The following is a 144,179-nucleotide window of genomic DNA, read 5'->3' as shown; positions in this document are numbered from 1 at the left end:
GAGTCCTAGGAAAGTGTTTAATTAACTTACTAACTCACTGCCTCTAGGGATTTTTGACAAGCATTTAATCACTTCCCTGTTAACAACAGAAGTATTAAGAAAATTCTGTAAACGTAGGCAAATCTCTGAACCATTATAAAGTTTATTGCTTCCAAGTCAAAAGTGTGTTTGTGTCTGTTGGAAGCGATGGTTAGAGCATTAATAATTATGGAAGCACTTGGAGCTGGTGAGGCCAACGTTTGACAGCAGCAATTGATTTGAGCTTTTATGCGAGCATGTATGTGCGGGACTGGCTATGGTGTTGTCTGGACCCAGTGAAAATTGAAATTACAGGGCTTGACTGAGGACCTGGAAGTCCGCTGCCTGAGGTCACAGTAACCTAATACATGAAGAAGGCCCCACTCCCACCCCTACCTCCAGTGGATTGCAACCTTCATGCGGGGGGGGGGTCGGGGTCGGGGCGCACTCAGTGTCTGGAGGGTTCCCTGATGATCTGCCCACTGGATGAACTCTCCTGTGGCTAGAACAGGGGTGAGCACCTATCCTGACCCTCCCCAAACCTGAACCAAGGCACCGTTGGGGGGCAAGGTGGAATGCTATGCTGTGGAAAGGAGCTGCTCTGGTCACAGCTCAGGAAACTGGCTGTGTGTGTGTGTCTGTGTGTGCGTGTGTACACGTGTGTGGTGGGGGGGGCAAAGAGAGAGAGAGGGAGATGGTATGATAACACTTCTAGAGAATGTTAAGAATATTTTTATATGTACATAAAATAAACATTGCAGAATTGTCTCAAGTAAATACTACCCTGAAAATTAGCCACCTTTTTGAACTATGAACTATTTCCAACAATACTCACAATAGTTCAAGGCTGCCTCTTATCAGCTTTAGGAAGCCAGTTTACAGTCTCATTACTGAAAGTCATTGCTTTCTTTTACATACAATAATAGTATTATGTGTAGTATATTATATGTATATAGTATACATTTGTCATATTATGCATAGTGTATATTATATTTATAAATGTGTATATGTATGTATTTATTTTGTTCAAGAAAATAAAGTAGATTATATCAGTTCTGGCTTCTAATTCCCCCAAAACTGCCTTTCTAGGAAGTGGCATCTCCATTGGTCTCTGTACTAATATACAAACCCACTACACAGCCATTATTAGGGAGAATGTATCTTATTAAGATTATATTTTTCAGAAACTGGTAAATAAGTTTGAAACTATCATAAGGTGATAATATAATGGAGTAAAATAGACTCCAACACCTCTTTACTCCCATTTGCTTTTGCATTTATTCATGGATAATTGCTGACGTAACTCATTGTTTATAAGGTTTTAAAAATATTTTAGGAAGCATTTTGGTTTTGAGAATTCCTTTTGGAGATCTAGAATTCCATCACAAATTTAGTGAAGACACCATTGGCAAATATGTTTATCTTAATGCTGTTTACAACCAAATAGGATAATCTCAGTTCTGCAAATGGTCAATGGAAGTAGATTGAGAAGATTTTTTCCATCTTGCTAAACTTCCTCCTCTCTCAAAGTGTAGGTATGATCGGGGTGGGGATGGCATTACTCTGCCATGTAATTTGCATAGGGCCCCAATCCAAGTAAAAACAGGGTGTTTGCTATGTAAACTTAGCTTCAAAACAAGACTCCTTCTAATGATTTCTACTCTAATTCCCTCCCATATAGACATTTGGAGTTGTCACAGTTTGGCAACCCTATCAACAACTTCTAATGTTAAGAGAATCACCTGTACTAATACAGAATGAAAAGGACACCAGACCATTTACTAGGCTTTCTAAGTAACACCCTTCCCCCCACATATCAAAAGAACCCACTTGGGACGATCCCTTCTCTAAATGCCCCTTTACCCTCAAACTCAGTCTAACACACCAGCCACTTAATATCAGCCTATCCTTCCCCACCCAACCACAGATTAACCCAGTCTGAGTCCTTCCTTTGGATTAAGGAGCTATCTTCAAAAAGTACTTGCTGACTGTCAACATCATTAAGGAGACAGTATATTTTAGTGGAAATGAAACAGGGAGGAAGGGGATAGGGGACAACCTTTAAAAGAATGACATAGCCATTGAAGATATGACATAACTGGTTAAAACTGATTAGGCCCAAGATAGTGCAAGGTTTGACTTCCAGTAGACATTGAGCCTCATTATACGCTCATTGTAATGTATTAGCTAAATGACACACCCACAGATGCCATGACAGTTCTGAAACTGACCATAAAATTGGGTGGTGGCCCAATTCTTGGAAATCCTCACCTCTTCTCTAAAATAGTTGAAATAATCTTCCCACTCATTAGCCTATGAAATTACCCAGCCCATAAAAACTAACCATCCAGTATTTTGGGGCCTCTTGCCTTCTGAGATGGCCCACACTCTGTCTGTAGAGAGTGCTTCTTCCATAGCCACTTTCACTTTCCGAGATGACCCCATGCCCTGGGGCCGCTCTCACCTTTTGAGTTGGACTACATTCTGTCTATGGAATGTGTATCTCTAAATAAATTCACTTCTTATCTATCACTTTGCACCTCACTGAATTATTTCTGCAACGTGACATAAACAGCCTGAGCTTCATTAAGTCTTGAGACCAGGTGTGTGATTTCATTTAAAAGACAGTGGATTCAAGTCCCAGTCTGAGTTGTGTGGTTTCAGCAAGAGGGTGAACATTGAAATGATTCAGATGCTGATTCTAATCCTATTAGCTGAGTGACTTTAGAGAACTAGATTGATTTTCCCAAAGTTCAGATTCATTAACCAAATATAGAAGTGATAGCAGTAAATGAGATAACCTTGTAAATTACAGAGTGACATATACATTTTGGTTACTATGTATTAATATGTATGTAACTTCAAATGAAATAGTGTTATGTTTTTTGTGTGATCAAAAACCTAAGGAAGGGCTTCCTTGATGGTGCAGTGGTTGGGAGTCCGCCTGCCGATGCAGGGGACACGGGTTCGCGCCCCGGTCCAGGAGGATCCCGCGTGCCGCGGAGCGGCTGGGCCTGTGAGCCATGGCCGCTGGGCCTGCGCTTCCGGAGCCTGTGCTCTGCAATGGGCGGGCGAGGTCACAGCAGTGAGAGGCCCATATACCGCAAAAAAAATAAACCTAAGGAAATGGAGAAGGTCAGTGTATATATATTTTAATTTAAGATGTGATTCAGAGAAAGAGGAAGTCAAAACCAAGTGGAGCATTCCAGGTTAAGTTGTGGACAACTAAGGTATAATCCAAGGACACCTTAAACCCAGAGAAGAGAGAAAGTAAATAGAAATGGAAATGGAAAAGAAAGATTGGCTACTTCCCAATTGGTCTAAGACCAACTTAATCCATGCTTCTAAATTATCCCACTCCACAGATTGTCGTATAGGGGCTCATTGTTCCTTGATGGGCAAAGTCAGTGTTGTTTAAACCCAAGATGAATCAGCTCCATTAGAGAAAAGTGATCAGAAATAATTTTATTTCCTATACCTGTATCTCTGTTTATAAGAAGATGTAATTCCTAGGAGAAAGCATTGGTGAACAAGAATTCTTCTAGTGTGGTTGTGGCCTTTAATCAGAATAGCAGTTTGAAACTGAAGCAGATAGTTTCAGAGTGAAATGCAAATCAAATACATGAATATACCCACATACATTCACACACTGTTTTCATCATTGATTAACCAGCCACGTGACCTTTTCAGTAAGAGAAATAATTGGCAGTTTTAGCAAACAAAAAATTGATCCCATTACTCAGGATAGAATTTTCTACCTTTTTCAAAAGAGGTGCTTGTTAAAGAGGTCAGTTCCTTTTTTTTTCTTTCAGGGTCATGCATATGTAAGTAAGCACAGCTATTATGTGTCATCTATGAGAATGGACGGGTGAGCCATAAACACAAACATTCAGATGCAGCCAGGTCTCCAGCATTCCTGTTCACCAATTACAGTAATGCTGATGACATATCTAGTTTAATGCACATGGCATTAAAGTAGTCCCCCTTTTCTAGGAAAATCTAATTACACCAAACCCAAGCACTCAATCAAACCTGTTATTCTGTGGCTAAACAGCTTGGCATTAATGCAATTTGAGGAGATCCAGGCCGTGACTGGAAACGTCATGTATTAACAATATCTAATGGGGGCTCCCGTAGGTAAATGAATATGCTAACAAGCAAGATCACTGCTAAATCTAATATCTTTAAGCTGTTTAATTCCAAACAGTCCCTTAATAAATCAATTGACCGGGAGAGCTGATGCCCCTATCAATTATTCAAGAAAGCAAATAAATATTTTAGATGATTTGATAGGAAGGCTAGTCCTGTTCTTATAGAAAGCTTTGCATTTCATTAGCCTCTTGCTAAAAGTTTTATAATGAGCAGAACACAGGTGGCATCCCACTGAAGAAATGGGAATGGTAGAAGTAAGAGATTGGAGATCAAGACTTCCTTCATCTTTTCATTATCCCATTATCCAGACTTCTCTTTTGTAATGTGAAAATTGGAGTCAAGTCCCCCAAAGAATTATCATTCTCTGCAATCACAAAGGAAATTAAAATGATCAAAAGTATGTCATATTGCAAGGGTCTTAATTGTAATTCCTATTGGAAATGCAATTATCAGATACCAATATCACAGATATAATTTATGCAATTTCACATCCAAATAGCCCTTCACCAAATATTTAATATTATCAATTCCATTTTCCAGAAGAAGAAACTGAGCTCCCCTAATCATTTATAAAGTGCTGATTAGGTCACCTGTGTTTGAAAGTAGACACTTTTTTTTTCAGCTTTAGAGACCATTATTCATATTGAAAGCATACATTCCTATTTAACATGATAACTGTCTCATGAATAATCTTTATTCTGGCTTCTGATCTTTTTTTACCAGAAAAAAAAAAAGAAAGAAAAGAAAATGGCATTAAGTGATTGACATCATTTTCCTCATTGTGCATGTGAATGTAAATGTGCTTCAAATGAACTTATTAGAGAAAGATTAGAGGAAAAAAAAATGAATGAAACCAAGTTACCGACCCCTGGGATAGTGGACAGGAAGAGGGTCACCCTATAGCCTCTTGTTTTATATTGTGGGTGTGGTGACCCAGATGTTACTGGAAATATTTGAAAACTGCTTATGTCTTAAATAAGTATTTCCATATTATCTGTGAAAAGAAAGAATTTGCCTATTTTTTCTTAAGCATTGGAATTGATCAAACAACTATTTGATCAAATTTTGTGTGTGGGCCATAAAACTAAAATGGCGTGTCATTTCTTAACAGCATTTTACAGTTTACAAATGTAAAATCCTGGTTAAATTACTGTAAGCCTTATTATTATGAGAAGTACTGTAAAAGAGAAAAAGAATTCAGATTATCTGAAAAATAAAACTTAATTGTCAGGTTTGAATATAAAAAGAGTTGATGACTATTTTTCTAAATGGAAAGATCCATATAAAAATCACTGAATGAGGATTTTCTGTGCAGGCAGTTATACTCTACAAAATACTCAATGAGCTATAAAAGAGACATCTCAGCTACGGAAAATCATAATTTAAATGTTAGGTTTGTTCATTTTCAGCTTTGTGGATCAATAGAGTAAATCCTTTATATTATTCTGTAAGTAAAAGCTGGTCATGTTTAAAATCAGATTTCGGTATCTCCATTTATAAGGAATATCTTCTCAGGGAGCTATTTAATTAAGTGTTTATTTGTTTAGTATTCTAAACCCCACCAGAATCATGAGGGATTTGAATAAGATGGCAGACTGAGCACACGAGGAAATATTCCCATCCTGTTCTGTCCCGAATAACTATTAACCACACAAAATAAATATTAAAAAAATTAACTCCACCTTAAAAAAGGGAAACATATTACATCAGAAATTAAAAAGAAATCTCAAAGATGAAAGGCATGTGAAATTGGAATTAGGAAGATGAGAACCAGAAATCTATCAGGAAACCACTATAGAAGGTGGCATATCTCCTGGGTTACTCCAAAAAGAGATGGCAGAAGGGACATCCCATGGAGTAACGCTTTGGTTACCACATCAGGAGGATTCAGGGAACCAAGCCCACTCCAATCTTTCTGAAGCCATCGAGAAACAGAGTATGAGGACACCCAGACTGAAAGAAGACCCATACTCAGAACACGAAGCATTCAATACTAGTGTTTTCTCCTCATCAGGCAACTCATGCTATGTGTGTCTACACCATTACTGGAGGAAAGCCTCTGTAATTAGATACATAAGTGTGTGCACATATCCAAGAAACACACACAGCTGAGCAAAGACAAGGATACCTACCACCACAAAGTATACTTTGGGAAACGGAGAGTTAATAGAGCAACTAGATCAACGTATTAAAATAAGCACAATTAAAATCCTAAAAGATACGTAAGAAGCTATGTAATCCACTAAAAAAAAATTAAAGATTTTGGAAATGAAAATTCAAATCATAAAATTATTATTATTATCAATAATACTAATAATTATAGTAATACAATTTTGATTCAATGAGCAAATAGCAGAATAAGCACAAATGAAGATCACATTTAGTGACCTGGAAGGTTGTCTAATATTTACATAGGCCCCCATAAGAATATTCAACTAGGAATTGATCTTACACTAACTATTGTTAAAGACTAGCTTGAGACATGTGGTGCTTCAGAGTAGCTGTTGAAGACACAAATAAATCATCCCTCCCCTCCTCTAGAATCCACAAATTTTATTCTCAGATTAAAGTAAACCATCAGATCACAAGAACAAAACCATCTTAATTTTCCAGAGCAATGCCTTCTCTGAGTTGAGATTTAACATTATGCTCTCAGCTTTCACTGAAGGATATTATAGGAAACGCCATTTTAAAGAATTTTCCATGCTTTTGGAAGTTCAAAGTTGAAGATATTACCCACTATACTACTTCATGTCCTTTAGATGAAGATTTATATGATACTTTTTGTGCTAGACATTTAGCACCAAAAAAATAAATGTTTTCTCAGGTGATTTCCTTTATAATGGTAATAAGAAATCTGTATGTCAACATGCATCCCTTTTACTTTGTGTGCAGGAAATCCCTAGCTAAATTTATTATTAACTAAATGATTCCAGATATATGAACATATATTTTTTATGTTCTTAATAATGTTTAAATCTGTTTTGTTATCTTTGGACTTTTAGAGAAATAGGATAATTAATTTTTTTTAAATGCTTGATATTTTAAGGTACCTAAAATTTTGTCAAAGCTTATGATAGTATAAAATAAGTTGGATAGAGTTCCATAATTCATCTAGCAGAATCTCCTCTAAGTGATTTATTAGGGGCCTACAGGACATTAGATTGCATTCTGGTTTATCAGAATCAAGGCAACCCATCCTAACTTCCAGTTACTCTCAACACTGGTCAAATCTTACTCTCACACTCCACAGCTCTTGCAGACTTTTTCATCTCTCCTCTAGCATCTGTACCACCCCACCTTCTTTCTCATTTACAGAAGATATCTCCACATCTTCTTCAGAAAAATGAGCTTTACAAAGAAATGTCTTCTTTTCCTCATTACCAATTACTAAGTAAGCTCACTTATATTTTGTATTCCTATCTTTTCATGGATTGGGTTTAAAGGGAAGGAAATCTGGAGGAGGATGTGAAATTTGATTGGATTTTTACTTTATTATATTTTTCCAGCAGAAATCTGTAAGGAAATACAGGCCTTGAACAATGTTATAAACCAATTAGACTTAACAGACATATATAGACATATACAGACATATACACTTGATCCAAAGAGAGCAAAATACATCATTTTCTCAAGTGCACATGGAACATTCTACACTATAGACCATAGTTTAGGCCACAAAACAAATCTTAATAAATTTAAAGAGATTGCTATCATACAGTGTATCTTTTTTAATCACAATGGAATGAAACTAGAAAGCAATAGAAAAGGAAAACTGGACAATTCACAAATATGTGATAAGAGAAGGAAATATTTCTCAATGATAACAAAAGGAAAGTGGGAAGGATACGGATGGAAAATGTAGGTGAGTTTACATAATCAGCAATTGGGAAAAGAGGACACCTGTTGAACATAGAGTGTAGAATCCTCAAACTATTATTGTAGAATTGTCTGTTTCTCCCTTCAATTCTGCCAATGTTTGCTTCATATCTTTTGGGGCTCTGTGCATATATGCTTGTACTTGATATATCTTCATAATGACTTGACCCTTTTATCATTATGTAATTTTCCTCTTTGTCTCTTAGAATAGTTTTTTGCTTAGAGTCTATTTTGTCTGATATTAGTATAGCCACCACAGCTCTCTTTTTGTTACTATTTGCTTGGAAAAGTCTTTTCCACCCTTTCACTTTTATCCCTTTTGTGTCTTTAGATCTAAAATGAGTCACTTTTAAACCACGTGTCATTGGATCTTGTTTTGTTTTTTAATCCGTTCTACCAATTTCTGCCTTTTGAGTGGAGAGTTTAATCCATTTACATTTAAATTATATAAGAGAGGACTTACTTCTGCCTCTTTATTTGTTTTCTGTATGTTTTATAGCTTTTTTTTTTTGTCCCTTTTACTCCATTACTGCTTTCTTTTGTGTTTAGTTGTTTTTTTGTAATGGCTTGTGTAGATTCCCTTCCCATTGTTTTCTTGTGTGTATATATTCTATAGATATTTTCTTTGTGGTTTTGTCTTTTATTTTCTATATTAAATAAAAAGAGGAGTTACAAACCAGAGTTATAATAATACTTGTTTTTATATTGACCCATATAACTATTTTATCAGAGATTTTTATATCTTCATAAAGCTTTGAGTTACTGTTTGGACTCATTTCATTTTGACCTGAAGAACTCCCTTTAGAATTTTTTTTTTTTTTGGCTCTAATGAAACAGTTTTTAATATCAAAATCTAGTGACAGAATATTTTTCACCCATCCTGCTATGTACTTGAAGCAGCACACAAGTGTAATTTTACTGGTCTGTTCCATTTCTTTTTATTTTATTAATTAATTTGTATTGGAGTATAATTGATTTACAATATTATGTTAGCTTCTACTGCACAGCAAAAGGAATCATCCATACCTATACGTATATCCCCTCCCTTTTGGATTCCCCTCCCATTTAGGACACCATAGTGCATTAAGTAGAGTTCCCTGTGCTATACAGTATGTTCCCATCATTTGTCTATTTTATACATAGTATTGATAGTGTATATGTGTCAATCCCAATCTCCCAATTCCTCCTACCCGACCCCTTTCCCTCTTGGTATCCACACATTTGTTCTCTATGTCTGTGTTTCTATTTTTTTTGCAAATAAGGTCATCTATATCTTTTTTCTAGATTCCACATATATGCATTAATATACAATATTTGTTTTTCTCTTTCTGACTTACTTCATTCTGTAGGGCAGATTTAAGTGGTAGTAAATTCCCTGTGATTTTTGTTTATCACAAAATATCTTAGGTTTCCTCTCATTTTTGCAAGCCTGTTTTGTTGGATATAGTATGTGATGAGTCACTCTTTTCTTGTTGCTTTATATATATATATATATATATATATATATATATATATATATAATCTTTGTCTTTTGACAGTTTGACTATAATGTTTCTCTGTGTCTAGTAAGTTGATCCTACTTGTAGTTCATTGAGCTTCTTAGATTTGTAGATTCATGCATTTCATCAGGTTTGGTAAGCTTTCAGACATTATTTTTTCAAATAATATTTCTGTCATTTCCTCTTCTATTCCTGGGACTTCCATAGTGCCTATGTTGGCCTACTTGATGATGCCTCAAAATCATGTTGATGATGATTCTTTTACTTTCCAATCCTCAGACTTGATAATTTCAGTTCTATCTTCAAGTTCACTGATTCTCTCTTCTGATTTGCTCAAATCTGCTGTTGAAACTCTAGTAAATTTTTCATTTTAGTTATTGTCTTCTTCAGCTCCAGAATTTTTACTTGACTATTTTTTAATAATTTCTAACTCTTTATTGGTATTCTCATTTCATTTGTATATTGTTTTTTCTCATTTCCTTTAGTTCCTTGACTATATTTTTCATTAACTATTTGAACATATTTTAACAGTTATTTTAAAATCTTTGTCTAGTGATTCTAACATCTGAAATTCTTTGGAGACAGGCTCTGTCAATTAATTTTGTTCCTTTGAATGGGCCATGTTTTCCTGTTTCTTTGTATACCTGTGACTTTTTGTTGAAAATTGAGCATTTGACAAGTATAATGTGGCAACTCTGGAAATCAGATCTCTGCCTTCCTCAGAAATTGCTGTTTTTGTTTTGTGTGTGCATGTGTGTGTGTGTATGTGTGTTTGTTTGATTGTTGAAGGCTGTAGTAGTCTATTTGTTTGACACTTTTCCAAATTATTTTTTCAAAGACCATTTCATGTCCTATATGATCACTAAAGTCTCTGTTTTATTGTCTTATGTTCAGCTAATGGTTTGATAGAAATTTCCTTGAATGCCAGGATCTCTTCCAGTCTTTGCAGATTGACTGTTCTGGGGCACTCCATCAATGCTTTTTTAGGCCTGCTCTAAATCTAGGGTTCAGCCCAAGGTGAAAGCTTAGGTCTTCACAGGACTTTTTTGAGTAAGCATCTTGCCTGGATATGTGCTCAGCCTTCTAAATTCCTTTTTTAAACATGGTTGCTTTTGAATGTTTTAATTTTCCTAATTTCACTCCAGCTTCTCCTTCCAGCTTTAGATAGATGGTTATTGTATAGTCCATTCATAATCCCTTGCTCCAGGGGTCTGTAAGTCTGTTGTCACTTTGTAGTTTTTACAAATAATGCCTGCTGTTTTCCTGCCTGAATTCTGAATTAGGCAAATTAGAGATGAGCACCTCATGTTAGTCTTTTAGCTATCCCCCAAACAGATTAGAACAGATGTCCACAATTACTTGCTGATAAGATCTATGTTGCTCCCTCTTGTTCAAGGGAGGGAACTGGGAACCAGTTTGCTACCACCTCAAAACCAGGACTACTACTGTGCCAGGGAGAGAGTAGGGGCAAGGATGAATTAGAATGCCACAAAGTTTTCCTACAATTTAAAGATGACTTTTTCTTGATTGGCTGTTAACTTGGTTGCTCTAAGCCTGTGATTATTTTATAGAGTTTTGACAACGTTGGTGCAGAATTTTTTTTTTTTAATGTTTCTTTTGGGGGAACAAAAGCTTGGAGATTCCTAGTGTACCATTTTGTTTCCTATATGCATTTTTAAGCTGGCACATTGCTGAAAGCCTTAGACGTGTGGGTGAATAAAGCAGAATACTAAATTAAATGAAATAAAAAACAAGTTATAATAGCTTAAAAATGTTATCAGATTTAAAAACAAAACCACTAAACTAAAGGATTTTTCTCATGCTAAAACTAAACAACGTAGAGACTGACAGTCTTTCTCACTGACATGGCCTGCATGTTTTTATACAAGGAAATTTTTCCATTTCTGTAATAAAAAATATTAGGAATAGAAAGAAACATGGACAACTAAGAGTATATGAAGTTTGTTGAAAAGTAAAGGTTTACTCAGTCATAATTTTTTTTCAGATATTTCTAAGACTCTAATCAGCAACTTATGCTTAGGTACTATTTTCAGTAGATGCTCCAAGCAGATTATATTAAAGTTAAGTGAAAATGGTCCATTTCAAGAAATTAGGTTTATCTTCAGAAAAGACAAGGAGGATTTAATACCAGTTCATTCCTCAGCAGAATTTAGAGGTAATATCCATAACTGAAAACTGTGCTGGTCATGAACATGTTATGCCATGAAACTGCAGATGGATTTCTGTTAAATATAAAGTGACCAGTCACAGGAGAGACAGAGTGAGAGACAGAGAGAGGGAGGGAGAGAGGGAAAGGTTCCATGGGGAAGATACAGCATCAGGTCTACAGTATAACTTAAAGACTGGGCTTTCTCAACAAATGACTCACAATAACTACAGTATTATAATTTACTAACCTTGTGATCTTGGTTAAGAGATTTTAAGTCTTTAAGCCCATTTTTTTCTTTTTTAAAATTAAGTTAAATACTATATGTCTGAGATAATGCACACATAAAAATTCCCCCCAAATTATGAAATGTTCAATAAGTGTTAATCCAACAATAGCATTTGGATTCAAGAGTCCATAACAAGTGCAATATTTTATTGTACCTCATAAGCAATGGCAGAGTGTCTCCTTTCATTAAAATGAATTCATCTAAACTTGATGAATGTAAAAGTTTGATTCTCCTCAGCTGCAAAGAGAAGGTTGCAGTGTTGTCCTGGTGTGGCTGATGAACTGAAGAGAATGGATGCCTTGGTGCTTCTGAATGAGTCATTTGTTTATTGTCATGTGTTTAGATGCACTAGGAAGCTTCTCTACAAGCCCTACATGTTTGTAAGTTTCATCTTCTTAATTTAAGTTCATTTTAGGTATCAATACAGCTATCTAATTTCTGATACCCTTATGTTTATGACACCAGCAGATTATATTAATGTGTCCTTTACCTTCTTACAAGTTATCAATGAAAACATGACAAAATAGCTATGTATAGAGAGTCCTATGTCATGCCACAAGTACACCCCTCCCCAATGAATATGTCATTTCACGTATATTTACAATGACATCGTGGCATATTAATAAAAGTTACATTGATTAAAGTTTATGTAATTTGGTTTATAACATTTAACCCTTTTAAGCGTTACAAAGCACTTGAAAATTAAGTATCTGTCCCCATTTTGCTAATAAGGAAACTGTGTCATAGAGAGGTTCACAAATTTTCCTAAGATCACTCAGAGATCTCCCTCTTCAATAACCCAACAGGATGTGCTGTCAGCAGCAGATTATTACTAACCATCATGAAGGTTGAATCAGATGATAACTTACAGAACAAATGAAGCTTCATGCCCTTTAGAGAATTACTTTCCTTTTCTTACACTCTACACTTTTGACTGATCATTGTATTTTGGAAATTATTAAAGAATCCAAAGCAGTTTGATATAATAGTCAAAAATCAAAGTATGGAGAATATCCTTATCTATTGACATGAGTTCAGTTTTCCACCATTTACCATTTAAGATGACTTTCTGACATTGAGAGATTTGTGCAGTGGATTCTGGAAACACTGTACAAAACCATTAAGTATTCCTTTCATATTTCATTGTAGATACACAGAGGCTCACTAAGCCCCATTGAATTTAAAACCTGATGATAATTTTTTCATAAGTGTTGTAGATGCCATACAGATATTATTTTTATTAATAGTATTTTAGAAATAATTTCCAAGTGAAATCTGAAGAAGCATGGGAAAGAGATGTGCAAAAGTGAATATGTTTTAACTGGTGCCTCATTTCAGACATCGATTGGGCCTCAGAGGGGATGAGTTAGTTAGTTGTTTATCTACACATGCTTTTCTTCCCTTTTCATTAATTTAATTTAATTTCATTTATATGTAACATGAGAGTAGCATTCCCCTGCAGTATGCCCACTCCATTTGTAAACTGAATTGAAGTCATCATCCCTTCTTTAATGGCTGTGAAAGACTGAGAAATTAATAGCTCTCTCGCGAATTAGTAAATTATATTTTTCCAAAGGAGAAAAGTACCTCATAAAAATAAGTGACTAGAGTCACTTTTATTTTTATAACAAGTCTTTTTATGCTATAGTTTTAAGCACCCTTTTACAATAACATCTTACATTTATATAGTGCTTTAAAATTTTCAAGGCACTAGCATGCACATTATCCTATTTTATCTTCACAACAACATTCAGACTTAAGTAGGGAAGAGCTAAGAGGAGACCTGTGTTGCAGACTCAAGTGGGCTGATGGGCCAGGCCTAGATCTCCCGGCTGCTGGTCTGGAATGTTCTGTGTTGTTCCCATTTGTGAGGAAAAGGCAGATAGAAGAAGCACTAATGGAAAATGAGTTTATTACTAGAATGTGTATTCAATAATGAAATATATATATAATATTTTTACTTTATTATATATATTATTTTATTATGCTTATTTATATTTTATCATATATATTTGTATTATATATGTTATAATATATTTATAATAATACAATTATAAATATAACTATAAATATATATAAAATTATCAAATATACTGTGTTCACTATAATAAAATATGTAAAAGTAAGTCCTTAAGAATATTTTTGCTTGAATATTTTGCTTGAGGAAAATAATGTATACTTTATATTTTAAAACCTTAGTACACACACACACACACACACACACACACACACAAATATGCACATTTCTTAATAGTAAGAAGAATGAATCCATCTTCTGATTTGAATTAGTTCAAAATTCTAGTTCAAAATGTTAAACTTTTATGCTGTTTATTTTAAAATAATATTTTACTTTTATAATGAAAAAGGAAAGAAAACACTAGTCTGCCTTTAGTTTTTCTTCTTATTTATTTAAAAACAATTTGTTAACATCTTTATTGGAGTATAATTGCTTTACAATGTGTTAGTTTCTGCTTTATAACAAAGTGAATCAGCTATACATAAACATATATCCCCATATCTCTTCCCTCTGTGTCTCCCTCCCACACTCCCAATCACACGCCTCTAGGTGGACATAAAGCACAGGGCTGAACTCCCTGTGTTATGTGGCTGCTTCCCACTAGCTATCTATTTACATTTGGTAATGTATATATGTCCATGCCACTCTCTCACTTCATCCCAGCTTATACTTCCCCCTCCCCCGTCCACAAGTCTATTCTCTACGTCTGCGTCTTTATTCCTGTCCGGCCCCTAGGTTCTTCAGAACCATTTTTCTTTTTTTTTTAGATTCCATGTATATGTGTTAGCGTACGGTATTTGTTTTTCTCTTTCTGACTTACTTCACTTTGTGTGACAGTCTATAGGTCCATCCACCTCAAGACAAGTAACTCAATATGGTTTCTTTTTATGGTTGAGTAATATTCCATTGTATATATGTGCCACATCTTATTTATCCATTCATCTGTCAATGGACACTTAGGTTGCTTCCATGTCCTGGCTATTGTAAATAGAGCTGTAATGAACATTGTGGTACATGACTCTTTTTTTTTTTTTTTTTTTTTTTTTTGGCGGTATGTGGGCCTCTCACTGTTGTGGCCTCTCCCGTTGTGGAGCACAGGCTCTGGATGCGCAGGCTTAGTGGCCATGGCTCATGGGCCTAGCCACTCCACGGCATGTGAGATCTTCTCAGACCGGGGCACGAACCCATGTCCCCTGCATCGGCAGGTGGACTCTCAACCACTGTGCCACCAGGGAAGCCCCATGACTCTTTTTGAATTACGGTTTCCTCAGGGTATATGCCCAGTAGTGGGATTGCTGGGTTGTATGATAGTTCTATTTTTATTTTTTTAAGGAACCTCCATACTGTTCTCCATAGTATCAATTTACATTCCCACCAACAGTGCAAGAGAGTTCCCTTTTCTCCACACCTTCTCCAGCATTTATTGTTTGTAGATTTTTTGATGATGGACATTCTGATCAGTGTGAGGTGATACCTCATTGTACATTTGATTTGCATTTCTCTAATGATTAGAGATGTTGATCATCCTTTCATGTGTTTGTTGGCAATCTATATATCTTCTTTGAAGAAATGTCTATTTAGATCTTCTGCCCATTTTTGGATTACGTTGTTTCATTTTTGATATTGAGCTGCATTAGCTGCCTGTACATTTTGGAGATTAATCCTTTGCCAGTTGCTTCGTTTGCAAATATTTTCTCCCATTCTGAGGGTTGTCTTTTTGCCTTGTTTATGGTTTCCTTTGTTGTGCAAAACTTTTAAGTTTCATTAGGTCCCATTTGTATATTTTTGTTTCTATTTCCATTTTTCTAGGAGGTGGGTCAAAAAGGATCTTGCTGTGATGTATGTCACAGAGTGTTCTATGTTTTCCTCTAAGAGTTTTATAGTGTATTGCCTTACATTAAGGTCTCTAATCCATTTTGAGTTTATTTTTCTGTATGGTGTTAGGAAGTGTTCTAATTTCATTCTTTTACATGTAGCTGTCCAGTTTTCTCAGCACCACTTATAGAAGAGGCTGTCTTTTCTCTATTCTATATTCTTGTCTCCTTTATTTAAGATAAGGTGACCATATGTTCATGGGTTTATCTCTGGGTTTTCTATCCTGTTCCATTGATCTATATTTCTGGTTTTGTGCCAGTACCATACTGTTTGATTACTGTAGATTTGTAGTATAGTCTGAAGTCAGGGAGGCTGATTCCTCCAGCTCCATTTTTGTTTCTCAAGATTGCTTTGGCTATTTGGAGCCTTTTGTGTTTCCATCCAAATTGTGAATTTTTTTGTTCTAGTTCTGTGAACAATGCCATTGGTAGTTTGATAGGTATTGCATTCAATCTGTAGATTGCTTTGGGTAGAACAGTCATTTGCACAATGTTGATTATTCCAATCCAAGAACATGGTATATCTCTCCATCTGTTTGTACCATCTTTAATTTCTTTCATCAGTATCTTACAGTTTTCTGCATACAGGTCTTTTGTCTCCTTAGGTAGTTTTATTCCTAGGTATTTTATTTTTTTGTTGTTGCAGTGGTAAGTGGGAGTGTTCCCTTAATTTCTCTTTCAGATTTTTCATCAGTAGTGTATAGGAACACAAGGATTTCAGTGCATTAATTTTGTATCCTGCTACTTTACCAAATCCATTGATTAGCTCTAGTAGTTTTCTGGTGGCATCCTTAGGATTTTCTATGTAGAGTATCATATTATCTATAAACAGTGACAGTTTTAATACTTCTTCTCCAATTTATATTCCTTTTATTTCTTTTTCTTCTCTGATTGCTGTGGCTAAAACTTCCAAAGCTATGTTGAATAATACTGGTGAGAGTGGGCAGCCTTGTCTTGTACCTGATCTTAGTGGAAATGGTTTCAGTTTTTCACCATTGAGAGTGATGTTGGCTGTGGTTTTGTCATGTATGGCCTTTATTATGTTGAGGTAAGTTCCCTCTATGCCTACTTTCTGGAGGGTTTTTGCCATAAATGTATGTTGAATTTTGTCAAAAACTTTTCCTACATCTATTGAGATCATATGTTTTTTCTACTTCAATTTGTTAATATGGTTTATCACATTGATTGATTTGCATATATTGAAGAATCCTTGCATTCCTGGAATAAACCCCACTTAATCATGGTGCATGATCCTTTTAATGTCCTGTTGGATTCTGTTTGCTAGTATTTTGTTGAGGATGTTTACATCTATATTCATCAGTGATACGGGTCTATAGTTTTCTTTTTTGTGACATCTTTGCCTGGTTTTGGTATCAGGGTGATGGTGGCCTCATAGAATGAGTTTGGGAGTGTTCCTCCCTCTGCTATATTTGGGAAGAGTTTGAGAAAGCTAGGTGTTAGTGCTTCTGTAAATGTTTGTGAGAATTCATCTGTGAAGGCATCTGGTCCTGGGCTTTTGTTTGTTGGAAGATTTTTAATAAGATTTTCAATTTCACTGCTTGTGATTGGTCTGTTTATATTTTCTATTTCTTCCTGGTTCAGTCTTGGAAGGTTGTGCTTTTCTAAGAATTTGTCCATTTCTTCCTGGTTGTCCATTTTATTGGCATATAGCTGCTCGTAGTAATCTTTCATGATCCTTTGTATTTCTGCAGTGTCACTTGTTACTTCTCCTTTTTCATTTATAATTCTATTGATTTGAGTCTTGTCCCTGTTTTTATTGATGAGTCTGGCTAATGGTTTATCAATTTTGTTTATCTTCTCAAATAACCATCTTTGAGTTTTATTGATCTTTATTATTGTTTCCTTCATTTTTGTTCATTTATTTCTTATCTGATATTTATGATTTCTTTCCTTCTGCTAATTTTGGGGATTTTTTGTTCTTCTTTCTCTAATTGCTTTCTGTGTAAGGTTAGGTTGTTTATTTGAGATGGTTCTTGTTTCTTGAGGTAGGATGGTATTGCTATGAACTTCCCTCTTAACAACTGCTTTTGCTGCATCTCATAGGTTTTGGGTGGTCGTGTTTTGTCATTTGTTTCTAGGTATTTTTTGATTTCCTCTTTGATTTCTTCAGTGTTCTCTTGGTTATTTAGTAGTGTATTATTACCCTCCATGTGTTTGTATTCTTTACAGATTTTTTTTCCTGTAATTGTTATCTAGTCTCATAGCATTGTGGTCAGAAAAGATACTTGATATGATTTCAATTTTCTTAAATTTGCCAAGGCTTGATTTGTGACCCAATGTATGATCTATTTTGGAGAATGTTTCATGAGTACTTGAGAAGAAAGTGTATTCTGTTGTTTTTAGATGGAATGTCCTATAAACATAAATTAAGTCCATCTTGTTTAATGTATTATTTAAAGCTTGTGTTTCCTTAGTTATTGTGATTTTGGATGATTTGTCCATTGGTGCAAGTGGGGTTTTAAATTCCCCTACTTTGATTGTCTTACTGTTGATTTCCCCTTTTATGGCTGCTAGCATTTGCCTTAAGTTTTGAGGTGCTCCTATGTTGGATGCATAAATATTTACAATTGTTATATCTTCTTCTTGGATTGACCCCTTGATCATTATGTAGTGTCCTTCTTTGTCTCTTGTAATAATCCTTATTTTAAAGTCTGTTTTGTCTAATATGAGAATTGCTACTCCAGCTTTCTTTTGATTTCCATTTGAATGGAATATCTTTTTCCATTCCCTCATTTTTAGTCTGTATGTGCCCCTAGGTCTGAAGTGGGTCTTTTGTAGACACCATATATATGGGTCCTGTTTTTGTAACTGTTCAGCCAGTCTATGTCTTCTGGTTGGCGCAGTTAATCCATTTACCTTTAACGTAGTTATCAATATGTATGTTCCTATTACCATTTTCTTAGTTGTTTTGGGTTTGTTATTGTAGGTCTTTTCCTTCTCTTGTGTTTCTTGCCTAGAGAAGGTCCTTTAGCATTTGTTGTAAAGCTGGTTTGGTGGTGCTGAATTCTCTTAGCTTTTGCTTGTCTGTAAAGGTTTTAATTTCTCCATTGAATCTGAATGAGATCCTCACTGGGTAGAGTAACCTTGGTTGTAGGTTTTTCCCTTTCATCACTTTAAATATGTCCAGCCACTCCCTTCTGGCTTACAGAGTTTCTGCTGAAAGATCAGCTGTTAACCTTATGGGGATTCCCTTCTATGTTATTTGTTGTTTTTCCCTTGTTGCTTTTAATATTTTTTCTTTGTATTTAATTTTTGATAGTTTGATTAACATGTGTCTGAGCATGTTTCTCCTTGGATTTATCCTGTATGTGACTCTCTGTGCTCCTTCACTTGATTGACTATTTCCTTTCCCATATTATGGAAGTTTTCAACTATAATCTCTTTAAATATTTTCTCAGTCCCCTTCTTTTCCTCTTCTTCTTTTGGGACCCCTATAATTCGAATGTTGGTGTGTTTAACATTGTCCCAGAGGTCTCTGAGACTGTCCTCAATTCTTTTCATTCTTATTTCTTTATTCTTCTCTGCAGTAGTTATTTCCACTATTTTATCTTCCAGGTCACTTATCCATTCTTCTGCCTCAGTTATTCTGCTATTGATTAAGTTCCTTGTAATTTCTCCATTCTATTTCCAAGATTATAGATCATCTTTACTATCATTACTCTGAATTCTTTTTCAGGTAGGCTGCCTATTTCCTCTTCATTTGTTTGGTCTGGTGGGTTTTTACCTTGCTCCTTCATCTGCTGTGTGATTCTCTGTCTTCTCATTTTGCTTAAATTACTGTGTTTTGGGTCTCCTTTTTGTGGGTTGCAGGTTCATAGTTCCTATTGTTTTTGGTGTCTGCCCCCATTGGCTAAGGTTGGTTCTGTGGGTTGTGTAGGCTTCCTGGTGAAGGGGACTGTTGCCTGTGTTCTGGTGGATGAGGCTAGATCTTTTCTTTCTGGTGGTCAGGACAACATCTGGTCATGTGTTTTGGGGTGTCTGTGAACTTATTATGATTGAAGAAGCCTCTCTGCTAATGGGTGGGGCTGTGTTCCTGTCTTGCTAGTTGTTTGGCATAAGGTGTCCAGCACTCTAGCTTTCTGGTCTTAACATTGAGCTGGAGATCTCTGAGAGACCTTTCTGTGTTTGATATTACATGGGGCCTGGTGATCAATGTCTTGAACTCGGCTCTCCCACCTCAGAGGTTCAGTGTAGACACCCGGCCAGAGCACCAAGACCCTGTCAGCCACACAGCTCAGAAGAAAACGGAGAAAAAAAAGGAAAGAAAGAAATAAAAACTAACTAAATAAAATAAAGTTAATAAAATAGAAAAAATATATATTAAAAATAAAAATTTATTAAAAAAAAAAGAAAGAGAGAAAGAAAGAAGAGAGCAACCGAACCAAAATACAAATCCACCAATGATAACAAGTGTTAAAAACTATACAAAACAAAACAAAACAAAAAAATATAAAACAGAGTCAGAACCCTTGGACAAATGACAAAAGCTATACAGAGAAAGTCACACAAAGAAGCATACACATATACACTCACAAAAAGAGAAAAAGGAAAAAAATATATATATAAAAAAAAGGAAGAGAGCAACCAAATCAATAAACAAATCTACCAATGATAATTAGCTCTAAATACTAAACTACGATAAACATAAAACCAGAAAGAAATTAGATGTAGAAAGCAAACCCCAAGTCTATAGTTGATCCCAAAGTCCACCACCTCAATTTTGGGATGATTTGTTGTCTATTCAGGTATTCTACAGTTGCAGGGTACATCAGTTTGATTGTGGAGATTTAATCCACTGCTTCTGAGGCTGCATGGAGAGATTTCCCTTTCTCCTGTTTGTTCACACAGCTCCTGGGGTTCAGCTTTGGTTTTGGCCCCACTTCTGCTTGCAGGTCACCTGAGGGTGTCTGTTCCCCACCCAGACAGGATGGAGTTAAAGTAGCAGCTGATTAGGGGGCTCTGAGTCACTCAGGCCGGGGGGAGGGAGGGGTATGGTATGTGGGACGAGCCTGCGGCGGCAGAAGCCAGCATGATGTTTCAACACCCTGAGGTGCGCCGTGTGTTCCCCCTGGGAAAGTTGTCCCTGGATCATGGGACCCTGGCAGTGGCGGGCTGCACAGGTTACCTGGAGGGGAGGTTTAGACAGTTACCTGTGCGTGCACACAGGTTTCTTGGTGGCTGCAGCAGCAGCCCATGTGTCTCATGCCCGTCTCTGGTGTCTGCGCTGAGAGTCACAGCTCATGCCCATCTCTGAAGCTCGTTTAGATGGTGCTCTGAATGCCCTCTCCTTGTGCACCTTGAAACAATTGTCTCTTGCCTCTTAGGCAGTTCTAGACATTTTCCTGGTCTCCCTCCCGGCTAGCTGTGGTGCACTAGCCCCCTTCAGACTGTGTTCCTGTAGCCAACCCCAGTCCTCTCCCTGGGATCTGACCTCCGAAGCCGGAGCCTCAGCTCCCAGCTCCCACCCACCCCAGCAGGTGAGCAGACAAGCCTCTCAGGCTGGTGGGTGCTGCTCAGCACTGATCCTCTCTTCAGGAATCTCTCTGCTTTGCCCTCTGCATCCCTGTTGCTATGCTCTCCTCCGTGGCTCCAAGGCTCACCCCCGCCACCCCCGTCTCTGCCAGTGAAGGGGCTTCCTAGTATGTGGAAGCTTTTCCTCCTTCACAGCTCCCTCCCAGAAGTGCGGGTCCCATCCCTATTTCTCTGTTTTTTCTTTTGCTCTGCCCAGGTATGTGGGGAGTTTCTTGCCTTTTGGGAAGTCTGAGGTCTTCTGCCAGCATTCAGTAGGTGTTCTGTAGGAGCTGTTCCACATGCAGGTGTATTTTTGATGTATTTGTGGGGAGGAAGGTGATCTCCATGTCTTACTCCTCCACCATCTTGAAGGTATACCCCTGCCTTTTGGTTTTTAAAAAACTTCATTTTAATATATTTCTCCATTTTCATTAACCTCTATATTTGCTGATTATTGTAAGTACCATATGCTATATAGATTTCATATAATATATGTATTTGTACTACTTCTGGATGAAGTACTTTGTAGAATTCACAAAATTTCATATATACATAAATAAGTTTCCTATGATGTTTGCCAAGTTCAGTTGCACTAAAACAGATTTTGTTTCTTTTGAGCACCTATTTTGCCGCAGGCACCATCCTAAGTGATAGAGTTAAAAAGATAAGTCTCTGCCCTTGGAAGGGAAACATTTTAACCTCTAATGATAACATCATATATTATATTAAAAGACAAATAAAATATTGTGAGAATAAGAACAAGAAATGATTCATCCTTCCCAAATTGTTCAGAAAGACATTGCAGAGGAGGGGATATTTTGTTGAATTTTGAGTTGAGTAGGAGACCGCCTAGAAAATCTAGGAGCAGGGAATGAAGGTAGAAGAAACAGCTGAGCAGGGGCAAAGGTGCTGCAGCCCCAAAAGGAGGAAGAGGGGCAGGAAGTGGGGCCATGGATTGTTTTGGAGCCAGGTAATAATGAACCTGAAAGAAGAGGCTAGAAAATGTTAATCTGATGCCATGTGCATTGGGAAACCATAAAAAAATAATACATACCAAAATTCAATTAAAATAGCAAAGTATATTACCAGTATGCTTTAAGAATTTTATGTGTATGAAGAATAAACACTCTCTGAAACTGGCTTAAATCTCATGACCTTCCCCAAAACACACACACACACACACACACACACACACACACACACACACACACACAGACTCACCAAATATTCTTGCTGACCAAGGGCATGATAAAGCCTGGAAGGCTCTCAGGAAGCCAGGAGACTCTTGTTCTAGTTGTAGGAGCCTTATGTGTCTCTATGTTTGCAGATCTCTCCATCTGTTCTGTTCTCTTTCTCCACAGATTGTCTTCTTGACTATGGCAGAGGATGGATTCTCTACATTCCTGAGTTTTCATGTCCTCTTAATAGAGTTCTGTAGAATCCAGTTTGTGATAAGACACTTTGACTAAGCTAAGTTGGACCCACTGAAAAAACTAACACTAGGGTGGCAGGACAGGACATAAGTTTGTCTTCTGAAGCTCCTTCCTGTAATTGAAGAAATATGGGGCATGCTAGATTTTGGTTAAGAGCATAGATGCTAAATTTAAATTGTCTGTGTTCAAATCCCAGCTTCAGCCTGCTTATTATATAATCTTGGGCAATTTACTTAAGAGCAGAGACTATAAACAACATTACCACCATTTTACTTGTACAGGAGCACTGAGGCACAGGGAAGTTAAATGACCAGTTCCGTGCATGCATGGATCAGAGCACAGATTTGCAATCTGGCCCTTGACGACAGGCTCTTAACCACTAAGATATTCTGATTGTTAAGGAAACACATTAAAATACCTTATTTTCTTTGCTAACACATTTAAAAATATTTCTTTGCTCTACTGAGGAGTTTAATAAGGCCAGTAACTATCAAAGACAGAGCAGGGAAGGGAGAAAAAAATTGAAAAAGAAGGTACTTGGTGTTTACCTATAAAAAAATATAATTTCTTTGAAAGAAAATAGTATAATGAATTTTTTTGCATCACTTTCTATTAAAATGTTTTTTTCCCAATTCATATATTTCTGATTTCAGATGTATCTTTTCTGTGAAAATAGCCTTTAATATATTTCTAGTAAATGACTTGGATAACAAATTCTTTCCTTTACTCTCTTCACATCTGGAAGACTAGCTAACTATCATATTTCTAGATAATTGTGAAAATATCTAGGCTGGCTTTATAATATTATTTGTCTTTCTTCCTGAAAACCCAGCAGGTGAAGAAAAATGAAGACAATTTGGTAAATAATGGATGCAGACATGACTTATTGTTTTTCTGCAATGAGAAATAAGCACAGTTTATTATGTGACCTTTCTTCAAGTGCCTGTCAAGAACTCAAAAGTAATAAAGCTTTACTTGAAAAGAGAGACTGATTTTAAAAAGCTATACACTTAAAATGTTGTATCTCTTTATTAAAAGCTAATCTTCCATTTGTGTTTCCACAGAAATAATGGTAGGTATAACTTACCCCCAAAAATACTCATGATTGTCTCCCACATAATATATGTCATCCACACTTTCTGATTGCATTTTTGGATATACTTCAGTTTAAAATGCATTAAAAAATAACATGTTCTGTAGCATATGTGGTTTCTCTCCCTTCTGAAAGGCCATCTTGGATTCTGCTCTTTTTTCTTTGTGTGGGGCTTGAAGGTAGAAAGATCTTTTGACTTTTAAGGTTGCCGAGTGTCCAGCTTCAGGCTTTTATTTCTATTAATTGGCAAAGTCTTACCAGTTTCTTTTCAAATATCGATACTAGGATTTCCTCTAATTAGAACTTTTTGGAACCACATGTATATAATGCAAGATGTTAAGTGACCATACATATCATAGCATATTGTTGTAAATAAGCTTCAGTAATGCTGCATTAAGCAATTTGGTGTACTGAAAAGATTTTTTTTGTTTAATCCTCTTGGTGTTCTAAATTTTTAATATTTTCACAAACAAGACAATTTTTTTTAAAGGCATAAACATTTAACACATGTTCCCTTTGTCAGGCCAAGTTTTTATTAAGATCTTAAATAAACACTTTTTTTTTTACATGGAACGTTCTTATAAAATATAAAAGCAGAAATGCTTTATGAAATAAATACAAAATTAATAAGATTAATGAAAACACAAAAATTGTAACCCAAGTCAAAGCAGCAGAGTTTCCTTATTATGGCATGTGGAAGCAAGCTATTTCTATTTTAATTTCTATAAAGACAACCAAAATCTATTTCATAAAGTACACTATTTTAAATGTGTATTTTTGATCTTGGCTCTGTAATCAGCAGAATATTGAATTATCTTACTACACAAGAAAGAATGTACTAGGTTCCAGGGATCAAAATTATTGCCGGTCTAAACACATGCACACATACACACACATATACACACATAAAATGAACACACAATAGTAATATCTTTTAGTTTCAAAAACGTCAGAAAGAAGAGGAAGTTTGTTTTGAATTTTACAAACAGTAATCACATAACTTTTAAGTTTACCTGTAAATCTCATAATCTAAAAGAGAGGAAAAATTAAGAAAATATGCATAATCCTTTAATAAAATATGTTCTATGCCAGGTGCAGTTTTGTTTTGCTTTCATATTTTGATGCGACTCTTTGGCTTTGGGTTTAGATAGATTTTCTTAGAAGCTGCATTTTAATTCCATTCATTTGGAACAAACTGGGGGAAACAAAAAAAGAAAGAAAAGAAAGAATAAGGAAAAAAAATCCTAAATAATGAAAACTTCTGGGGATAAGTTACAAAACTTTAAAAAAAATTTTAGAGAATCTGTTTCCTAGCTCTTTTTTTTCTTCCTTAAAATGATCAGCGTTTGCAAACCCTTCTCAGTTTCTTTAATAAGAGAAAAATTGGCTTATTTTCACTCAGAAGAAAGCTTACATTGCACTTTATTTGTAAACTGACTCAAAACATTTGAAATCAATAATTTTTCTAGGACATCCTAGCAGCAACTGAAAAACAAAATAACAACAAATGTTGTTTGTTGTATGCTCATTTGTTTTAGCAATATTAAGTTGCCCGCACAGGGTTTTGTTTTTTTTTTTTTTGCTTTCAGAAGAGATAACCAAAAATTGCATTGTGTGTGTGTGTGTGTGTGTGTGTGTGTGTCTGAGAGAGAGGAGATAGAATGCATGTATGCATGTTTTCTCTTTACACACTAATAACTTACTTGGTTAGTCTGATGCCTAACATAGTAGGAAAGTCATATCAAACATAAATGAAGAACAAAGGAATTTACTAAAGCAAGTTGGAAATCAGGCATAAGAAGTCTCTTACAATCCACAGCCATCTAATCACAGAGTAGGTGGCTTTGTGATACAATTTTAGACCAGATATTTTAGGATATTAAAGGTTCAAAGATTGATAAAAATTATGAGTCTGTTTATGTCAATCTTCTCAAGCATACCAATCATTAGGTCTATCACTTTTTTTTTTTTTTGACCACTTTCCCCAGCAATGGTGGAAAGGGGTAAAATTGAAATTATAGGAACATTTTAAAATGCATTATCAATTTATATTGTAGCTCTCTGTATTTTCCTTAGTCTATTTTTCTACACCACTTTGTTAACACACACACACACACATTCTGACATCATATAAATAATGGTAACACATAGCCATACAAATTATTCTTAAATCTTTTCTTGATTTCCTTCTTTACAACTAAAAGACAGTGAATGAGACAGATACATAATTGTATTTGTGTCATTACTCATCAGTGCATTCAGTCTAAGGTCAGGAACACTTTAGAAAAAAACACACCTTAGAATTTAGAAACTTATGCCTTTGATATTAGAGCAAATGAAATGTGGCCTGTCCCTTTAATATGTAAATTGATTGAAATTCAGCCCTCCACATTGAGAGGGGCTCCCTGCTTATTACTTTATGACATTTCCAGACTGAAGGTGCAGGAGGGGCACACATTAATTTGCTTTATGTTTGACTAGAGAGGCTTCCCATACCTATTAGAGCCCACTTTGGGCCCACTTCATTTCAGAGTTGTTGTCAGTCATTTGAGAGTGATATGGCCTGTGGCCTGGGAAGAATAAACACATCATATATTAGTTAAAGCTGTGAGGTATGGGGGTTGCCGAATGCCAACACCTCTTTCTGAGGATAAGGAAGATCAGAAAGTGGGAGTGAGATTAGGGTAGGAAGGAGTATTACAGACCAGAACCCAGCCAGTTATCTTGGAACACCCTCTAGATCAGAATAAACTGAGCAGTCAAAGCCGGTATTTGCTTCCTTTTTGTTTTGGTGTATTTTGTGGTGGTTCCTTAGAAAAAGGGAACAGGATAGGGCTCACATTGTTTGTTTCTCTTTCCAATTATTACACACTGAAATGAAACAAAACACTGAAGAACTGATATCACAGGCGACCCTGGAACATTTCAATCTTAGCCAGTTTAAACAAATGGTCAGGAATCGACTAATTTCCCTGAGTCAGCATTTGAATCCACACATTTTGCTTTTTACACTCCCCAATGCTCCATTTTACACATTTTTGAAAGTCAAATTTTTTTTTAAATCAAAATTTAGTTTTAGAGAATGGAAGGTAATTTTTTGTTGTTGTTCCAGAAATTATAAGTATGTTTTTCTCTACTCCCTTAGCTACAGAATGAATTAGTGACTACTACATTTTCCAGTCGGGAAGTCCATGAGTTACAGCATTTTATCTACTGAGAAGTTTCAAAATTTCAGAAAAAGGAAGTTTCACCCAGAGGGATGTGTTTTACTTTTCCGTATGTTCTACATCAACTTATTCTAGCTTCTCTGTACATCTTGAAGCGATTGCCGGTGAATCCGATTTGAACACAAGCATTTTCACTCATATGGCAGCTGGATCTCATGTGAGGCTGCAGGATTTGTACTGAGAAGTAATTATTTCCTACAGCTTTAATACTGTGTGGAGTCTTGAGAATCTCAACAGATGTTGACGGACATCTATTATTATCTCACATGTTGTATGAAGCATCCGTGGCTCACATGCTAACTGTGCTGCTGCCCTGCATGCCTTTCTTGCATTGGGTTCCCTATGTCCAGGAATGGCCTCCTCTCTATCCTGCCCATCATCTTGGTTAAGGAAACAACACCTGGCCTGTTTTTATTCCTTGTGAAGGAATCAAGGGAGATCCATTTTTTAAAAGAAAGAACCTGTTTATGAAATTAGAAATTAAAATCTCATATTTCTTCCCCTAAGGCTACAAATCTGAGCCTTCGGGAGGGAGTCAGCTACACTGGAGGGCTATTCCTCTCTTCTGCTCTTTGCCTTAAAAAATCCAAGAGCACATTTTTATTTAGTTAAAAGAAGTGAGGAAAAAAAGGTAAGTTGAATTTAATGGAAATGATTTTAGGTCATATATACATATAATATATATAAATATATATAAATTTGCTTGATATACACATATGTATATAATATAATGTGTATAAATATATATATATATTTGCTTGATATACACATATTATAATGTTATATAATGTTATATAACATTATATGTGTATATCAAGCAAATATATATATATTTATACACATTTATATACATACATAAAGCAAAAGGATATACAAATGTTTCTGTACATTTAAATAACCCCAGAATAACATTGAGCCACAATGATGAAAACTATTTAGCACTTACAATAACTAAAGAATAAAACAAAACAGGTTCTCCTAGAAGAATGGAAAAATATAACAGTAGAGAACTCACATTTAAGTTTCATTTTTTTTTTCAGATGTACCAAGAATAATGGTTAGAAGCCTAGAATCTTGATTCATCATGATTAATAAATAAATATTATCAGCCTTAATTTCTTTCTATGGATCGCTCCATGTTGGTTGGCTAGGGTTATCTGGAAATATCTAAAAGGGATAGGAGTAAACTGCGTACTTTAAAATATATAACACGCATGCCTGTGTTTGTAGCATTTATAACCATGGTTAACATTTACTTACTGCTTAGATTATGCCAAGTGCTGTGTTAAGGACTTTTCCTGCACCTTAGGGTCCCAACCACCTAGATGTAGTTACGTTTAGCAATATCCACTGAGTCATTTAGTTTTGGAAAATTAGAAAAATAAAATAAGATGAAGATGTCCATGAATGCCTCTCCATACTGACATAGTCTTACCAACATTGCCAATAAGGTTTTATCAGCTTCAGGCATGAGGCAAATCTATCTTATTAGTGTGAAAACTAATGAAAGATCATCCTGACAATGATAATTAATTGCAGTTGTTGACAAGGACTCAGTTCCTTTGCACTCCCTTTTCTGTTGCTCTTTCTTGGTCTTTCAGCTCTCCTCTCTCAATCAGACATATGAAGAGTGTCGCCCTCCCTCCCTTTTGAGAAAGAAGCTTTTAGATTAATCATATTATCTTAAGGTTCCAAATCTCCATGCCTGCATGACCTTTCTTCCGTTAGAATCCATTATCTTAAACTATCACAATAATCCTGGCTTTAGGGAGGGAGAGAGGGAAGAGGAATCAAACCTAATAGATGGCAAATAAGATTAATCTATGATCTAAGTGCCGATTACACTTGGCCCTGCCCTTGAACACCCAGGTGTAACCTTGAAATTCACATCCGCTAAGACATGGCAATTGGATTGAGTGTCCCTGAAGGCCTTAAGGGCAGCTGGCCAAACTTCACCCCTTACTCCCCAGCGAGATCCTGAGCTGTCTCAACCTTCAACTCTTTTTTACTTGTGGAATTTGGCAGCTGTGCTTTTTCATGTTTGTTTTGGGATAGCTCACATTTTTTAGATAAAATACTTATTTTGGGTCCTTGATTTTTGTTTGTCAGAAGCACCCGGCCATGGAGGGAATGAAGTTTTACCTGGACCTCACAAGAGGAAAACAAATGATCCAGCTCCTCAAAATCTGATAACTGCACCAAAATAAATTCAAGTCCTTGCTTCTTTCAAAACAGTGACATACTGATCCCTAAAACTACATATGTTTAAGAACAACCAAGAGGAGAGAAAAAAAATCCCCCTTGTAACATTTGTCTTCTGAACTTGGAGCTGATTATTTTTCTTCCACATGGCCTGAGGTCTTAGAAAGGACACCCTTTTGGGAAGATGGAATATGACATTGGGAAATTCGAGCTACTGGTAACATGGACAGGAAAAGGGCTTGTGCTTCGAGAAAACAGTTTCAGCCAAAGAGAAATATCACTGGGTCACATAGAGAAAAGGGAAGCAAAATCGTAATGCATTCTCATTAACAGTTGGCCCTGTCTCTTGAAATGTAAATTGACCAGATAGAATGTTCTTTCATCATGAACCTATGCAGTACACAGAACATTCTGAAACTATGGAAGATACGGTAAAATTAAACCCAAAATGAGAGTGAGAAGGAAAGATAGGTCTAAGCAAAGAGTAACAAGTAGTCTTCAAAAATATTAGGTGCAAAACTTGATGGACAGAAAATAGGACCATTTCTTCTGAAAAAGATACCAAAAAAAAAAAAAAGTGCTGCGGATACCCATTAGGGAGCGCATCCCCAAGCCATTCTCATGAGTGTCAACCTTATCTCAATATTCTTTCTCTGGCGTATTCTCAACCACAGTGTATCTCTCAAAACAGAAAAAAATTTGGCAGGATTTGTTTTGTAAAAGCTTTCTTGACTACTTTAAGAAAAATGGACATGGATTTACGCTCGGTTCATATGGAAACCTGTAGGATAAGGACCTCAGCCCATAGTTCCTGAGTAGTTATTCTGTATTTTCTTAAATATTTATAACGATTCCTAAGCTATTAAGAATAAATTCAATCTTATAAGTAATGGTTCCTTTATTTTCTTTCAAGATTAAATTACTATATATTTTTTTCCTCACAGGTTTAATAAAGCAGGTCTAGAAATAAATTTTTCCAGGTCTCACCTTTTGGAAACTTAATTTTGAAGCTCAGTTTTGTTTTGAAGACACAGCTGGGATGAGATCCTGGATAGAGATGCAATGCAGGATCTTGGGGCTGTTGTGTAACATATGATTCTCAGTTTGCACAAAAGTAAAAAGAGATATGGGAATAATTCTGAGTTTGTCCAGGGTTGATAGCTGTATGTGCAAAAATATGTGATGTCTGCTACACAACTGGGTTGAATCCCAGTTCTCCTGCTTGTTAGCTCTGTGACCCCAGGTCAGTTGCTTAACCACTCTGTACATTCATTTCCTCAATTTAGAGTGGGAATATCAATTGTTTTGGTATTCCCCAAGTTTTGAAAGTTTGCTTTACACCATTTCACTTTTATGAAAGACTGCACAAGTTATCTGTTTTCATTAACTGAAAGAAATTTGAAGAGAAGTTTTGCTTTTCAGAAAAAAAGACAAAGAGTGAAATTAGTATTCAGCATTTGTTTTGCAGAGAGCACTTCTGGAGGCAGCCCACACCCTGGTTAGAGAGAACAGCTCCCCCAAGCTCCTTCCGCAGGAACTACACACCGCATCTCAGCATCCAGGCTCCATAGCTTTGAACTGTGTCTGTGAGCATCTGTGCTTTATCTCGATGTATTTTGTACATCCATTAGCAAGTCGTGTCCTAAGGTAATTGCCTCTTCAGTTTACACTATTTCAGTCTACAAAAGTTTTCATAGGAATGCTCTACTTTCAGATAGTGGGGTAAACCAGTATTTACCTTATAGTATTTTTGTGAGGGCTTAAATGAGTTAAAAGAGGTAACTTGCTTGGAAGGTATTTAATAGGTAATCTGTAACTGTTTGCTATTGTTATAGTCCTTGATATGGCCATCATGGGGTCTCAGCTGATGATATTATTTTTATTTTAATCTTTTAATTTTTTTGCTGTGAACTTGAGGAGACTGGGAAACAGCAATATTACTGTTTTTTAGATTTTTGTAAGGCTCACAGCTGAAAAAACATCGAAGAGATGAAGGATTCTGGATGCTCTGCTGAAAACACAAAGGATTCTTCGGGGCCTTCTTTCTCTTCTGTGTTAGGACACTGGCGTTTTGACTGAATGGAGGCTCCCTTGTCAGCTGTCCAGGGAGGGTTAACTCACACCTCGGCAGGAGCCTCATGCCATTAAGTCAGGGAGAGTAATGAAATTTCATTTAATTTGTCAGGAAGAAAGTGCTAATGTTAAAAGGCATTTAATAAAAAAGGGAGAGATTCTTTGAAAGGGAGTCCTTAAGTAATTACTTCAAGTGTCTTAGGCCTCCTCACCAGAATATTTACATTAGTGTCTTACAGAGCCAGTGTGTAATTAAATTAGTGCAGCATTTACATTCCCTGTCTTTTTTTTTTTTTTTTTTTTAAGGAAGGATGATTTTATGAGTAATCCTCCTTAAAAGAGAGAGAGAAAAAATGACTCGATCTAATAAAATTAGACGTTAGTGTGTTTTTGAAATGTCTTAACTGAAAGAATTGCTGAATGAAAGTTTCGTGTGTGTGTGTGTGTGTGTGTGTGTGTGTGTGTGTGTGTGTGTGTGTGTGAGACAGAGAGAGAGAGAGACGGGAAGAAGGTGGTTTCAGCCTGGGAAGGCTGTGCTCCTTCCTCATTTCCACTTGGAAGGGTGCCATCTTTTATCTTCGCAGACCTGACATGGAGAGTCAGGTCAGCATGGGCTGTCAGCATATGGCCTTGGCTAGCCTTGTCTAGGCCGGGTTCTCCTTTCAACTTCTCTGGGAGGAGAGGATGGAGATGGATGTGTGAGTGAAAGGAAATGCTCGTGAAGCAAGGCGAGGCTGCTCCATCATCACCACGGCTCCTGTGTGCACGGGAAAGCTCAGCCCTCTCACCGCCAACAGCTGGAGGAGATAATTCATGTGCCAGGAGTGGTGGGCAGCCCGTGAGCCCACGGGTGGATGATGGATTTGCACCTCCAAAGCAGGTCACATTTAGGAAAAAGATTCTTAAATATTTCTTTGGAAGTAAACTGGTGCCATTTCCAAATTGATTCATCAAACATTCTCATGCCTGAATTTATGCACAAATACCATGTGAATGTTTTACTTTTATCAAGTCTGTCTTCTGGGAGGGAGTCGTGGTATGAACATAAGTTGCTAAGTTGAAGACAGGTAAGTAAAGATGGATAAAAGGAGATGTTATAGATCTATCTCATATAGTTTATTGGAAGATTAAATGAGGTTGGGTTATCAGAAAAGTTTAACTATAAAATGTTAATTGTTCTAGCTATTATACTAACTGCAGTTGAAGTGGTTTTACTAAAATGCCAATCTGATCACATCTCTCTCCTTCTTACTGTCATTTCAATGGCTTTCCATGGCCCTCAGTGGAAGCTTGAACTTTTCAGTAAGCCATGCATTGCCTCTGCTAATTTCCAAAGATCTCATCCTTCATGAATCTGCTCTTCAAAATATCAGGTCTTCAATGTTTAAGAACTCCCTCACCTCTGGACCTTTACATATGTTTTCCCCTCTTGTCTAGAGCTATGCTGCTCAGTACTTAAGCCACTAGGTACAAGTGACTATTGAAATTGAAATTAAAAAATATAAAATTAAATGACAGTGAAAATGGAGTGTGCACTCGGCACATTTCTAGCACTCAATCATGTTACGTGGCTAGTGGCCACCATCTTGGATGGTGCCACTATTGATCATTCCATCCCTGCAGAGATCTCCCTTGGACATCACAGGTCTGCAGTGATCAGAAGATCACTACCTTACGACTTCATTAAATTTTCAGCTTAGATATCACCTCCACAAGGAAGTCTTTCTTACCCCCACCCAGAGCCTTAAAGAACAGTGAGGTTGTCCTCTCCAATATCCTACCATATGGAAGTTGCCTGGGTGCTTATCTGAATTTCCTGATCAACCATGAACTCAGTGAGGTCAGGGACTTATCAGAGTATTGACCAGCATATATTGCCCCCTTAGAGAACAAATCATAACAAAAGTATTCATCGAGTATTTACTAGGTGTGTGACCTCACTTAATACATGAGTAAGTACTATTTTTCTCAGTACGTAAGTGGGGACTAGTTGTTATCTCAACAGGGTAAATGAAGAGCCTGAGGCCCAGAGAGGTAAATCACTAGCTCAGGTCTTGCAGATCTTGAGGAAGAGTGGGTGCTAGGCCAGGCAGCCTAATTGCAGAACTTACACTGTGCACCTCCCTGGTGTTAATGCCCACACAATTTTGTTGAAAGAATGTGGAGTACCCAGGGACAGGCATGAAAGTAGACAATAGTTACTCTTTCATAACAGCACTGTGTTTTAAAATTGTACCAATTTTCCCATCAGCCTGACTATAGAAAGTGTTGTTTTCTTTTAATAAGTGCTTTCCACTCTCTTCCTTCAGCTCTTCACTGGAGTGAGAAGAAAGAAGGCAGAGTACACCCGCTGTACAATTAAGAAACCTAAAGTTCAGAGGGGAAGCAAGATGAAAGCCTAGTGGGTTAACTCTGTAAAGTCAAAGTAAAGCAGTCTTGGCAGGTGTTCAAGTGACATGATGTACAGGAGCAAGGGATCCAAGTCATTGACTTGGATTTTTCTTGGCTCCAATGTTTTCGTTTTCTGACTGCCCAAGTCATATTAATTAGCAGTATCAGTTCTTTCTCATAGCTGCATGTGTTACTGATGTTGATTGTTAGATAATGAAATAACCAGACATTGTTTTCAACAAATTAAGACGGTATCTATAAGTAGGTCCCCACTCAGACATTAAGCCTCATGATTACTGTATCACTACAGCTACTAGTAAATCAGTATTTTAGTTATCCTCCTTGACTATTATCATTATCGTTGTTGTTGTTATTATTTCAGATTGAATGTTGATACCACCAAAAAAAGCTTCTTTTAAAGCAAATGTATTTAATACAAAATTTTGGTAAAGTGGGCTTCTCATTATGACTGAAACTTAAGACTTTATATCTTTCTGCAGAGTCCAATACATGGGTAAATAGGAAAATGGAGGATTCATTGAGTTCCCAGTGGGACTACATTCTATTTTGTTAAAAAAACTAAAGTATTAAAAGGGGAAACTTTATGTTCTGGATTTTGTACATTCAGAGGATTTAATACTAGGCAAGTAATACTCTATGAAGTTTACATATATTGACCCATTTATTCCTGGTTAGAAATCTATAAGATTATTATGCTCATTATACAGATGAGAAAATTGAGGTACACGTCTATAAAAACTTGCCCAAATCATATGGCCAGTGAATGACAGAGCTGGGATTTGAACTTATGCAATGTAGTTCTCAAGCCCACTTCTTAACCACACTGCTCTGTATTGACTCTCCATGAACAGGTCCAGACACATACACATAAGTACATACAGACATTTATAAACACAGGAAAAGTTAAGCATGACCTTTCTAAAGAAACAGGAAAAGTAGAAAGATCCTCCCATGTTTTTATTTGAGGATAGCATCTATGTTGCAAATGCAGTTTGGCTTGTTGGCACATTTAAAAAGAGAAAAACTGATCCCCATGTCTAAATAGGAAAATACAAGAAGGGATTTCTAGTAAACATTGATGAATTCACCTGGTTCGATAAAGAAGGAGATCAGTAAAAACAAATATTTCCTAATCCTTTTATATACTTTTATTATTATTATTTTTTCTCTGTAATATAACATCACTTTTGTTCAACAGAAGCAAAAAGCTTTAGTTGATGTTTAGAGAATTGTTCTAAGTTGGTGTCATTTAAGTGCATTTTGATCTTTAAGTAAGCATCTGTATTTGGCTACTGTCTAATATTTGTCTACATAGAGCTAAATTTACAGTCTCTTTTTCCAAACATAAAGAAAAAAAAAAAAAGAGTAAAACTAAGGAGGCTTAAAAATATGTTCACAAGTTCCTATTAGCAACTGCTTCAATCAAAACCCAGATATCAGTTTTTCCTCCTCATCGTGTCACTAATGACACTTTACAAATACATGGATTATATGCTTTCTTCCGAGCAATTTATGAAGAGAGTACAGTGGTTCACCCTGGCATTTGGCCAGCTTAGTTACTTAGCAAGACTGACAGAAGATCCAACCTGATCAGGTTGGCTATAAACTGGCTTTTAAATGAGAAGGAATCGAAAACCCAGAGGCTATCGAAAAAAATCCATTCAAGTGAAAGGAAAACACATCCCTGCTTTTGAAGACCCTCAAATAGTTTGAAAAAAAAAAGTGATCAGTGTTTTTGACTCTAAAGCTTATTCTAAGGTGGGGGAAGAAAAGAATAAGAGCAGATCACTTTGCTTTTCCAAAGCACGCGTTTTGAAAAAGTAGCATTCCACCGAAGGACATAAACCTGCTAAACCTTTTAAACACGACTCAAACAATTGCTAGCATTATTTAAACTCCTGTCATAGAAAACATCAAATGACCAAAAATCATGTTTGCGGTATTTAAACACACACACATACGCACATATTGAAATGGGGGGAATAGATTCAGAAGAAATGATTTGTAAGGATGTGGTTAAAACTATTTATATACCGGGTTCTATTTGTTTTACAGCTAGTGGTGCGCGGACAGCATGAAAGGTTATCTTTGACAAGGTTTTAGCTATTATTTTCTTCCAGTGAAATGGTATTTCTTGAGAAAAAAAGGTCTTTGGAACAAAATAACAATAAATCCTGATTTAGATACATAAACCTGCCATTGATATCACATAATATCAGTGTTCTTTCTCACTCGATACAGGCGTTTTAAAGATAAATGGTAAACCTGAACTGGAAATCCATCTGGCCGGCTGCCTGCTCTAATGAATAACCCCACTTTGGCGCATGCAATGTAAGCAGAAAGTTCTCTCCCAGCCTCTTTCGTCTGTCATGAATCTACGAGACAGCCGACATAATATCTGGGCGACAACGGTGCGCTAACAGTGCAGTGAGTTCCATTTTCTTTGCTTTCTATTGATTTTCACTTAATAACTGGCGAAATACTAAACGTCCGCCCTGAGTACCTAATAAATCCTGCCTGAGCTTTTTATTGAGGAGAATTTAATAAAAACAACCATTGCGGCTGAGGGATTTTTCTTCTGGACAGAACATAGGGGTAGGGGACATCGGGGTTGGGGCAAGAGGAAGCCTTCTGATTTTTTTAAGAGACTTTCTCCCCTTTGAAAAAGCAGTACCCATGTCAAGGATGCCTGTGTGTTTGAACCGGGTTCCTTAGAGAAGATGCTGTAAGTTCTGTAGACAGGCTGTCTAGTGAACAGGAGGAAAAGGGATGCAAGGCTTGGCAAAACCCATCCTTCTGGTCCCCTGGTGTCCTTTGATACTGGCCTTCAAGCTTCACCCAAGGACTTCTTCGTTGTTACCAATGGCTGTCAAAAATCTATAGGAATATGCATTTTACTATACTAAGTAATCATTATTTGGAATTTGATATTAAAAATCCAAAGCAAGCCATGCTTGCTGAATCCTCAGATACCTTTAACAGAATTCTAGATATTAAAAAACATGGTAAACATCTGAAGGGAGAAGGTACATGCAAATTATTCCATTTAATGCTAATTTGAACCTCACAAATTCACTTTTGGGGCAAAGAGCTCTATTAGAGGTTTTTTAAAACCCAAAGAGAATTGGAAAGTATGGGCTTTACACTGTTCACCATCTTCCTCTGCGTACAATTCTAGAACAATTTCCATTGTTGATGCTTAAGGAAAACCTCTTTATTCTGTTATGTGGCCTTTTAGAGGCATTTCACAGCTATGGCTCCCCCTGCCCCAAACCGTACCCTTTATATTTTAATTGACTTTGAGGCTAGGCTATTTTCAAATCACCAGGCTTAGTGAATAAGTATTTTAGAATCTCTTCCTATGTATACACTCATTCCATTCCATCCTCAATAAAATTTCTAACCAAAAATCGACATATTTAGAAAAATTAAAAATAGAAATCTACTTTAAAGTTGTTGTTGTTGTTGTTTTTTAGATAAAATTTGTGGATTTCTGGTTTGGGTATCAATGTTATAAAAAACACAGTCACTCCAGCAAAGCAAGCCATGACTCAATTATTTGTCAGCAGCTCCATGGCAGCTTTTCCTGCAGAATCCCAGTGACAGAGGCAATATGACATAGTGCAGGTTCATGTCAAAGCACCTTGATTGAAATCCTGGCTTCCCCTCCTCTGAGGTTTGGTTACTTTGTCTATGAAAGGAGGATACTATTGCCCAACAAGCGTGGTTGACATCACCTTGGCAAAAATCAATAAATGTATGGGTGCTGGACAAATGATGTCCATTTATTTCACTGTTACCTCAATAATGAGCAGTGGTTAATCAATCGGGGTAGGATTTGAAATTGGCAAAATCTCAGAAATCCCCCTTTTTTCCCTCCACAGTTTACAGCTGACTTTACTCTTCTGTGCCTCTGTGTCCTCTTTTCTAAAACGGAGCTCATCTCAAAGTTTTTGCTTAAAAGAAGTCCTGATGCAAACGGTGTCCTCTGGGTGATGATTGTATGTCAATGTAGGTGCATTAATTGTAACAAATGTGGAGGCTATTGATAGCGGGGAGAGGCTGTGCACCCTGTGAGGTGCGGGGGTGTGTGGGGACTCCTGTACCTTCCTCTCAATTTCGCTGGGAGCCTAAAACTACTGTAAAAAATCAAGTCTACTTAAAAAAGAGAGAGAGAGGGAGGAATAGCAGCAAGAAAACCGACAGTTCCTGCAGGTAGAAATACTCAATAATATTTGCTTTTATTATTTACAAGTATTGTTTAGCAATAACTGAAATCAAGTTGTGACTCTTTACAAAACAGAGCCTGATCATTTTTATGATGTGACTTTCACTTAATTTAGATATTGATGCCTTCTTGTTAATTCTAATTTTGGGGGTGGGGGATGGGGCAGGGTGGAATATTGGAAGCTTTCGTTGTCCAGCTCTTCCTAAAAATAGAGTTTAGTAAAATCTTTAACATTTTCCCCTTTCTGATCATTTTGCTTTGCCACTTTTTCAGAGGAGAGCTTTTTTTTTTTTAGATTCTTTTGGAACCTAGCCTATTCCATCCTCAGCAGAATGTTTTGGTTCCATCTAATCAGATAGGCTGACTGCAGGAAATTCAGCAGGGCATGTGCACATCCCCAAGTTGACATTTTGGGGAGGTCATTTCAGACTTGAAACTCAGGGATTTGCAGGGCGCTGGGTGTTAGCTTCCTCTAATGGGTCCACATAAAGGTATATTGCTATTGGGATAATGTCTTCCACTGCTCAACAAAAGGTTGTTGTACTGAGCTGTGATTGTGACAAATGATTTACTATTAGGAACATTCTGTAATTATTGTTCGGTGGGACCGCAGACCAATACATCATTAACATGATAGACGGCCTTTTATATCAGCAAAAATAACTAAATTAATAAAAATGGCTTCATTCCAAACCCTGTCAGAAAGCCAATACTCAGAACAATCAAGTAGCAGTGATACCTGAGAAAGCCATAGTTTATATCCCCCAACAAATCATGTTTTATGCATAAGTAATAAAATATTTGTATATATAATCTCTATAACATAGATCTGTGTAACAGAACTGATTTTTATAGATATCAGCACTAAACAAAAATAGAGGATATTTAAATATTTTGTCCCAAATGATTTAGATTTAAATTTATGCTTTTATGCAATTGGATTGCAGTTTTAGAATATTAGAATCTGCCTATGATGTCTTTTTTTCAATTCTCAAGCATTGGGAAAAAAATTTAATGAGGATCTTGGAGACTGGAATGTCTCTCCTTGATCTTCCTTCTTTCCTTTCTTCCTTCCCTCCTTCCCTCCTTCCTTTTCAACAACAAACTCCTAATTTATGCTTTCAGTCCTTAGCCTCACGTTTTTTACTCTTTTACACAGAATTAAACATTCAACATTTTATGAGGAAGACAATTTTCCTACACCCAAACACTTCAAAGCCTTCAACATTGCTTCATTCAGAACTGTCTCCCTAGCACCTGATTTAGGCCCTCTGAAAGGACTAACCTGTCAGTAATAATATTTGTAAAGAAAATTAACATAGTAACATTTGATGAAATTAATTGATGGTCGAGAATTTTGGCCTCTGCTAACCTGGCAATTTCTATTGTGCAGAGGCTACCAGAGATGGAGGTCTCCAGGAAATTTGCCTGATAAATTTCCTGTCATCTTCTCATTAGTTCGGTGAGGGAGTTATTGTTACTACCACCTTACAGAGAATGACACTGTGGTTCAGGATGGCTGGAAGGGAACTTGTCTAAGTTCTGTCTCCCATCATGTTCCCACCACATAAACACTCGGGTTTACCTCAAAAACCACAACATACGGAAGTTATCATGGATGGAGAAGGCTATCTCTCAGTTTTGCCATCTCAAACAACCACCGATTCAAAGAAATAAAATCTACCACTTCATCTTTCAATATCTTTGCCCATATTGCTGTGATTCTTATGTTCAAAAACACGTACTAATTGTTTTATTCACTATGATTAGGTAAATAAAAGATTACATTTCTTTAAAAATCTAGATTGGTAAAAAACTCTAGTGTCTTTAAAAATATTATATATTTTTTCAGCATGTTGTTAAATGCAAAATGCCCTTTGTCTTGAATTGGGTGAGATTGGATAATTAAGAAAACTGCCTCACCCCTCAAGCATTGTTCAGTGCGTATGGAGTGTATGCAAGTATATGGAAGAATCCAATAGTTGGCAAAGAAAAACAGGAGATATTTAAACTGAAGACTGGGGCAAAGGAGCCAAAAGGAGAGAAAAGAAAATATTTCTAAAACTTAAACTTAACCAGTCACGCCTCATGTTTGAATGACTACTTATCTAAGACATTCTTTCAGAGTTACAGGTGTAATGTTACTTGGACCTCCATCTATTGGCCGGCAGTATGGCTTGGAAAACTTCAACACACAATTAAGTGTCTGGCTTCTTTATTTTAATGGGATCTTAACATGTTGAGGTACGTGCATAGGAACATAAGTTTAATGTTTAAAATTTAAACCCAGAAGACATGATTAGTTGGGCTATTTCCTTGGGCCTAAGTTTGCTAAAATTGAATGTACACTTGGCTTTCAGACATATTTGTTGTCGTTTTATTCTAAAGCAATGAACCATACAATCATAGACATCAGTGGATAAGAGGAAAGAAGGACATGTTTCCAGGTACTCTCTTGCAATAGAACTATAGAAACAAAATGTGGGCTATAAGCATTCATATAAAAACCTCTAACACAATTATGTTTCTAGGGTTTTGTACTTTATTACTGACAATAAATTTCAATAAAAAGTGACCATTATAGTAATGGAGATCTGCATGGACACCTAGGACTCAAATCTCCCAAAAAATCAGGGAAGGGATAAAATAGAACTCAACTGTTCCCTTTTCTGCTCTTTTCTTCCTTTCCTACTTTCTTTCAATGTATTTTGTCCACAATCTCCTGTTCAAAAGTCTTAGGGTAAAATGTGTTTCATAAGTCAGAACTGTTAGGATTTTTGGAAGTAACATGGTGCATATATCCATACATTACCCCCCATCACCAGTGGGGTCTGGTGTGGCATACATGAATATGTCTGCAAAAACACATATGAACACTCACACTAAATGGACATAAAGACTACATAGACCTTATTCAGCCCAGGTTACATTTTGCAACATATGAGTTCAAGTCAGTACAGGTTGGCTCCCATAGAGAGGCAGCCAACAAAACACACACACACACACACACACACACACACACACACACACACACAGACACACAAATAAATAAATGTTGATTTCCTAGAAATTCTTAAATTAAGAAATCACAAACAGGAGATTGTATAGGAGATCTATACAAACCAACATAGAGCATTCTGTTAATATAATTTGAATTTAATTTTGGATAGTTTTTTTAAAGATTTTAATATTTTTAGAGTAGCGTTAAGTTTACAGAAACGTTGAGTGGGATGTACAGAGATTTTCCACACATACCTAGCCTCCCTCATTACCAAAATCCCCACCAGAGTGATACATTAGTCACAATCGATGAACCTATGTTGACACATCATTATCACCCAAAGTCTATAGTTTACATTAGGGTTCACATGAGTATGCCTTATCATTGCACATTTGTCCTTTTGCATATTTTTATAGGGCTTTTCCATTCTCTGTAGTAGCTTAAAAAATTAGAAGTTGCTGTTTAGTATATGATCAATAAAATACAGTTTATTCACTGAGTAACTGATATTGCAATACTATTGATACTGCAATACAATTGATATTGCCTTTTAGAAATATGCTCTTGTTACTTCATTCTTGTACAGAAATTTTGAATGATCTCATGCTTCAATCCCTGTTCAACTCTACCCAGTGCCAACACTATTTTCAGAAGTGTTCTTGCTTTTTGGGAAAAGGTGCAAACATAGTCTATATTTGCCTACATACAAGATATTTTATTAAATAAAGACATGGTTTTAAAAGCAAGATTTCTATCTAAAGATACTTTGAAAAAGCTTCTTATGATAGCTCATTTCTTCAAATTCTTACAGCGTAAGTGAAATCAGTCTCAGAGGCTGGTTGTAATGGACAACATGGTCCAGAATTATAACTCAGAGACTCTTAGATGATATTAGAAATCATCTTAATTCTGAAAGCAAAATAAGTATAAAAGTAATCCAGTCAAGTACTGTGCAAGGTGAGGGGCAGCATGCAGGTAAAGGATGCAGAGAGACCTTCTCTGGACAGACAGGGGGAGAATCAGGCAATTGTTTTTATCGCTAAAGCTTGATTGAGACCTATTTTAAACCTTGTCTTTTCTGTGTTGGCCTTCTCTTAAAGGAAGGCAAATGCCCTTGAAAAGGCGTCTTAAAAGTATGATTCACGGACTCGGGAAGAATTACAGGATGCAGACAGCCTCGAGTGTGGTGCCTCTCCCGAGAGGAGTTCACATTTCCTTCCTCTTAATCTGAGTGAACCATTAAAAAGTTACTCAGTTCCCTGGAGGCCCTTCCCAAGGAATCTCCTAAAAGGAAATACCCTGCACTGGAAAGGTAATTTACCTAGACAGGATTTAAAAAAACAGGTTCCAGCTCAGAGATAACCAATGACTTCACATGGGCTGGTGTATTGTGCCTTTTAAAGATTCTCGGTGAAGTTAGTTTACAAATCAGAGGTAGGCAGAATAATAAAACATACACACACAACTACTCTTGTACACTTTATTTATTGATTCCACTAAGCCATTAAATCCCACATATAATAGTTTCACAGCTGTTGGAATACCAAACTGTAAATATGCAATAAATTGATTATGCCTGAAAATAGGCTCATGTCCAAGCCATACATGTTTTGTTTTCTATTCTGAGAATGCTTTTAATTATTTTATCTAGTGGGAAAACTCTTTTCTTAGGGATAGGCATGTGGGAGGGGAGGAAAATTCTGTACTCTGGACCTTAGGGAGTGCTGTGGTAATTTCGTGTCTGAGGTCTTTGGGAAGCTGGACTTAAGAACTTATTCCCTTTTATGGCAAAATAACATGAATTTTTCTTTTAAAGTCCACTGGAAAATGGAGCGTGGCTACAGAAAGCTGCAGCTGTGAATATTTGTAAAGCAGCATGGTTTCCCATTTCTGGCAATTCCCTGTCTCCTGCCCACATTTTCAACGAGTGTATTACCCAACATTAGAGTAAATGATAGAACAGAAAAGAATGAATGAGAACGTTGGATCATATCAATTCCTAGCAACAAACTCATTTCTTTTCTAACATTTCATAGGCAACAGATAAGAAGTTGAGCCCTGTCTGACATTTATTAGGGATTTTTTCATTTCCTAGGTCCAGTCTCACATTGGACAGAATTTTACTGATGGCCATGAGAACTCTGTCACAGTTCCTTTGCTCAAATGGTATCAGGATTCAACATTTACACTCTCAGCTGATTACTTAAAAGTTCTCTCGGCAGAAAATAGAGAGGAATTATAAGCAGAAATGTGGAAAAATTAAAATGCTGGAGCTGCTCCCATGTAAAGAAGACTCTACATGCTGAAACACACAGACAAATCCAGGAGACTGGGCAGGGCGAGGCAAGAAAGCACATTCTCTTCTTTCACTAATCTTTTCTGAAACTGAAGGACTAGATTCTGAAATGTTGGTGGGTTTAAAAAACAACAACCATAAGAATCCTGTTTCCTCCAGGAACTTCATGTTTCTCAGCTAGGGCAGGGTTCTGATACCATACGTATTTACAAACTAAAGTCAAGCAAGAAAGAAATGTTGGGAATATTTGGATCTGCATACCTTTAATAAACACAAACTCTTCAGCATAGGAAATGAAATGTAAAATAATGGGAAAATGTATGATTCTATTGATCAAATAGTCACATTTAAATGATCTGATTATAGGGGAAAATGAGGAGAGACATTTTAAAGTTGTCCTCGTAACATCATTAAAAATAGTAAAGCTATTATATTTGATAAACCATTTGTCCCATTATTTCTTGTCCAATGAATTTTGAAAAAGAGCTAAGAAAAATTCCCCTCCTTATTTTTTTCTTTTCATAAAACTCAATCCACAGGCCTGTATATTATATTCACTTTTTTTTTTTTTTTCTTATGTGCTTCCTTTTGTATTTTTTGGCTGCTCTGGTGGAATTTTCTATGATAAGAGGACCACCAATCCAGTGTGCATAGTGTGGGGTTGGCCCAGTTGAGTGGGTCCCACTGGGCCTTCAAGGAAAAGGGCCAGGAATTCACAGGGCTTGATTACTGCCAGGGCTTTTTCTGCTTTTAAGTGAACTATGCTCTTCCTAGTAAATCAACGCCTGGACATTAGAGGTTTAACACCAACGCAGTGAATTGAGCGGAAACTCTCTAAAGAAGAAGCCCCAGAAATGCCTACAGGATATTTCTCCAAGCTTGTTTAAAAGTGAAAAGAAGGTTATTGTGTGAGCTACTATTAGGGCCTTGAACATTTTTAAACCAAGTTCCATAGTGAAATATGGTGTAAAAGTGTCTTCATTCATAAAGGACAAACATTTTGTGTTTAAAGCTTTTTGTTTTGTATTCATAACACATCTGACCACCATACCTATTTTCTTTAATTAAAAAAAAATAAAAATGAAGATATCAGGATTCTTCCAATTCTGATTACTCTATTTACTGTCTATGATCCAATCTAATTTGGTAAATATTTATGGACCACATAGGTCATTAAATGGTTGGGCTATGGGCTGGTGATATGAGAATAAAGGAGATGATACTGGAGTTTGGCCAAATGGCTTTAATGGTGAGTAACAAATTTTCTATTCCTATCTTAATATGGTTGTCAGTATTTCCTTCTTAATGGGTTTGGATTCATGACTGAGACTGATTTTTCATCTCTCTTTGTATCCATACCCTTTAGTATGTGACCTTGTCATGTGACTAAAGGAGAAGAGTGTATCGACTTGTCCTTTGACTTAGGTTCCCCATGTGGCTTGCTGTGGCCAAAAGAACAAGGTGGAAATGATAGTATGCCTCAACAGGCTTTGGGAGTTTCTGCTTTCCTTCTTGTGCTTCTGCTGTGGCCTTGAGGAGCACATACCAGGTTCCAAGAGGAAACTGAAAAACACAGATAATGGAGTCATCCCAGGCAAGCTCGGCTTTGATCAACCAAGCCCCAGGTGACCTACATCTTCACAAGTGATAATAAACAATGGCTGTCTAAAGCCACTGCCATTTAGAGTGGCTTGTTTTACAGCAATAGTTACCTGATACAGTAGGACTCATTCGTTATCCATCCTCCAGCATCAGTTGGACACCTAATAAGACCCAACTTCTGTGGCAACACCCTGAGACACAAAGGGTGAACTTCTAGGGAGTGAGACAAAGGAGTAGCAAATCATATAGATTTGCAAAGTGCTGAGATGAAAGTATATTCTCAGTGCTATGATGAAACCCATAGGGTGTTATGGAAGGCATTCTGGCAGAGGAGAGATAAGCCTAGAAAAATTTTAAAGAGTAAGTAGGGATTAGGAAGCCCCTAGGTTTGGATTTTGAAGGGGAGAAAGATGGAAAGGCATTCTATGTTGAGAAAGCACGCAGCATTTGCAAATATCCTATTGCTGAGAAAGATCCTGCTGCTTTGAGGGCAGAGCGAGGAATCTGACATGGTCAGGAACCATATCTCGCATTTTCTTATACTCCATGAGGTTCTTAACATGGCAAACTCAGGTATAGCTCAAGAATGGCTTGGTGATTTTATTGGTCACCGTCTTGAGGAGACAATGCTTAAGGAAAGTCACCTTAAAAATCACCCAGTTCTCTATCTAAATTCAGACCTCACTTCTTGAGAATGTCAAACTTAGGCAGGAAGCCTTTTGATTATTTGTGGTGTTTTTCTCTTTGCTTCCTGCTTTAATCTTATAGCACAGGGACCAAACTATTCTAAGGAGAACTACTTCCTTGGTATTTTTGGCTTGTCTTTTACCAGGAAACTGGTGGAAGTGTCAGGGGTACCCTTTTCAAGAGATTTCCACCTAAACCAAGGGGGGCTGCATCCACTTCCTAACCATTCAAGGCTTTAGCCATTTGTGGTTTACTCATGTTCACTATTATGAAGTTTTGTTGACAAAAACTCAGGAAGTCCTTAAAGGCACCACAAACATGTTTTCTTAACTGCCAAGTTATAACTTTGCTATTTACATGAAAGAGTTTTTTGGGTTTTTTTTCGTTTTTTTTTTTTTTTTTTAAGTAGAGATATCTTGAAAATTAGTATGTTTCAATTGAAAAGAAGCTTTGAGGTCACTGGATCCAGTCCTCTGCATTTACCAAGTTGGATGAGCATGCTCTGGGGGTTAAAAAAAAAAAAGGCTGATTCAAAGTCTCATTAATTAAGGACAAAAATAGAACTGGATCTCTTGGCTCCCAGGCTAGTGAACTTAGGACTACACCCTCTTTCATTCCATTTTTTTTTTTTTTTCTTAAATGAGAATGTTTCTAAATATTTATTTGAGCAACAATTTTCTTGGTTTTCTTAGAATTATTACCCAGCATCACTATTCATTCATTCTGTTTTTTCCGTTGATTGTATCTATATTGTCATTTAACACAGCCCAAAATTTCCTTACCTATATCCATTCTTTATCAGATTCTTCTCCCATATAGGCTATTATAGAATATTGAGTAGAGTTCAGTGCTATACAGTATACAGGTTTGGTGTTCTAGATAATATGCATTCTTGATTTCTTGTACAGCTCATATTATCTAGAACACCAAACCTGATCCACAGAAAAAAACTTACACAGAGAGAGAAACAAAATGTTCTAGCGTCTTAAGAAAGAACAAGTGAAAAGAGAAAATGGCATTCAGAATTCCAACAAGAACTGAAGGAATGGGTTTCACAGGTAAGGTGGTTATTCTGCAATGGCAAAACAATTCAGAAATTTGGGATGGAGGTGTTTGAAGTGGGGAAATGGACAGGAAAGGAAGGAGAGGAAAGAAGACACTACGTCTTTAAATTGAATTGAATGTTCTGTGACTTTAAATGAAAGCTCTTCTGTTGTTGGGCAAATAAATTTAAACCACTTAACATGGCAGAGAAGGTCAGGCAAGCTTATTATAGTGATCATAGCGTTACAGCTATTGCCATTGACCGCTGCTCTCTGGAATCACCAATAATCAGAGACCGCAAGCTGTGTTTGCAGAGAAAGGTCATCATTCATTTTTTTCAAAGCATTAATATCTTTTGTTTGTTTGGCTCAACATGAAACAGGAATCGATAGAGGTAATTCACAGAGCAATTAGCCCCTCATCTGTCAAACGGCATCTGGGTGTATTTAACAAAAAGACCTTTGGAAAGGTTTAAAAAGGAAGAAAGTGCCTATACCATCAACGATTTATATTTTCTACATGACATGTTGTGTATGTATCTGTGAAAAGGGGGGCCCTGGGACTAAGAAAATATACATAAAGCATGCTATAAATCTACACTTCAATGTTATGATGTCTCAGTGTTGAGGTAGACCAAGAAAAGCTCGGATTACTTTCTCTCCTGGTTCCCGTGAAGAGGGCAAGTGGCATTGGGGTTTTGTATCAGGGACACACACAGCCCTAATACAGAGATTTCACAAAAAGAAGACCTCAAGGAAAAACTTGTTTTGGGCAGTGTAAAGAATTGGAGAGTAAGTAAGTAATTGGAGTGTAAAAGGAATTCTGCCTTCTGGCATCAGATCCTATGACTTTTGTGCTACTCCTGAGACCGGCCACAGCCATGCTGTGTGACCCATTGCAAGGAGACGGCTCCCCGCCAGGTCAATACCAGCCATGCCACTCTGGCATGGCCTTGTTTCCATATCTAATTTGCCAATATTGAAATAAGAAGGGAAAATGTGAAATAAAAAATTAACTTAAAAGACTATAGTATTTTAAAAAATGAATTCTGTTCTGGGTCTATTTATCTTTATTGAATGTCAATTGTGGAGCATGGGATTAATGCAGTAAGTATCAGAGAGGTAGGCTTTAAAAAAATTCAGCTTAGGGAGTTGTCTACACATTTACGCAAACACTATTACTCTCAGCAGGACCAGATGTATTTCGGGAATGGCATATTTTCTTTTCAATTCTTTGGCTCTCTTCCTTTTCATTTTTTCTTGACTTTTTTTTTTTTTTTTTTTTTTTTGGTTTCTCCCCATCCTATTCCTCCCCCACTTTTTTGTTTTGTTTTGTTTTGGTCTTCACTCAGACTGTAAGATCTTGGCCAAAAAAGAATTCATGAGATAAAAAAAAAAGTTACGAAAGTTTTGCTTCTTCTGTGATTACAGAAAATGTGCACTTTGGGTATTGAATTTAGTTTTATTCTTAATATCTAAACATTCTAATAGGTTGCCTATCCATCCCTAAGGCTTTTTCAAGATAACTGTAAATGTCTTATATGGAAATTATGTTATGCAGTTAAGTGAAAAAGCAAGAGACTACACTGAACTTCGAGTATAATTAGAACTGTGAAAAAATATCACAGCAAAAGACTGAAAGGAAGCACTCCTTAAGTAACGTTGCCTTTGGGTAGAGAGATTATGGAGGTTTTATTTAAAATTTCTTTTTTATTAATTTTTCTATAATAAATATACTACTTTTTTAATTGGAAAAACTAAAATGTCACTTAAATTTAATGCAGTAACACATACAAGGCAATTGTGTCTTTGCAAAGTCATTACATTTCATACTGACCTCAGTTACCCAGAATTTTACTTATTGTAAACACTGTCAAACACTCTTGTAGAATTTGTTTTCATGGCCAGAACAAAAATCAGTTCTTAGAGCCTCATGAGTTTGTACAGAGCATGTACAATTCCAATCTGACTTTAAAACTGAAGTTGAGGACAGTTGGGGTAGCAGGAAGTAACTCATGGTACATCCAGATTTCTGTAATAATAAAATCCTATTATAAGAGAATTTCATTATCAAATATTTGGGCTCATCTTATTTTTCTGAATGTGGAATTTTATCCTGGAGGCATTTTGACACAGTGTTCCCTTCCTCTCAACCTCCCAACATTTCTGTTATTTTTTTTCTGTTTATGTCAGCTGTGCTGGAAGTTTCCATACATTCAACATATGGCTTCCTTTATGTAGAAAGTTTCTCTGTAACCTATAGACATTAGCTAATAATTATTTCCCATACTTCCTGTTACTAAAGCAAACATCACAGTCAGCAGTTACCTAGGGTCTATTTTGCTTTCACGAAAATCTTATAATACACTTCAACCACAATCCAAATCATCCCACCTTCCAAATGGTTATTCAACAAGCAGGGGTTATAGTTCCCTTGTTAGACTGTCTTAGGGGTGGGTCTGGCTTCCATGGACTTTTGCACATTCTTCTGATTTGTAAGTCAAACCTGAGTTAGAAAGATGGACTGCCGCCTCCTCCAGGCTCTGCTTAGTGTCACAGGGGTACAGTTCATCAGACAAACACCTCATAAGCATCAGTTCTGGCTGCTTTCCAGGGAAAACCATGTCATGCCATTGAATAACACTTAGGACCCAATCTTTCATTCTTCTCCTCCATAACTAAATAAATTGGGTAAAGGTCTTGCCCTGTCTCAAGATAACAAGAAGTTTAAAGAACTTACTTGTGTTTCATGTGGCAGACACTAAGCTTTAGAGAAGTGAACAAAAACAAGATGGCGGCTTTCCTGAAGTTCAAAGGCAACTCTGATAGCAAATGAATACTGACAATCCTTATTTCCCTGATGGGAGCAAATAATACTGCTAAGTAAAAGGAAAGGGATTCAGAGTGAGGGCAGAAAGAAAATGAACCTAGACTTTTCTAATGCTACTTTACTCAAAACCTGATGATCATTTAGAGCAGGACTCTTTTTTCTGAAAAGTTTTTCTGTAAAAGACCAGATAGTAAATAGTCTTGTGCTTTGTTCAGAAGCTACTGATTTTTGCTATTAATAGTGTGAAACAGCCAATGAAATATTTAAGCAAATGAGTGTTGACTATATGTCAATACAACTTTATTACGAACATGAAAATATGAATTTCATATAATTTTCAGGCCTCCCAAAATATCATTCTTCTTTAGATTGTTTTCAACCATTTACAAATGTGAAAACTATTCTTGTCTTATGGGTAATACAAAAGCAGCCGTGGGCCTGGATTTGGCCCTTGGGCCATAGTTTGCCACAGAACCCCCTGTTCTAGAGTTCAGAAGTTCTAGTTCAAGTATGTGAATCATCTTACAGAAAGACAGACCCTTCCTAGCTGCTCTCAGTTTAGTGACAGCTGTTGTTTACCATTTAACTATCATCTCCTGTGAATAAGGTGCTTTTCTTTAACTTGAATCTTATCTTTTGTTATTTCAGAAAAGGCTTATTAAACTTTTTAAACTCATTGAATTTAGAAGAGAATCTTAATTATGTGTGACTTAGGCATGGGGTGGGGGAAGGAGAATTTGTGTAACCAGACCAAATTAAACTGCATAAAATCATATCTTTCTATTTTCCTATGTTAGGTTTTTTTTCAGGTAAAAACCCAAAATAGTCTAAAAGTCAATATCAGTTTAAATTATAGTTTATTCAGACAGTGATATAAAAATGATTCTTAAAAATTTTGAAAACTCTTTGGTGACAAAGGAAAATATTCTCTTTCTGATGTAAGTGACAATAAATCAGAGTACAAAACTCTACATTTGTGCATGTTAGCAACAGAAAGATATAAATTAAAATATTAAAAATATTTATGAGGAGGTTAATTACTTTTTTCCGCTTTTTTTTCTACTTTCTAAATATTTCACAATGTGTGTACTGCTTTTATAATTAGAAAAACAATGTTATAAGGATGCTCTTTGCTCCCAACTTTTAAAAGTATTTCTACAGACTGATTTATGCTTCTACAGCAATGCTGCATGAGGAATCATGAAATATTCTGTATGATTCATTGACCACTGGAAGGCTTTGTGATAGCACTGAAGATAACCTGCAGTGAGCTCATAAAAATAATTACCTGAAAGTTGTACAAATTCAGCATTTTTATGACATGAAAAATAAAAAAAGCAAAGAAGAAACAGGCAATAATACAAGTAAGGGATAGGGATAACTATATGTAAAAAGAAATAATAGATGTTACTAAATTCTGTAAAATTTTGGCAGATCAATAGAATTGAATGAGAGAGAGCCAAAAAACCTTCCCTCCCTTGCTATTCAAAATAGGAACAAAGCACTAATTACTCTCTGGCATCAAAATCTTATGCTTATGACCAAAGGTTTCTTAAAAGCTTGCCTTCTTCTTCATTTGCAAGTTTCCTAAAAAATTAACTGAGGCCAAACAATTCAACTTTCATTCATGGGGACAATGTAATGAAAAGGGATTCTTCCTATGCACCGCTTAGTGCATTTTTATTTCAATTTTTGAAGAAAAAAATCAGTCTCAACTGACAGCACAACACATGATTCCTACCTATATATTTATTCCTATTTACATTCTACACACCAGCAGGAAGAGGTAAATATAGTTTGTTTTCTCCTGAATATAAAAAATAAGACCTCGAAAGAAAAGAAGAATGTTATATTAAAGATATATTATTAAGTGATGGTTTTAAATTATCAAATATAAAAATAGCTTTATTTATGTTGTTCACTGCTTGGAAGACAAGTAAGTGTATGAGAATAAAAGAACTCGTAACTTCTTGGAAGTAAAATACGGGCATTTCAGGCATTTGGACGTAAAGCTTGGGATTTAATCATTAGATTTGGCATGTCAATAATTTTAGACAGAAAAGTACTAATAGAAACACACCTTAGACAGATATTATTGTGTGCCTCTGTTCTTCTCTCTCTTTTTTCTGCTTCCTTACCATAGAAACCCAAGTAATCTACTTGACTGATGGACTTGTAAGAGAAGAAATTATAGCTGTAGGACCCAAGTACTTCACTTTACCTTATCAAATGCTCTCACCAATTTATGTTCTTAGCACTTTTCCACAGTCTGACAAGAATCAGGACTATTCCTGGGCTTTTTGAGGCCTCTTGTCTCTCTGGATGGTGACATCCTATCTTGACAACTCAGATACAGCCACCAGGTACCACCCACGGGCCACTGATAGCTTTTCAGCTTGTTCCAGGTGAAACAAGAAGAAACATGACTGCAGACTGAAGTTTTTACTATTCTATTACATATTATGACTCATAAGTTTACTTTAGCATTCAAAACTCAACTTGATAAGATTCAGCTCTGCATCATAAGCTGCTGATTGAAAGTTTATAATAAATGAGAGCCTTAGATGCAATGAGTGGGCTGCTTCTTCTATTTGGGTGGTGAGACCTGCCATGTACTCACTAAGTGCATGAATCTGTGTATAAGTTCTAAGTGAGTTGTCCAGAAAACATAATTAGAAATTGACATCATGCTGCCCAGGGAGAGTCACGAAAGACTTTGAACTAGAATGGGAGCTGGAACTTGAAAAATCAGTAAGTTTGGAGAGGTGCAGAGAGAAGGAGAGGCAGAAGGAAGTAATGACTTGTGTTAGTGACTAATGCATTGTATTCCAGGGCCTGTGTTGGTTGCTCTGCATATGAAACCCTATTTAATTCTCACCAAATCCTGAAGCTGAAACTCAGAGAAAGTAGAGTTTTCTGAAGATTACACAGCTGAGAAATATGGGAAAATGGATTCAGACTCAGATCTGCCTCGTTCTGAAGCTTACTTTCTTTTCAATGCACTGAACTGTATCAAGGATGTTTTTTGGAAGGCAGACTGATGGGTGCAAGAGTGAAGAGGTATGAATAAACACTAGCTACAGGATGACAGAGATTCCTTCCTGGAAACCGTGGTTGGGATGAAGCAATAAATACCAAAAAAATATTTAAAAAATTTTTTTTCTAGGAGGAATTGCAAGATGAAATTCCATGCGCTTGACAAGCATTTATCAAACCTGAATTTATTTCCTGATTACAAAAGAATTCCATGTTACTGGTAGAATTAGGAAACTGTATAGGAATCACCAGTTACACAGTCAGACAGAGCTAACTACTGTTAATGTTTTTCTAATCTCTTTATCTTTTTCTTCAAATATATACATATATATAGTGTTTATCTAATTAAAATTATGCTTTTCATATGTTTGTAATCTGATGTCTGAATTAATAACATATCACAACATTTTATCTCATGTTCTCTTTGTAAACATATTTTGAATAAATATAGAATATTCCATATGTATAAATTATCTTAATTTATTAAACTCTTATCATTGAACATTAAATTTTTCTAGTTCTTTACTTTTTAATTAGTTTTTCTAGTTTAAAAAATTATAAACAATGTCTAATTTTGCACGTAAATCATTTTGTTCATTTCTGATTTTTCCTTAAAAAAACAATTTTTAAACATAATATTCAGCTTGTTTTATTTCCTATGATATCAAAAAATTGAAATTAAATTTCAATCTTGTACCATCCTAGCAACTGAAGCCCAGGGCAGACCCTTTAGGGAATAAACCAATATCCTAGCATAAGCTTGACCCAATCATCATCATCATCATCATCATCAACATCATCATCATTCTCATCACCACCATCTTCACTTGAGGGAGTTAATCCTCCTCTACATCAAGAAGAGAGAGAGAGAGAGAGAGAGAGGAAGAGAGAGAGATAGAAACTGAAGAAGAGATGGAGGAAGAGGGCAAGAAAAAAAAAAAAAAACCTGATTTCCCTTTCTCAGGAACAGATGCATTTATTCCAGGTAGGCAAATTTTTTTTAAAAGCAAACACCATGGTGGTTTTGGGGGTGGTAGGAAGCACCCATTTTAGAGTTTGCCAAAGTGACTATTGACTTTTTAATATCGAGTAACCCTCAGAGGTGGTGCATCTATGTCACTCTGCTGATGTATCTCCTTATTTGAGAACATCACACAGTGAAGGAAACCACCTGGATTCTAATCCCAGCTACTCAGTTTAACAGCTCTGTGACTTTGGATAAGTCATTGAATTTCTCTGAACCTCAGTTTCCACAAGAGTCAAAGGAGATAATGATGCTAACTGGTAATATTTGGATCATGACGATTAAATCAAATCATGTATCATCAGGCAATCACACACAAGGAGCTCCTTTCTTCCATGTTTTCCTTTTCATAGATGGCAGGAAGCTTCATTTTCTTCAAGAAGTTTCTTCATTATAAAAACTAAAGTTCAATCATTCCACAAAGTTTTCTATCCCCGGGCACTGAGGATTGAAAGACTGGAACTGTAGCAGAGTAATGAGTTAAAATGTCAAAGGAAGAGAAGTGGATACAAAGTTGTGTGTGTTCCCAAATGGGGGAGGGCCAAATCTATTTGGAGAGGTGCATCAGAGGAATAACCCTTAAAGTGAGTCTTACAAGATGAGTACATGCTTGCTAGGCAGAGAAAGGAAAAGGGACATTCAGGGCATGGATTAATGCTTGGTCCATTGGTGGTGGGGTAGGAGTTGGTGTTTGGCATAAGAGTCCTTAACAGAACCTAAAAGTTATTCAAATGCCACTTCTGCTGCAGAGCTTATACAGGAAGCCCTCTCTACTGCCTTAGCACTTTAATTGCACCACATCTGTGGATTTCTTTGACATTTACTACTTCCTGCTTTGCATTAGAGATATTTGTGTACTTATTTTACTTTCATTACACACTAGACAAACCAGAGACTGCTTTAGCCTGGTATTCTCCACAGTGCCTTCAACTTAAAACTATATATATGTATGTTTTCTTTTTTTTTATTTTTTGAAGAATGAAAGCCAGTGTATTTCACATTCACTCTCTCCATCATGGTGGGGTTCTTGGTCATTTTATCTATGGGCTTTACCTGGATGAAAAGAGGCTTGTCTTTTTTCTTATACAGCTTGATGTATAGTAAGCATTGATAGATGTGCTACAACTTCCCCATCACCCAGGAAACCTGGCTGAACTGGTTTTGCTCCTGCTATCAAAGCAATGGATTTCTTCTAATACCATTGATTCTTCTAGAATAGAAAAAAAAAGAGTTATCTCCTCTTTACTACTCACCCAACTTAGAGGTCCTCAGGCAGAGGCTGGGGCCCGACAAGAAACCCCCATAAGATGTGATTTGCTAAGTTCCCAGCAGAGATGGAAAGTGGCTGGGATCTTGAGTGGTTATGGGGCCAATTTAGGGACATTTTGTTTCTCAGTCTTTTGGCTTTAGACCCCCTTCAGTAAACTAATGACTTATGGTTGGCTCCAAGTCAAACCTGCTAAGAAGATTATTAATATTCACCTCATTGTTTTGATTATGGGTAGTGATACAAATAATAGTATATTACAATAATATCATTCATAATGGCTTACACTTATTGAGTATTAACCATGGCCAGGCACTTTCTAAACACTTTGTCAATAATAACTAAATTCATACCCAAAGCATTTCAATGACTTGCTTACTCATTACATAGATGATGAAACTAAAACATAGAGAACTCAATGCCCATGGATCACACCTGATTAGTGGTGACCCTGGACACTAATCGAGAGCAGTTTGCTATCTAGCCTGGGCTTTTATCTTCTATGCCACCTCATTAATCCACTTGATTGAGGAAATATTATTTTTTTTTTCCATTTTACAGAGAAGGTGCAGAGACGTTAAGTGACTTGCCTAAGTCTACGCATTGGAAAAAGGTAGAGCCAGGATTTGGAGCCCATCCATCCAGCTCTAAAGTCTGAGTCTGGGACTCTATGGTTCTCACTCTTGGTCAAGGTTAATAACACTTTTGGTTATAACTACGTGGTATCTTCCCCAACCTATGGGCTCTATCAGGTGATGGCTTCCTAAGAGGAAGGAGAGGTGAACAAGTTGTCTTCCTGACATTAGTCTAGTTGTCACTGAGGTCAACTGAAAGAGGATGGAATGACTCTGCAAGTGAATTAATTTCAGGATATTTGAGCTATTAGGAATGTTTCCTATAGGATCTGCTGAAGATGACTTACCCTGCTATGCTGTGCAGTGAAAACTACAGTCACTTTACTATATTTTGTTATGGTCCAGTCTTGAGGCTGTGATTTAGGACAAAAGAAGTCAAGCATCCAGGTCAAAGAGTGAGAAAAAGATAACTCAAAGGATAAGATACAGGGCACAGTACATCAAAATCATGTTCATCTTTTGAAATACTAAATGAATACAAGCCAAAGACTAGGGAAGCCATGGATGCCTTCATTTCAGGAATCCAGGCTGGTCTAGGCGCCTGAGCCCATGAGCCAAAGTAAGTAGAGCCCTCTACACAGAAATGGAAATGAAGGCTGCTGTGGATTGTGAGCTCAGGGTTGAGTTCAGTAGGAAATAGATGGAAAATAAAAGTGGTTGATTGATTGCTACCAGTATAACCAATTGTTCTGGAATATTAAATGGACAGCCCCCTGTTCTTTCATTATAGGTGTTGTGTTTATACCCACCAAATTTGTGGAGTCTTGAAAATGAAATGATGAATCACCATAGGAAACTTCTGCTAATTAACATGAAGTATCTGTTTTATATGTTTATTCCTTCAATAATATAAGATGAAATCACTATGTTGTCTTTTCATTCCCTGAGATACCAAAAGCAACAGTGGGATGCATAAAGTAAGGTATTTCTTATCTATTCTGAGGGTGAAATCAGTGTTATGTGTTTATTTATAAATGATTCTTACAATTGTCTCTCTTAAATGAAACCTTACGAATGGAAGTGGCTGCCAGAAATGGCAGTGAATGCTCCCAAATAAATAAGGTTCTAGAGAAGCAAGGAACTTTCGTCCTACATATGTAATTAAATTTGACAAAGCAGTCATGGTTTGCTTTGGAATCATCAACAGCTACTTATATGACAGATAACCCCTTAATAATCTCTTTAGGTGTTCCTGTTGCTTATGTTAAATTATTAATCAGGTCAGAAGGTGATTATTTTGGTCAGATAAACAGAGAGTACAATGAACACCTTAGCAGTAAAACTGGTTTATCAAATAACCTTAAATTGAGTAAGAAACAAAATGGGTCCTTTTTGTTGTTGTTTTACTTTGTTTTCTAATCCTGATCTTCAACCATGCTATGCAAAAACCTCCCTTTTCCGTTCTTTAAAAGTAACTTGGCAGGCCTCTATAACTTTCCTTCTCAGATATTAAAACTCCGTTTAGCCTATTTTAAAACTAAAATCTCATATTGGATTCAAATTTCTTTTCCTCTTTCCCCCAGCTGACCCCATGACAGACTTGATCATGGCTGCTTGGATTGGAAAATGGAGGCAAGTGTTTTCCTTGACACTCTCATCATTCTCCCTCTTCTTAGTCAAGCTCTTCTGGCCTTCCTGATCTGACCTGATCAAGAAGAACTAAATGCATATTTGACTTCCCCTGTCCTTCATTGACTTTCTGGTGTTAAATGGAGGATATTGGGGAAGAAGTTAAAGGAGGAAGGATATATCTAAATTGGTAGAAAAGTCAGATTGGGGCATGGTCCTTGGCTTCAGCGATTCTCTTTGCAACTAGTAACCACCACTCATGATGTACTCTTTCTCCCTGAGGTGTGTAGTTTAACCTCAGAACATCTTTCTGAAGACCTTACCTGTTCCCTTGATGTCCCCAGAAGTTCTTAGCCTGCTTCTCCATTGGCCAATTAGCCTCCTGGGCAGCCCTAAGTCTCCAGACCCCTCTTTAGTTTCTGTGCTTACTCACTTGGAGATGGAACCACTGAGTCTTCTTTTCACCCTCTGGGGGCAGGAAGGCCACTTAGGGTGGGGGCAGTGGCTCTGTCTTCTTCCCAGCACACTGCATCACAGTCCCAGCAAGCCCCACTCTCCTAGCCATCTTTAATCTCCTTCCTAGTAGACTTCCTCCCTTTGAAGACCTCTTTTGACCAACTTTGAGTCCAGTCTCATGGGCATTTTGCCCTAAAACACAAGTAGGCACTTGTTTAGGTCAACAGAATCTCCTTCACCATATTCTTCCAATTGGTCATGGCAGCATTAGGATATGCTACGGTTTCTTGGTTCAAGCAAACACTCAGCTAAAGCATAATAAGTCAGTTCCCTTTCCCACAGGCACCTCCAGATTCTACAAGTTATCCCCTTGAATCTCCCATCCTGCAACCAGTTATTTTAGGAATGGGAAGAAAATAGCCTCTCCCTATGAGCCTGCACTCCTCACAGAGCTGAGAGATTTTCTGCTCCATGATTTCCTCCATCAGTAAACTGGGAATGAGGTGTGAGGTTGAGTTGAATGAGGTATGGTTGATGGTAGCAGATTCCACTCACATCACCTGGGGGAAATATCTGGCCCCAACTGTAGTTGGCTCACTGGTGACTTGAGAGTGTGGGGTACCCATGAGTCTCATTTTCAGTTGTATACCATGCTTATTGATTTCAGGAAAATATAAAAAAATAAGTTTTATGGAGTTAGATTAGTCATAAAGTAAAGACAAGTCTACACTGACCGATATGTATATGAAAGCCAGGAAGGATTTATTTGCAAGGGTAAAATGGATGCCATGTCACTTCCACTTTTCCTGTCCACTGCTTCCTCTACTACCTGAAAAGCCAATGCCTTTATGCCTCTAGGATCTCCAAAATCAGAATGCTAGTCCTAGAAAGGAGTTGCCAAGATCCTCCACCCATTAACAGTGACAGTGTAACACTTGTCCTCCTCTTCATCTGAGTTCTTTTCAGAAGCAGTCATGCTTTTGACCACAATGTCCACTTGTGATCACTGATTTGTCCTTGTTTCTAATATTTTGAAGACAAAGGCATGAAAAGAAGCACTGTGGTAACCAGGGTGGATTTTGTTTTTGAGAGTCAAGTGGGTACCATGTCACTGCTACTCCTCCTGTCCACAGCATCCCCTGGCTCCTGAAGAGGCAATATACTTCCTCCCTCTTCCCCTCCAGTGTCCTTTAGATATGTCCACACTGCTTCTTAACAAGCACAATTCCGCTCCTTGCTTCTTACTGGAAATAGGCTCAGTGCTGACGGGATCTGATCTCTTGGTGGGTGGAGGGGAATGAGGGGTCAAAGCTGCATATGACCCTTTGTTCCACAGCCTTACTTCATAGCTGAGCTGTCAGATTCTGATTTAAACTTCTTTTTTCCTAGTCCCTAGATCAGTTCCTTACCTTGGAGCATGTCCCCTTTGCTGATCTCATACATTTTTATTTTATTTGATACTTGATGTTATGCTTGGATTATAAAACTTCCATTCAGTAAAGGTTCTGTAACAGATTGTTCTTTTGTACAATTGCCAACTCTCCCAGACTAAAAACATATTGGGGGAAAAAGCCAGATAAAAAATTAAATGGAGTCCAAATTAGGGGCCAGCTAATAAAATCAGATTTTCTTGACACTTTTAGTCAATGCAAAAATAATTGTGGAATATGAAAGGTATATTATGGTCAATTATTCTTGTCTTAGCAAGTATCTATAATCATAGCCCCCTCAGAGTAGGTAATAATCCTCCACTGAGAAAAATGAGACTTCCCTACATATCCATAAGAATTGTAAAACATTATCATGTGCATGCATAAAATATATTAATATTGAAATGTGCCGGCTTTAAGGTCAGGTAGGCAGACATCCTTTTTTCTATGCTGAAAAAAATATATATACTATCTGACTTTATTGGACTTCTGACATCCAATTGATCTGCATTATTCTTAGCTGGCAAGAGCCTATATACTTAAATGCCTCAGATAATAGGTATTACAGTATTAGGTAAAAAGCCTCCATGCAGTCTATAGCAATATCAAAAAGGTAGAAAGTGTAAAATAAGGGAGATTAAGATGACACCAGAAAGCTTTGAATGAGGTGTCATTTTGCATTTAGAGAGACAACCAGGAAAGTTAAGACAGAAGAAAAAAATGCCCCTTTCTCACCAGCTGCCCTTAAAGGTTTACAAATGATCTGTTAACAGAAATGAGTTTCTCTTAGGCTTTAGACACCATTTATTATGCTGCGAGAGAGACAAAAAAGGAGATGGAAAAGACTGGAAAATTATGCTTATTTGAAGGCAAAATGCTTCCCATCAGCAACATGATGAAAATGCACCAAAGGTGTCAGCCAGATGTTGACATGTTAATATTTTTCATGAGGCCTTTCACTGAAAATGAGTACAAAGAACTTTCGGGGTGTTCTTTAGAATATGGATGGAAATACACTGCTAGGCTAGAAACCTTGCCTGGGAAATTGCAATGGTATTTGATGACGAAGAGGAAGAGGAAGTGTGTTTTAAATAGGGGGCTGGAACCTCGATTCCCTGGCTGCATCCTGGATGGTTACGAATGGGCTCATCTGATCTCTCCTAGTCAATTTCATTCTGGAAAGTAGCCAGTGGGCCTAGTTCACGACCCAGTGATGTCATTATAATTCATTCTCCCTCACCACAAAGACTTCGGAACTTTCCAATTTACAATGGGTCTTTTTAATAAAGAAGAGTGTCATGCATAGAATGTTTAAGTGTTTCTAATAATTTATCTTTTCTTTTCTGTTTTAGCCTCAAAATGGCCTATGGTATTTCTATGAAGACTGAACTCTCAAAACCATTCAAAGAATTTATATCTTTGTTAAACTACATGGTAGGTTTTATAAGCTGAACGAAGGTAATTGAAGCTTTTTACAAGAGAGCATCTTGTCCAAATAAACAAACAGACAAAAACTAACTTTATATCTTAGGCATAAACCAGAACATGTAAAATGTAATAAGACTTAACTGATGTTGCATCTTGAACACTGATGTACAAACTCTAAATAGGATAAAAGCCATTTTTAGCACTGTTCTCTGTGTTTTGAGCCTGGCTTTCCAAGCCAAGGGAGGGGCCGGGGACTGATAGAGACACATGTAAGCCATTTAAGAGCAGGGGCTATGGCATCATCCATGTGTTCTCTCAACACCCCTCCTGAGCCGTAAGGAAATATTCACCGATGAAGATCACACATAAATCGAACTCAGCATTGGGGAGTTAGGAACCCCTTCCAGTCCTTCACCTCTTTGAACTTGGTTAACCCTCCTTGCTAAAATAAAACTGGCTGAGATGACTTCACGTATCCTCAGCATGGTTCTTTAAAACCTTGGGTAGTACAAGCCGAGTGGATGATCAATGTATTTGTGGCCTGCGCTGTAATTTAACTTGTTCTGTCTGACAGGAGATGTAGAATAGCTAAAAAGAGGCTTTACTTGTAATCTTCTTATCACCTTATCCTGGAGTGTTTGTGAAGAGCAAGGCCTTGCCTGAACTAACTCCCAACTGAGGGTTAATTCTAAGAAAGAGAAATTGCCCTTTAGTGGGTCTGACCGAGAGTCCTGATAAAACCTTCTCATGACAGGTCGGGAACCCTGGCCTCGCAAGGCTGTATGGACACTGGCTTTCCCAAGCTATAACATGTTTGTTTTTCTTCTCTATGCTTCATGGAAATAACTTGCAGTAACTGTCATGTGCCAGGGATAAAAATCCATACATTTTTTTCATGCCTTTTCTAATGTTTGGATTCTAAATCAGATCTTCACTGCTGGACGATTATCAGGCAGAGACTGAGTGAGAAGAGAGAGGTGGCCTGACAACCAGTGCAGGATGAGAAGGAGATGGGGACCCCCTGAGCGTTGAGATGACAATATAGAAAAGGTCAAAACTGACAGAAGTAAGAGGTGAGGGGAGGGGAGGGGGAGAAGAGAGAAAAACTGGAGAGAGACAGAGGCAGAAAGAGAAGGAGAGAGACAAAGAGGGGCAGGGAGAGAGCTCTTCAATGAGAAATAAACACAATTTGGGGGAGTTTAGAAGAAAGAAACCTTTGGATATGGCAAAATTAGGGAGGTTTGCATGCAGAGGGAGGGTTGCACAGAGAAGGGGCATCAACCTTTTCAGGAGGCAGTTTTCCTGTTTTTACAGAAAGCTGAGCCACAGCAGAAAGCCTGTCAGTGTCAGGTTCTCCAGTGTCAGGTAATTCACACTCTTCCTGATGACCTTGAAGTGTATACAATTCTTTGAAGTGAGCACTTGGTGAATCTGATCAAGGGAATATTTTCTTTCCAAGGAGCAGATACTGGATGGGATGTGCTCTCAAAATGATCCTATGTTAGTGGGATGGTGGTTATAAAACACAGCAGTCACAACCCAGGGGACAAAAAGTTATCATAGCCATAGATACGAAGGGTTGGGGGACCCAGAGAATAAGTAGAAGGGGACACAGAACAAGCTTTACAGAGGAGCTACAATAATGATGTTACTAATAATAAGAGTAAAAGCAACAATATTGATGACAAAATTCAAAGCAGCTACTGATATTTTTTCAGCCCATATCATGGGTATATGTCTCCTGTAAATGTATCTGGATATGTTTCTGTAAATATATATGTATGTATGTAAATGTGTATGGATCTGTAAATACATCTAATGCTCACAGAATCTCTCAAGGTAAGTGTTATTATTATTCTAATTTTATAGCTGAGGATATTAAAGCTTAGAAAGCTTGCAAAACGTATCTAAGGAAACATGCCCACATATTTCAAGTCTGATCAGTGTATACTGGATAAAAACATGAAGCTATATCTATGGAATGCATAATATACATGACCAGAGTGAGAAAGAAGGAAAAGGGGGAAAGCGTTAAGTGAAGGAAGACACAAGAGGAAGATTTGTTGGAAACCAGCTCAGTGAATGGTTTATATGCTGCTCATAGAAAATTATATTGTATGTTGCAGCAATAGTAAGGTAGAGGAATTTTAGTAAGGAAGTCACATGATTAGATTTGTATTTGTGAAAGATAACTGAAAGGTAGTTGACTAGAGGAGGGGTGAGAATTCTGATAGGGTGTCAATGAAAAGTTTATGACTATCATCCAAGCAAAGCATAATATGGGCGATAACCCAGAGAAACAAACATGGTGGCTCACTGAATCCTAACACTGAGAGGTACCACTCACTCCTAGTACCTTCTCCACCTCATGGCAAAGAGAGTTTAAATAATCTTCCCGTGGCAACACGATTAGTAATGACAGAGCTGGGATTCAAACCCAGGTTCCAGAACCTGTTATTATATTCATCACACTCTATTTTTGAGAATGATAATAAGATTAGGGCTGGAAAGGGAAACTATGAGCCAGATTCCAAAATCTTTATGAATTAGAGGACAAGATAAAGACATCTGTAGATAAAAGAGGAGAGGATGCAGAATCAGTGCAAGAATTTTTATAAAAGCACAAGGAAATTATTGTCAAAAGAGATACTGGGGATCAAGAATAGTGACCACAGTTCTGATCCTGAAGAATCTGGGAAATAATTATAAGTCATCCTCTTCTTTTGGGAGCTGCAGAGGGAGCAGTATTCTCAAGGACCAGTTCCTTTCTACAAATTGATTCAATTGGATTGAGGTGGATTACAGGATGTCGGGTTTTCCCTAGCTCTCCCTATGATTTTAACATGAACTCTCAGTTGAAAACCACTGAGTAACATCAAGGAAGGAGAAAATTTTCTGACAAGCAGAGATAGAGGAAAATTTTCTGGACAGAGTGGGAATTCTTGTAGGATAAGTGGAAGTGTTTGAAGAAGAAGGAAAAGCAGCCATTGATGTTATTAATGCAATTATATGTGTATCTTTGAACAACATCCTTCTCCATCACTTGATTTTATATATTCTGTGATAATGTTCAGTCAGATTGCATAATTCTTTTAGTGCAAGCACCTAAAAGTATTTTTTGTTAGAAGAGGAACGGTATGTGAATACTAAAAAACTAACAATAAGATATAGGGATACATGACTGACTATTGACTTGTAAATACTTAGAAGATGCAGTTTATTAAGTAGTGCCAGGAGGGTGAGTTTTTCATTATTCATGCTGTGGGATGATGGCTTGGGTTGAATTATCTACCATGTCATGTGCCAACACCTTCCTCTATGCTTTCCTCTCTCACATATTAATTGCCCCATATAACAAAATAAGTCTCTGACCTCATTTAAACAAAGATTTATAGAAAAAAAAAAAGAAGGAAGGAAGAAAAAAAGGAAGGAAGGGAGGAAGGGAAAGAATTAGAAACAGGAATCAGGCAACCCCTTACATAGCAAGGTAAGTAGAATGAATTTTATGGCACATGTAAGGCATAGGAAGAATGACTGGAGGAGGAAGGACTGTTCATGATTATTTATTAGGTTAATGGGAAGAAATAAGAAATGAAATCAAACAGTTTCCAGAAACAAGGCAGTATATAGACATAATCAAATTATATTGCAGTTTCATATGTAGTGTGTGCACAGGTGACAATTCTAAAGAAGTAGATGGAATTAATCAAAACCATTTTTTAAAAAGCTATTAAGGAATAGTTCCATGGTTTTTGTTATTAAGCACCAGTTTAAACATTTGATTTATATTATATTTGAGAAATTAATTATACTATAAGAATAGGGAAACAATATCTCGGAAACAGCCACTTACTCCAGGTACTTGAGTTTTTAAGTCAAATATAAACTCTACATTTGAGTCTAAAACCTCAGTAAAATCAGGATAGTATGAGTGCAAGTAGCATATGTGTCAGCTGTACAATATGGCTGCATAAGTAAGCAAAGTGGGCATGGCCACATAATAGATGATGCAAAGCAGGGAAGAAAATAATCCTGCTTACCTGTGGCTGTCTCAGTCACACCTACAGAAGAGGGTTCTGTTCAGAAGTTTAAGAGGAACATTGATGACTTTTTTCTTGGTTAGTAGACAACTTACAGAGACATAATAATAATGATCTTCAAAAGTTTAGTTTTCTGTTGTATGTAATTCTAGAAAGTCTTGTTAAAACAGTTTCAAGAAGGGCAACTTTCATCTGATTATAAGAAAGAACATTCTAATAACTAGAACTTTCCAAAAATAGAACAGACCTCTGTAAGAGGTAATGAGTTAACTTTAGCAGGAGAGATTGATCTCTCAGGACTGGGTAGTCATTTGTTGGACCCATTGACAAAGAGATTTGGGTGTCAGGTGGGGAGAAAAAGTAATAATAATCATAGTAATAATAATAATAGGTGATAGTTACTGACTTCTTACTGTATGCCAGTGCTTCTTTTTCATCATATGTATCCCAATAACTACAGTAAGAGATTGATGGTATTCTTCTTTTCATACAGATAAGAAAAATGAAGATCCAGAAAATTGCTACTAAAAGGCATAGCCAAGATTCAGCTCCACATTTTTTTTTTCTTTTTTTTTTTTTTTTTTGCGGTATGCGGGCTTCTCACTGTTGTGGCCTTTCCCGTTGCGGAGCACAGGCTCTGGACGCGCAGGCTCCGCGGCATGCGGGATCTTCTCGGATCGGGGCACGAACCTGTGTCCCCTGCATTGGCAGGTGGACTCTCAACCACTGCGCCACCAGGGAAGCCCTCAACTCCACACTTTTAACATCCACCCTATACTGCCTCTTCAGGTAGCTGTGTTAAGAGATCTTCAAGGTCAATTTAAATTCTAATGATCATTGATTTTGGAAGTTACCTTAAAAGGTTTAGAATAGTGATTTGGAGTCAGACCAGGGTTCAAATTTGAACCCTTTCCTGTCATTAATGTGTAAACTTAGGTGATGAACTTAAACACTCTGAAGCTCAATTTTTCATCAGTGAAATACAAATTACCATATTTAATTCATAGGATTATGAAAATTACATAAGGTCACATATGCAACTTTTAAGCACAGTGTCTGGTGTTAGTGATACCCTTAACAAATAGTGGCTAGTATTTTAGTGTTCTAATATTTAAGATATTTGAATGGTAATCTGCAAAGTTTTAGTATCATAATGTTTAAAATATAAATTCTAGACCAGGTTTGAATCCTCTCAGATGATAACCATTTGATTTCATTCTTGAACCTCTTCTGCAGTAACATACCAGTTTAAAATTGTGACAGTTTGGGGGAAATATTTGCAATATATGTAGAAAAAAAGACTTAGAATCAAGAATATGTGAAGACACATAACCTAATAAAATAGGCAAAGAACAAGTACATCACAGAAAAAGAGATACAAATGGTGAGTAAACATGGAAAAACATGCTCAAACAGTTATTTTTGGCCCAACCTTCTGGAAAAATCATCACCACCATCATCATAATTTTAATATCCCACACACTCTCTTATTCCCCCTTTACTCCACATCTCCCTCCAATTATCACTCTATTACTCTGTTCCCTTTATAGAAAACTCTTCAAAAGTTTTGTCCATACTTACTTTTTCAACTTCCTAACTTCTCACTTGTTTTTGAATCAGCTCAAATCCAGATTTCTCTCTCTCTCTCTCTCACTGTAGAAGAAAAAGTATGTTTCTCTTAGAGTTCTTGACTGCCATCTTGAAATCGTGGAGGAAGCTGATTCTACATAAATCAGATCAAACAGATAAGAGGTTCTGTAGTGCCATCACTGAGATTTCTAACTAACTTTAAAGGCTACTCTACTTTTGGACATTTCTGTTATCATTTAACCAGTTTGGATGAGGTTTCTGTTTCCTAGAATAAACGTGGATGAGTAAGACCAACTACCTGAGAGAGTCCCTGGATGAAGATGGACTCCCTGAGAGGAGGGAGGATGTGGGGAGGCAATGATTGACAGCTTCTAAGGAGAAACAAATGCCAGTCATTATTCAACCCATACATTTGCAGATTTGTAACTAAAGAGTACAGGAAAATTCGCATATGAGACAAGTCAAATAAGTGAGAGATTCAACTAAGATCTGAAAGGGTTTGTAAAAGGGTGAGTGATAAATTGAAAAATAAATCAAGAAACATTTTAAATTAAATATGATTGTTTTGTCCTAGGATTCAGACTAAAATGATTTTAAAGTCCAAGTTGTTTAACTTATTAAATTAAATTAACTTTGCCTCCTTTCTTCCCTTTTTGCTTTGTTTTGTTTTGTTTTAGTTAATTTAGCCAGTATTTAGCCATGACATTGTTGAGCTGCTGGAGATGCAAGCATGAGTAAGATATTCCTCATGACCTTAAGTAACATTGCACAATGTAATGTGAAAGACATAAATGAAAGATTTTACTTTTACTTATTTTCAGTGTGGTGAGTGAATTTCTTGGGTTTGCTTTTCAAACTCTAATTAAAATTCTTTAACTTTCTTTAGGAACAGATTCTTTAAGCCCAATGTTTAACCAATAAATTTGCCTTTTTGAGTTTGTTATAGGTCTCACAACTTTCTGTTCTTTTTGACCTTAAAGAACCAAATAGGGAGACAGGGGAGAAAGAGAATGATGAAGCAGGACACTCTCAACAGGGGAACAGATCCAGGGACACTCTAGAGTACAAGGGAAATGAACAAGAAGTAGGGCCTGGTGAATCTCTGAAGTAAAAGTAAGCCATGAAGCTACTCCACCTTAAGGTGACTTATTCAAAATTTTAATCATGACATGGAAAGTGACCACCAGAAACTTGGATTATAAATCTTGACTGTCAAAATTTTGCCAGGATGCAAATCCTAGTTAATGACCTTTGATTGTGGATCCACTCAAGTAATTTTCTCTATATTTTGCCCCCTCTATTGCACTAAGTAATTTTTATATAGCATTTGTAGATAATTTTGTTATAGAAAATACTATCTCTTAACTCAAAATGTACTCTACATTTTTCAGCTAATGCCTGTGTAACTATATATATTGAGAATGTAACATAATGTTCTAACTTATGACCATGATTAGTGAACATCATTCTCATAAAAAATGTTTTCATAATACTTCTGAATTTGAAGAAGAATCATTACAAGTATGCTGGATACTAAAAGGAGGGGCATCTGAGAATTAGAAATTTGCTTTCAAAGAAAGACACACTGAATTGTGTTTGAATTTTTAAACAATATTTTCATCACTAAAAATTTTCTTAATATGTTTATAAAGAGGATTTAATTTCCTAAATTAATTTAATTTCCTAAATTTCCTAAATTTAATTTCCTAAATGAACTAAATATAAGATATTTTTCACCATAATTTTATGTTTTTTATCATAATCTGTAAATTCTCAAAGCCTATATTAAACACTTGTACCCAGAATAAAATAAATGGTCACAGCATATAAGGTTATCTACACATTTGAGTATATTTATATTTGTCAGAGTCAGACATCCTGACTTTATGTTTAAAGATACTCATGTTTATGTTATAATAATGTATACACAGTAAGCACATGTGTATTTGGAGAGTGCTTCATTACATCTTTTATTGTGCCAATGAAGATTTATTATGTGGAAAAGCAACTTCATATCTCTTATTTCCTGTAATCTCAGACAAGAGAATTGTTGTCATAATTATGGGCACTGTTATCTTCAAACAAATTCATGGTTACTCTGTTGGCTCTTGAGCTGCAATGAATTAAAAAAATAAAATAACAACAACAACAAATGAACAAACAAAGAACATGGCCCCTATGTTCAAGGAAGTAGAACTCTGTTGGGACAGGAACACTTCTTGACTAAGAACTCTTAATTAAAAAACTCTTAAAAAAAACTAACCATGAAGAACAGTCTATATAAATGCCAAAAGAATGATAACGCTGCTAAATAAGATTCTGTCAGAGGTGGACATGTATGTGTATATTTGTGAAAGATTTTCACAGAGAAGGGAACCTTAAACTGAGCTTTAAAGCATTGGTTAATCTTGAATTGTGGGAACATGAGGTGCAGAGAAATCTATTTTATATATTAAGAAGGAAAGGAAGGAAGGGAGGAAGGAATCAAAGAACGAATGAAGGAAGAAAAGAGTGAGACAATCTAGAATCTCCCACTTTTGCTTAGGATAAAGAAAGAAATGATAGACTTTAACTCCCAAGAAAATAATAAGAAATCACCAAATGAACAACAATTAAAAAACAACAACAAACAACACATACTTTTTAAAAATATCATCAAAGATCTGTGGACACAAAGAAATTCAAAAGAACTAAACTCTGGAAAGACAAGACTTTTCTTAGTAAATGAAAAATATAGGACAAACTCAAACCTTGGGTCAATTGTTGAAGGTGTTGGGCTGGTGGTCTGAGGAACAAATCTTTCAGAAAGGACAGTATTTACTTAGACAAGAAGAAATAAACCAGATTTTTTGATGAATCTATGGGATGCCATGACAGACTGATCTGGAGAAGCCCAAAGGCAGAGAGAATCCTCTCAGTCAAGTTTTCCTTTACAGGGGAATGTAGACAATTAAGCAGAGGCTGGCAGTAAAAGCAGAAAGATTTCACCAACTCACAGTGTCACATTTGTCAGGATCTGTTTCCTGATATCTAACTGGGGTCTTACCATCATGTAGCCTCATGCCTGTGGTCTCACAGTCCTCTGGACCTAAGAGAAATGGTAAATATAAAGACTACTTCCTTTACTTTCTTAAATTCTTTAAAAATCAAAAACTCTTTAAAAGACTAGTTAAAGAAAAAAATAACAATGTATTATGAGGTTTTAATATTTAAAATTACAGTATGATAAAAATATCACAAAAAGTAGGAGAAAGTATAAAGTTACACAGTTATATGGTTACTTCATTATACACAGAATGGTACAAAGCTAACTCAAGACTGATTGTGATAAATTAAGAAAGCATAGAGTAAAACTCAAATGCAACCACAAAAACAATAATCCAAATAAGTATAGCTAAAAAATCAATAGAAGAGATAGAATGGGATATTTTAAATTTCTATATTAATCTAAATTGAAAACAAAAACAGAGAAACAAAGAAACCAAAAAATGGAAAAAAATAGGAAAACAGAAGAAAAATGTTTGACTTAAATTTAGACATATAGTTAAGTATATTAAATGTAAATAGGTGTAACACATTCCATGTAAAAAATTTTAAATTCAGAATGGATATAATCTAAGACTCAATGAGACGCTCCTTACAAGAGATGCACTTTACATATAAAATCACAGATAGATTGAAAGTAAAAGAATGGAAAAAAATATGCCATGGGAAGAGTAATTATGAGAACGCTCATGTAATTTTATTAATATGAAACATAGTAGATTGAAAACAAGGAATATTATTACCGGAAATAAATTGGGTCATTTAATAATGAAAAAAGTATCAATGTTTATCTATAAAAATGGTACAGATGAACATATTTGCAAGGCAGGAATAGAAATGCAAACATAGAGAATGGGCATGTGGACATGGGGGTAAAGGGAGGGTGGGATGAATTGGGAGATTAGGTTTGACATAAATACACTACCATTTGTGTAAAATAGATAGCTAGTGGGAACCTGCTGTATAGCACAGGGAGCTCAGCTCTGTGCTCTATGATGACCTGAATGGGTGGGATGGTGGGGAGGAAGTCCAAGAGGGAGGTGATATATGTATACATACAGCTGATTTACTTTACTGTACAGCAGAAACTAACAACATTGTAAAGCAATTATACTCCAATTTAAAAAAAAAAAAGTATTCACAAAGGTAAAACAATCTGAAACATATACTCATCTAATCACAGTTTCAAAGTAAATGAAGAAAAAAATAGACCTAAAAGGAGAACTAGATAAATTCAGAGTCATATTTGGAGATTTCAATATATCTCTATCAGTAAGTAATAGAAAAACTGAACAAAAAATCATTACATATATACAAGATTTGAACAATGCTATCAAAAACTGGACCTAATTGACATTTATAGAACATTACACCAGTAATGGTAAATACATGTTGATATTTTTTTTTCAATTATACAGAGAGTGTTCAACAAGTTACATCACATGCTGGGCTATAAAGTAAATTTCAATAGATTAAAAAAGTTGAAATCTTGTAAACTATTTTCTCTGACATCAATGAAATTACATTAGAAGTCAGAAACAATAAAATAGATAAGAAAACCTAAAATATATGTAAGTTAAACAATAGACTTCGAAATAACTCAGGGGTCAAGTAAAATACTGCAAGTGTAATTAGAAATTATTCTAACTGAATGATAAATAAAAATATAACATATCAAAATTTGTGGGATGTAGCTAAAGCAGCTCTTAGGAGAAATTTTTACTTTTAAATGCTTAAAAGTAAAAACAGTAAATTAAAAAAATTTATAATCTAAACTTCCACTTTGGGCTTTCCTGATGGCTCAGTGGTTAAGAATCTGCCTGCCAATGCAGGGGACACAAGCTCGAGCACTGGCCCAGGAAGATCCCACATGCCGTGGAGCAACTAAGCCCATATACCACAACTACTGAGCCTGCGCTCTAGAGCCCACAAGCCACAACTACGGAGCCTGCACTACTGAAGCCCATGCACCTAGAGCCCATGCTCCACAACAAGAGAAGCCACCGCAATGAGAAGCCCGTGCACCACAATGAAGAGTAGCCCCCACTTGCCATGACTAGGGAAAAGCCTGCATGCAGTAACGAAGAATCAATACAGCCAAAAATAAAATAAATAAATTTATTAAAAAAATAAAATAAAATTCCACTTTAAGAAACTAGAGAGAGAATAAGGTAAATCCCAAGAGAGTAGAAGTAAAGCAATAAAAGATCAAATCAGGGGCTTCCCTGGTAGCACAGTGGTTGAGGGTCTGCCTGCTGATGCAGGGGACACGGGTTCATGCCCCAGTCTGGGAGGATCCCACGTGCTGCAGAGCAGCTGGGTCCATGAGCCACGGCTGCTGAGCCTGCGCGTCCGGAGCCTGTGCTCCGCAACTGGGGAGGCCACAGCAGTGAGAGGCCCGCATACTGCAAAAAAAAAAAAAAAAAGATCAAATCAGAAATCAATGAAATAGAAAACAGAAGGAATAAAGAAAATCATCAAAAGTATAAGTAGCAAAAAGAATAATATTGATAAACAGCTTGCTAGATTGATCAAGTAAAAAGAGAGACAATTCTAATTATCAACATCAAGAAAAATAAAGAGGGGCATCACTATGGACCCTATAGAAATTAAAAGGATAATAATAGGATGTTTTAAGTTTTTTTGCCAATAAATTTAATAGCCTAGGCAAAACTGACAATTTACTTTAAAAAATACAAATTTCCAAATGGTCAACAGGAAAAAATGAAAATTTGCATATTCCTATGTGTTAGTCAGCTCAGGCTGCCATAACAAAATACTGCAGATGGCTGGCTTAAACAATAGAAATTTATTTTCTTACAGTTCTGGAGGCTAAAAGTCCATAACCAAAGTGTCAGCTAGCTTAGTTTCTGGTAAGGGTTCCCTTCCTAGCTTGCAGATGGCTGTCTTCCTTCTATGGCATCATGTGGACTCTATTAGGCACTTGGGTGTCTCTCATAAGGGCACTAATGCTATCAGATCAGGACCCCATCTTTATGACCTCATTTAACCTTAATTACTTCTTAGAGGCACCACGTTTAAATATAGACACAATAAGGGTTAGGAGTTCAACATATATTTTAAAGAACAAAAATAGTCCATAAAACTCTATATTTATTAAAATTAAATATTAAAATAAAAATATTAAAATTAAATATTAAAATTAAATATAAAAATGTTAGGGCTTCCCTGGTGGTGCAGTGGTTGAGAGTCCGCCTGCCGATGCAGGGGACACGGTTTCGTGCCCCGGCCTGGGAGGATCCCACATGCCGCGGAGCGGCTGGTCCCGTGAGCCATGGCCGCTGAGCCTGCGCATCCGGAGCCTGCGCTCCGCAGCGGAAGAGGCCACAACGGTGAGAGGCCCATGTATCACCAAAAAAAAAAAAAAAAAAAAAAAATGTTAAATATAAAATTTTAAAGTTTCTTATTCCCCTATCCTCAAAACAAAGAAACAAGCAAAAAATATCTCCAGACCCAGATGCCTTCAATTTTAACTTCTTTCAAACATTTAAAGAAAAAATATCAATGTCAGACAATGTCTTTCATAAAATAAGAAGGAAAGAAGCCATGTTAATTTGGTTTATGAGTTCAGCATAACCCTGATTCCAAAGTATTGAGAAATAGCATACAATAATACATAAAAATATGTTCTGTCTAAATATGATTTGTCCCAGGAAGGCAAGGTTGGTTCAACATTCAAAAGTTAAATTCACCTCATTAGTAGCACAAAGGAGAAAAATCACATGATTATCTAATAAATGCAGAAAAAAATCATTTGTCAAAATTCAACAGTCATTCATGATAAAAACTCACAGAAAACTAGGAATATTCTCAATCTAATAAAGAGATATCTATGAAAAGTTTTTATTTAATTGTGGTATATTTAATATTTTCAACTGAGATCAAGACATCAGTAAGAAGTCCTATTTTATTTCATTTTTCCTAAAGGTTGAGCAAGTGCAATAAAAAGGAAAAATGACATAAATATTTAAAAGAACATTATTCATAGGAAACAAAATTATTACATAGAAAATCCTAAGGACACCACAAAAAATAAAACACAAATCCTTGAATTAATTACAGAATATTACAGGATGCCAGGTTAATATATAAATATTAACAGTATTTCTATATAATAGCAATATTTTCTAAATAACAGGAAAATAAAGTTTAAGATGCTGCTATGAATCCCACTACTGGGCATATACGCTGAGAAAACCATAATTCAAAAAGAGTCATGTACCAAAATGTTCATTGCAGCTCTATTTACAATAGCCTGGAGATGGAAACAACCTAAGTGTCCATCATCAGATGAATGGATAAAGAAGATGTGACACATATATACAATGGAATATTACTCAGCCATAAAAAGAAACAAAATTGAGCTATTTGTAATGAGGTGGATAGACATAGAGTCTGTCATACAGAGTGAAGTAAGTCAGAAAGAGAAAGACAAATACCATATGCTAACACATATATATGGAATTTAAGGAAAAAAAATGTCATGAAGAACCTAGGGGTAAGATAGGAATAAAGACACAGACCTTCTAGAGAATGGACTTGAGGATACGGGGAGGGGGAAGGGTAAGCTGTGACAAAGCGAGAGAGAGGCATGGACATATATACACTACCAAACGTAAGGTAGATAGCTAGTGGGAAGCAGCCGCATGGCACAGGGAGGTCAGCTTGGTGCTTTGTGACCGCCTGGAGGGGTGGGATAGGGAGGGTGGGAGGGAGGGAGACGTAAGAGGGAAGAGATATGGGAACATATGTAAATGTATAACTGATTCGCTTTGTTATAAAGCAGAAGCTAACACACCATTGTAAAGCAATTATACTCCAATAAAGATGTAAAAAGAAAAAAAGATGCTGCTATGTACAAAAATGTCAAAGTAAACTATAGTATTGATTAAAACCTAGGCAAAGAGGTCAGATTGACAGACCTAAATGATAGAGTTTAATTTTTCCTAAAACGGAAAGCAGCATGTAGAAATAAACATGTCTTGCATCCTCTTATATAAACTCCCTTGGTTTGCTTGAGTCTTTATTTCTATCAAAGAAAGTTTTAGGGCAGAAAGAAATATCATCTCCTCTATATAGCTTATTCCACATCCCTCAAATTTCCTTCCTCTCCGTTTCTATAACATGGATTTTGATTCTGTTTTATCTTGGGCTTCCTTCTTTCTCAGTTTTATCAAGGGACCAAACTTGAAAATTCTGCTTATTTTGGTCCCCTTGTATTTCATCAAAGTGTCCACTTGCACCACAGCGTTGGTGAGTCACATTTATTTTTATTTTAATGAAGAATTGCTGGGGCTTCTCTGGTGGCACAGTGGTTAAGAATATGCCTGCCAATGTACAGGACACAGTTGGAGCCCTGGTTCAGAAAGACCCCATATGCCATGGAGCAAATAAGCCCGTGCACCACAACTACTGAGCCCGTGTGCCACAACTACTGAGACTGCAAGCCACAACTACTGAGCCTGCATGTCACAACTACTGAAGCCTGCGTGCCTAGAACCCATGCTCTGCAACAAGAGAAGCCACTGCAGTGAGAAGCCCGTGCACCACAATGAAGAGTAGCCCCCGCTCGCCGTAACTAGAGAAAGCCCACACACAGCAACGAAGACCCAACGCAGCCAAAAATTTAAATAATTAATTAATTTAAAAAAAATTGCAAGAAAGATGGAGAAGAGGTTTATACTGAGCAAGGCACAGCAGTGTAGTCTCTAGATCCCTTCACTATATGTCTTCCTGCATTTTTTTTTTCTCAGCCTCTCAGAACCCAGGTCTTCCCCATCTCACTTTAGCTCAGTCTTACAGGTTTCAGTCTTCTCTTCTCCAAATATTCCCTTCCATCTCTTATCTCCATAGAATGAAATTTATTACTGCCCCAAATCCTCCAAACTTGCAGATCCTCATCCTGCTCTGTAGCTGTTGAAGGCCCTGAGAGTCACATTCTGACTTGTAATTATACCCATAGTGGACAAATTTTATCAACCTTGAAGCTTACACAATGTTGACTGTCCTCTTTAAGAAAAAACATTAATAATATACAGCATCAGGTATTAAGTGCATCATTTATTTAAAACAAAAAAAGAAGCACAACAAATTGCAAATTTTAAAAGCTTAACAAATGCCACAAATATCACAAAATCCAGATTATTACCATAATAAATTTTCAAGTTAACAGTCTGGCATCTCTGTAATACTTTTCCCTTACATTTTTTCCTACATACTCTTTGAGTGCCTCTTCACATAACTAATTTCATAATATCTCATTCTATAGAGAAATTTGGAAAAAAATTAGTTTTTCTTTTTAACATGGTGAAAAACTATAGTTTTAAAACTATTGAACGTTTGGAAAAATATTTTAAAATTCACAACTCTCATTAATGGCAATTTTTATGTAGAATTATTGTCAAACATGGGGAAATCTTTCTCAAGTCTTTTTATATATGAGCTTTAAGATTTCAGGGCATTTCAATTTTTCCTGAGGAGTGAAATACTCTTCAACATCACTCATTAACCAGTTTGCTTCCTTCTAGGTAAGTGATATTTGTAGCTCTTTCAATATGAATGGTTTATGTCAAATCACCTAATACTGATTTTTTCCCCCAGTGTATTGATGTTATTCATTACTTTTGATTATTTGTAAAAGTGTACTTGTCAGAGTGTACTTAAGGCATTCCTACCCCAGAATTGCTAATAATAAATTGACTGTGCATAGAAATAACAGTGAACCATGTAAATAGATCTTCATAAACCCAGACTAAATAGATTCTCAATTCATCCTCTAAGGTAGGTCCCCAAAAAGACTGGGGCCACTGCACTGTTCTACCCAAAAATGTGAAAAAAGATGAAGCCAAAAAGAAAGAGACAGAAATCTTAACCCATTATGTTTAAAATATCTTCTGCACAAAATCGGATAACCATGTCACACAGCGCTGGGACCCCTCCTTGGACTTTCGAAGGCTGAAGCAAGTAAGTGGTCCTGAGACTTAAGCTTCCTCAGCTTCCCCAAGAATCAGTCTCTGATTTTGCCTGTGTCTATGTTTTCATCCACATTGCCACCTATAGACGTACTAAAAAGATATAGCATGTCTATATTTCCATTCACATTTCTGTTCCATAAATCCTCTCATAGCCAGCACAGTGCTTTATGCCTAAAATAGTTTCTTACTTATGGTGAGAGCAAGATAGAGCTTTTAGAATTAGTTGGATTGGACTGAATTTAATTGGCAGTGTAAAAAATTTAATTGGGTTGGTTTTATCCTTTTTATGCCTTATGGCAAAATGAGAAGAATACAGGCTCTAAAATTGCTTACTAGCTTTTTTTTTTTTTTAAATTTAGGGAAAGTTATTTTACCTTCCTTAGATTCTGTTTTCTAACCTGTAAAACAGAGAAAAATAATATTATGCCAGAGAGTGTTCATTGTCTCCCTCTATTCATTTTTGTCTTCTTCTATAATCAGAGGAACCCTGGTTTTCACTGGGTGCATCGCTGCCCAGAATAAAAGCTACAATTCCCACACTCTCTTGCAGTTAACTTCAGATGAATGAGATATAAATGTCATGAAACTACTTGCCAGAAACTTTCTGAAGAGAGCTGACACACGTCCTTGCCTTTCTTCATCTTTTCCTCATCTTGGCACCCAGAATGCACATGAGATGCTAGACCTGCCATCTTGGACCATGAAGGAGAGAAGACCACACCCTCAGGGGAGTGAGGTTCACATAGGTGGAAACGCTGCTTATCTGGTGGGATTTTGAGAAGCAGAGTCTCAGTGGCAATACTGAACTGCTCGCCTTTTACATATTTTTATTTCAAAGAAATACCATCCTGTCTTATTTAAGTCACTATTATTTTGAGCTTCTGTAGCTTGCACTGAATTTAATACTAATTAGTGCCTTGCAGGGTTTGTGAAGACTAAATAGGAAAGGTGCCTAGTACAGTGTTTGGCATAGAATTGATGTCTAATCTTAGTAGCTGCTCAGCATTTTTTTAATATGGCTAATTTTTGCTTGTCCAATAAAGTGACCCTCAGAAGTGTTATGTTCCTGATGCTGGCTAGTAAATATCTTCATTCCTTAATTTTCTAAAAATATGCCTTCTTAACTACATCTACGGATTAAATTCACTAGCCTGATCTCTTTTATGAACTGTTAAGAGGGGAACCTTCCAGGATAGGATTAAAATTTTGCTACGTGTAGACTTCCCAGAATGATCTGGTATATAATTTTTCCCAGTGTATAATTTTCATCTTATTTTCTATTTTTTCATCTTGCTGCTGTCAGCTATAAGTTAGAAAACATCTTTAAATAGATATCTGGAATTTTTCTAAAAGCAGTGCAATTTTTTTTTTTAATTTACAAAACAAGCATCTGTGTAGACAGTTTATGAAATGACCAAATTTTGTCCTTTTAATGAAGGTCCATGAAGTTGGGTTGGAGGGGGCTTATGCTTGAATCCCTGTGAAACTGAAATAGAAGGGGAAAAAACGGCATTATCCTTTTTTTTCCCAAGGAATTATTCACATTCCCAAGATGTGAATTTAATTCATACTATTATTTTTGAATGGAGGAAATTGTATACATGTTCAGTCCAACCTTCCCAAATCCCCATTTTCCATGAAACTCTTTCTTCAGTTACCATGCTGTGGATTATTTCTTTCCTTTTGGACACGTTGGTTGGTTTCATTATCCTGCCAAGTTCTTTGGATCATGACTTACAGCTCTTTTCCACTAAAGATGCAAAATGCAAATATAGTGTAAGGCAGAAGAGTGATTTTTCCAGAAGGAGGGTGATGCTGCAGAATTGGAGCTCTCTGCCTTCCAAGACTTGGCTCCTTCTTCTGTTACAACCCCACCACTCGCCTCCTTCAGAGCCCCAAGAGGTGTCTTGTTAGAGAGCACACAACACACCATCGGCTCAGGAAAGGCCGCCAAATTAATCTCACCTGGTACATTAGGAAACACTTTGCTGACATTTGCTGTCCTTGTCAGCCCTAATAAAGAGATTTTTACCTGTATTTGCCTATTAAACACTTCAGCCCCTCAGCCAATTTTGGAAATTATTTCTGATTTATGGCTCTCTCTCAGGCGGGTGTCACCCTGCTTGTCAATTATGCCTCAAAGCAAATGCTAAGTGAATGCTGGCTGGTAAAATTAATAAGGGGAACCTCTACTCAAAAACCTAGAAAGAGGCTTGTAAAGGAGATCATTCAACCAGGCAGTAACTCGCTGGCTGCCTGTGATATTTATAAGTCAGACAGAGATACGTGGAAAATTTAGTCACATACAGAAGGGAGAAGCATTTTTCTCTCTCCGTATTTGGAGCTCAGCCACTCTGAAGACCACAAAACCATCATGATGGAAGTTCAGTGGTTCCAGTTCTCTCAGCACCCTGAGTCATGCCCAGGCTTTGAAAAAGGAAAAGAGTTTTGTTTTTTTTTTTCAGTTTGTAATTACAAACTGTTCATTTCAGCGTAAATCCCCAAACTGGAAAGACACCACCTTGTTCTCTTCTTCTTCTTCTTTTAAATTGAAGTATAGTTGATTTACAGTGTTGTGTTAGTTTCAGGTGTACAGCAAAGTGATTTAAATATGCATATGTATGTATATATCTATATTCTTTTTTGATTCTTTTCCATTATAGTTTATTACAAGATATTGAATATAGTTCCCTGCACTATACACTAAATCCTTGTTGTTTATCTATTTTTTATATGGTAGTTTGCATCTGTTAATCCTATACTCCCAATTTATCCCTCCCCCCCTCCCATTTAGTACCCATTAGTTTGTCTTCTATGTCTGTGAGTCTGTTTCTGTTTTGTAAATAATTTCATTTGTACTATTTTTTAGATTCCACATATAAGTGATGTCATATAATATTTCTCTTTCTGACTTACTTCACTTAGTATGATAATATTTAGGTGCATCCATGTTGCTGCAAACAGCATTATTTCACTCTTTTTTATGGCTGAGTAATATTCCATTGTATATATGTACCACATCTTCTTTATGTATTCATCTATTGGTGGACACCTAGGTTGCTTCCATGTCTTGGCTATTGTAAATTGTGTCACTATGAAAATTGGGGTGCATGTATCTCTTCGAATTAGAACTTTTGTCTTTTCTGGATATATGCCCAGGAGTGGGATTGCTGGCTCATATGGTAACTCTATTTTTAGTATTTTGAGAAACTTCCATACTGTTTTCCATAGTGGCTGTACCAATTTACATTCCCACCAATCATGTAGGAGAGTTCCCTTTTCTCTAAGATTACTGATATAAATAATATATCCCTCTGGCTTATATGGTTTTCAGATATTTGACACTAGAAAAATTACTGGTATTAAGTACATTCATGAGTGAATGAATGAATGAAACAAGTCCACTTAATTGTTGAGCTCCCCTATTTCTGTCCACATTTACACAGTCTGGACCACTTGCCTCATCTGTTTGTACATTCCTGCCTCCTGCTCTTCTTTCTGGTCCTCAAATTTGCTTAGCCCTTTTCCACTCAGGGCCTTTGCACATTCTTCTGCTTTTTCCAGGAATGATTTCTGTCTATATTTCTACCCCTGGAGAGCTTGAACATACTGTCCTGGCCCTAGCTCTGACAGCATGCACCCAGGGAAACTTCCTCCCCCACTTATATGAGTTTTTATCCTTTATCTGCTATTCCATCCTTTTCTTTTGCTTTATGGTCCCTATTGCAGTTAGTAATTATGCATTTTTTGGTAACATTATTGGCTCAATACTTATTGCCATCACTAAACTTTAAGGAAGAAGAAGGCAGGCACTGTGGTTCTGGTTCAGTTCTGTCTGAATCTCTAGAATATAGCACAGTCCTGGCTCATAATAGAATCTCAACAGATACTGTTGAATACATGAATGATGAAGGAAAGATGAATTTTTAAATATTAGGCTATATCTGTACAATGCTTAGTCACTTGGAATCTGAAAGCACATACTCCTATATTCTTGTTTTTATTTTCTGCATACATAATATGTTTATAAAATACATTCTAATATTATTGTCTGAATAATTCTTTCTATCTATATATGCTATTGGCAGTAGGTTGATTATCACATATATATATATCTAGCACTTATTTTTCTGCTTTCATACATATTCATTAACGTATAATGTCCCCCAAGTTAGAGAACCACATCAGACTCACCCATGGTTCCTCCCTGGTGGTGTGCATACAAAGATGCTCAATATCTCCTAAAGCCCAGCATCATTTTCTTCTGCAGAGCTGGGTTGCAATGCTGTTTGTCATTCATTTGACAAGCAGCACTTGAGCAAGTACTTGGTGCTAAGCATTTAGCATGACCATGGGTTACCAGAGGTGAACGGTGTGATGTATACCCTCAGGAAGCCAGCAATGAGCAAGACTACCATGAGAACATATACCAATACTTCACTGATTGCATTTATTTTTATGCCTAAGGTATAGTTATTACTTCAGGAAAAGATCCTAGTGTATCATAGGAATCTATAGTAAGCTCAGACCCTTCATCCAACATGACAAGATTCAATAATACCATGATTGTACTCACTTTTTGTCTAGTCCAACAGTCTCCTACACTTGGAGATAATCTTATAGTGACAGATCTCCATGCCAGGAATGCTTATCTTCCAATAAGTGCTGAATAACTGTGTATTCAATGAGTGAACGAATATTTAGAACATGTCACTGAATTATCAAAGTTATCCTCCAGATTGAACCTGAAAAATCTTAATGGACATGAAGGAGGTCATGGTTTTAGAGCTTCCTCAAGGAGATAGAGAGTAACTCCATGTTGAGGTTTATTTCCAGAATCTAACTTAAGTCTCTTTAGTTGGCTCCTATAGACCATTTTTGAACACTGTATAGTTTTTCAAGTGTCAGCTTTAGAACACATCTCTTTCCTATTTTAATAGGAAGGCTCTGCTAACTTTCCCCAGTTGAGAGAGGAATGCATTGGAAAAGGGTATTGGATTTGAAGTTGTGACACCCACCACTCCTACCTAGATGAGGCACTTTGGCTGCTACATCTTAACTTCCTCATCTTTAAAATCATGGGTGATTATGAGAATCAAATAAGTTTCGAAAAAGTGTTACAAAGTACTATATAAATATAAGGTGTTGTTACTATTAGCAATGTTTAGTGATTTTGGTTACTACATTTCTCACCCTAAATTGAGTATGGTGTTCTACCCTTTCTCTCTCACTCTCTCATCCATGAGGATACTTTCAATAATCCCTAGGGGTCAAGGAAAGAAAGAACTAAAAGAGAAATTTTAGCAAGTGGATTAAACTGGGGAGGAAAGGATGGAATAATGCTTTATTAATTCGTCCGATGCTTATTTTAGTCATTGATCACCTACTTTGTACAAGAGGTTGTTATAGATACTGAGGATACCAAAGAGAACAAAATAGAATCTCTCTGTGCTTATTTGCATGTTATTAGTGGGCACTGCAGAATGCAAATTCTGAATTAATTTGTATCCTCCAGCCTCTTGCTTTTCTCTTGGTTCACATAACCACATCTTTAGGTTGAAGATGCATCCCCTAAAATTGAGAAAATTGCTGCTATTGACCAGGCCAGGTTGAAACTAAGACAATGATATGCATGTAGACTAATGAAACATTAGTGATGAAAAGGAACCTAGAGGTAATTTTATTCCAACTCTTCATAGTAGAATTGAGGTCCTTGTTCCCTAATGTTTCCATATGAACAGTTTCATCCATATGAACAGTTAGGGTATTTCTATATATTGATGATTACTACTAATTAGCATCTTACCATTTCTTATAATGTCTTGGAGAATATAGCACGTTATGATTTTACTTTTTTCCCACCAAGTCAAATCATTGTGATTATGATCTCTCAGAGTTAATAAGTAGATTTGTAATGTATATGTTTATTTACAGAATGACTCCAAAATATGTAATTTCTGTAAGTTCTAATCAAAAGGATTTATGAGCCAACTTGTGTTATATGACTCCATGAGACCAAGAGTTCCTTTGTTGGTTTTTGTTATAGAAGAAGCCACAAGATTTGATGTTGGGTAATTCTGGCATCAAGTCCAGGTTTCACTGTTGTATTATGTGATTTTGAGAGAGAATCACATCTGACACAGCTGGGGGAGAAACACAGTACTGTTCAAGCACACAGGTTTTGGAGTCAAATACCTGGGTTTGAAGGCTTTCTCTACCATTTTCTATCTCAGTGACCATTCAAGTTACTCAGCATTGCTAAGGTCTAAATTCCTCATCTGCCAAGGAAGCAATAATGATGCCTTCTTGTAAGGTTGTCATGAAGGTTAACTGAGATGATATTTGTCAAGCACTTGGAACAGAGTCTGGAAAATGGTAAGTCCCCAATATTTATGTAGCTATGTAACTACTAGTCAGGGTTCTTGAATTCAAATAACAGAAATTTACCTTAGTTAACTCAAGCAGAACTAAATCTACTGAAAATGTATTGTTCTCTCAAAAATTTGAAAGGAAGTCTGATGAACTTCAGCTCAGAAAGGAATAAAAGGAGCAGAAGCCTAGTCAAGATATTGCCATGGGAGAGATCCCTGAGGAAACCATCCAAGTGCTATCTTCAGCAGAACTTACCAGCTCTGCTTGAGTTGTATATACTTTACTCAGCTGCAGCTTCCCCTGGTAATCTCTAAGGGACTGGGTTTGCTCACGTCCTAAGATTTCTGGCAATTCCAGACAGAAATGCCTTTTGGGGAGGAGCTTCAGTCACATGTCTCATGCCAGGTGACAGGGACATACAGCCATCTCTTATGAGCCACTCTTCAATAGTGTTGTATTGTCATCCTTCCATTTTGAAGATAAGACAACTGAGGCATAGAGAAACATTGTAACTTAGTCAGCTTTCAAATGGCAGAGCAGTCCATCAGGATCTAAACGCAGGACTAAGAATTGCAATACCCTATTGTTTTCACTGGGCTGTGTCTCCAAAGTTGGGATCTACTTCCTACATTTCATGTCCTACGTGCATTAGTCCTTACCAGGGGCCTGGGTATACTCATTCAGTGTAAGCAGAATTAAGTTGGAATCTATTCACCTTTCCCACTAGAACCAACCTCCCAACCCAAGCAGATCTGGATTTATATAGGTTTGCCTGTGGCAGATGCATTTTTGAAGGGAAAGTGTTTTCAGTATACATGTATAGAAACAGGTAAAGATATGTAGATGGCTATCTAATTTGTGTGGAAAATAACAGGAAGTTCATGTGAACAAGACAAGAAATGACTGGTTAAAGTGAGAATCCCCTTTGTTCATTTTTTTTTTTTAAATCCCCTTCTGAATCCCTGCATCACAAACTTCTCATACTGAGTCAATGAGGTTCCAAAGATAAGTTTTGAATATTTGGAACAGATTTCCTTGCCTGAATATGAATACTAATTTCTTCCTCCCCAAAGAATGTTTATACTGGGACCCTGTGGCTTATAAGATTTGCCTTTGGGATCCATCTCTGTCATGATTGCACCTTCTAAACCAGAACAATTATAATTGAGTATGAAAACCATATAATTAAGATGCAAATTTTTTGAATGACACAGAGTACTAGGATGTCCTATTTTTATATATTCCTGGAATGCCAGATTTAATTTTACCTTTGGAAGCCTTATTTGTCTACAAAATCCAAAGCTCTGGGAATGCATACCTAAGGAACACAATTTTCCAGTTTTCTGGCACTGGGAAGCTTTGATGTCTCAACAGTTATATGGATGTTTGATCCCAAAGGAAAAAAAAAAGTAAAGTAAGATAAAACTTCAGATTTCTGTAAAATTTTAGATTAGACATCTCCTTTAATTGTCAAATTAAACAATATAACTAAAGCCTTAGATTATTTTGCCTTGTTCTTGAGTTTTGGTTCATGTTAGTCCCTTTAAATTGATAATTTCTCTGCTTTCCAAAAAGCTTTGGAAAGAATATTATTTTCACTCTTTTATTTGAGAGGAAACTGTCAGTCATAAAAGTTCAGTCCTTACCCAAATTCTAATACTCATCTTGTGGCTGAGCCTGGATTTGAACCTGCCTCTCTGACATCTAAGTTCCTGTGCACACACACAGGCATACCCATGTACACATACACACAGGAAGCAAGAACAGGACTGTTTAGAACTTAATGATGTTATCCCTCCCTACAAATTAATAGTAGGGGAGGATCAAAGGAAATACAAAAAGGAAAAGATCAGATATTAATGGCAAATTATGAAGAGGTTGTGGGAAGAAGAGGAATTTGGGAAAAAACCTTCCCCTGAATTGTGTGTGTGAAGTGTATCACTCCAAGATGAAGTTTTGTCACATGCACATTTTAAACTATTTCTATACTCCCCATGTTGCTTGTCAGCAGGGACTTGAAAGGGACAAATCCTTTTGGGGTTTCACGCTTTGCACTTTGAAGAAACCAGCAATCCTTCTCCAGTTATCAAAAGCCCAGCATTTCTCTTAGTGATGGATGTAGCATCCTTTGGAATTACACAAGTGGATGTAGCAAACACTGGGATAAACTGGGGGCTTTTAAAAATTGAAAGCCTGATTTTATGTGCTTCAAAAGCTGCTGACATGAAATTCCCTCTACCCCTCTCCTCTTATTCCTCAGAGAACCTTCAATGGCACATTCACCTTCAGTCAGTTAGCTTATTCTGCCCTTGGTTGGCAGTATGCTTTCATTGGATTTGTTCTCCTTGGGAAGTGATGGTTTCTAAATACTCCTGTTGTGACCTTCTCCTGATCAAACTAGACATGACATCCAGGCTAGACATGATGTTGTTCCACAGATGGCTTTTCCAACTGATCAGAACAGCTTTCAGTTTGGGATGTTTTGCTTGGCTCTCTGACTCTCTGAAAATAAAGCCCGTTGATCACTCACGTATAGGTTTGATTTTGACCTCACTCATGGACCAGTCATATTCTTTGTTCCAGGGAGTTGATGGAGCCTCAGGCTGGTGGCTGCTGTCCTGCAGCATTGGTGTCTCTGCCTCCTTGATCTTTTGTCTTTCCTCCAAACCTAGGAAAGAAAGGGTAGAGGTGAAGGGAACAAATGGTACAGAGAAGAGATATAGATCACTTAGATATCTATTCTTCAAGCCAAGATTGTTTCTACCTTAAGGATGTTATAGTCAATTACAATTTCTCTGCTTGGAACCTTCTTCCCTTAGCACTTTGGCACCTCAGTCCTTCTTATCTCTTAGATCTCAGGTCAAATGTGACTTCTTTAGAGAGACCTTCCCTGATTTCCTGATTCCAAGCAGCTTTGACTCTCCAGGTCCATTCACCAATATCACCTTGTTTCTGTTCTTCAGAGCACTTATCACAATTGAGAGTCATAGTGTTTGTTTGTTTCTTGTCTATCTCACTATGAGGCAAACTTCCTTAGAAGAGGAAATGCATCTCTTTTTTCAATACTGAAATATATTTAATTTGTTGAATACATGATCAATGTTGGGTTCTTCTAAATAGTTCTTGTGGCCTTTATTTGTTTTGTATATTTCCTCTCTCTCTCTCTTTCTCACTCTGTCTCTCTCTCTCTCTTTCACACACACTGCAATTATTATATAATCACAGAAGGTATGGTACCATGACTTTGAGTCACATTTTTTTGCAGCAGGTGTCATACTATTTCACAAATTCCGTGATATTAAAATGCTGATGTAGGGTTATGAAGTTTCAGCACCCTTCCCCAACAAAAAAGTTATGGGTCAGTTTTCTTTATTACATGTCCTTACAGAATTAGTTCACTTCATCCTCAGTTTATTTGTATAAATAATTTATTAATTCCTGAGTTTCCTGTAAGAAGTAAACTATGAGATAGGAGGAAATGTGTTCATTTTTGTTCCCCACACTATGCATACCAAGCTAGATTCCTGGAACAAGGAAGCACTAAACATATTTCAACATGTAGGAATGATGGATATAGGTAAGAATGCTAATATTTTGCCTGTTCTCCACTTCCAGTTGGGTTTTCATTTTTGGCCAGAGCCCCTGCCTTAGTGTTCTGGATCCTCCCTCCTTCCAAAATAGGCATTGGCTTTCTAACTTGACTTTTGGAAAAGTACTGTTGCATGGATGAATCCCCAGGATCTGCAGCCCAAATTCCATGCTTGTCCTTGTACCTTTAGGAGCTCTGCTTCCAAATTCTGGTGATACCAAGCTCCATTTGCTCCCTTGGACAACCACATGTTGGCTGTTGCTGGGTTTTTCTAAAGAAGACTGTTGGCACATTAGTTGAGATCAGTGCTGCTGATCTCTGATAGAACAGAGTTGTGCTCTGTTCTATCAGCTCTCCTGCCTGAAGAAATGGATCCTGACCACAGTAGGTACGAACAATGTTTCTTCTAAGAAAAGACAACCGAGGCTACTGGCTTGTGTCAGCTGCAATGCTATTGCTCAGCTTGACACAGGGAGAAGAAATGCTCATCTGAAAACATTCAGTTACACTCAGTTAATTAAAAAATATTCAGTTTACATTCAGTGAATTAAATTAAGAAATATAATTCCCTGACATTGATAGTCAATAAATATAGATTGAGATAGGAAAATGAAACAATTTCAAATCACAGACAATATTATCTAAACTTTTATTATTGAGACCTCATCAGTAAATTTTTTTAAAGATTACCCATAGTATGTATTTGTAAATTATATACATGTATATTATAAAACATACATAAATATATACATTTTTAAAGGATGAGCTAAAAATAAGTAGGAAAAAGAATTTTATCCAGCAAAAGATCATCTTACATACTTGTGCATTCTCAGAGATGAACCAGCCATGCCCCAGATATCCCTACTCTCAGAAGGACGATCACCCAAGAAAGTTCAAGATGCATTTCTGCTGCTCCTTGAACTCACTATTCAAACTTGTATCACACTGCAGTTTCTGATCTGGTCATCACCCCAACTTAACTATGGTGAGAGATTACAGAGGCATTCAGAGAAATTGACAAGTTCTATGAATACATATATATATATTTTTTTAAATAAATTTATTTATTTATTTATTTTCATCTGTGTTGGGTGGGTCTTCGTTGCTGTGTGCGGGCTTCTCATTGCGGTGGCTTCTCTCATTGTGGAGCGCAGGCTCAGTAGTTGTGGCACACGGGCTTAGTTGCTCCATAGCATGTGGGATCTTCCTGGACCAGGAATCAAACCCGTGTCTCCTGCATTGGCAGGCGGATGCTTAGCCACTGCGTCACCAGGGAAGTCCAATGAATACATATTTTAACAGAGTAAAATAAAATAAATTTTGTGGTTGTTTCTATTTGACACATAGGGGAACCCAAACAAAGTCTGCCTAAAAGAAAGAGAGAGAGGGAGAGAAAGTTTTCATGATCTGTAAGATCATTTTCAGAAAGAATGCAAGAAATCAAGGGAGGAATATAAAACATGGCTGCCTGGTCCTGAGTAAGCAAGGCATGTTCCACTGGCAACATGTGTTAGTAAAACCTTTGTACATATGACAAAATCCAGCCTGCCAGTGATGTTCATGGATTGTATCATCCAATGTGATTAGCAAATTGTGTAGTTAACCTAGTGCAAGAATTTTATTACAACCGTATATTTGGTACTTAGTTATATATCAGAAAATTTTTGATACACAATCTCTATGCCTTTTGAACAGAGAAATTGGATTTTTAAATGTGTCTTTACAATTAACTGGGATTATCATTACCCTGTAAATTCAATGTGGGGGAGCAGCCCATTGGGTTCATTTTTAGCTAGTTGTGGCAATTGGTTGGGATTTCTTTTTTTTTTTTTCCTCCCAGAAAGAGTTATGAACAAAGATCAGCAAGCTCCCAATCTATCATTCTGGTTCAGAAACATGTCATTTTTCTCCTTGACCAAAATACTTCCCAGCTGTCTACTGATGTCCTCAACCCATAGAAATCTCATATAGTTTTGTTCAGTGATAGGAAGACATCCCTCATCTGACACTCTGGTATTGGTGTTAGGCTAAAAGCTCAGGATGGCATGAAATAGCCAGTGAGAAATGAAAATATCCCAGTGACAACACAAGGGAATATTCTATTATCTGAGGTACCAACTGAAAAGGGATAAAACACTAGTTCCAAGGAATGTGTGTTTCATCAGGCCATGTCTTTGCAATTGCCCTCTATGGTATAATCAACAAGGCAGGATTTAATTTCCCCTTAAATACTGTGTATATAATAATGGCTTTCAAAATTTCACAGCAGGAACCTATGATGTTTAAAGACCAGTAAGTTACTATTGAAAATTCAAGAGAGCTGGAGTTTAGTTAAGAGCTACTTAAAGGATTTTGAGTTTGAACATGGCTCAGATGAGGTCACAAGATTGACTGTGGCTTTTCTCTATCTGCAAGATCACCACTGTCTCACAAGGCTGAAAAATTGGGCCAGAATATTTGTGGACATTTTTGCCTTTCCACATCTCATGAGGTTAGGTAAATGCATTTGTATCTCCCTCCTCAAAGATATACACTTAAAATCTTGTGGAATATACAGTCTATATGACCAAAATAAACAATGCCGGAACTTTATGTCACCTAAGAAGCAAAAGGAAAAAGAAGGAAAAGAGTTGTGTCATCAAGTAAACTTAGAACTTAGCCAGGAGAACCATTTATAAGCTTACTTGAAAATGTATCCTTCATTTCAAAATCACTTAAACATACAGGAAAACTGAAAATCGGAGAGACTGAAATGTATATTTTATCTACACATTTCTGTACTTATGTACAGAATAATATAATAACATATACATGTTACATTATCATTGTAAAATTGTGTGATATATTAGCATTGTAAAGGTTCAAGAAAAAGACTTATAAATTTATATTTATAGTAATGTATAATCATTGTAAAAATAGAAAATTATAAGGAAGATAATAAATTATTCTTTATTCCAGTACCTGATTATAACCTCTATTGTCAGCTTTTCAGGTACAGACTATAAAATTTTGTTTTCTAATTTTTACAATCACTATCACAATATAGGCCCTGAAACATACAATAAATCCCCTACATACGAACCTTCAAGTCGCGAACTTTGAAAGATGCGAACGTGAATCCAGCAAGAAACCAGCACCTGTGCCATCAACATCAGGCGTGAATGAAACTGCAGCTTGCCCTCCGTCTCCTATTGCTGATGATCCTTCAGCTCTACCATCTCCCACCTCCTCTCCCTCCTCCAGTCAGAAACTCTTCTCTCCTGTTCACTTGATGCCAGCCCCTGGATGCCAGATGTTGTACTGTACTACTTACTTTTCAAGGTACTGTAATTTAAGATTAAAAACGTTGTCTTTAAATTTGTGTTTGTTTTTTTATGTATTTTTTTGTGTGAAAAGTATTATAAACCTATTACAGTATAGTACTATATAGCCGATTGTGTTAATTGGGCACCTAGGAGAACTTTGTTGGACTTAGGAACAAATTGGACTTACGAATGTGCTCTCAGAATGGAACTCGTCCATATGTGGGGGACTTACTGTACTTAATTTTAATCACTGCATAATACAACATTACGTGAAAATACCATAATTTATTTACTCAATACTTTACATTCCAATATATTTCTTTATCTGATTTCATAAATTATGTTACAAGGAAAACTTTAAAAAATAACATCTCTTCTATCTATATTTTAGATTATTCCTTAGGATAGACACCTAAGAATATAATTACTTGGCTGAAGGCTATAGGTATTTTAAGGCTCTTGATTATTAATATTAAATTGTTTTCAACAACAGCAAAGTAATTTTAGTTGCAAGAATAATTGTTTCAGGGGCAGAAACAGTATATAAAATATTCAGAATGTTTGAATCAATGACCCTACTCCTTAGGGCTTTGACTGATGAATAAGGGGAAAATGGGAGGATAAAAGAAAGAAGGAGGGAAGCTGGAAGTATTTGAATTCCTTAAGCATTTATATTTGTCAGCTCACCTTACAATGAATGGCTCTGTTCCTGAGATGCAGCATATCTGCCTACCAGTTAAAATAACCAATCAAGTAGCAATGGTCAAAATGATTTCTTGTTACCTGATCACCTGGGTGAAAATATTTGGGGTAAATTCCAATCGCTAAATCAGTAGTTATTCCCCTTTTTATGACAGAGGTACAGGAATATGATGAAAGCTATTGATTCTCCTAGAAAGTGCCCATGCACACACACACACACACACACACACACACACACACACACACACACAGAAATTTACATCTATTATCAGGGATCCACAGATCCCAAGATGGTCTTTCCATAGTTCCTTCAATTATGTAGGGTCTTTTGATTAAGAAAGCTTAAAAAAATAATTAGCTTATCTTCAAATCACTTGAAATTTCGGAAAACAAGTAGTGGCAATATTTTAATGCCATATCCAAATATCTTATTACTTAGAGTTCAAGAACCATCAAATTCTATTAGTAGAAAAAGAAATTGTAGAGACATTTAGTTAAGTGGTATACACATTTGGGGGGACAGAGATTCCTTTTAGAACTCAGTGAAAACAATGAACCTTTTTCCCAGGGAGAAGTGCTCAGAGCCACAGTCAGCCACAACTTTGACATAGCACTGCTGGGTTCAAATAGTGGGTTCAAAGTTCTTCTAAATTCTCTCCTCAGAGTTCAAAGAGTCCAGGCTGAGAGCCCTTGAGTTCCAACCCCACCATCCCCTCAATTGTACAGATGAGAAAATAAAGGCTAGAGGAGTTAAAAGAATTGTCTCTACTCATAAAAGGAGTTGCAAGCAATGCTGAAACTATACATTTTATGACCTCCCAACTGGTACCATTTTAGACCTATTTTACAGATCAGAAAATTGAAATTCAAAGAGGGAAAATTACTTACCATAATCATGTATTATATGATAAACAGAAAACAAGGAAGAGACTACATTTCCAGGCTCTTGAGTTTATACCCGAGTTTATGTTCCTTCTTCTCACCATGGAGAAAATAAATTTGTTTTGGGGGAATATACATCTTGGGGATAGATCAGTTAACTGTAGGTGGTCAAGTTATTTATCTTGATCAAATAATGCATGTTCACTGAGATGCTTTGTGATTAACTATAGAATCTCCATGTACAAAATCTACCTGGGTGTATTTGCATACCTGTGTAATTCCCAGTGTAGGTGTTAGATTCTCCGTGTGCTTATCCAACTTGCATCAGCAAATATGAACAGACTTCTTATTGAGCTTTCCCTTCTGTCCCTTCAAGTTTGACCCTTCCAGTTCTGAAGTTGAGAGTAATTATTTGGTCTGAGTTTTGCATGTGCAATGTCTACAACTAGTAAAGTTCTTCAAGTAAATTGAATACTTTTCCCTCAGGCCCACTAATGTGTCAAACATATGGAAGGAAGATATAAAAATGTCCTGGTTTCGATAAGGTCTTTTATAGATCCTAGTTTCCAATTTTGTGGCACAGAATCGAGATGCCACAAATTGTCAGGAAGCCCACCTTCTTGAAGCCAATATATCAATAAATATGTAGACAACCAGGTCCACAGGGCCTCACTGCCCATCACCCACTAGCTGTTTAATCATATCTCCACTCTCAGAATCATTAGAGGCAATTTAATCAACTGGTGCTAGCCACTGGGTAATTGTTTTCTAGGCCTGTTAGAAAAATAAAGGTTGGCATTTATTAAATGAGTACCCTCTTGCCTGTTGATTGCTCTGCTAATTTCTTGTTTGTAATCCCTTGATCTAGCTTTCAAGAGAAGGCTGAATTCCGGCCTAGTAAATCAGTATCCAGAGGGACAAATTAAAACACAGAACTATGTTAAGAGCCTCCAGGGTTAAGACTCCAGAAAACTCAGGGCATAAGGCAGAGGTGTCATCCACAAGTAAGCCAGAGTTCCTTTTTCTTTGCACATTTTCTACTTTTCTGCTAGATATATTTAAGAGGTCTATTCTCAAATGGCTACTTTCTGTCACTCATACTATGAAAACTGGGACAGTCCACACACCAGAAGATAAATTTTGTGTCCATTCCAGACCGAGCTTGAAACAGTGGAGAAAGACTGTATCCATAGTCAGCTACTGGAGAAGAAAAATAAAGTTTTAACAACAAAGAATGACTCCTTAATTCAGTTTAAAATCAGCTCATCTTGCTATGAATTAACTAAACTGGCCACGAGTATTTTTCAGCAACTATATGCTTCTTTATACAGAGATCATTGACGTACACCATCCAACCCTACCTTGAACTGACGCTAATTAAGTGGGCAGGTCATCAGACCATTGATTAGGAGAAACATCATTTTAGCTATCATCTTGTTTGACCAAATTGTGTGGTCTTTGGTAACATTTTTATTTAGAAAGGAGTAAAAGAAAAGAATCTTCCTTTTTCACATGGATGTACTTGCCACAGTGTGTCAGACTTCTAGTTATCTGGACTCAGAAAGACATGGATGGGCAAAATTAAGTGGTCAGATCTTCCAACGTTTGAACCCTTGCTAAATGATGATCCCAAATGAATTGTTTTTCCTTACTGGGCTTAAGCTAATTCATTTGTAAAATAGAGACAGTGAGATTTCTCTCCTGCTCTGTTTCGAGGCTTTAGTGAGGAAACGCATAGAACGTTTAATATGGGGTCCTGCACAGAGTAGAAACTCAATAAACAATAGCTATTATCAGTAATAGGATATGAATAATATTATGAGGTTTTTCCATTTGTATATAAACTTATGATATACTGCAGCCTGAAGCTTGACAGAACTGAGATAACCAACTTAAGTTCCAAGTGAAACAGAGAATCTAAGTTCTTCCAGAAGATCTGAAAGCCACCACTACTCTTTATCCCCATCAGCCTCTACTCAATACTGCAAGTCAGCAGGCTGCTATGGAACCCCAGGAAATCTCTACAATGACGTTCAGAGAAAGCAGTCCTGGGAGCTTTTTTAGTTCAAGCAAGTTCTGAAATGAACACACGTGACAACTTTGGTGTAGAGACAGTCCCAGTTTTCATAGCATTGGTGACAGAATTAATTTGGAATAATGAGAATAAGATGTCATCTAATTTCTCTGAGATGAGAGAGAAATCAAATATTCATTTATTTAATTTCTGAAAAAGAATGTACTGATTTCTTTTTATATTAAAAAAATGAAAATGTAAGTTTTAGAGAGAATATTTTCCACCAGGTAGCAGTGACAGAGGCTAGTTCAAGCCAGCATCAAGTACAATGATTTATTCGAGCTGAGGAACTTTCTATACAATCATGCTTAAAATACATTTTCTAGTTGTCGAAATACTACTGTGTGAATATGCATGTATTTCCAAATTCAAATAAAAGAACTATAAAATATGATTCAAGGTCTTCCCTGGTGGCGCAGTGGTTGAGAGTCCGCCTGCCAATGCAGGCGACACGAGTTTGTGCCCCGGTATGGGAATATCCCACATGCCGCAGAGACGCTGGGTCTGTGAGCCATGGCCGCTGAGCCTGCGCATCCGGAGCCTGTGCTCCGCAACGGGAGAGGCCACAACAGTGAGAGGCCCGTGTACCGCAAAAAAAAAAAAAAAAAAAAAAAAAAAAATATATACATATATATATATATATATATAAAATTCAAGCCATATGCTTTCTCTCTTTTCTTTAAAAAAATGACATGCAGAAAATAAATTGGGGTATGGATTCATAAAGGACTGTATACTTAAAAAAAAAAAATCAAATAGCCAGGTGACACCTGAAACAGGGACTTTGTAACACCCTGAAAAGATCCAGGTTACCTTAGCATCTGGCCTCACCAGTCCTGAGGCTAGAAACCTTTGGCAATCCAGCTGGTACCAGTAAGATTTCAGAGCTGGTAGACCCAATTAGCTGTATTTTTCCACACAGCTGGTGAGTTCGCTGGTCTAGGCACCATGGACTATAAAGTACATGGTGCATGTGGAGTGAAGAATAGAAATGATGATCTGACTAATTTAACAACAACAAAAAATAGTGAAAACTTTGCCTGTGCCACCACCCACTTTTAATTTACCAGTTCATTGTGTAAAGCATGTCAAAAAGTTGAGTAGATCCCAATCCAGAACTATAGAAACCACTTCTATGCCAACAAGTGTTCATACCATCATCATGGTTGTCATCATCAATAACACCATTATGCTTATCATCTGCCTACAGTGTACCAAGAACTGTGCTGGGTCTTACATACATTATACCAATTAGGGCTCCAAGCCATACTGGGAATTAAGTATCCCCATTACAGCTAAGAAAAAAGTGGCATTCAGAAAGAGTCTTTTTGTTTTTGATAGTCTGGAATAAGATGGAAATACCATTGTCCTTTTCATGCAAATTCATTTTGCTTCATTTTGCCACTTGTTTCATTAACATGCCTTCCACATACCACTCACAGCATGGGCAGGTGGAAAAAGGACTCATCTACAATCCACCAACCTGGGTTTAAATCCTAGCCTACTACTTACCTACTGAGAGATTGCCTTTGGGCGTGTAGCTGCTAACCCGAGTGTCTTACCTCCCATTAAAGATGAGGAAACTAGCACCTAGTTTATAATAAACATATGGTACCTAAAATAGGGTAGGCATCAGTAAAACAGCTTTGTTATTATTTGACTCCCTTGTGGCAGAGCAGCTACAATTATCTCTAAAAAGGAAGTGACATGGTTGCTGACTACCTTGAGAACTTTTGCAAAGTACAGCTAATTTTTATTCACTTGCTTAAAAATAGTAGACAGGCGCTCTATGGTAACTTTAAAGGAGCTTGTCGAAAAATCAATCAACCCAGTACCATTAGGATGTCCCAGTTCAAAGGAGGCCAAAAGTCACTGCTCTAACTCATCCTCTGGGTTAGAGTGGCAATTCAGGCTCTCAGTGTCCCACGCATTCCCTGGGGCCTCTTTACAACACCCGAAGCCTGTTCCTGCTACTTCCCTAGAAATCTTAACATTTCTGACAAATGGGGATGGATATCATCAAAATTTGCTTCCCCAGAGGGAAGTTCAGTTGTCGGTCTTTTGCCTTTTAAAGTGCAAAAACATGCACATTTTTGTTTTTTGAGAATATGTTTTTTGCCAATTTGCCCTTGGAAAGGCATAAATATATAAAAAGGGAATTTCCTTTTCTCTGAATAATTAGGAGAGAAAAATGTAACTTTTGGTCAGGGCACATCTGCTTTAGTTTTTCAATTATGTATTTAAAGGGAAAGGCTGTCAAAAGGAACCACTCCTTTTTGTGCACCCACAATATGCTGGACTCCTAAAGTTTATATATTTATAAAATTTAAACTGATCTTATATAAAAGATATTATTATCATTTCCATGTGATAACAACAATTTTATTTGTATGTATTTGTATTGCATTTATAATCATTTTATTTGCAAATAAATGTATTTGTATTTATTTGTAATTCAGACTTGTACTAAGAAAGCTTTTCATATGGCTGACCCCTTATATTAAAGATGAGGGAACTTAAAGAGGTTAAATGCCTTGCCTTGTCAGAGGGTAAATGCCCAAGGTGGCATAATGATAAATATTACAGCCAGTGTTTTTGGGGTCCAAGCCTCACCTTCCTTCCCACTGTGCAATACTTCCTTTCCAATCCGGCTTGTTCAAGTTTCTGTCTTCTTAACTCAGAAAGTGTTAAGTGCTAAATAAAATTGGTTGATTTACTTGAACCAATTAATTTGGTTGACGTTACTTGATCATTAATAGTATATCTGGCAAGCAGGATTTGCTTTGATCACTGGACTCACTGGGACATTTGAGCATGGCAGGTTGGGTCCAATGTGGGTTAAGGAGGGTCACCATAGAATCTGGTACTTCAGCACTGGATGGGGCTTTGATGATTGAGAGGTCCAATGCATTTCATCTTTGGCTATTTCTGACTTAAAAGTTCTTTATGATTTTAAACAAAGTTAAATATTATCCTATCTTATTATCTTGTATTAGAGAAAATTTTATCAAATATTTCTTTGCGGAGCTAGCATCTACTAGTAACTCACTATCTGTTTCTGGGACAGATTGAAGGATTAACCCCAATCCCCTTACCCTCCTTCTGTCCATACCCTTCGCCAAGTAAGTGTGCAGTTCCTTCCACAGAAGTAGGGTGTGCTTCTCCACCCCTGACTTTGAAGGTGGCCATATGACTTCCTTGCAAATTACTAGGTTCGACACAACCAGGGGATTGAAATGCATTCCTGTCCTTGGGCTCGTCTGCTTGCATTTTTGCTAAGAAGAGCTTCCTCCAGGCAGTTTCTACCGCTTCCTCCTGGGCCCCGGAAGGTTTATATATGGAGCTGAGTAGAGCCCAAGCCATAACAGGGTGGGAAGCCAAGCCCAGTTGGATCTGCTGCTTGAAGTAGAGTGGCCCAACAGACCCCCAACTGGCCCTCAGCAGAATTACAGACACAAAAGAAAATAAATACTTATTGTATCCTCCACAATTTTGTGGTCATTGTTCCATAGCAATCAATGATCAATATAGCCTCTGATTATATTTTTTGATGATAAAGTAATATAACTACAGAAGACCTAAATAGACATTTCTGCAAAGAAGATATACAGATTGCCAACAAACACATGAAAGGATGCTCAACATCACTAATCATTAGAGAAATGCAAATCAAAACTACAATGAGGTATCACCTCACACCAGTCAGAATGGCCATCATCAAAAAATCTACAAACAATAAATGCTGGAGAGGGTGTAGAAAAAAGGGAACTCTCTTGTACTATTGGTGGAAATGTAAATTGATACAGCCACTATGGAGAACAGTATGGAGGTTCCCTAAAAAACTAAAAGTAGAGCTATCATATGACCCAGCAATCCCACTACTGGGCATATACCCTGAGAAAACCATAATTCAAAGAGAGTCATGTACCACAATGTTCATTGCAACACTATTTACAATAGCCAGGACATGGAAGCAACCTAAGTGTCCATCAACAGATAAATAGGTAAAGAAGATGTGGCACATATACACAATGGAATATTACTCAGCCATAAAAAGAAATGAAATCCAGTTATTTGTAATGAGATGGATGGACCTAGAGTCTATCATACAGAGTGAAGTAAGTTAGAAAGAGAAAAACAAATACCATATGCTAACACCTATGTATGGAATCTAAAAAAAAAAAAAAACATGGTTCTGACAAACCTAGGGGCAGGACAGGAATAAAGACTCAGAATTAGAGACTGGACTTGAGGACACAGGGAGGGGGAAGGGTAAGCTGGGACAAAGTGAGAGAGTAGCATTGACATATATACACTACCAAATGTAAGATAGATAGCTAATGAGAAGGAGCTGCATAGCACAGGGAGATCAGCTCAGTGCTTGGTGACCACCTACGGGGCGGGGGGGGATAGGGAGAGTGTGAGGGAGATACAAGAGGGAGGGGATATGGGGATATATGTACACGTACAGCTGATTCACTTTGTTTTACAGCAGAAACTAACACAACATTGTAAAGCAATTATACTCCAATAAAGATGTTTAAAAAAATGTATAGCCATTGCTGAGTCTAATGTTTATAAATCTAAGGATTTTTAAAAATGAACAATTTCCAGAATATATGTTTGTTACTGTTCTCTTGTTGAAATTAGACCCCATTTAAAATAAGGCTTAGAAAATATGACTCTTGGTTGAAGAAATGGACTGAGAAAGCTAAGAATCACTTTCCCCAACATTATTATGTCATTCATGCAAGTACTGAAAAAAAATCTCTCATTTATTCATTAATTTATTCCCCAAACTGCCCCACTATGCAGCAGGTAGGAGCTTTATCCAGATGAGCAGTCCAGGTGCCCAAATGAGCTCCCAGCTTAAAAGAGAGACAGAGGTTCAAACAAACAATTGGCCTACAATGTGATAAGGGGCTAAAATGAATGGTGAATGGTGTAAAATTTGAAGACTTTTAAATAACAATAACTAAAATAGATTGTGTACCTATTGCAAACCCAGTGCTGATCTGCATGCTTTATATCAGTCACCTTATTTATTTTTACATCTTTATTGGAGCATAATTGCTTTACAATGGCGTGTTAGTTTCTGCTTTATAACAAAATGAATCATATACATATGATACATATGATGTTATACATATACATATGTCCCCATATCTCTTCACTCTTGCATCTCCCTCCCTCCCACCCTCCCTATCCCACCCCTCCAGGCAGTCACAAAGCACCGAGCTGATCTCCCTGTGCTATGCAACTGCTTCCCACTAGCTATCTATTTTATGTTTGGTAGTGTATATATGCCCATGCCACTCTCTCGCTTTGTCACAGCTTATCCTTCTGCCTCCCCATATCCTCAAGTCCGTTCTCTAGTAGGTCTGCATCTTTATTCCTGTCTTACCCCTAGGTTCTTCATGACATTTTTTTTTCTTAAATTCCATATATATGTGTCAGCATGCGGTATTTGTCTTTCTCTTTCTGACTTACTTCACTCTGTATGACAGACTCTAGGTCCATCCACCTCATTACAAATAGCTCAATTTCATTTCTTTTATGGCTGAGTAATATTCCATTGTATATATGTGCCACATCTTCTTTATCCATTCATCCAATGATGGACACTTAGGTTGTTTCCATCTCCGGGCTATTGTAAATAGAACTGCAATGAACATTTTGGTACATGACTCTTTGAATTATGGTTTTCTCAGGGTATATGCCCAGTAGTGGGATTGCTGGTCATATGGTAGCTCTATTTGTAGTTTTTTAAGGAATCTCCATACTGTTCTCCATAGTGGCTGTACCAATTCACATTCCCACCAGCAGTGCAAGAGTGTTCCCTTTTCTCCACACCCTCTCCAGCATTTATTGTTTCTAGATTTTTTGATGATGGCCATTCTGACTGGTGTGAGATGATATCTCATTGCAGTTTAGATTTTCATTTCTCTAATGATTAACGTTGTTGAGCATTCTTTCATGTGTTTGTTGGCAGACTGTATATCTTCTTTGGAGAAATGTTTATTTAGGTCTTTTGCCCATTTTTGGATTGGGTTGTTTGTTTTTTTGTTATTGAGCTGCATGAGCTGCTTATAAATTTTGGAGATTAATCCTTTGTCAGTTGCTTCATTTGCAAATATTTTTTTCCCATTCTGAGGGTTGTCTTTCAGTCATCTTATTTAATCTTCAAAACCTTCTGAAATAAAATAGAAATGACAAATACTGCTTCCGTTTTACAGACAAGGAAATGGAGGTCCACAAAGGTCAAGTAACTTGTCCCGGGTCAGATAACCTATAATGATAGTGGCCGTATTTGAACTTGCACAGTCTAGTTCCAGAGCCTAAGCTCCTCACCAGTATACCACAGGCTGGAGATGAGTTTATACCTAAGCCAATTCTTAAATTCTTAAAGGGCTGCAGTAAATAGCCATATTATTGGAGTGGTCCCTGATAGAGACAACAAGCTGGCCAAACTCAACATCCAAGGAGCTGAGCCTACTCTTTATTCACTCTGATGTTCATATTTAAAGGGGCCCAAAGTTCTCTTTTCTGAGGCTCATGCCAAATAGTTAACTACCAGCCTTGTCTCTCCTTCCTAGTCACAGAGAATTCTGACTCACACATTTTCCACCCCTCATCTCACTTTTATCCTAGAAACCTTCAATGTCCATGGGAATGACACAATTCATATCTTGACTCATAGCTCTTGATTTCAATGCCAGTCACCCTCACCTCTATTATATAGTATGATGACCTTAACTTTGACTTATCACTATCAGGACCTATGCTATCCATTAAAACATAACTATCCCATTCCCTGACCACAAACTCTGGTAATTATAGCTTTCTAGATCTTCCATTCCTACTCAATCTGCACACAATACTGAGTTCCTTAGAACCTCACTTTCTTGAATTGCTTTTGGTCTCTTCCATCTTTCTTCACTTGCTTTCATAGCTAGCCTGACTTAAGAAGTGCATTTCCTCAATCCCTTGGCTCTTTTGACACATTGTCTCACCACAATACCCACTTAACATACCCACATCAGTGGACCAGTTATGGATGCGTGTGTCCCACTGCAAATTTGTGACTTTTCAATACAACTAGATTCTGTAGCACTTGATTATCTATATATGTGTACTGAGTCCTCTCTCCTTTCTTAACAGCAATTATTCAAAAGTTTTATCTGTATCATGGACTGAATTGTGTCCCCTCAAAATTCATATGTTGAAGTCCTACCCCTCAGTGCCTCAAAATGCAACTGTATTTAACTGTGTTTTAAGATAGGGCCTTTAAGGAGGTAATTAAGCTAAAATGAGGTCATGAGGGTAAGCTCTAATCAAATATGACCAGTGTTTTTGTAAATAGAGGAAATTTAGACACAGATCCACACAGAGGGTAGACCATGTGGGGACCTAGGGAGAAGGTATCCATCTACAAGTCAAGGGGAAAGACCTTAGAAGAAACTAACACTGTCAATACTTTGTTTTAAGACTTCTAGCATCCAGAACTGTAAGAAAATTAATTTCTGATTTTTCAACCACCCAGTCTGTGGTACTTTGTCAGGGCAGCCCTAGAAAATTTATACAATTGTTGTCGAACCCAAGTTCATGTGCCCAGTGCACAGTGATACCGAACAAATCAAAATCTTGAAGTTTGGAGCAGAGAAAAGTTTATTTCAAAGGCCAAGCAAGGAGAATGTGCAGCTCATGCTCAAAAAGCCCAAACCCCTTGATGGTTTACAGGGAAGAGTTTTATAGGCAAAATTTGGGGAGAGGGCTGCAGGGTGTGTGACTTTCCTCTGATTGGTTGGTTGTAGGTAACAGAGTGGTGTTCCTGGAATCTCAATCAACAGCTTTATAGTTCCAGCCAGTCTGGGGTCCACATGCTTGTGCTCAGCCTGAAGTTACCATCTTCCATCTGGGTGGGGGATTTAGTTCTTATAGAAAAACTCAGAGATCTGTATCAGACTTTTATGTATCTCTCTTGAGGAGGAACCAGGACACTGGCCCATCACTGTACTCTTGTTTCTTGACTACTTTTCCTTTGTTTCTGCATTCTCTCAATCCTTTAATTAGTAACTATTTGAATCTGCCCTTTGGAACTCAGGGAAGGTCTCAGAGGCTGAGAACCTTTTTCCTACAAACAAGAAATGGGGAACATGGAAAAGCTTTTGTACCCAGGAAAGGCCCACAGGGTGCTGCCTGGTTTTGCATTCAGCCTCTTCAAATCTCCCTTTTCTTCTTGCCTTTCTTGTAGCAAGTAGCCTCATCTCCTACTTTGGGGGGAATATAGGATATTTCAGGCTTGAACCTTAATTGTCTGCTGTTATACCTAAAAAGCCCATTCCTCTCACTTTCCATCCCAAAGAAAGAGGAACTATCACCTCTTCTCAAAGCTGATCTTCCATTTTTCACTTTGGAGCCTATGGCCTCTGTTCTTTTTGAAAACTCATTCTGTTAGGGAACCATTGACCAAAACCACCTGCCTTGGCCAGGCACAATAATAACCACTTAAATGAGTTATCTCACAACAAGAGGTCCTAATAAGGAATGTGGTGTTGCCACTGAAAACTAACTGAAAGAATTCTGTAGGGGCCAAAAGGAGGGAGGAGACTCCAGCCCATAATATCGTCCTACCAATGTCCCAGAATCTTTCGTGCTGAAATCCATCTTGGCTGAGAGATGTGCATGCCACCAAGAAGGACCCTGAGTCAGACCACGGGCCAAGCAAAGTTATTGGCCAGAGACAACTCAGAAACTAACCCCATTACCATAAAACCTGAGACTGTGAGCCACGTGGCAGAGCAGTTCTCCTGGGTTCACTTACTCTGCTGCTCTCCACACAGATAAGATATCCCTTCCCAATAAAGTCTTTTGTTTTTTCAGTACATGTGTGTTGGGCTGCACCCACAGTCCTACAAGCCTTGTGCTTGCCCAGCTTCAAGATCAAAGAAAGAGCCCAGAGTCAGCAACAGAGATGTCAATCATTTAATGGCTGGGGAATCTTATGTGTCTGAACCAAGGTCCTGGAGAGACATTCCCCCATCTGCTACAGACAGCAGGCAGGACATGGTGGTAGTCTTCGCTCCTGGGGAAGGGGAGATTACCAGTTATAGAGGAATTGATGTCAGGTGGGCTCATTATTTACCAGGGAAATGAGTATAGGCGCATGCTCGCCACCACCCCTTTGATAAGCTATCATTGGTTGGGTCCTAGGGCAAGTACATAGGAAGGTCAGTCTGGTGAGTAGGGTGTAGGTGAAGCAGGCTCTGGTTGGTCAGGGGATGTACAGAGAGAAAGAGAACAACCATCTTGAGTGGCCTGACCATACAGTGTGTCTTCTGGCCCAATTTATTTCTAAGTGTTAGACAAGAGCCCACTCTTGGACCCTGGAAAGTGTTCCCTTTCTTGTAACAATTCCATAAATGAATGTTTCCATCTCCTTTATCTTAAACATTCTCTTTCTTTCCAACCTAGAGTTACGCTAACATTATGGCTATACTTTAAACAGTGATGTAAATAAAATCTTATTCCACCCCATGATACCCTAAAGAAATGATTACACACTTTTTTTCACTTCCTAGTCACATTTCTTAAAAAAGGAGTCAACATTTCCTCCTAAGTCCATGACCCACTAAATCTAACCAAGCATCCTGAAACTGCTCTGACAATTCAAACTAGACTTCAAATACATGAAGTAAGTTTCCACTCCTGTTTTTTTGACTTCTCTTGTTCTCAAACTGTCATCCACTTTTTCTCCTCTTAGGCTTTCATGATGTGGTACCTCTTTGTTTTCCCTCCCAACTTCCAGACTGTTCTTTCTCCATCTACTTCTTGAATTCCTCTTATTTGTTCTCATTTTTTAATTTGTTGATGTTCCAGTGACTTCTGTATTTCTCCTTCTTCTTTTTAAGTTTTTATTTTTCTTTTCCTCTACTAATGTCTATTTTATATTCTACCAGAATTTCAGCTCCTTGGAGTCATCCTGCTGATAACTCTAATTTTTTTTTCCTCCAGCAACAATACTGTAGTGGTTAAAAATGCAGCTTCAAGAGCCAAATTATTGGATTTACCATATGGCTTCATTACTTCCTAGACTTGCAACCATCAGGAAGTCTTTTGACCTCTCTATTTGACTTTTTAATCATCTTAAAATGGGTTTAATTCAATTGTTTTGGAGATGAATTGAGTTGAAATATGTAAAACACTTAGAAATTTCTGGAACTTAACATCTAGTAAGTGTTATCTATTATTAAATAACTGTCCAGAAATCCAATTCTATATTTAAAACAACTACTGCCCCCAGAAGTCCCATGAGTACCTAAAAATCTTATCCAAAGCTGAAGTCATCATCTCCTCACCACAAAATCTTTTCCCGTGGCTGCTTTCTTTGAAAGATTTGTATCACTGTTTCCAGATATGAAGCCAGAGGCTGGCTATTGGCTGAATTTTTTTTTTCCATCTCCTTCCTCTCCATCTTCCAATAGTTACCAAGTCCTATTATTTCTATTGCCAAATTTCCCTCCAGCCTGTCTCCTACCTTTCATCCTTACTGCTGTTGTGATGCAGGTCTACATCTTTGATGTGCATGGTGATGTTGGACGAATGGGAGTCTAAACCTTTACAACTAATATCCCTTGACTAGGTCCATTCTTCTAGTGTGTTATTCACTTGGCACTCAGGGTATGCTTTTAACAACAAACATGCATGTCAGTCCTCCACTTGAATCCCTTCAACAGCTCTTCATCAGCTTCAACATAGTGTCCGTACTTTCAGCATAATTTACAAGCTCCTCTTGGATTTAAACACAGCTCTCTACCTTTCCAGTTTAAACTCCCACCAGTTCCCCGAAGTGCCCTACAATTCAGTCAGATTCAGCCACTTGCACTTGATGATTCCTGTTATCTCTCAAATGCCTTTTTTCCACCTGCAATGAAGGCTCCAATTAGAGGCTAAGTACAGAACACAAATAAAATTTCTAAATATGTAAGACAAAAATAAATTCAGATATAAGGAAAACTTAGATGTATTAAAACTCTCTTGAAGATTTAAATAATCTAATTATATAAAGCCAAAAATCTTGCTGGCTTCTTGTAATCTTTTCACTAATTTTTCTTCATTTAACAGATAACTTCTTTTGAAAATACATTCATATGTATTTTCCTCTTTTTCCTCCTCTTTTTAAAGCTTGATTCACATTCATTACTCCATTCAGCAATCCCTCTCCCAAAGCTAGGCTTAAAATACTTTGAGTTTGGATATAGCAAAAATGAATCAAATTAAAAAAAATAGATTGATTAAAGAAAAAACAAAAACAATGAATAATACCATTGGAGTCTCCTTCATGTTTCTCTATGTATGTGTGTTTGTGTGTGTGTGCATTTGTATTTTCTAAATTTTCAAACCTGTACATTTATCACAACAGTAATAAGAAAAATATGCCTAAAACTGAAACAATTACCAGGCAGTCAAAATTTTATTATATGTACTATGATCCGCATACATGTTCTCTTAACATAAAACACTTGGAGTTAAGTGTTACTGAATGCAAATGTGGAGACACCTGCTAGTTAAATGTGTACCCAAACACAGACTCCCTGGGGATTTCCTATATTCTTGCCAGATGTAATTTTTAGATTTTTATTCTGGTCTAGATAGCATAACCATTGATGAAACACCTAGTAGAATCAGCCATATGACTTTGGGATTCTCTCAGTATCAGTGTTGATAGAATTACATTTTAACTTAACTCTCTTTAACAAGATTTGACCAATCTTCCCACATCTCAGAGTACATGATTGTAAGTGTTTCATTCTTGGCTTCAAGCACCCAGGCTTTCTCTGTCTTTTCTTTTCTCAACAAGTTCCCTGGCTTTGTCCCCACACATCTCTCTATTTATCTCTATGAATGCTACTGCTTTGTTTATAGTATAGGTGACAAGACACAAACCAGGATTTGGAAAGAGTGAGTGGGATGGAACTGACTTTAAGTTGCCTTTTAGGAAATGTGCTATAATTGTAACATTTGATTCTGGCATTTTGTAGCTTGAAAAGACAGATAGCCCCCTCATCTTATGTGATGTGTGAATTCCAGTCGGGTGATTCATCTTGACATGGGAGTTCTTTGCTTCCTCTACTGCAAAAATGTGAGAGAATGAGCAGAGAAGTGTCTCATTCCTTCTCATTTTTCTAAGTAATATTTCTTTTTTTCCCATAGCTGGGAAAGAGATTTTCCAATGAGAAATCTTGAAATTATGACATAACAATTCCATGTTTCACAACCCAACTCACTTTTCTGATTGCTCTTTTCTCCCCTACTTCTCACAATTCAAAGTAAATGGTGAGATTACAAGTACAATTAAGGCTCAGGAAAGAGGAAAACTGCATATTATGGCCTTGATAACCCTTCATGGAGAACAAGTCGCAACTTTGCCACAAATTCCAATTTTAGAGTTGGATTCAACAATAATGTGAATAGAAGAAACACAGGAAAGCAGATATGTGTTTTAAAATCATCCTGACCAGAAATGTTTACCTAGAAACATTAGGCTCCGGCGAGATGTCTATCATCTCCTCCTTTGCATATATTCCAGTTTGGGCAGAATAGTCCTTATCTATTATCTAAGTATTTTACAACCTTTTTTTGGAAAGGTCTCCCTGGTCACACGTACATTAAACTAGAGAGGAAGGCAGTTGATTGCATATTTTGTTAAACTGAAATAGTTTCTGTAGAACAATGCAAATTATATTTATACCATCACTTGCAAAGAAGAAGATAAATGGAATTGCCACATTTCCTGGGATTGGGATTGAAAGTCTCTTTGTTTCGTGGGCAATACATATATTTTATAACCCAGATAAAGCAATGTGCAAAAGGTAAAACTAAAATTGCTAAAGCAAGTAATGTATCCAGAGGTTAAATATTTTGAATTAAGATAGTATATTTGTACACAGTTTGATTTCAAACAAGTATATAAAAGTCATAAGAATGTGCTGTCCTTCACTTCCAGAGATTCTGTAATAGATAAAATATCACAAGGAAGTTTTCACATCCAACATGTCACTTCTCTACACTTACTAGTATATATCTTTCCAATCTACCCCATTTCTACCTCCATTTCCATTGCCATTGGTATAGAATTTCACTATTTTTATATTAATAATCTATCTTGCCTTCTTGCCTTCAGTCAAACTTCTCCAGCTCTTTTTTACAAACACCAAGCCTCCCCTTATGTCTGAACTAATTCAACAAATTAGTGAGATAATTTTTTTAATTGGAAGTGACAAAAACCCAATTTAAAAGTATCTAAACTGAAAACGGAATTTATTGAGCCATGCAAATAGGAATGTGAATGGTTGATACAGATCTGGCTCTCAAGCTATTGTTTAACAGGATATGATCAGTACTGTATGAGTCTCTTAATTTAATGAACTTGATTAATTATGCTTGCCTCATTTCTCAGATAGAATCTCTTGATGTGGTAACAAGATGTTTTCAAGAATCCTGGTGCAAAATTCCACTCTACTAAACCACCGCATTAGAAAAGAAGAGGTCTTCCTTAATATATTTTGGGGAAAAAAACACTTGGGAAAAATTATGGTTAGTTCTACTTGGTTTATGTTTCATTGTTAAATAATCAAATGTTATGTCCAGGGGCAGGGGATCATTCAAATGGCTAAATCTGGATTGGGAGTCCAGAACCAGAACTCTATCAAATGTCCAATACTCTATAAAAAATGTAATAAATTAACAGATACATAGAGGAACAATGCAATATGAGAAAAATGTCAAAAACAACTGGCAATAAAAACAACGTTACAGGTATTCCAGGTATTGATATTATGAAGCATACAGTTTAAACTAACTATATTTACTATGTTCAAGGAGATAAAAGACATAATGGAACATGTAAGCAAATAATTGAAAATAATAAAAAGAAACAAATGAAAAATATAAATTAGATTAATAACATGATTGATTTAAGAGGAAATGGGACACAGCTAAAGAAAGAATTTATGAACTGGATATTTCTTTGAAAGGGCATATACAGATTAAGAACAGAGAAAGAAAAAGTTATAAACTAAGGAATAGTGAGATATTTAGAGAATACAGTAAAAAAAAAGTTATAGATTATGTGAGATTAGAATGGGTCATAACAGCGAGTTGAAGAAATAATGAAGGAGGATTTTTAATACTCAGAAAGGATAAAATAATACAGAATTTTAATATAATATTTGCTATAATATTGGTATAAACAGATAATATGTAAAAGATACTATTTGCTATAATATTAGTATAATCAGATAAATGGTATAGGCTATTCTTAACGTAGAAAGAAAAAGATTACATATGGAATCACAGAAATGCAGAAAGAAACAAAAAGCAGTAGCAAAATGGTAAGGTGGTAGGCAAATAAAAATAATTATAGTATATATTTAACAATAATAATTGTAATAGCTTATGGTTTTTAAAATATAAATTATTAAAATATACAAAAATATATAAAGGCCATATACGACAAACTCACAGCAAACATCATTCTCAATGGTGAAAAATTGAAGGCATTTCCTCTAAGGTCAGGAGCAAGACAAGGATGTCATACTCTCACCACTATTATTCAACATAGTTTTGGAAGTCTTAGCCACAGCAATCAGAGAAGAAAAAGAAATAAAAGGAATCCAAATTGGAAAAGAAGTAAAACTGTCACTGTTTGCAGATGACATGATACTGTACATAGAAAATCCTAAAGTCACCACCAGAAAACTACTAGAACTAATCAATGAATTTGGTAAAGTTGCAGGATACAAAATTAATGCACAGAAATCTCTTGCATTCCTATATATATGTGGAATCTAGAAAAATGATACAGATGAGTTTTTGCAATGCAGAAAGAGAGACACAGATGTAGAAAACAAATGTATGGACACAAGGGGGGAAAGGGGGGCGGGATGAACAGGGAGACTGGGATTGACATATACGCACTACTAATAGATAGCTAATGAGAACAAACTGTATAGCACAGGGATCTCTACTCAGTGCATTGTGGTGACCTAAATGGGAAGGAAATCCAAAAAAGAGGGGATATATGTATATGTATAGCTGATTCACTTTGCTATACAGCAGAAACTAACACAACATTGTAAAGCAACTATACTCCAATAAAAATTAATTAAAAATAGATCTTTCAGTGTGGGAAAAAATACACAAAAATAGTGACATAAAAGTTAGGAGGTACAATGATGTAAGTTCCTTGTATTGCCCTGTAAGTGGGTAATAAGAACTAACATTTGATTTTGAAAACTCAAACAATCATAGTGTGATTTCTATGGCGACTATAAAAAGATAGTAGAGGGCTTCCCTGGTGGCGCAGTTGTTGAGAGTCCGCCTGCCAATGCAGGGGACACGCATTCGTGCCCCGGTCCGGGAAGATCCCACATGCCACAGAGCGGCTAGGCCCATGAACCATGGCCACTGAGTCTGCACATCTGGAGCCTGTGCTCCGCAATGGGAGAGGCCACAACAGTGAGAGGCCCGTGTACCACAAAAATAAATAAATAAAAATAAAATAAATTAAAATAAAAATAAAAAATAGTAGAAAGTATAATTTGCAAGGTAATAGAGAAAAAAATTGGATTAATAAAAAATAACTAATCAAACTAAAAACGAGAGTAGAGAAAAAGGAACATGGAATTATTAAGATGGTATATTTAATCTCAAATATATCAGAAAATATATCATATATAAATTGACTAAATTATTTGATTAAAATACAAAGGTTGTTGGACTGCCAAAAAAACTAAAAAACAAATTCTGTGCTGTGTGGAAAAGACATCTAAAGCATAAGGATATAGAAATACTTAAAGGAAAAGGATGGAAAAAAGATGTACAATGCAAACACTAACTAAAAGAAAATTGTCATGCCATATTTATATTAGACAAAGTAGACTTTACAAAAAAGTACTAATGCAGATTAAGAAGGATAAACTATGATAATAAAAGTGTCGATTAAATGGGATATCATTTAAATGAGATGATATAACAATCTAAAGCAAAAACTGTCAGAACCACAGTGAGAAATTTTAAAAATCCAGAATCATAGTAAGTGCATTTATTAAATCTCTTTTATTAACTAATTACAGAAGTAGGCAACAAAAAGAATCAGTGAGAATGTAGAAAGTGTTACATTATTGAAAAATTTGCCAAAATTTGTCCATATTGTGCACTGTAATGCAAGCTTCAACAAAATTTTAAAAAATTAATCATGGAATATAATCTCTGGACATAGTGTTATTAAGCTGAAGTCAACAACAACAACAACAAAGAAAAACTTTGAAACTCCCATCTGTTTAAGACCAGGAAGTACACTTCTATGCCATGAGTAAACACAAAATGGCAATTAGAAAATATGAGCTGAGTAATAATTAAAATTCTACATGTAACAAATGTTGTATTTCATTTGTTATGCAACAAATTGTTCCAGCTTCAGCCATTGGAAACTCTCTCAGGTTGGTTTCTGTGTCCCTATGACATCTCTCAGTCCCATCTTTTTGCTTCTTAAGCATTTCCTTATTTTCTGACATTGGAAGATACTCCAGGCTCAACTGTACTTTTCCTGTCCCCTCTGTAGAAACATCAATTTCACCAAGGTGCTCTATATGTATTTCAACTGAGACACAAATTTCATTGAGTAAAGTGAAAAGATCTTAATTGTATAACAATTATTTTGTTGCCAATATATGCAGTGTAACTACTTCCTAGTTCAAGATATCGACCAATTTCTTCACTCTGGAAAGTTCTCTCAAACCATTTCTCAGGCATGAACTTCCCCTATTCTAATTTCTGTCACCCTATTTGGTTGCGTTGGTTCTTGAATTTCATCTAAATGGAATCATACAGTTTGTACTCTATTGTTTCTGGTTTCTTTCACATAACATGATGTTTTTAACATTCACGTATATTATTGTATATATTAGTATTTTTATTCCCATATAATAATTCATCATGTAAGTATAACACAATTTGTTATCCTTTCTCCTGCTGATATGTCTATCAGGCTATCTTTGGGCTCCCTTTTTTGTTTTGTTTTGTTTTTAGCTGTTATGAATTAATATGACTAGTGTCTTGGTAAACATACTCTCTCACTTAGTATAATGCTTTTGAGATTCATTCATATTGTTGAATGTATCAGTAGTTTATTTCTTATTATTATTGACTACTATTTTATACTATGAATTTACCAGAATTTGTTACTTCATTCACTAGTAGATGGATTGTTTCAGTTTTGAGTAATAATTATCACTGAAATTTTTATATACATTCATGTACAGCCATTTGTGTGGATATATGTTTTAGTTTTTCATGGGTATAAACCTAGTTTGAGAGATTTCTGGGTCACATGGTAAGAAATTGCAAAAGTGTTTGCCAAAATAGCAGATTCATTTTGCATTCCCACAATGTATGAGAGTCTTAATTGCCACATATCCTTGTCAGCACATAGTATTGTCATTTTTTTAAACCATTATAATTAATATGTAGCAATATCTCGTTGTGGATTTAATTTTCATTTTCCTAATGACTAATGATGTCGAATAGTTTTTCTGGTGCTTGTTGCTACCTTTATCTCCTTCCACAAAGTATTTGCTCAAATCTTTGACCCATTTTTATATTGGATTATTTTCTTATTAAGTGTGAGAGTTCTTTATAAATTCTGGATACTAGTTATTTATCACATCTGTGTTTTGTAAATATTTTATACTAGAGTATTGCTTATCTTTTCATCTTAATAACAGTATCTTTAAAAAGCAAAACTTTCTAATTTTGAAGTACAATTATCAATGTTTTCTTGTTTCCTGCTTTTTTGTATTCTAGGAATGCTTTGCCTATATCAAAGGCACAAAAATTACCTCCTATATTTTCTTATTTAAGTTTTATAATTTTTGGTTTTATAGTTAGGTCTGTGATACATATTTTTCCAGATTTACTGATATGTAATTGACATATAAAATTGTGTAAGTTTAAAGGTGTACAAGGTGATAATTTTATGTACATATATTTTGTGAAATTATGACCACAATAAGTTTAGTTACCATATGTATCACCTCACATAGTTACTTTAGTGTGTGTGTTTGTGTGTTTGTGCATATGTTGAGAACATTTAAGATCTATTCTCTTAGCAACTTTCAAGTACACAACGCAGTATTGTTAACTATAGTCACCATGCTGTACATTAGATTAACCAGAACTTATTTTGTACCCTTTTTAAAATTTATTTATTTATTTAAAATTTTTATTTTATGTTGGAGTATAGTTAATTAACATTGCTGTGTTAGTTTCATGTGTACAGTAACGTGATTCAGTTATACATATATCTATTCTTTTTCAAATTCTTTTCCCATTTAGGTTATTACAGAATGTTGAACAGAATTCCCTGTGCCATACAGTAGGTCCTTGTTAGTTATCTATTTTAAATACAGTAGTGTGTATATATCAATCCCAAACTCCCATTTTTATCCCTCCCCCCACATTCCCCTTTGGTAACCATAAGTTCATTTACTAAGACTTTGAGTCTGTTTCTGTTTTATAAATAAGTTCATTTGTATCAATTTTTTTTTAGATTCCACATATAAGCAATGTCATATGATATTTGTCTTTCTCTGACTGGCTTACTTCACTTAGTATGATAATCTCCAGGTCCATCCATGTTGCTGTCAATGGCATTATTTCATTCTTTTTAATGACTGAGTAATATTCCACTGTATATACATACCACATCTTCTTTATCCATTCATCTATGGATGGACATTTACATTGTTTCCATGTCTGGGCTATTGTAAACAGTGCTGCAATACCCTTTGACAAGCATCTCTTCATTTTCTCCAGCCCCCAGCTCCTGGCTATCACCATTTTACTCTCTGTTTCCATGAGTTTGGCTTTTTTAGATTCCATATATAAGTGAGATTATACAGTATTTATCTTTCTCTGTCTGACTTACTTCTCTAGCATAATGCCCTTAGGCTAATCTATGCTGTTGCAAATGGTAGGATTTCCTTCCTTTATATTACAATAATACTCTTGTGTGTGTGTATATACATATTATTACATTTCAATCTCTATTCACTTGTTTTTTGTTTTGTTTTGTTTTTTTGCGGTACACAGGCCTCTCACTGCTGTGGCCTCTCCCATTGCAGAGCACAGGCTCCAGACACACAGGCTCAGCGGCCATGGCTCACGGGCCTCGCCACTCCCTGGCATGTGGGATCTTCCCGGACTGGGGCACGAATGCGTGTCCCCTGCATTGGCAGGCGGACTCTCAACCGCTGCACCACCAGGGAAGACCTCTATTCACTTGTTGATGAACACGTCAGTTGTTTCCATGTTTTGACTACTGTGAATAATGGTACAATGAACATGGGGTGCAGGTGCATCTTTAAGATAGTGATTTCATTTCTTTTGGATATATTTACAGAAGTGAGATTGCTGGATCATATGATAGTTCTATTTTTAATTTCTTTAAGAACCTCCATACTGTTTTCCATAGTGGCTGAATCAATTTACATTCCGACCAACAATATACAAGTGTTCCCTTTTCTCCACATCCTCACCAACAATTGCTATTTCTTGTCTTTTTGATAACTGTTACTCTAACCGGTGTGAAGTGATATATCATTGTGATTTTGATTTGCATTTGTCTGATGATTAATGACGTTGAGGATCTTTTCATGTTGGCTATCTATATGTCCTTTTAGAAAAAAATGTGTATTCAGATCCTCTGCCCATTTTTAATCTAATTGTTTGTTTGTTTGTTTTTCCTATTGAGTTACACTAGTTGTTTGTATATTTTGGATATTACCCACTTATCAGATATAGGATTTGCAAATGTTTTCTTCCATTCAGTAGATTGCCTTTTTATTTCATTGGTGATTTCCTTTTCTGTGCAGAAGTTGTTTATTTTTATGTAGTTCCACTTATTTTTGCCTTTGCTGCCTTTACTTTTGGATTAAGGTCCAAAAATTCATCACCAAGATTGATGTCAGGGAGTTTACTGCCTATGTTTTCTTCTAGGAATTCTATGGTTTCAGGTCTTACATTCAAATATTTAATCCATTTTGTGTTAATTTTTGTATATGGTGTAAGATAGTTGTATAATTTCATTCTCTTACATGTTTCTGTCCAGTTTTCACAACACCAGATTGTTTACTCATTTTATATTCTTGCCAACTTTGCCTTAAATTAACTGACCATATATGAGGGAGTTTACTTCTGGGCTATCTATTCTGTTTCATTGATCTATGTGTCTGTTTTTATGTAAGTGACATACTGTTTTGATTACATAGCTTTGTAATATTGTTCAAAATCAGGGAGTGCAATGTCTCCAGCTTTCCTTTCTTAAGATTGTTTCTCAAGATTGTTTTGGCCATTTGGTGTCCTTTGTGATTCCATATGAATTTTAGGATTGTTTGTTCTATTTCTGTAAAAAAATGCCACTGGAATTTTGATATGAACTGCATTTGATTTGTAAATTGCTTTTTGTAGTATGTATATTTTAACAATATTAATTCTTCCAATCCATGAGCACAAAATATCTTTCCATTTATTTTTGTCTTCTTCAATTTCTTTCATCAATGTCATAGTTTTCAGTGTAAAGGCCTTTCACCTACTTGGTTAAATATATTCCTAGGGTTTTTTTTTTTTTTTTTTTGGATGCAGTTGTAAATGAGGCTGTTTTGTTGTGGTATCCTTGTTTGGTATTTTGGTATCAGGGTAATCCTGGCCTTGTAAAATGAGTTTAGAAGTATTGCCTCTTTACAATTTTTTTGGTAATAATTCTTTGAATGTTTGGTAGAATTCACCAGTAAAGCCATCTGGTCTTGGACTTTTGTTTTTAGGAAGGTTTTTGATTACTTATTCACTCTCCTCACTAATAATTGGTATATTTAGATTTTGTATTTCTTCATGATTCAGTCTTGGAAGGTTGTATGTTTCTAGGAATTCATCCCTTTTTTCTAGGTTGTTTAATTTGTTGGTGTATTATTGTTCATAGTCATCTCTTAGGATCTTATGTATTTCTGTGGTCTCAGTTGTAATGTCTCTTCTTTCATTTCTGATTTTATTTTTTTGAACCCTCTCTCTCTTTTCTTGGTAAGTCTAGCTAAAAGATTTATCAATTTCCTTTATCTTTATGAAGAGCCAGCTTTTCATTGATCTTTTCTATTTTCTTTTTAGTCTCTATTTCATTTATATCTGTTCTGAACCTTGCTATTTCCTTCCTTCTACTAACTTTGAGCTTTTTTATTCTGCTTTTCCTAGTCCCCCGAGGTGTAAAGTTAGATTGTTTATTTAAGATTTTTCCTTTTCCTTGCAAAAGTCATGTATCGCTAAGAATTTCCCACTTAGAACTGATTTTGCTACATTTCATAAGTTTTGATATATTGTATTTCCATATTAGTTTGTCTCAAGGAATTTTCTATTTCTCCTTTGATATTTTCATTGACCCATTGGTTGTTCAGTAGCATGTTGTTTAATCTCCACATATTTGTGATTTTTTTCCAGTTTTCTTTCTGGAGTTGATTGGCTTCTAGTTTTATACCATTTTCATAGGAAAAGATGCTTTATATGATTTCAATCTTTTTAAATTTATTAAGACTTATTTTATGGCTTAACATATGATCTGTCTTGGAGAATGCTCCATGTGCATTGAGAAGAATACATATTCTGCTACTTTTAGATGAAATCTTCTTTATATATCTATTAAGTCACTCTATTCCAATGTTTTGTTTAAGGCACATGTTTCCTTATTGGTTTTCTATCTATCTGGATGATTTATCCATTGATATAAGTGGGGTATTAAATTCCTTAATATTATTATACTACTGTATTTTTGTCCTTTTACATCTGTTAAGATTTATTTTATATATTTAGGTGTTCTTATGTTGGGTGCATAAATATTTACAATGTTATGTCCTCTTGTTGGATTGACCCCTTTATCATTATGTAATGCCCTTTTTGTCTTTTCTTATAATCTTTGTTTTAAAGTCTGTTTTTCTGAAATAAGTATAGTTATCTCAGCTTTATTTTGGTTTCCATTTACATGAAACATCTTCTTCTATCCCCTAATTTTTGGTCTGTGTGTGTCCTTACTGTAGTGAGTTTGTAGACAGCAATATAGATGTAGATGGGTCTTATTTATTTTTGCTCATTTAGCTACTTTATGTGATTGACCCTAAATTTTTGACAGCTATTATCAAATCCCATTAGGAAAATATTTACCTTATCTAATACTATAAAATGCAATTGCTTCTAAGGAGACATTTTCTCATGCACCATAAGTTTTTTCTAGGATAAGGTGAATTCTGTGGTCTCAAGATACCTTCCTTTGCCACTCTAAAATTATCTATGTTTAAACGAGTCATCCACCACAAGCCTTGGAATGAAAGTCAGTAATCTGGCAGTACTTAAAGAATGTTTGTATCATTATTGGCATTTTTAGCCAAAGTGAGATTTCTCCAATCCATAGGTGTCTACTTCAAGAAGTATGTTCATTTTTCCTACCAATGTCCTTTCACTAGAGAGAGCAGAAGACACTCAGTCCATAATAGGCTGAGGTCTCTTACTAGTAAATGGTAATCATTAAGTGTTTGGCACACATAGGCCAGTGACTGTGATCTTTAAAGTTAGTGAACAAATCCTCCCAGTATGTGACAACCTAAGCCCTCCTAGTATATCATATGCATACCATGACTGGTAGTTTTAGAAGGAACAAAGAATGCAGTAAAATATAATCAGTTCATCAAAATTGATATGTTCTAAAAAATACCTTTTTATTTATACTTTCTCTCCATAGCATAATTCTCAGAATAAATGGTGAAATCTAGGCATTAAAAAATGAGGTAATAAAGTTCCCCCACCACCACCCTGAGGCTTTCTTATAAGCCTGAGCATCTTCTATTCCTTTCACTCAGTAATTCTCACTGACTGAATTTCCTTTTTATATGAGTACCAGAGAAACCTCCCCGATGATAAGCCAAGAGTTTCTAGGGATTAGGTTAAGAATCTAAGATTTGTCTTATTTTTGTTTATTTGCTTGTTTTACCAGTAAGAATGTGACTACTATAGCTCTGGTCTAACTTTTTTTATAGCCTACACCTACTCTCCTCAGTCATTTCTGTTCACATCAGTATGTTGACTATTTAATATGTACTTATATTTATGCTAAAAGCTTGGAGACACAAAGATGAATAAAATAATTTCTCTTCCCACAAAGAGTTCATAGGCATGGGAGACATTCACGTATAAAAACAGTTACTCAGGATCACCAGTAAAATTCTTCCCTTCTCACACTCATATAATTCTAGGAGCAAGTAGAAATACAAAAGGCCCTAAAGTCCACTGTAAATACTCACTTACAAGGAAAAAAAAATAGTACTTTTTCTGTGTTATCAATGCACTTTCAACTCAAGATAAAAATAAAATTTTCTAGCTGGAAAATTTAAAATTTTTAAATAATCTATTCTTCCAAAGATTATATATTTTCTGATAGATATGTTTTCAAAGTCATTAATTTAAACTGAAAATGTTTTGTACTGAATATTTGTAAGTTTCCAATAAAATAATTTTAGCCATATTACTGTTTTTAAACAAGTAAACACTTAAAATTTTCTTTCATGGGTTTATGAATAGAATTTTATTTTTACATATAGTATCTATCTTAATTTTTTAAAAATTGAAACTGATCATATACTCTATGACCTGATCCTTGACTGAAATGTACAACTTTATTGTATATAATAGATGTATTTACATAGGTTAAAACATAGGCTAAAACCGGACACCCTACAACTCTCAGTTTTGCCTAAGGCTGATTTAGCCACACCCAAAGTTTAAGCCAAGTTTCTCATGCCTAATTAAACTTAAGGCAAACTTATATAGATCTAATTTAATCAAGCATCCATCTGCCCCCTACCCACCACCTGCCTTCATCCAGTCACCATATCTAGGTTTGGATCATGCAGTATAAATGTGGTTGCCAGAGACCCATCCCTGTAAAGAAGGAAGAGAGGGGAGACATTGTGATAAACTGAATACACAACCAGTAAGACATCAACTTGATTTCCATATTTGGAGGGTGAGCAAATCTTTCGCTTTTCCCAGGAGATTCCAGTTTTATACATTATATTTGCATGTAATTGTTAACAGTATCCTCTTTCACTGTTAAAGACGATATGTTGCTTTGAACAATAATTATTTGATAAGTTTAGGCTTTACTTATATGGTATAAATTGACTTTTTTATACTAGAATTTGTTTTTAATTATTAGGTTTGGGCCATAAAATGAGGTTGTTTCTAAGATTTCAGTTTATCAAGTGCATAAGGAATGACTATAAGTATATGCAGATTAAAATTGAGCAAAAATATAAACTCACATTTTCCCAAAATATTTACATGTAAATCGAGACAAGAAATAATTATCCAGTTCTTTAAAACATTTATAACTTATGACCAGTAAGATAAAGCACTGAGATCCTACATAGTTTTTTCACTGATTTTCTATATTTCAGGAGGCCATGTTGACTTTTTAAGGTATATTTTCAAGGTTCTTTATCATGGGTATTCCTATTTTAAAACAACCCTCATTTGAATATAGAGAATGGACATCTTATTTAAAGAAATGGGAACTAGAGGTGAAGCTTTTCTGGAAAGGATGTGCCAGTTTAACAAATAAATAGAATTTTAGCCTGTTTGTTACTATTCTTCAAGTCCAGTACAGGCTGATATAACAATGGAAGATTTCGTATTAGCTATTCATATGAAATCATTGATTTTGGCACAGGAAGGAGGAGGAAAGAATCAAGATAGAATGTCTTCTAAGTAGACATTCCTTAGAAAATTGTTTGCAAACTTTGAAAGAGGTGTTGGCAGCTTTTTAATAGGTGCTAAAGATAGAAGTGTCAGAGTACATCTCTCCTGTGCTTGGAACATCATTATCTGCGAAGACCTGGGTTACGATTATGAAACTTATGGTGAAAAATTTGTCTCCCTGATCACAGAACTGTGTACATTTCACTCTGGTTTCATTTTCTTACTGAAATGCCAAGAGGAGAGGAGAGAACCATATATGCAAATTGAAACCAAAATATAAACAAGGATTCAGTCCCATGGTACAATCCTCAGAGGAATGAAAATGCTAGGAAGAAAAGACGTTTCTGAACTCCATGTTCAGTGGAAGCAGACTACAAAAGAGTTTAGCTGTCCTTCTAGAAAACAAAAATTAATTTGCTTTGGCCAAATTAAAATTAATTAAAATTATGCAATGTTGCCCTTGTGTTAATTTTAACGGTGAGGTTGTTGTGATTTAAGGCTACAATTAGTTCTAGTGTTTGAAAGAGAAGCTCTGTAATCGAGACAGGACATTTTAATAATCCTGGTTATAAACATTTAATACATCATCTTTAGGGACTCACAAACACATTGTAATTAACTTTTACAACTGAAATAAATCAGATTGCATTAGCATATTGCAAAGGAAAAAATCATTTGCATGATTGAAAACAGCTTCAGAAAATTATGTATATCAGGCTTTGTGCAAACACCAGCATAACTTTTACCAGGTTTCTTATATGGGGATTATTTTTAACAAGTACAGTTTAGGATTCTTCAGCTAATTATAACTTTCACCATAAAAGGAAATATCCTAGTTTTGAAGAAGCAGCAAGAGTCATTCTGTGGTCAGTGGGACTATACCCAACCTTATTGTAAACTAATTGGGGAATATTCAAATAAAAGTATAATGTGTACTTTGTAGCTACTTCTATGCTATGAGCAAGTAATTTGGTCAGGAGAAAAGAAATCTTATTCATGCATTATTCTAGTATCTAGTGCTAAAATCATTAGCAGAAAGAGGGATGCTAATATTGGACTCACAAGTGTTCCTTTGTCCATCACCCAATCTGTTTCATAGACTCCAACGCCTTCTTGACTGGTTGAGCTGTGACTGTTAAAATGACAGTCAGCCTGGCCACGAAGAAACTGTGACAATGTAATAAGTTCTTATTAAATATTGGCTATTATTTTTACCCAAAATTTTCAGGTCAAGTGGACAATGTGAATACACTCTTCATCCTTTGGCTCTGGTCAATCATTTTGTCTATTGAGTGATCCCTGGGTTGTTGTTAAAAGCACAGATTCTGTAGTCATATTTCCTAGGTTTGAATCCTAGTTCCATCACTTAGTTAGTATCTGACATTATGTTCCATGCCTCAGTTTCTCCATCTGTAAAATGAGGATAATAAAGTATGTATTGAAAAATACTCTTGTGAGGAATAAGTGAGATAATGTACACCATTTATCTTAGAATGATGACTGGAACATTCAATTCATAAGCACTCATTAAATATTAATTATTATCATTATCATTATTATTTCTGTGGGCTACCCTTCAGTCAGTGCCTAAGCAAAGAGAAGAATCAATTCATTATTGTCTGGAAGCTAGTGACTTTCCTGCATAGAATTTAACCAGGGCTTTACCAAATACACAATTTCCATTCATTAATTCAATTAATATTGTGCCTCTACTATGTACAAAACATTATCAGATTTGCAAGGGACGACACGGTTGTGACATTGGTACTGAAGACAGAATAGACAGAGCAGAGTCTGGGATCCATTAACTGGTCAGAAGTCTCACCAAGTTATAAAATCAAGGTGAGGGGCATGGCAAGTTTAGATTCCAGGTGATTAGGCAAACAAGTAGAGGCCCACCTTCCACCCTTCCCCATCCTCCCTCCAAAAGGGAAACAGATAAAAAACTAACAATCCCCAAGTAGAGTAGGACAAAAGTCAGCATTTATGGATCAATCTTTGGTCAGAAGAAAGGAAGCAGGGTAAGGAGTGTTGGTGAGTACTCTGAGTTGCATTGAGACTCTGTTCCCAGGACAATTCCTTTCACCCTACTAGGTCAGATCAGTGATTAACAGTTAAATGACAAGTATAATGACAACATTTTGGAAGGAGTTGGATACTGGGTGAAAGGCAGGTTAAAGCTGGTCATTGTGACACGAAGTAAGACAGAGATAGTTGATTTTCTTTTTGGCAGAGTTTTTTACAAAAAGAGATTACTGGTTTCTCTTCCAGTATTTCTATTCAGTTTTCCATTTAATCTTGATTATAGAAATGGACCATGAATGAACTGGAAATACAATTCACTCTTAAAAATTCTTCTTCATTTGGGTCTTTGCTCTGAAGGAAGTCCCTCTATTCTGTCCCCGTTTTGGGGAAGTACCTGGACTCTTCTAATGGGAAACTTCTTATTTCTCCTGAGGCTATAATTTATTGACTTAAAAGAACAGTAGTTTAATTAACAGACAAAATGAAGCCTATTGCATAATTAACTAGACATTTACCTAAAATCAATAATCTAATTGCCACACCTACATAGGGGATAATGTTCTTCCTATTGAAAACAATTCATTTGTAGCTACATGTTAACAGGGTGATTGGTGGTTTAAGAGACTAACCCGATCTGTAAAGTGATAATTCATTGAATAATCAATTAATCTTTTTAGTACTACAAATATAAACAAGCAAGGAAGAACGACAGTGTGTCTGCTTATGAAAGGTCAAGTTTAACAGACTCCCATACTGAGTTCTTTCTCAATCAGCAGGAAGATGTGTAGGCAATGAATAAAAATTTTATTTTAACACTATCCCCTGGACATGGAACTTTCATGGGGAGCTAATAACATGCAAAATATTTGTAAATATGTAAAACAGTTTAGACTGGTATCCTGTCTTTATAATGGATTCCTACTCTAAATTGTGTTTACCTTTTGACAGATACCCATCAGCCTGTCCCAAATGGTTGTGGTATACCCAGCTATATATATTTACATACTCTCTGGGCTTTTAGTCCAACAGAAGGAAGAATCATTCTGTATCATTCCAACAGAAGGAAGAATCATTCTGTATCTAGGAGAATGAATTATTACATTTATCTGAGAATACGGGGTCAATGTCAAAAAGCTTTAAGGTTTAGGTGGAATTAAGCATCCCACGGTCTGCATGATTGTCCAAAATTTATTTTAATCTTATCACCCTGCATAATTGGATATGACATTTCCCAAGATGTAAGGTACTACCTGTTTTATAACTGTTCTTAAAGAATTTCTTTGCTTAAAATAGTGTCATACCTTAATATGACACTTGCATCTATCTTCAAACTTGACTATCATTTAAATTCCAGGATCTATACCAAGAGAGTCCAACCTGCAAGAAGCATAAACACTATAATAATTATATCAACCTGTGTCTAGGTGGGAAGAACAATTTAAATATCCTAACCATTTCTAAGACTTGGACTCAATGTCTTTACAAACTTCATAAAATGGGTGTCTATATGCTGAAGGGCAAATAGAGAGGTGATTATGGAAAAACACAGTATACCAAGCTGATGCCATGAAAATAAATTTCTAGGTTTTAGACCAGGGCTTTTCACTTGGGGTTCTAAACACAGTCATTCTTCATTTGGGCTTCTAGAGCAAGGGGACTATGAAATTGCATGGACAAAAGTTGCATCTTTATTTTCACTGATTTCTAACTGAAAGGTAGCATTCCCTTTTACTATGAATGTGGATAAAACATCATAACAGCACTAACAATACCTGTGAATTGTCACCAAGAGATATCACAGATATGTTCCTACTATATTACATGTGTCACAGATAACTCACAATATCATGTATGCTCAATACTTCTTTGTGTGTTTTTTTTTTAAATAAATAAGTGGGGTTTTCTTTAACTTTTTTTTTTTTTTTTTTTAATTTGGCTGCTGCCAGCTTGCAGGATCTTAGTTCCCCTACCAGGAATTGAATCCCAGACCTCAGCAAATGAAAGCGAGGAGTGCTAACCACTGCACCACCAGGGAATTCCTGCTCAATACATCTTTGAACAATGGTAGATGGTAGGTACGAGACCTGTCACTAGATCTCATTATTTACTATCTAACAAAGAAACATGTATATTATGGTATGATGAGTTTGTCTTTTTAACATTTTAATGATTGTTTTTTAAAATGCATTTTGTATCCTTTTTTAAGATCACTTTTTTCTGAGACAGGTTCACAGGCTTCATCAACCTCCCAAAAGAATCCATGGGCAGATTTTTTAGAAAGACCCCTGCATGGTGCCGACCCTCCCCATATAGTGCACAAGGCAGATATGTTCATGGATCAGGGACCATTTCCCTGAGTGCAGGCTCAGACTCAGAATCCTTCTTATCCAAGCACTGTCACCAACTATAAACACAACTATTACCCACTGATGGTTCCTCTAAGTCTTTCATTCCCATGGGAACCATCTGAGGTAAAATTTTCTGCAGTGTTTGTAACAACGGCTATCATTTATCGAGTACCAGGTACTTTACATATTATCTCACCTAGACTCACCACAATCCCATGAAGTGGGTGTTATCATTGAATAGATGCGAAAAGTAGCTTAGAAGGTAACAGAGCCAGTTTTCTAAAATCTCTGCTTCTTCCAGTATCCTAACACCAACAAATGAATTTTTCTGAGAGAAGTAATAAGGTCATATATGTTCATAGACCTGTATTTTAGCCAATAGATAATGACGTAAAGTATATGTTTTATCATTATCATAATATGTGGCTCTTACCAGTCAAACCTCCACGTGGCTTTGTATGATAGTTATCTGATGCTTTATTGTTGTTATTGAAAACAAAAAACAGATGATTAAGAGAGAAATCCAAAGCAATAAGAGTGAAAGGAATGTTCTAGTCAGAAGACGTTGGCATGTCTTGAGTCCCTCTCTTTAGGTACAGCTTTTGTGCTTGGTACTGAGGTGTCAAGGAATTGAATAAAAGTATTCCTGCCTTCAACAGGCTAATGGATGAAGGAGAGACTGCCAAAAACTATCCAAAATAAAAGGTAAAATGATAATTAGAGCTGAGGTTTATGGAGTATCATCATATGTTAAATACTTTTCTAAGAGATTTATATGTACTAAACCATTTAATTCTCAAAATAATTTCAAGAGCTAAGCACTACTCTTATTTTCCCCCTTGTACACATGAGGAAACTTAGGCAAAGGGAGGTTAAGTTAGTTGCCTAAGGACACACAGCATATGGTGGCCGAGCTGGGATTCTGACAAGGGGACATGCTCTAAACCCCTGCCATTCATAATGAGCCAAATGTTCTTAGTGCGGTGGCACCAATAATGAAGGAAGAATGGATTCTGATTGAAAAACCGACAATCATTTTCTCAACCTGTGTGTTATATACGCTTGAACACTTATTTGACTTATTTGACTCAGTAGATATTCCCTGAGTCTCTACTATGGTGGTATTAGCTGCATCTGAATGATGCATCATTTCTGCTGTTACAGAGATTTTTAACCATTTCCTATCTGACCTGTGGAGGCAAAGAGCTGATTAGGGGGATCAAAGGGCAATTTACATTTTGTGTAAATATTAAAAATTCCCATGAACATTTTCCATTGAAAATGTGGCCAAAGCAATTTTAAATAAGGAGATTATTGCTCAGGAGGAAAAATCCCAATGACTTTGGGAGGTATTTAAATATGTTCACAGTGGGGGTCTCCTCCCACATTCATATACATTGATTTTTTTACATAATTTTTTGAAATTTTAGAGACAGATTTATAATAAGGATAGAGCACTGTTTAAATGATTTATTTATTTATTCACATTTTTAGGATTTTTATGTTATGTTGTTGTACTTGGAGGTAAGAGAAAACTTAAGTCCAAAATAATGCTTTCATTGATTCTCAGTAAGAGTTTTCTTTTTTCTTTCTTTCTTTTTTTTTTCCTTGAGAACTCATTTCTCTACTCATCCAGGGAGAGTTTATTTTTTATTATTTAATTTTTATCTTTTTTTATGCTTGCTCCTAATATAATTTAAAGCATTTAAATAATTTTGGCCATTGGAATGCCTTTTTAAGAGGCATGTCCTTCGTTTTTCCATTGGGTTTCTGAAGTCATCTATTTTGACTACATTGCTGCTATTATCCAATTTATGATTTTTCTCCTTTTAAGAGTGTACTCAATAGAATGCCCTACTAATGGTAAAAAACTAATTTTCTACCTTGGAGTTGGTTAACATCTCAGATGGGTCCTTCAGGAGTCTATGTTCAGAGTATATATCAGACTAAGAATTTTCACAATATATTTCAAGTGTTGGAATAGAATAGAATTAACTCATGTCTAAATAGGTATCTATTTCTAGACTACAGTGGAATGTGAGACTCTCCAAATTTTCAGTGTTAAAATTGTAACAGAGAGGTCAGGCAAAGACCTGGTAAGGATAGGAGCCATGGGCAGGAGAGGCCAAGTGAAGCCAGAACAAATACCAGATTAGTCTGAAATTAGAGTTTAGAAGAATTGATGAGATCAAGCAAGACAAGAGAAACTATAATTTGTATACTGGAGACCCAAGCAAATTTGTCTAGTCAGGATTCCAGAATAATGAAACCTCTTTTCAAAATCCACAGACCAGCCCATGGGAATGTTCCCTTGATGGATATTGAAATCTTTGTATTAAAAACTCCCCCTACTTTCTTTTACTTTGAATTCTCCTTAACTTATCAGGGCTCTCCACATCTTTGCTGGAAAAAAACTCTGCAATTTCCTTTGACTCCTTGAAAGTAGACAAAAGGTACGTTCCTGACGTCAGAGAAGCTGGAGTGGGAAAGTTCCAGGAGGTGAAAAGCAGCCCACACAGGTGGACCTTATTGCTTTTTTATATATAAAGGGACTAGTTACCATTGAGATTTCTTTTAAAATAGAATTTTTACTTCACCCCTCAAACTTCCCTTGATAGTTTGTTTCTAATAGTTTGCCCATTATCAATTCTGGCCTTACCTTTTCTAGAGGACCATTGTCTTAATGTATTTAACCCTTTCTAGGTTTTGCTTCCTCTTCTCTGTGTCTTACTTTTATTCCACTGGACTTTAACCAGCCATACACAAACATCCTAGCTAATCTTTCCAAATTAGCACAGCACCAGCTCTGGAGGCTCTCATTAGATGTGCAGCTGAGATTTATCAGATCTCATTTGCCTAATATGGAGCCTAACTTTGGGCACCTGGCCCTTGCAGTAGGGGGTAAGGGAGAATAGGAATGGGTCTTTTGTCACTGCTATGCAGACTCACTAATTTGCTCCGCCTAATAAAATTACGAATGAATACAGCTTTATTCACATTGCCTTTATAGGTTATAATAACCTTGATACCCCATAACCTCCTGCTAGCTGAATTAATCAGATCATATTAATATTTCTTCTTACTTTCTTTTAACTGGTTCTTCTCTTAATTAAAGGGGCCAAAGACGTAAACAGGGTAGGTGACTAGAAACATAGCGTCAGGTTATAAACAAGGCTCATTAAAAAGATGGATGTTCAGGCAGACGGCAAAAATTGCTTACTTCGCAAGTGTACATTTTGTAATTTCCTGACGACTAAAAGAACTAATGCCAAATCCCAACCCCTCCCTTTTTCACATGTATAAAAGATGATAATTTTTGAATGCTGGGGTGGGAATGGCAAAACCAAGGAACCTATTCATCAACTAGAATAAGGTCTTTCACATTACGACTCTGCTCCTTTCCGACGAGCCTCCAAATGTGAAATATATTTGAAAGTGGAGGAAAGGAAAAAAAACAATAAAAACCAGGAAATGATTTAAGAAGAAAAAAAGGATGAGGAACTTTAAAAAGAGAACATTAAATGTATTAAACCACAGGTAAATTTGAAAGAGAAAATGAGGAATTTCTTAAAAGACTGATAAATCTTCTGAACTTGCACATATTCAAGGATGCCTAGGGCCTGTACACATGGATTTGTTTGCACATAGAGGGCAATGGAGAGCTTAATCTTTATGCGTGAGAACAATAATTGTCAAAGTGGACAGTCCACGGTACCAAGCTTACACAAAGTTATAAGCACAAAAATCCAGTAGATCTGGAAATGATGTGATTTAGGAAATTTAATTCAGGTGTATTTTCCATTGTTGTAAATACTTTGTACCCACGTGTACATTGAAATGATGGTGCACCTATACAATGATAATCAAATAGGCTCAGATAGATGGAATGATTTTTTTATATTATACATGTATTAGATAAAATTTATGTTATTTATTATGTACTTATAATATATAAATATTTATATGTATAATATATTTTTTTATTGGTATGCTCACACACATATAGATGCTCATTCAGTTCTGGTCCTTATTTTTTGAAACTTTTGCTCATATTCACTTCACCGAGCAAGAAAGCACCAGCATTTTTATTCTCACAACAATTACAGCAAAGCCAAAGCCTCCGATTTCCTTTCCTTCCATCTCCCTTCTCAACAAGAGAGAAAGTCATTCTGACAGGATGATGCACAGCACGGCCAGGCAAGACCTCGCTCCTTCATGAATAAATTAGAGATGAAAGTTTAACTGATCCCCTTGCATTTTTATGGAGGGACCTCATCCTAATTTACCTAAATGCTTTGAGTAGAAGGAAAGAAAATGTAAGAGGCTAAGGTGGAAAGGTTAAAATCCGTGTTTAAATGGAGGGTTTTTTTTCAACACATCACAACACACAGATGCCTGCAACTGTACTGATGTTTCCTTAACAGTCCTCAAATGTTTAAGGGAGAAACCAAAGAAACGAAGAATTTTTTTTTTTCCCCTGCCACTATTGCTTTTTATATGAGCTGCTGCAGGTGTGAACAATAATTCTTAGTTCAAGAAATTCTGCACAGATAGGTTATATATATATATAAAACGCAGGACTGGAGACTCTGAACAATCTGTATTTAAGATATTATTTTTCTCAATGGAGCTCAAACTGTGTGCAAATGGCATTTTTTTTCCAAGCACTTCTAGGATATGCTTCAGTGAGTGACCTATTTCAATATGTTCCCCACCAATGCATTTTTAGTACTAGGCAGGTGTGCCTGGAGATGGGGGGGTATGGTTGAAATACTAGGTTTTCCCATATAGGAGCAGACCAGTGGGCTAATGGTTTTGGAATCCTGCCTTTAGCAATGGCCATTACCTGATGCTTCAGAAGCCAGGAATGAATTTGCATGACCCCAACCCTTAAGATGTCCCCTGTGGAAAAATAGGAAATTGGCAAGTAGAATCATTTCACGGAGGTGCTGAAGTTGTCATTCCTAGAAATCTTTGGCTTCAGCTCTGTGTTTGGTGAGTTCACCTACAAATGTCGTATGAACTGTTCCTGTTTGCAATTGACCATTTTATAGGGAGAAGAGCCCTATACTCATTCTTAGTCTTCCTTGACGTTGGCTCTTGAAAACATTGCTAAATACCATGTCCTGATAATATTGGGGTTGAATGTGCAAACTTGTCAGGCATGATTGAACCAGTGAGGAATAATACTTTTAAAGAAGGGTCAATAAAGGAAATTAAATCATTTCAATCACTGTTTTTTAATGGCAGTTTAATATTCACTTGTAAAACGGCAGAGGAAAAATAGAGGCAAGTCTATTCATTTTGTAATTCCGCTATTCTCTTAAAACTTAACCAAATATTCTGAAGGTTTAAATATGTGTTTTGTTTTAAATTATGTTTTCCTAGTAAAAAATCATTTTGACATCTCACTGCACTTTGTCCTAATAAGGAAAACTCTAGTCTGTGGCACACCACATAAACATTTTTAGAGAAAGCCTTTTGATTTTACTTGAGTTTTTCGTAATTGTCATATCCGTTTCAAAAATAAATAAACCTCAAGGTTAAAATATACTATTTTTATCCCAGTGACTCAATTTTAGTAACAATTCTAATTTAGTATTAACTAAAAGCTCTCTGTGTGACTGGAGATTCTTATTTCACATTGTGTTTTTTGCTAATATGACTAAAGTTTCTGAAATATTTACCACAATCCACAATTAAAATTTCTGACAACATCTTAATTAGCTTTTGGGTGCACCCAATATGATTTCTACTAAACCGAAGACAGCATTTTCAAAGAGTCCCACAGACTAGCTGTGTATATTTTTTGAATGTTAAAACTCTGTTTTTTTCCCTCTTCTTTTGATCATCTTTCTGAAATGGATTGTCTCTCTTTCCCTCTCACCATTTGTCATTAGAGGAGTGTAATTTCAAGACCCTTTTATTCTACTTGCAACTTCCTCTAAACAAAAGGACACAATGAATAAACACAGGAGATAAGACGGTTTCTCTCTCCTCCCCGCCCACTCCCTTCCCTTGAATCTCTTGAGCTGCCAGAACCACTTTAGTCCTTCAAATATTGTCCTGAATTAGTATCCACGCTGATATAGGAGGCAAGAGTGTATGATAATAATAAACACCAAATGGGGACTCAACTGTAATATGTGTATTGATATATATTTTTTCTAGTACTTTTGGCAAAGCTATCTTGCTGACTATACTGATGAAGGTTGCAAGTGATTGTACGCGTTTCTGCGAAAGATAAATGACCTTCCTTCCCAAGGACGCTTGGCCAGGCCTTAATCCTGAGTGTGTGTATGTGTGTGTGTGTGTGTGTGTGTGTGTGTGTGTGTAACTGTTTTTTTGAAGGCCTGACAAGGCATCTTGATCATTTCCTCATTTTGAGTCCTACCCACAGCCTCGCACATGGCCCCCCTCTCTGAAATGTTATTATTCTGTCGTGAGGCCTTCTTCGGCCAGGATGTTACTTCATTTCCACGTTTTGTCTCAGCCTGAATGTGAATGATGCTCTTTCAGCAATATACAGCCGCTTAAACTCCCTGCTGCTGGCTTACATAAATATACAACACCCGTCTCGCCCTATAACTCACTTTAAGCCTGGAAAAATAGTGACTTCCTTTATTGGTCAGATTCTCTCGCAATTCCCAACAGCTGTATGTTCTCACCTCTGAGGATCCTTATCTTCAAGTTTCCATTTGTCTCAGCACTATTCCAGTGGATTGCCAATAAAAATGATTCCCATTTTTATAACCCTTGAGAACACAGGAGCTGGCTTTCCAGAGAAACTGATTTCCCCCCCACAAATAAAAAAAAAAACCTTCCTAAAACTTACCAACAAAGGGTGTTTTTTTTTTTGTCTTAGGAGAGATGGCCTTAAAATTGAGTGAGTTGGGGGATTCAGGAAAATGTGAAGTGTGGTCTTGAAACACATTAATTATATTCAAGAAAATCTGTGTTTATTTTCTTCCTCGAGAGAACAAGTTGGGAGATATGGCATGTAATCATTAAAATAACACATGTTCAGAGGTGTATTTAATACCCATAGATGTAAGAGACTATACAGAAAAGGAATATCACATTCATATTACATTTGTTACTTTATCTTCATTAAGAAATTTAATTACTTCCCTATGCCTCTAAATTGAGAGTGATTTTAAAATGGGTGGGTTCTTTGAATTTATTTATTAAAGTAGATGTTGTAGGAAAGAAAAGAAAAGTGCTTTTGAAATTGAAATTGCTATGCAGTTGAATGATAATACAACCGCTGAAGGCACTTAATTTAGTTCCAGACTCCAGTGAGTCATGGACTTGAGCAAGAGCTCTGATGCTTACTGATGTGGAATTTGGGACAACTTAATACCTGTCTCTGAACCTCAGTTGCTACATCTGTCAAATGGGGGCTTAATCCCTCCCTCTCATGATGTTTGAGAATGAAGAAAGAAGAGTTGCACTAACCAGTAAAATCCAAAGTGCTCTACAAACGGAAGATCTCATATTATTTTGCTCCCTCTGTAATAAAGTTATGGTTACGATAGGCAGTTTTTAAATAAAAGTATTCTGGAAGAGTAGGGGCATGAGATGAAGAGCATGAGTAGTATGGGTAGGTGTATTTGTGTCACAAAACCATGTACTAAATGGAAGGGCAAGAATATTAAATACTAATGTGTCAAAGCTACACTTAAAAAAATGTGAATTTAAGGAACAGGGAAATTACCAGATTAAAGTGAGTGATATCCTTCTCTTTTATGACCTCGCAAGTCTCCATAGGAGGAAAGAAGACGGTTGCAGACATACAGTGTGTGTTAGCAGATAGAACTGCATGGGAGTTTCATGCCCAGTGGAAACTGACAATTGTTACTGTCTTACGCAAAACTCTGACTTTGGGAATGATTATTTTGGAAAGTCACCTAGCTGTGTTCAACACATTAAACCTGCCCCCAAGACAGCTCCCAAATTAACTCAAATTATCCTTTCAGCAAGGATACGTGCACAAGAAACGTGCAGGTTCTTCCTTCCTACTCTCTCACCTTGAACGTATGTGCAAAAGGTGCTTTTTATAAATTCTCCTTGACACTCTCAAATCAGACCCAAATCTCCAAAACTGTCTCTCTGAATGCAAGGTGCTTGTAATCTTATAGCCCATATCATTGAAGGCAGCCTGTTCTTCTTTCTCCCTTTACCTCAAACAGCTGCGGGTAGAACTTAACATTTTCTTAGGGTCAAATGTTCCCTTGTCAGTGGGGAAATTTTTCTGCTCTAAATGAAATGTTGCAAAATACATTTCCCCCCCACAAAGCTCTGGACTCAGAGCTGTTTTATTTATCTGACCGTTCTGAGGACTGTAAAACATGCTGTTTCACATTGTAACATAAGCTCTTTTTTAAAGTGTGCCCTGAGTATTTGCAATTATTATCAGGCCCAGATGTATCCTAGTGTCAGCTTGAAGCTCTGCTAGTTGGCTCAGATATATAGAACGTAATTAGCTCAAAGGCCTCTGTGCTAAGTTTGCGGTAAAATCATGGCCTGAGAATAACCATTTGCTTTTCTCCTCTCCTCTTCCGCACCTCACCTCCCCCCAATCCAAAATATGGTGACAAAAGTTAGAATCTCTTGTTCCTGATGCTGAAGCTGTTCAGAGAAGTGAAAATGCATGTTTTGATTGAGATTTTTGAATGAGGGAGAACCAATGGCCAAAGTTAGGTAGAGGAAAGAAGCAAGATGAATAAAACCTAGAACTAGAAGTAGATGGGTTTAGAGGATCTCCAACAGAAAATGTGTGAAGACTGCATGCTTGAAATCCCAAATCATATTATTTTGCTGTCTTCTCCATTTGATTTTCTCCTTCTAGAGCTTCAACTTTAAAAAATAGGTCCAAAAAGGGACATTTACCTTTTATAGACAACATTTCCCAGACAGTGCTCCATCCTGTGGCTATTTCCAGAGAAAAATTCCTAGATACCATAAAGAAAGCAAATCTGGTAAAATGCAACTGAAGAGGGGCATGGACTAACCAGAGCTAAATTCTTCAGAAAACTGATCAGTATATTTGTTTCAGAAAAAAAGGGCAAAGCCAAACAAAAGTAGGTGAGTCAGTTACCCGATGAAGTCCACATTGGTGAAGGCAGCATAATTCCTTCCTGACCCTTGCAGGAAATCAGTTTATGCCCTGAAGCATGAAATTTGATTGTAATTATTTTAGCTTGCTCGGCTACATATGTTATTGATGATCTTTCCTAAAAATCACCAGGCTTTTAGAAATCCTGCCACAGTACTTGACTCAATGACCTGTAAGGTATACATAATAGAAAATAAACCATGCAGGGTTTTGCTATTGATTGTTCCGTAGAACACTCTTCCTAAACAGCAAAGCACCCATGTTATTCAACAGTGGTGTATAAAACAAGATTGTATTTACAAATGTCTAAATATTTATAAAATGTGCAAATTCCATATGTGTTAACCAACTGCCTGGAAATTTTAAGTGTCTTGGAAGACTCAAAGTTCAAGTTCAAGTGGACATTTTGCCCTTAGCTTATAAAAAGCTGTTTTTATTTTTTATTTTTTTTTGCAAGTTCACTGAAGTGATGAATTGAGATAATTACCTCAGTGTTATAGGTTTCCAAGCTTATTGTTGAGAATACACCTTGAGGTGAAGATCCCAGCTAGTCAATATGCACTTAGCATAGTTTTAAAATAACTTTCCAATTCCTTACTTTGCTTTCCTGCTCTATAAATGGGTAAAAATACTAGATATGTAAATAAAGAATAAAGCAATCAGATAAGCCAGGTAATACAAAATTAGAACTTCCTAGGGGTGGTCCCTGAAGCTCAATATGGAGGTTTGTAGTATTTATGGGTCTGGTGGCAGAGCTAGTCTCCTTTCCTAGTCATGGCTTATCTTAAGAAAATCAAAGATTTGTCTTGGTAGGCAGAGAAAGTTCTTTTTCATAATACAGGAAATGCATGACAGCATATATACATTTTCTGTTATTTTGCTCTTTGGAGAATGTTGCCTTCTGTTCTGAGCAAGAAAACCTAATTGAGAGAATTAAGTCTTGACTACAACTTGAACTTCCACCCAAATCCCCTGCTAGTCAAGTTTTGTTTGTTTGTTTGCGGTACGCGGGCCTCTCACTGCTGTGGCCTCTCCCGTTGCGGAGCACAGGCTCCGGACGCGCAGGCTCAGTGGCCATGGCTCACGGGCTTAGCCGCTCCGCGGCATGTGGGATCCTCCCGGACCGGGGCACGAACCCACGTCCCCCGCATCGGCAGGCAGACCCTCAACCACTGCGCCACCAGGGAAGCCCTAGATCAAGTTTTATGCAGGATTTGGAATGGCTTCGTGTACATGTCTCTTTCTCTTTATTTTCTGTCTCCAAAAATGTAATGCAAACCTACTACATGGTGTGTGAACAAACATTTTAAAAAGTAACAATGTAGTGAATTCTTGATGATCCCGTAATAAGTATGAAGGGGAGCAGTGAAGGGAGTGCTCCGAGAGAACGCCCAGAGGAACAGGACCCCGGATTGTGGCTGGGACGGGGGAGAGGAAGAGTTCTCAGGAAGGGACACGGAATGAGATTTGAAGCTCCAATAGGAACTGCGAAGTCACATGGGAGGTAAAACACGTTTCACACAGAAGAAATATTTCTCTTTCTCAGTGAAAGGCACTTGAGTTTGCTTGGAGGTCTGAACTCTTCATTCAGAGGAAAAGTCAGCCTCAGCACATTCAGGACAAGGTATGTACAAGACACATGCTCTGTGAGTTGTCACAGGGACACTCAATCTCTGAGCATTTCTGTGATTCTTTCTGATTCCACTGTGATTTTTTTTTTTTTCCAGATTCCATTTCCATAGGCCCTGATTTGGCTCTGATGAGAGATTAGAAAACCTCTCCTGCAAGGGCTATGATACCCCAAAGGTACAGCTCAAACCTTTGATAATTCAATATAAAGGGTATAAACCAGGGTTAATTTCAATATAAAGAGGTAGAAGAAGCATTTTACAAGATATCGTTCTATTCAGAGAAGAGGATGAAAAAGAAGTGGCAGATAATATAGGAAAAAAGGGAGTCTCTTCTTTTCTAAAGATGTTTCCTATATTGTTAATAAAAGAAATAGGCATCCAGATACTTAAAGGAATGACAGCAGGTAAATAATGGAGAGAAAATGGGAGAAAGCACATATGTCTTTGTACATGAAGATGCGCTTCCTTCCCTCCCCCATCATTCCCACCTGGTTAGATTTTGCAAGCTCTCACACCTCCTCCTATGAGATAATTTCCCCCTGCAGCCTTAGTTCTGCAAAGTCAACATGGCTTATGAAAATCAAGTTGAATTCTGTATATTTAATATATCATCTCTAAGGATAATCGTTTTGGAATCTGAACTTGTTTCTGTTATCTAGCTCCGCTTGACAATGATTTATGAACCAGAAAACAAGGCAGCTTCATTTTCATAAAGCAAACGGAACCTTCTGGGCCAGGAAGAGCTGGGAAACTTGTTTTGACTAGTAAAGTGAAACAAACATGACATAAAAGTCAATACAACCTCACCATTGGGCTCTCATTTTACAGAATCACTTTTTCCCCCAATCCAGCAGGATGACAGTTGAAATGGTGCATTATCCAATAGCAATTTTTATCTTACTAATTACCAGTCTGGTGTGATCACGAAGGGTGCTGAAAAATGGAAATATGCATGTGACAATCATCTCCTAGAGATGTCAGTCTCACTCAGGCAGTGGGAGATTAAAAAATGTTTTAAAGGAAATATTTTACAGTTTCTATTAAAAACTCTTTGATGCCTTTAACTTAAAAAGATGTCAATATTATTTGCCTGATGTGGGCATAATTTATCTATAGTAAATTTTACTCATAATGAGAATTTGCAAAATAATTTAATGATGGACACAAACTATACTAAACATTGTGTAGACATTTTCTCATATACATACATACATAACATGAACAACATTGGAGTAATAATCTTGCCCATTCATATGGGATGGAGGGCAATTTATCAGAATGGTAGAGAGGACGAACCACCCACAGTTCAAACCTGAGCATAGCCACTTATTTATATTTCCTGTGCATCAGTCTTCTCCTCTGTAACAAGGGGATAATTAACCTCATAGAGTTATTGAGAGAGGATAAAAGGAGATATTATGCTCTGTGTGCCCTTCATTGTTCTCTGTGAGTTGTTCAGCAAACATTATGGAGTGTCTGTCACCTCCTTCTATTTCCTGTTGGACAATAAGACAAAGGTAAAAACTATTCAAACAGTATTTACAATTTTAACATGTGAGAGTATGATTTATCTAAATCTCCTAAAATTATACAACAATGGTGACTTTCAAATTACATCATGAACACATCTGGGGGAAATGGGATGATAGTGGCTAAAGTGTCTGATTTAGTCTTTGAAAATTGTCTTAAAAAGAGACAGGAACATAAAACAATGGGCATTTTAATGGACTGCACTTGGCTAACTTCAACATCTGAATAATTGATTTAAAATCATAATCCTCAGGCATATTGTTAACTATTAAACGTATATGGAGAGTATTATACAGAACACACGAGATCTCATATTACTCTCGTGTATATTAAATAATCTCTGTCTAGCTTTGATTTAAAGCTGATACGCTACAGAAACATATTTCTATTTGTGACATATAATGCACAAGTTAGAGGGGCGCCCATTTTTACCTACACCAAGAACAACTCAATGGTTGTGTCAGAGTCTTTTTTTTAAGTGAAAGCAAGAGAAAGGAACAGAGGTGTCTTTGAAGTCACCTCCAACCTCTCCTCTCCTTTTATTTATCTACTGTTACTATTTTGAGTTCTGAAATTTATATTCAAAAGATGCATAATTTATAAGTGTACATTTTAAATAATTGGTGTTTTTAAAAAACACACTTGTACCTACCTTCCAAGGTTAAGAAATATTACATGACCAGAGCAGTAAGGAGTATCTTTACCCCTCTTTACCCTCTTCCATCATATACCCATTCCTTAGCTCATCTACTTATCATGCCCCTATCCTGAATTTTGTGTTAATAACTCTCTCCTTTTCCTTTAAAGTGTTTTCACCTTCATATGAATCCCTAATCAGTATGAGATTTATTTGACTTTTAAATTTTTTTTATGGAAATGGAATCATATGTGTATATCTTTCTCTGTCTTCGTGCTTTCACTCAGCATTAACTTTTGAGGTTCACTGATGGTCATACACATAGCTGTTCATTTATTTTATTCCAGTGTTTAGTTTCCATTGTATGAGCATGTCACAATTTATTTTTTAATTCTACCATTGATGAAAATTTGGGTTGTTTCCAGTTTTAGGCTAGTTTGAGTACTGCTAAGCACATTTATAAGAATTTCTGAAGGTATACATCTAGAAGTCAAATAACTATGTTGGAAGGTACACGTATTTCCACATTACCTGATAATGTCAAAATGTCGTCCAAAATGATTACATCAACGTATTGTCCATTCAACAGTGAATTAAACATCCATTCATCAAGTCAAAATAATGAGCATATTCACTGAAAAACAATTCAATCTAGGGACATTGAATCATGAAGGTGACATTTTGATTTTACAATCAGTTGTCTTAAAGTCTTATGAGTATAATAGCATTTAACTAAAATGTTCTTAGCTAATTAACTTAATATTAGTGTTTGCTGCGGAACACTAAAAACTGAGTCAAGATGCTTGGCCAGAACTCTGCCCAGAACGCTCTGAGAAAATGAAATATCATACAGCCTCTGGGACCTCAAACATGGAGGCGGGGAGATAAATGATAACAGCAGACATACAGAGAGCTGATCAAGGGCCCACCTTTCCCTCATCTGGACCTGGGGAAAAAGAAATATGACAACACTTGTCCAGTGTGTATGTCAAGGAAAGGAGAGCTCAAACAGTAAAATTTGGATTTGCTGTTTCTTGTTTTAGTGATTCAGGAAGACCAACCAGGTAACGCTGAAATTTCCTTTTAGGCCTAAGTATTATGATATTGTCTTTGAATGTCAATACAAAAGTACAGAGAAGCTACAGAGTTGTTTAGACACATGAATGACTGTCTATAAATCCTTAGTCAATGATTTTGACTAATTACTCTGCTGTTTTACACATAAAGACTTAATCAAAAGATATTTTCTCTGATAGGATCAAATGTTGTAAGCTTAGTACAGACTTAAATGAGTCTAGTTCTTAATGATTTCTAGCAATAAATAGACTAAATGATTTTACAGCCAGTCATGTGACTGATGGGGAACAGTCACATATCAACAGATATTAAAAACATATTCATATTAATAAGACTGTGTGAGAATAGCATTTTCACAGGACAACTTCTCAAAACATCAAATTAATTGTTTTTCTTCAGACAAAGAGGCATAAAATACTTTAAAAAGGTTAGATTAGGTCCTCATGTGGTGACCAGACCCCACTGAAAAATACACGATTTAATCATTTCCTTTCTAAGAAAAATCAGCCTTAGTTACTATATAAGTAATCCATCACAGGCAATTATTGTACTGGCTATAAAAATAGACAGAAATATGGGGTTGACCCTGCCCTGTCTTCTTGTTCAGGTGAGTAGAGAGATGGTACAAAGTATAACTTGTCTTCTTCTCACTTAAATTAGGCAAATGCAATGGGAATATAGAATTTAGGGAAGTACTCCTAATAAAAATGAAAAAAAACTATATTAACTTGACAAAATTTAACCTAACCATTCCAATTTGTGAAATATATGTTGGAATATTCGTACAACCATGGGACATAAAGGCCATAAGTGGAGTTGGAGATAAAAGTCTAAATTCTTTTTGGATTGTTTATTCTCAGAATCATATTTTTGAATGGTTAAAAGTAAATATTTTAGATGCATGCAAATAATTTGTTAACAAGCATTTTGGATTACCCAGTGGTGCCTATTTGTCAATATGTAGTGCTGTTGCCTAAAAGCATCTGCATATGGTCTTACTGTGAACGCAGAAGCAATTACATAAGTTAGTAAAGAAAAGCATGGACTAAATTAATCTCAGATCCAACTGTCATGGCTCCTCTCATCTGATACATACTTTTTTTTTCTTGCAAGTAACCCATGTTGATGGCCATGGGCCAATAGAAAACTCAACGTAAGGTGGAAGAAATTATAGATTCATTATGCACTCTTCCAACTAATATGTTTTGATTACCGACTAAGTGCTAGGCTCTGAGCTAGGTGCAGTGATTTTGACCGAAAGGAAAGTACTCCACAGATCCCTTCATTTCTTCTTTTTTTTTTTTTTTACATTTAAAAAAATTTTTTATTCAAGTATAGTTGATTTACAGTGTTGTGTTAATTACTGCTGTACAGCAAAGTTATTTAGTTATACAAATATATATATATACATTATTTTTAATATTCTTTTCCATTATGGTTTATCATAGGATATTGAATATAATTCCCTGTGCTATACAGTAGGACCTTGTTGTTTACCCATTCTATTAATAAATGCTTACATCTGCTAACCGCAACCTCCCACTCCATCCCTCCCCAAAACCCCTCCCCTTGGCAGCCACCAGTCTGTTCTCTATGTCTGTGATTCTGTTTCACAGATAGGTTCATTTGTGCCATATTTTAGATTCCACGTAGAAGTGATACCATATGGTATTTGTCTTTTTCTTTCCGATTTACTTCACTCAGTATGATAATCTCTAGTTGCATCCATGTTGCTGCAAATGGCATTATTTTGTTCTTTTTTATGGCTGAGTAATATTCCATTGTATATATCCTTCATTTCTCATTTGAGGTAGTGGTGGTAGAGGGGTAGGGCACACATCCAGTAACTAGTCGACTACACATTTTTGGCAATGTGTAGTAAATTACATGATATCAATACTGCCCACACAAGGCTGATGTTTTGTTCTGAGCTCTGGCACAGAACTGAACTGTGTATTTGACTTTAACCTTCTTTTAAGTCATAGAACAATTTGAGGTCCTACTGGAGATAATAAAACTCCCTTGATATTGCATGTGTATGTGTGTGCCCATCTTTAGTTTTGGTATCAATTTAAGGCTATTGTTGACAGTAATTGAAATTTTATGATAATTTTCCTCATATATGAGGAAATTTACAATGTTAAGAATAAACATGACCCCTATTAAGGTGTATGTCCTGTTTAAACATGAGATCTAAGCCAAGTTTATAATTTTATTACATTCACCAAGTAATACATGTTTATTTTTGAAATTTAAAACATATAAAACTCTTGCAATGTTGAGTCTTTGGGTTTACATTAGCATTGCTGATAGGCATACGTAAGTCAATATCTCATCGCGGAAAGGAAGAAAAAGACTTACAGGATTTCTGTACTTCAAAATAAATGTGGGAAAGAAGATGTGGCACATATATACAATGGAATATTACTCAGCCATAAAAAGAAACGAAATTGAGCTATTTGTAATGAGGTGGATAGACCTAGAGTCTGTCATACAGAGTGAAGTAAGTCAGAAAGAAAAAGACAAATACCGTATGATAACACATATATATGGAATTTAAGAAAAAAATTTTCATGAAGAACCTAGGGGTAAGACAGGAATAAAGACACAGACCTACTGGAGAACGGACTTGAGGATATGGGGAGGGGGAAGAGTGAGCTGTGACAGGGCGAGAGAGAGTCATGGACATATACACACTAACAAACGTAAGGTAGATAGCTAGTGGGAAGCAGCCGCATGGCACAGGGGTATCGGCTCGGTGCTTTGTGACCGCCTGGAGGGGTGGGATAGGGAGGGTGGGAGGGAGGGAGACGCAAGCAGGAAGAGATATGGGAACATATGTATATGTATAACTGATTCACTTTGTTATAAAGCAGAAACTAACACACCATTGTAAAGCAATTATACCCCAATAAAGATGTTAAATAAATAAATGTGGGTCCTTTGGAAATGCACCATTAGCTACAGAATATATTGTAATTTATGCTAGTTTGCACAAAGGAAGGCGTGTATGTACAGAAATTTCAAAGGCAACTAATTTAGGCCTTGCCTTCCAGGGTTTTGGTTCTGACCCATGTCCCTCTTTCCCATGTGTGAATTCCAGAGATCTTTGGGCAAGGAGAGCAGAATGGAAAATCTCTGGGCACATAGAATAGCGGAAGTAAGCAGGCAGCAAGATTACCCTGGAAAGCCATTCATTATATGTTTTCAATATCCTCTAAAAGGGTTGCCCACCCCTAACTACATATTTATACATATTTACTTGATAATCAATAAAGGAAAATGACTACATTATTTTGATTAAAATATCAACTCTACGTGTTACTATAAAATCACATTTAAGAAGCCAGAAGAGGGGAGATAGCAGTTCAGGCTACCCTCCGGTCTATGATATATGATATTTTCAGGCTGCAAGGAGAACAGACACATTAAGAAAATAGTGCTAATGATATTAAAGTACTTTACAAGGCTTGTTACTAAGAGCTGACAAACCTGTCAAGTGTATAATGTAGGAGGCTATCGTAACATTCTCAGAAAACCATACCTCTACCCCATTTCACTGCAATCTCCTAATAATGGAGCTGCTATAAATTGTAGCCAGCAATGGGACAGCCATGGCTTCTCACCCCAATGTGAGGACATGATAAATATAAAAGAAAATGGCTGTCAGTTTTGGCGCCCGAACCTTATTACAAAGTCTTAATCTTACTGGCCTCAGCACCTTTTATCACCGCCTTGTTATGAGCTGATGGCTTTTTTATTTGCTGGGAGATGGAGGATGTGTCATTTGATGTCCTTTTATGTAGCCACTGCTCTGTCCTCTCACGAAAAAAAAAAAATTTTATATGTTTATTACAGTAACTGATTAAATGCAAGACTCAGGCTGCTGGCTCAGGTACTGTGGGCTTAGGATTTAAGAGAATCTGGATTTAAATACATCATCATGAGTATTTATGTGAATGGGACTCAAATAGGAAATTAATTTTTCTCAGCACTGGAGAGAGTGCATTGCAATATTCATGCTTGTTTATTCTTGCTATTATTGTTATTGGGATTGGCCATTTTTGGTTCCAAGGTCATCCGGAAATCCCAGCTCTCGCTTTTCTTCTTTCTTTAAACATCTAGGTCCGAGGAAGGAGGCCTTGTAAACACAGTCCAGCTCAAACTCGGCTCGCGTTCAATCAGCTTGATCCTTAAGATGAGATAAATTGCAGTGATCTAAATATTAGTCTAAAAATCTCACAGCTCACTTCCCATCTCCTTCATTTATGGCAAATGAGAGTCTGAACTTCACTGGAGACACTGACCCTGCCAGAACATCTTTCCACCGGAAGTGCTGCCAAGTGCCGGCATCAGGTACTTAACGAAACCTGACATTGATGGGCTGGTCTCAAGCTGTGGCCGGAGACTCCATCACTAGATCTTATCTTCAATTTGTGTCCATAAAATGCGATGGCCCGAGTGTCTAAACACAAAGAGCCTTATCCTGTCTGTTGTGCCTGCCAGCTGAAAATCAGCCCCTCCCCTCCCCCGCTCCCAGTGGGGAAATTAGCAATTTCATTCAAGGGAGGGACTTTCATGGCATGGTCCGCGGGCTTTGGAGCTCCTGCTCACCATACGCTTCTTTTCTCCCAAAGCGTTTGCATTCCAGCGTCAAAGGCCAAAGGTCCTCAGAGATTTATTTCTCTCTATCTTGTAGGAAATTGCCAAGTTGGTTGTTCTAGTTACTTAGTCCTCATATCTCCTAGCTATGAGACAGTGTCTATAGGAAGCTGGCAAAACTGGTTTAAAAATCAACATTGTTTGTTTATTTGTTGTATGACTGAGACTTCCTTTAACTACATCCTACCAAATAACTGATCTCGCTAAGTTTTTGACTTATGAGCTATTCATTTTATGAAAGGGCAGAATTAGCTAGTAAGTTGGGCATTACAATGATACAAGTCACATTCTCTCCTTTGTTTATGATATCTTGAGAAATTGCCTGAGTTATGCAGGAACCTGAGTTATGCAGAATTTTATTCTGTGGTCTAGTTTTGGCCCATGAGAAGGGATGGAAAAGACCTTATGTTCTTTTCTTTGAAAATGAAAGCATTTGAGTGCTTTCATTTCCTGAATGCACCTTACATGGGAGATTAAAATCTCCTTGAGTATTTTTAGAACCTTGACTTTTTCACTTGGAATTCTCTGTTGAAGGAGTGGTTATGCTTAAAATGCAGCTTTGGCATGAGTGGGCACCCAAATGGCCCCTCCTGTGATTGTTCCTGAAATAAGCTGTTTATGATTTGCCACTCTACCAGGAAAAAGCTGATGAAAAACCGAATGCATAGGAAAAGGCAAATTGCATGTCTAGAAATTTAATTAAAAAGGAAATAACCCTCCCTGTATAAAGGTTGGCAGTCCCCTGCACAATCCTCTTCATACTTCTCCTCTTCCCTCCTCAATCCAAGTACAAAAATTCCTTACCAGTGAGATTCACACATGCATATTAATGAGAAAAAGCAGTCTGTTGCAAGTAACTCAGAGGTTCTTGGCCCCTGAGAAGAGGTGAACAGGTTAACTGGTCTATAACTTACAGAATCTCCTCTCATTGACTTTCACTGTGCATCCCTCAACCTGCTCCTGAATCAGTGATGACTCCAAAATCCACACTAATCATCAGAGCATTCCCTCGTGTCTGAATCACATGTTACGATTTACAAAACTTTTGCATGTATTTTTTTTTCATGTCATCCTCACCATCACCTCTAATATGATGAGTAAACATGAATATTCTCCTTTATCAGACAAGTATTCAGTAAACAATGAATATTGTTTTAGCATAAGTTATATCCCAATATTTCATGGGGTGTTTTCGATCCTGAAAAACTTATTTGTTGCTTACCTGAAATTCAAGATTTAACTGGACACCCTGGATTTTTATCTTCTAAATACATAAATTCCAACTGAAGATCAAAGAAGAACTGGCAAGTTCATACAAGTAATATATGTCAGGGTTGTTACTAGACATTATAAGAGTTGCCAACTCTGATTTGTATATATAATATTATTTAATCCTGACAGTGTGAGGTTATTCTCCACATTTTCCAGATAAGGAGACTGAGGTCTCAGGGAATAAGTAACTTACTAAAGTGGCAGAGTAGGGGTGCAGTTCCAGACCCATGTTTTCAAGCACTCCTCTGTTTTCAATTCTCTGCTGCGTTTGGGAGCTGGGATTCTGGCTCTGCCCTGCACAGTCCAGTTTGATTGCACATTTCAGACAACTGCTTTGTGGCTTCCATGCCAGATGTTGCAGACTCCATAAAGGCACTAGGAGAAAGTCATGCATGGATGCCCAGCGTGCACTGAGTGTCAGCTCCCCTTAGTAGCAGTGTCTATATGAGATTTTGCACTAAGGGCATCCTTAGTAAACTGCCTTGACCCTATCCTGAGAAAGTCAACATCATCAAGTGAAGTCTGACTTGCACCAAATGAGAAATAAGGCACAGATAAGGGCTCCTTACTGTATGCCATTGGTTCAGACTCCTGAGGAGGTCTGGCGGGAAAAAAAGCTGTGGCAGCAGGCTTACTCTGCAGCAGAGTTGGATAAGCCTGAAGGGTCTCTAATAAAACAACTTCATATGTAAAAAACAAATAAAACAAAACAAAAATGCCCCCAAAATGGGGAAAAAGGAAAATGACCTTAAGAAGGTAGAAATTATGTTGCAATTTTTACATCTGTTCAACATCTGCTCTCAAAGGTAGACCTCAGAGCTTTATTTTTTCCTTCTAAGCTTCAGATCCTGTTCCCTGTAAATTGCCGACAATACACGTATAGGATCTCTGGATACCCAGAGAAGATAGACACATGAATCATACTGTTACTGAGCTATCCTTGTGCTTATTTATCTGTCAGTATGTCATTGAGTGTTTGAAACATCCATTCTGAGCCATAGTTTGGAGGGCTCCAGCATGCTTCCCAACACTTTTATTAATCCATCAATGCATGTTCTTTCTCTACTTTCTATACAGCACCCTTTTTAAAATGTCACTGTCTTGATTAATTTTCTGTTCCCTTTCAGGTTCAGATGACATGTGGAAAACAATTCTCCCTGGAGAACCAACTTCCTATATTCTTGACCACCCCATGGCACTTGAAGTCAATGAAAATTAGATTCACCTCGGAATCTCCACACTCGGAAAGTATAAGATGCTTTAATTACCCTGTTGTTAGTACTTTGTAATCACATGACTAGCACTATGGTCATGTGTTAGCAAAGTGAGAGAACATTGAAAACAATGCTAAATGGTATGTTTTATGGCTATTTACAAGAAGAAGAATCACTCTCTTCTCCCTATCCTGGGTGCTTTAGAATTTAAGACAATTTCTTCTGTGAATATAAAATAAAATTCTACTGTAAATATGCATAGCTAGTGAAACATTTTGAAAATTCTACTAGTTTCCCTCTTCTCCCATCTCCACCCCTCCTAAGGTAACAATTTAGGCCTAAGGCTGGAATCTGAATGCAGGAGAAAATTTCATGAGGGACGTTAATTAAGTCTGACCCTGTAAGACAAGAGAGTAAAGATGGGAGAGGTCAGAGGGAAAGGAGATCAGTCATAGATATCCTAATTTTCCTTCTTCTAAGTTTAAGCCAAAAAAAGGAAGTTTATATGATGGATTGAGTGGAATATCATAGACAGAGGTCCTTTATCCAACTCAATGGTTGGGACCTGGTAAGAGGTTATTCAGAGCCTTCATACACAGCATCTTGGGGGCTGCCATTTCACAGTAAGCTGGGTGGTAGCAGAGTTAGAGAGATGAAGGGCATAGTTTACTTTTCCTATGCTACCTTCCCATACACCTGGAATGGACCTAATTTAGAGAAACACTCATGTGCTCCCTGGAGACTAAGTGAGGGATAGTCAGCTTACCATGGGGCATGCTGGGACCTGAGGCAACGTGACTCCAAAGTACAAGCCATCAGG

The sequence above is a fragment of the Delphinus delphis genome, chromosome 2, assembly GCF_949987515.2.
Source record: "Delphinus delphis chromosome 2, mDelDel1.2, whole genome shotgun sequence".
In the NCBI taxonomy this organism is placed as follows: domain Eukaryota; kingdom Metazoa; phylum Chordata; class Mammalia; order Artiodactyla; family Delphinidae; genus Delphinus; species Delphinus delphis.
This window is presented reverse-complemented; position numbering follows the sequence as displayed.